The sequence below is a fragment of the Rhea pennata genome, chromosome 7 (assembly GCF_028389875.1).
Source record: "Rhea pennata isolate bPtePen1 chromosome 7, bPtePen1.pri, whole genome shotgun sequence".
Taxonomy (NCBI): Eukaryota; Metazoa; Chordata; class Aves; order Rheiformes; family Rheidae; genus Rhea; species Rhea pennata.
In genome coordinates, this window is record NC_084669.1 from 16,231,494 (window position 1) to 16,348,926 (window position 117,433).

General features: G+C 54.8%; 8 protein-coding genes and 1 long non-coding RNA gene across 14 annotated transcripts; 4 read left to right on the forward strand and 5 right to left on the reverse strand.

The window, feature by feature from the left end:
* Positions 1-552: 552 nt before the first annotated feature.
* LOC134142980 (uncharacterized) lies at positions 553-9,822 on the reverse strand. The gene is made up of 3 exons (XR_009958991.1): positions 9,684-9,822; positions 8,725-8,780; positions 553-761 (listed from the first exon to the last, which is right to left on the reverse strand). It is a non-coding gene; the product is annotated as an uncharacterized LOC134142980 (long non-coding RNA).
* A 5-nt stretch (positions 9,823-9,827) lies between these two features.
* NKX2-3 (NK2 homeobox 3) lies at positions 9,828-12,370 on the forward strand. The gene is made up of 2 exons (XM_062580579.1): positions 9,828-10,536; positions 11,235-12,370. The coding sequence occupies exons 1-2, from the start codon at positions 10,194-10,196 to the stop codon at positions 11,873-11,875; spliced, it is 984 nt and encodes a 327-aa protein (XP_062436563.1). The 5' UTR covers positions 9,828-10,193; the 3' UTR covers positions 11,876-12,370.
* Positions 12,371-24,789: 12,419 nt separating this feature from the next.
* Positions 24,790-29,472, reverse strand: SLC25A28 (solute carrier family 25 member 28). Of its 3 annotated transcripts, XM_062580535.1 has the most exons (4): positions 29,143-29,472; positions 28,727-28,955; positions 27,527-27,583; positions 24,790-25,889 (listed from the first exon to the last, which is right to left on the reverse strand). In XM_062580535.1, the coding sequence occupies exons 1-4, from the start codon at positions 29,455-29,457 to the stop codon at positions 25,372-25,374; spliced, it is 1,119 nt and encodes a 372-aa protein (XP_062436519.1). In that variant the 5' UTR covers positions 29,458-29,472; the 3' UTR covers positions 24,790-25,371. The 3 variants fall into 3 exon arrangements, with proteins under 3 accessions (XP_062436519.1, XP_062436518.1, XP_062436520.1); XM_062580534.1 differs by lacking the exon at positions 29,143-29,472 and having other exon boundaries at positions 28,786-28,828; XM_062580536.1 differs by lacking the exons at positions 28,727-28,955; positions 29,143-29,472 and adding an exon at positions 28,418-28,703.
* A 943-nt stretch (positions 29,473-30,415) lies between these two features.
* On the forward strand, positions 30,416-36,125 carry ENTPD7 (ectonucleoside triphosphate diphosphohydrolase 7). Its single transcript, XM_062580406.1, has 12 exons — positions 30,416-30,423; positions 30,508-30,684; positions 30,779-30,984; positions 31,163-31,313; positions 31,754-31,857; positions 32,275-32,331; positions 32,841-32,989; positions 33,081-33,247; positions 33,820-34,144; positions 34,240-34,325; positions 34,489-34,650; positions 34,847-36,125. Exons 1-12 carry the CDS (start codon positions 30,416-30,418, stop codon positions 35,076-35,078), a joined length of 1,824 nt encoding a protein of 607 aa, XP_062436390.1. The 3' UTR covers positions 35,079-36,125.
* Positions 36,126-36,560: 435 nt separating this feature from the next.
* On the reverse strand, positions 36,561-38,266 carry ATP6V0E2 (ATPase H+ transporting V0 subunit e2). Its single transcript, XM_062580097.1, has 4 exons — positions 38,118-38,266; positions 37,997-38,044; positions 37,692-37,815; positions 36,561-37,449 (listed from the first exon to the last, which is right to left on the reverse strand). Exons 1-3 carry the CDS (start codon positions 38,219-38,221, stop codon positions 37,722-37,724), a joined length of 246 nt encoding a protein of 81 aa, XP_062436081.1. The 5' UTR covers positions 38,222-38,266; the 3' UTR covers positions 36,561-37,449; positions 37,692-37,721.
* Positions 38,267-38,488: 222 nt separating this feature from the next.
* LOC134142506 (cytochrome c oxidase assembly protein COX15 homolog) lies at positions 38,489-42,477 on the reverse strand. Its single transcript, XM_062579615.1, has 9 exons — positions 42,401-42,477; positions 42,167-42,300; positions 41,476-41,598; positions 41,153-41,339; positions 40,678-40,845; positions 40,483-40,564; positions 39,999-40,153; positions 38,966-39,079; positions 38,489-38,797 (listed from the first exon to the last, which is right to left on the reverse strand). Exons 1-9 carry the CDS (start codon positions 42,467-42,469, stop codon positions 38,666-38,668), a joined length of 1,164 nt encoding a protein of 387 aa, XP_062435599.1. The 5' UTR covers positions 42,470-42,477; the 3' UTR covers positions 38,489-38,665.
* Positions 42,478-42,517: 40 nt separating this feature from the next.
* Positions 42,518-47,446, forward strand: CUTC (cutC copper transporter). Of its 2 annotated transcripts, XM_062579616.1 has the most exons (9): positions 42,518-42,603; positions 42,893-42,964; positions 43,059-43,118; positions 43,487-43,696; positions 44,599-44,634; positions 45,033-45,166; positions 45,884-45,911; positions 46,313-46,418; positions 47,007-47,446. In XM_062579616.1, the coding sequence occupies exons 2-9, from the start codon at positions 42,895-42,897 to the stop codon at positions 47,116-47,118; spliced, it is 756 nt and encodes a 251-aa protein (XP_062435600.1). In that variant the 5' UTR covers positions 42,518-42,603; positions 42,893-42,894; the 3' UTR covers positions 47,119-47,446. The 2 variants fall into 2 exon arrangements, with proteins under 2 accessions (XP_062435600.1, XP_062435601.1); XM_062579617.1 differs by lacking the exon at positions 42,518-42,603 and having other exon boundaries at positions 42,830-42,964; positions 46,293-46,418; positions 47,007-47,093.
* A 3,895-nt stretch (positions 47,447-51,341) lies between these two features.
* ABCC2 (ATP binding cassette subfamily C member 2) lies at positions 51,342-72,251 on the forward strand. The gene is made up of 32 exons (XM_062580553.1): positions 51,342-51,383; positions 51,949-52,122; positions 52,612-52,737; positions 54,383-54,517; positions 54,897-55,019; positions 55,410-55,465; positions 55,899-56,130; positions 56,725-56,906; positions 57,485-57,662; positions 58,200-58,454; positions 58,917-58,982; positions 59,509-59,646; positions 59,987-60,133; positions 60,454-60,538; positions 60,859-60,925; positions 61,135-61,261; positions 61,487-61,663; positions 62,250-62,417; positions 62,739-62,925; positions 63,775-63,907; positions 64,345-64,450; positions 64,763-64,982; positions 65,426-65,580; positions 67,384-67,539; positions 67,649-67,848; positions 68,824-68,950; positions 69,365-69,466; positions 69,562-69,705; positions 70,187-70,345; positions 70,513-70,679; positions 71,084-71,278; positions 71,668-72,251. Exons 1-32 carry the CDS (start codon positions 51,342-51,344, stop codon positions 71,795-71,797), a joined length of 4,659 nt encoding a protein of 1,552 aa, XP_062436537.1. The 3' UTR covers positions 71,798-72,251.
* DNMBP (dynamin binding protein) lies at positions 72,118-112,039 on the reverse strand. Of its 3 annotated transcripts, none has more exons than XM_062580552.1 (17): positions 111,975-112,039; positions 102,812-102,984; positions 100,259-100,381; positions 97,963-99,924; positions 82,660-82,847; positions 81,949-82,006; positions 81,017-81,164; positions 80,459-80,476; positions 79,593-79,792; positions 77,887-78,017; positions 77,535-77,639; positions 77,176-77,304; positions 76,341-76,673; positions 75,691-75,873; positions 75,415-75,613; positions 74,819-75,273; positions 72,118-74,476 (listed from the first exon to the last, which is right to left on the reverse strand). In XM_062580552.1, exons 2-17 carry the CDS (start codon positions 102,954-102,956, stop codon positions 74,291-74,293), a joined length of 4,563 nt encoding a protein of 1,520 aa, XP_062436536.1. In that variant the 5' UTR covers positions 102,957-102,984; positions 111,975-112,039; the 3' UTR covers positions 72,118-74,290. The 3 variants fall into 3 exon arrangements, with proteins under 3 accessions (XP_062436536.1, XP_062436534.1, XP_062436535.1); XM_062580550.1 differs by having other exon boundaries at positions 81,949-82,048; XM_062580551.1 differs by lacking the exon at positions 80,459-80,476 and having other exon boundaries at positions 81,949-82,048.
* Between the last annotated feature and the right edge of the window lie 5,394 nt (positions 112,040-117,433).

A 117,433-nucleotide genomic window follows, 5' to 3' on the forward strand; every position in this document is an offset into this window, starting at 1 on the left:
AAGTGCATGTGAGTACGCTAATCTGAACTTAAACTAAGAGAACCAAGTGTTAAAAGTCACTTAGAACAACGCAAATGCTAAATATACAATACTCATCAAATACTTAAGAAAGTGGCTTTCAGAGCGCAATCAGGCTGTGCAGCGAAAAATTATTAACTGATTAACATTAAAATCATTAAGGAACTCAGGCATGAGGCATTATTTGCATGAATTAGAAAAGGGAAAGTATGACTAACAGCGAAGACAAAATATTCCTCCAAAGAAAAGAGAGAAAATGAAAAACTTTAGCCAAAAATGAACCTTCACTTGAAAGAAAAAAAAATTATTCCCACACCACCGAGGAGAGCACCCAAATGCAGATATTTGCTGGAAAAGAGGAAATTAAGGATTTGTATTAATATTTTAAAGCAGGATTATTATTATTAAAATGTGAAAAATTAATTATAAAAATTACAGAAAAAATTCTTGCCTCAAATGAATTTGATTGAAAACTATTGTATGGGAAACAGGAGTTTTTAATTTAACTTTTCAATACGACACTTTGACAAAATGTTTTATGGAAGTTTTGATTTTTATTTCAGTTTTCATAAACCAGAATGCTGTTCAAAATTTTCAAACAACATGTTTTCATGTTTTCATTGTCTTCTTTCTCTCCCCTACCCAGAAGCTGCTTGAAGAATGCCAGGCATTTGCATTAGATTTCCTCCTCTATTTTCTCATCTTTTCTTCCCTATGCTGTCACTTTTCAAAGCTTTAAAACTCTAGAGAAAGGAAAAAAAAAAAAACAAAAAACCTAAATGCCGTATCACTTGCTCAGCTATTTCAAGGTAATAGGAATAAAAAGAAAGGGGTAAGAAAGGAAAAAAAAAAAACAAGACTTTCAAAATTTCAACAATTTTCCAGGTTTAATAGAAACAATTTGTGCCTACATAGAAATAGCAAAGTGAAGTTAGAGTTTTCTTCTCATTATTATTATTATTGTCCTGTTTCCTTTGTGATGTTCTCTTCTCAAATGTTTAACTGGGCTTTTTGTTTCGCCGGGAGAAATCCAGGGCTATTCCGCCGGGCTCTTTGACGAGCTCGGAGGAGCGAGGCCGGGAGGAGAGCAGGGCAGAGCGAGGCGGCGGCGGCGGCGCGGGAGCCGCGGGGCGCCGCCGTACCTGCCGGGCTCGCTCCCGCCGGCAGGGAAGCGGAGCGCGGCGCCGCGGCAGCCTGCTCGGCCCCGGGGAAGGGGTACGCCGCCCCGGGGAGCCGGGGGCTTTCCGTGCGCCGCGGACCCGGCCGCCGGCTTCCGCGGCGGCCGGGCGCCTGCGTCGGGATCCCGGCTCCGAGAGCGGGGACCGTCGCTCCGCGGCGGCCGAACAATAGTCAGCAGCGGTTATTTATCTCCTAAATAAATCAGCGGGTCCCGAGCCGAAGGGCTGGAAAGCGGCGGTGGAGATCAGACCCTCCCCGAACCCCGGCCGGGCCTTGAGCCGCTGTCAGGGCTGCAGAGAAACAGCAGCAAACTCTCACGCAAATGGCCTATAAAAAAGGCCCCTGTCAAAGGCACCTTGACCTGGCGGCTCGCTCGGCGCTGGGCTCCCCGGCGGCCCTCCCCTCCCCGGGCCGCGCTCGCCTCGCATGATGTATTTCCCCTGCCTTTTTTAGCGCTGCATTATGTTCCCTCCAGGAAACAGCCTCTTCCTTCTTATAAACACAGCCCTGGGTTGCTGACCAGCGGCCCTGCCACTCCGCAGCCACTCGCCGTCCATCCATCACACCTCGCTGTCACCCTGGCAACATATCTCTTGGACCGGTCCGGCTCCGGCGATGGGAGAGGCGGGGGAGCGGGGGGGTCACATACGCAGAGCACAATTCCAGCCTGCTGACTAATTCCCTGGAAACCCTGGGGCTGCACAATGAGAAAAGCCTTTCCGAGGGTTTCTCGAACGTTACTGGAAGGTCAGGCGAAGGTCAGCTCAAGGACACGGCTCCGGCTTCGCCGACCGGCAGCAGGGGGTGCGCCCGGGGCGGACGTGGGCCCGCCGCGCCGCGCGGCCCCGCCGGGGACGTGCCTCGGCCGGGGCGTCCCGCGCGGCCGAGCAGCTGGAGCGGCGTCGGTGCCTCCAGCGGGACGGGGCACGGCGAAGGGCTCGGCCGGGGCCAGCTCCCGGCCGGTTTCCTCCCGGGAGCGGGCGAACGGGCGCCCCTGCTCCCCGCGGCGCGGGAAAGCCTGCCTCCGGCCGCGGCGCTCCCCGGCCGGCCTTCCCTCCCCTTGGAGCGGCGCGTCCCGGGCCCCCTCAGCGCCTACCGCCTTCTGCTCCGACTCGGGCCGCTGCCTCGCAGAGGAAATGCCGGCTCAAGGCAGGCCTTTCTACCTATCCGGGAGATCTTCGAACGACGCAGCGCCTCGCTTTTGCCGCTTCCTGGCTCAAGGCTGGGAGTCGAGTTTAAAAGGAAGAAAGAAAGACAGAGCTTCCGAGGACCTATCTTTACAAACCCAAACCCAAGGCCCACGAGGGCAAATCCCTTCTAATCCGCGCTCTTCCTTGGAGGTGTAAGCGGAGTGGAAGGGTGGAGGGGGGGGATTAAGATCTGCAAAACCGACTTCTCCTTCCCTTGGGCCTGGCAGAGAGCCCACAGATATGCTAAAAACAAGTCTGGAGAGACGCCTGTGCGGGATAATCCAAAACCAGCCCCAGAAGGGACGAGGACAATTAGGAATCCTCTCTCAAGTCTCCACTCCAAGAGAGAAAAACAGTTTATAATTGTATCTAGAGTTGTTGTTAGAAAGTTCTGATCCATCAGGATACACTAACAACCGCTGTGCAGTAATTACAAGGAGAATTCATTAGACGAACTTGGCAGACAAACTATTAACAGAAACTTCCAAATCTCCCACCTGCCCGGCTGTGTGCGGGACTCAGAGTCTGCTCTACTTACACCACAGCCATCAGCGAGGAGCATAACGCAACATCAGTTGCAATGGCAAAATGTGAGAAGTATTTTAAAGGAAAATGGAAGAATGGGTGTTTACTAAAAAATGCACAGTCCAAGCACATGCTTTACTATTAACCTTGCCAGCCTCAACAGCTGGCCAGGGAGCCGTTTTCCTTCTCTTCCCCTGCACATGCCATAATCCCCACCCACAGCAACCATTCCCTTTCCAGAGAAAAACATGCCACGGCATCAGGGGCTCGCGTGCCACGGCGTTTGGAAGCAGCATGCAAAATGCCTTTCAGATGAGCCTGTCTGGCTGTGCCATCTCTTGCCTTGTATTTTTCCCAGCAGAAACAAAAAGCATGAGGTTCCCCAGGCCCCGTCTTACTCCCTCAGCACAGGCTGCAGGTAGGAGCAGAGGTGAGGTACAACATGGAGGAGGATATTTGTGCAAAACCCTCCTGAGCTGACCAGTGACAAGTTGCTGGCTCAGAGCATGAAGCCGTGAAGCAGCCCCGGCAGCAGGCACCCTGCAGAGCCCCGGGCAGGTCCCAAAGGAGCCCTACGGGAACTCCAGAAGCAACTTGCTGACCAAGACTGGCAGGCAAACAGGAGCGAGCGTCGTTACAGAGGGGCAACTGCCCTGCATGCTGCGCCATGGGTGCGCTCCTGGGAGCTGTAGCTGCAGCACAGCTGAAGTTGCGGCACAGTTTTTGCCGAAATCTGGTTATCTGGAAAACAGCCTGTAACCCCAGGGCTCGAGGCCATCTTTGGTGCAGATTTATCAGCTCTTGGGGCTAGTCATTCACAAGGACAACGTCATCCACATGGGAACAAACCCTGCTTGCAGCCAGAGGAATCTTGATTAAACAGCAGGAGAAGTGGGGCTGGCTGCCAGGCAGATGCCCTAAACAAGGGGAACTTATCAGCTCTGTTTCCAAGACGAGACATGTCACCACCTTGCACAGATTGAGCCTGGCTGCTCGCTCTTCAAAAGCATGCATGTATTGAAGCATGAGGGTTTCTGTGTCTCCAAAGGACACGCGTAGAAATAGCCACCAAGTAACTTGCAAAATTTGTTCTAGAAAAGGCTTCCCTCGGGCTAAGGGAAGCGCTGCACCCAGAATGCTTCAGCAGGCCTTGGACAAGAGCTGGCGTGCAGCTGCGCTCCCAGCACCATGTGCTCGTCGGAGGACCAGACCCAACGGCAGGACCGGGAGGTCCTGAGCGAGAAGGAGCACCAAGTGCCGTGGACAGCAAGGAACCGCTTCATGCAGTATATACACAGCAACCCCTGACACGGCTAATCCCTGGTGTTTATTATCTAATAAAACGCTTTCCAGACCTGTTAAAATTTAATTGGTTTAATCTTAATTGTTCCATTTTCTACAGCACATGCAAACACAGAGCCTGACCCTGCCACTCTCGTGTGAACCGTCCCACTGGCTGCGGTGGGAGCAGGATGAAACCCGCTGACTTCAGCAGGATTACGTACATGAATCAGAGCTGCAGGCCTGGGCTCTGAGCTGAAATCCAGCGCTGGGCAGGCCGCCAGCACAAGGCCCAGGGTCCACTTACGTTCCACTTAAGCCCTATGGGATGCAAGTGGTACGCAGGCCTGCGGATGCAAGCGGTGAATGAGCCTCGTGCTGGGCCTCTGCTCAAGGATGAATTTCAGCCCAAGTTCTTAACCTCATGGACACAAACATGTAGCAACGGCTTCTGAAGCACGAAGCAAAAGCGCTTGGAGAAAGTCTGTGCGTTTTATGCTGTGTGAGTGGGAAGGGGGTGGCGTACATATGTTTGTGGTGCTGTCTTCCAGCAGAAGCCCAGACACTGGACCATCTCATCGCACAAGCAGTAAACTGTGATTTATGACAGATTCTTCTCCAGAGGAAGAGGTGTTTTACTACCCTCCACACGTCCACAGTCGCGGGGCTGTGCTGTGCAGCAGGGTGGCTTTGTGAAGCCTGGATCGCCTTTGTGCACAAGAGATGCCAAATAAAAGCAGGCAGAAGGGGGTCCTTGGCACTGACATTTCCTATCCTGAAGTGCCTCAGACATGAGATGACCTTTACCTGCTCCTGCAATTTGGCTCTCACTGAGCTCAACACATCGGATCAGCCTTAGCTTCACAGGTCCATCGAACGCTGTAATAAAGGGCAGCCTCCTTTTTGGTGTCCAAAGCTAAGAAGCTTTCCTTCCTGCAATGACCTGCGCTCTTCATGAGCTACTTTTACCCACCAACGTGTGCATCACTGAATGCACACACAGCTACTGGTACCCAGCACTACTCTGAACCATATAAATCAAGCTCTCACCTTTGAAATGTATGCATTTCTCTGGACAGTGAAGAGTCTGTGTCTGACCGCCAGAAAAACACATGTTCTGGTCAGTGCTTTTTTGGAGGACATATTCCAAAACCATACATCTCTGCATGCAAGAACTGTGATGCAAAACTAAAACAGCCAGTGCCAGAGAAAGCAAGAAAATTAATTCCCAGCACAAACACAGTTCAATACTGGAAAACCAAATATTTGTAGCAATAGCATTCTCACAAAACTGGACATTAAATGAGTCTTAGCAAAGCCAAGCCAGGGGGTTCCCAAGACCCTGAGAGGCAGGAGGCTGGCAGACCTGGGTGCGCAGAGTGATGGGCAGCACACTGCTGGGTGAGTGCACAGCACTCCTGGCCAGTGCAGCGCTCAGCCTGCGGGGTGCTCAGCTTTCTGGGGGGATAAAGACTATGTGTCCTTTCGAAAGGTGAGGGAAAAAAAGAGTAATCCCTGGGCCGGGGAACAAATCAATTGGGATAAAAGTCATTTTCTACAACAGTGGAAATCTCCAGTGCCTGCCTGTCGCTGGTTGCACCTCCGCCGGCCGGGACGGCGAGGGCAGCCTGCTGCAGACAGCAGGGGAAGGGACGCCCTTAGCTCTGCCGGGGGGGGGAGTGCGGAGAGCGAGGCCTCTGCCCGCCGGGGTCCCACCCGCAGCCAGCTCTACGCCGGCGGGGCCGGGACCGCGCCGCGGGGCTCCGCGGAGCCCGGCGGAGAGGGCAGCGCCGGCGGGGAGCGGGCGGAGCCCGAGCGCGGGGCTCCCCGGGCGGGCGCTGCGCCGCCTTCCCCCGCGCCGAGCCGTGCCAAGCCAAGCCGAACCGTGCCGCGCTTCGCGGCGGGCGCTGCAGGGCCCGCTCCCGGCAGGTGTCTCGGCGTGTCCGCAGCGTGCGAGGCCGGGCCGGGCCGGCCGCGCACGTCGGGGGCGGCGGCGCGGCGCCGGCTCCGGTCCCAGCGCCGGTCCCGGGGGGCCCGGAGGCCTCTCCGCGCCGCGTCCCGGCCCCGCCGTGCGGGGGCGTCCCCGGCGCGCTGCGGTTCTCACATAAATCAGGGCCAAGCCCCTGGGAAAGGGCCATTCTTCACCGGGCGCTGCTGACAGAGAACGAGAAACAGACGGGCCCTGAGATAAACCATGGCGCGCAGCGTTTACACAAGGGCAGGCTCTGTGTAAATAGACTCGGGCGCGGGGGGCAGCTCCCGGCGGCGCGGGGCGACGCGGGCCCGGCCCGGCCGAGAAGGGCCCGGCCGAGAAGGGCCCGGCCGCGCGCGGCGGAGCTCGGCGCGGGACGTCGGCCCGCGGCCGCGCAGCCGGGCAGGTGGATGCGCGCAGGCGGCGCCGGGGCAGAGCCGCCGCCCTGCGCGGGCTCCCCGCGCACCCGCCGGCGCGGCCGGAGCCAGAGACAGCGGCGGATTAGCGTGTTTGTTTGTTTACGGCCATTAGCGCGGGGCCGGCTCCAGCACTCGGCACCCGCGAGACTAATGGAGCAATTAGCAGCCCTGCGGCTGATAGCATCGCCCCGAGCGAGGCCTCCCGGCGCGGCCGCGTGCTACCGGGCCGCCCGCACCGCGGGGGGGTAGGGGGGGTCGGCCGGCAGCCTCGCCTGGCGACGCGATGTGCGCGGTCGCTGCAGGGCAGCTCCCCCCTCTGCGGTCGGGGGGGCTCTTGGCTCCGCCGCAGCATCCGCAGGGCGAGCTCCATCCATTACTATAATCCCCTGTCTAAACAGAGCGCAGGAGCGGCCGGGACAACAAGGCCCCGCTGTAAACAGAGCTCAGGGGACGCCGCTAATGATATAAATAAAATAACCATTAATAGCCCGCTGACCCCGGCCCAGTCAGCTTGGGAAAGCCCCCGAATCGCATCTCCGGGCTGACACCCACCGGCAGGTACCGGGCTTGCGTCCTCCCCTGGGTCCCGCAAGCTGCCCCGCACCGCTGCCCTGTACGGAACTTGCCCCGTCCCGTCCCGTTCATCCCCCCACCGCCCTGGCACCGGCGGGGACCGAGCAACGGCCCTGGGCCCGCTTCCCCCGACACCCGCGCCGGGAAGTCGCCGCTCCCACGCAGCCAAGAGGCCCCGGGACCGCCGGCGCCGCGAGACTGGCCCGATGCCCCCCGGCTCCCGAAGGGGCCGAGGCCGGCAAGCCAGGAAGGCATTGGCTGGGGCACTGCTCCGGGGGTGAGGGTAGGAGATGAGGCGTCCTCAGAAAAGATGTGGGGCGACGCGGGGGTATGCGCACTCGAGTCGAGGCCCGGCTGAGACACACTCTCTCCGCCCGCGGGCCGTGGTCCATCGAGCACTTCCCTGCGGCGGGCACGGGGGACCGGAGCCTGCTCCAGGCCGGCCCAGCGGCTGTGGGGAAGCGGGCCCCGGCGGGACAGCCAGCGCCGCCGAGCCGATCCAGGGAGCCATCTCCACCCGCCGGGCTCCTACGGTCTCCCGGCCGCGCCTGGCGCTGGGCCCCGGCCGGGTTCCAGCTGAAGGCAGCAGCGAACAGGCTCCAGGTGAGCCCAAGGGGACAACGAGCGTGGGCAGCCCCGGCCGGGCTCAGGGCCGAGCCCCGGTACGGTCCTGCAGCGCCTAGGGGAGGCTCGGGCAGGCGTGTGCCCGGGCCCGCTAATCCTCGCGATCCCCGGAGCAGCGCGGCCCTAGGGTCGGAAAGACCCGCCGCCGCCGCCGTCCCGCTCCCGCGGGCCCCGCGCCCGGGAACGGAGGCTCCCGCCGCTGCTCGCCCCGCCGCAGGCACCGGCGCCAGGGTCTCCCGGGGAGCCAGGCCCCGTGCAAAGGCCCCGCCGCCCGCAGCGCCGCCGGGGCTCCCCGGCTCACACGTCCCGGCAACCATCGGCCGGGCTAGTCCGAGTCGAGCCGAGCCAAGCCGAGCCGAGAGCGGGGCCTTGCAACGGCTTGAGTGGGGCCTGGCCTGCGGGCGGGCGTCACGCCGATAAAGCACTAATCGTTATCGCGGGCAGCGAGGAAGCGCAGGGCGGCCCCGCGCCCCGGCGAGCCGAGGAGGGCCGGTCCGCTTTCCCAGCCACCGAGGCCCGCCGCCGGGATCGGGCGGGCTCCAGCCGGCGGCGGCCGGGCGCGCAGCGGCGAGCAGGGAGCGACCCGCCGCGATTCAGCGCGACGGGTTTGCGGCGGCGCAGCCGGGAGCGATCCGGCGCCCCGGTGCGCGCCAAGGCCCCAGTGCGGGGGGAGGAAAGCGGCCCCGCCGCAGAGAACGGGAACCGGCGCCGCAGCCGGATCGCGGGCGCCTGAGCTCTGAGCTGCGGCGAAGTGCGCGGGACCGAGCCCCGGCCGTGGCCGCGGCCGGCCGGTAATTGGTTTTCTCCGGGGCGAGTGGAGCGGCGGGGTTCGGGCGAAACAAGAACCCCGACGGAGCTGGTAAATGGCGGAGCCGCCGCCCGGTACCGACCCGAGAGAGGCGCCCGGGAAGGCCCCGCGCTGCCGCGATCCCGGGACACTCACCTGCCCGGCGTGCGCGCCCGGCTTCCCGTGGCCTTGCCTCGGCGCCGATCCGAGCCCTGCGGGGCGGCGGGATTTTAATCACAACGAAATGTCTCGCCGGGGAGCTCCCGCCCGCCGCTCGGCGCGCCCAGTCCCCGCGCCGCGGAGGCTCGGGGCCGCTCGGGGCGCCGGGAGCCGCGGGGCGCTGCCGCGGGGCGCCGGCACCGCCCGCCCTGCCGCGCCGGTGCGCTCGGCGGCGCGGGGGCGCAGCCCCGGGCCGGGGGCCTCGGCGGTGCGGCGCCGGGATCGGCAGGCGACGCCGTGCTCGCTCGGTGCGTTACCGACCGGGAAGGCGGCGTGGAGGTTCCGCGGAGGCGCTGCCAGCCCATCACCGGCGGCCGAAACGAAAGGAAACGAAAGAAAACGAAAGAAAACGAAACGAGCCACCGAACGGCGCAGCAGAGCGCTGCCGGCCCGGCCCCGCAGCGCCGCGGCCCGGAGCTGCCCGCCCGGCCCGGCCCGGCCCGGCCCGGCCCGCCGGGGCCCGGCCGTCGCGGCGCTGCGGGGCCCGATCCGGCGGCGCGGCTGCCGGCGCGGCGCGGCGCGGGCGGAGGAGCGGGCGCGCGGAGGGGCGCAGCGGTGCGCGCCGGCTCTGTCGAGGCGCGGGCGGATCTGCGGGAGCAGCGGCGGGGGAGAGCGGCGGTGCGGCGGCACAGCGAGCGGGTCGGCCTAGTGTACGTGGCGGGGCCGAGGGCGGCCGCCGGCGGGGCGCGAGCCGGCGGAGGCCGATGGGGCCCCCTCGACGGCGGCAGCGCTGGGCGCTGGCGGGGCGGGGGCGGCCGGTGGCTGCCCCGTGCTGCCGGCGCTCGGGCAGGGGCGGCGGGCCCGGGCCGCACGTGTTCGCCCCTCGCGGGGCCGGGCCGAGCCGTCGGCGGGCCGGGGCCAGCGGGGCGCGCCCGGGGCGGGGGGTCCCTACCTACCTACGTGCTTAGCACTGGGAGGCGCGGTGGCGGCCGCGGCTCTCTCCAGGGTGCCCGACCCCGGCGCACGGTGCCCGCGCCCGCAGGCTCTGCCCGGCCGGGCGGGCGCCGGGTCGGGCCGGCGGGGCGCTCTCCGGGGAAGCGGCCGCCCCGAGTGCGGCCTTAATACATTGCTATTTCTGGCCGGGCGGCCGGAGCCGGGCAGGGGGCCGGCTCAGCCTCCCCCTCCCTCCAATGGCGAGGCCGCCCCCGGCCCCCGGCCCCTCCTCGCCGTGACGTGCCGGCCCGGGGCAGAGGAGGCTCTTGAGCCCTTGGCTGTCCCTGCAGAAGCTGTAACAAAACGCAGACCCCCAGCGCCGGGCTAATGGAGGCAACTTAGACAGGAGCAGGCGCGGCGCCTCGTCTCTCCGCGCTGCCTGCTCCCCCCGCCCCGGGCGCGGCGCTCCCCGCCGAGCCGCAGCCCGAGCGCCGCCGGGCCCGCGGCACTGCCTGGCCGCTTGCGCTGCCCCGATGATGTTACCGAGCCCCGTCACCTCCACCCCCTTCTCTGTCAAAGACATCCTCAACCTGGAGCAGCAGCAGGATCCGCACTATGCGGCCCAGCTCCCGCACCACCTGGACCACCACTTCCACCCCGCCGCCTGCCTGCTGGCGGCCGCCGACGGCGCCCGCTTCTCCGACGGCGAGGAGGAAGAGGAGGAGGAGAAGCTCTCCTACCTGAGCCCCATGGCAGCGCCGGGCGGCCAGGCGGACGCGCGGATCTCCGCCGACAACTACGTGCACGCCGTGCTGCGCGGCTCCTGCGAGGCCCCCGGCCCGGGAGAGGAGCTGGACCCCGCGGCCCGCGACCCAAGTGAGTATTGGCCCCGCCGCGCTCCCTAGCCGGGCCAGCCGCGCCGTCCCGGCCCGGCAGGCATCGCCGCCGTGACGGTCGGGCGCCCCGCGGAGCTCCGCTCCCGGCGCTGCTTTCGCTCTGCAGCCCGGTCCCCGCCGCCGCTGGCCGGCACGGACCGCGCTTCCCCGCCGCGGTCCCGGGCACCTCGAGCAGGGACTGGCACGTCGTGCGACGGCAACCGCCCTTCTCCGCGCTCCGCTCGTCGCGGCCCCGGGAAGCGCCGCCGCAGGGCCACGATCCGGAGCCGCCGGATCAGGCCCACGCTGCTCAACTTCTGGGGCAGAGAGCGAGGAGCGGGACGGCGCAGGCCTGACCCGCGCCCGGCGCGGCGGGGCTTGCCGCGAGAGAGGCGGCGGCGGCGGCGGAGCAGGTGCCCGGGGCTTGGCCCCGCGGCACATAGCTCCGCAGCCGGCCCCGAGGCGCGGGGACGCGCCCGGCCCCGCCGCCCGACCCAGCACCTCGCAAATACCGGCGGTGTCAGAGGCGGCCGGTGTCGGCGCCGCCTTCCTAGTTGCCCGACGGGCGCCCCTGGGCGCGGGGCCGCGGAGCTCCGCGGCGAGCACGGCGCGGGGCTCCCGCCCGCCGGCGCGGCCCGTCGGGAGCAGCAGCGGCCGGCGTCGGGGAGGTGCAGCCGTGACCTGTGCTCCCCCGTGCAGAGAGCTGCGTCCTGAAGAAGCCGCTGGAGGCGGCGGAGAAGCCGGAGGAGGCGGAGAGGCCGAAGCAGCGGAGCCGGAGGAAGCCGCGCGTCCTCTTCTCCCAGGCGCAGGTCTTCGAGCTGGAGCGGCGGTTCAAGCAGCAGCGTTACCTGTCGGCGCCGGAGCGGGAGCACCTGGCCAGCAGCCTCAAGCTCACCTCCACGCAGGTGAAGATCTGGTTCCAGAACCGGCGCTACAAGTGCAAGCGGCAGCGGCAGGACAAGTCGCTGGAGCTGGGCGGCCCCGCGGCCCCGCCGCCGCCGCGCAGGGTGGCCGTGCCCGTGCTCGTCCGCGACGGCAAGCCGTGCCTCGGCGGCTCGCAGGGCTACAGCTCCGCCTATAACGGGCCCTACTCCTACAACGGCTTCCCCGCGTACGGCTACGGCAACGCCGCCTCCTACAACCCCGGCTACGGCTGCACCTACCCGACAGGCACCGGCGGCGCCTCCATGCAGGCCGCCTGCAGCCCGGCCGCGGCCGCCGGCCCCTTCGTGAACGTGGGCGGCCTGGGGGGCTTCGGCGGCGGCGGGCAGCCCCTCCACCAGGCGGCGGCGGGGCCCTCTTGCAGCCAGGGCGCACTGCAGGGCATCCGGGCCTGGTAGCCCGCAAGCACTGAGGGCCGGGAGCGGACAGGCGGGACGACCCGGCGGCTCCGGGCCCCATGGGCCGCCGAGCCCCATTACAACGCGCACAACGGCCCGGCTGCGCGCCGCGTAACCCGCGCCCTGGACTGCAGGCGCGGCGGCAGCGGCTCGCCGGGAGCTCGGCTCCTCCCGGGGCTCGCGGCGGGCGGAGCGGTGCGGCGCGGCACGGCGCGGAGCGGAGCGGAGCGGCGCGGCAGCACGGGGCAGCCCGAGCTCGGAGCGAAGCGCCGCCGCCGCACGGAGCCCCCCGTGGTGCCGGACCGGGCGCGGCCGGAGCTGATCGCGCCACGCCACCGGCGCAGCTTTGCTTGTTAAAAAAAAAAAAAAAAAAAAAAAAAAAAAAAAAAAGCCGACGGCAGGGCCGGGGGTCCCGCGGCTCCTCTATCTACTCTGTATCGGTTACTGCCAGCGCCAGCTCGCGGAGTCAGTCAATAAACCAGGTGCAATATCCGCCGCCCGCTCCTCCTTGGCCCAGCGGCGGCGAGGTCGGCGGCGCGGCGCGGCGCGGCGCGGCGCTGCGCTGCGGCCCGGCCCGGCCCGGCCCGGCCCGGCCCGGCCCGGCGGCGCGGCTCGCAGCGGCGTGCCCGCGGGCAGGGCGGCCCGGGCGGATTGTGAGCGTGCCAAGGGCGCTGAATGGGGCCGCGCCGCGCGGAGCGGCCCATTGTGGCCGCCGGGCCGGCGCTGAAAGGAGCCGCCGCGGAAGGTAGCGGGAATAGGCGCTTATTGGATTCGGGAACAAAAGGTGTGGCAGGGAGGCGAGGGACAAAGGGGGCCCGGCGCCGAGATTGACGGGCCGCTTTGCCCCCCACTGAGGCCCAGGCCCGGCGCTTTATGCGCGGGGGCTGCAGAAACGTGCTGGGTTTTGTTCCCCTTTCTGTGAGCGCAGGGGGAGAGGAGGGGGGTCCGCGGGCCGCTGATTAGGGCCGGCCGGGCCGGGCAGGCTGAATGCCGGGGCATTATTGCTACATGTTCAGCCATTTCGCTCGGCTGCAGGGGGAGGGGGCAGCCGAGGCCCCCGAGCCGTGCGCCCGCCGGCCGCGGGGACGCTGCCCGCCCGCCCGCCCTGGGCTGCACCGCCGCCGTGGGACGGGGAGCCGCGCCGGCCCTGGCACACAGGCGCTGCCCCCCGCGGGAGCGACGCAGGGCTGGACACATGCAGCTGCCTCCCCCGGCTCTCCCCGGGCTGTGGCTCACACAGGGGGTCGCAGGCGCTGTTGTGGCCTCCGGCGAGCAGGGTCCGGCGCGACCGGGCAGCGGCCCAGGGATCCCTCTGGCACCGCACGGCTCCCTGGCCGCGGTGCTGGAGCTCCTGAAGACGTTTGCAGCTGAGTATCCCGGAGGCCTCGGGGACGGAGACAGCCCATGGGCTCAGCATGCGCCCCCGTCCCCCATGGCCTGGCAGTGCCCCTGGCCCCACTGCAGCCTCCTGCTTCCCCTCCCCACAGGTGGTGCGTGACAGCCACTCTGCCTCAAGCCGAGGTCGAGGATTTGTAGCATGCTGTTGCAGAAGCAGCAGGTTACAACAGTTTGCTTTGTAAAATCAGCACTCAAGGTTTTACACTGTGCATTTCCTCTGTGCAAATTAAGTGCTCGTGGTTTGGGTTTGCTGTTTGAAAGGAACTGGAGAAAGCTTTTCAGTAGCAAAACCTAGGACTCAGGGCGAGCAGCCAGCCGTTACTCATCCCAGTCCCTCAGCCTGGCAGTGCACCCCGCTGTCCCTCAAGCTACCCCGAGGCTGGGAGGCTCAGTGGGGCCAGCCCTGGAAGAGGATGCGGCACACCCAGCCGATTGTTTGCTGGATGGCAGCAAGGTGTCGCGGGAGAGGAAGCCCAGGCTCCATTCTTGGCTTTCAGAGATGAGCAGTTAAAGCCCTGTGATCTCGTGGGTAGAAACAGAGTAGCCAAGAACAAAGATAGGCAATGTTCTCTCTTTGTAACCGCAATCAAATTCAGGAGATTTGTCTTTGCTATAGGAAAGAATTTCATTTTCCTCTATGTTCTGCCAGACTGTCATTTGCAAAAACAGGACCTGTGACTTCATGCCTTGGTGTGTAAGCTGAAGGAATCATAACCACAGTGCAACCTTTTCCAAAATCAGGGTGTACTGTGAGAGGATCTCCCAGCTTAGCATATCCCCTCCAAGTATGTGGTTGCTGAGTAGAAACCCGCTTCATCCCCAGCTGTGCCCAGAGGCCCTGGACAAGACCAGAGCCCTGACGTGAGACATACTGCACATGTCCATGGTTGCAGACAGTCTCTGAAGCACAGACAGTTAAGCAGCAATCCCATGGTTGTGTTACACGATGCGATGCCAGGCAGCGCCAACATTTTCAGGCACCGGTGGTACCAAGCATTGCTCTATGCACATGTTTAGTCTTGTGCTCTTGTGCTCACCCCACTCCTGCTTGGTGGCACCCATGTGCACTCCCCACTCCTGCTCTCTCCATCCAAGGGCTGGCGCAGAACTGCTGCTGCTCATCCAGGGCCTGGGGGATGCTGAGAGAGCCTCGCTGAAGTCTGATGTGGCACAGTAGGGGAGTTTCTGGATGTCCACCATAGTGAGCCCCTCTCCTGGGACAGATCCCAGCTGTCCTGGCAAGATCAGACTTGAGGGAGGGCAGGGGATTAGTGGGAGGGACCCCTCTGCAGACTCTTTTGCCCAAAGCCCCAGAGCTGATGGGAAGGACAGAGGAGCCAAGAAAGATCTCGCGATGCTGGGGAGCCTGTTGAGCTCTGTGGCGGAAATGAGGCTCTCCAAAGAGGAGGAACAGCCGAGAGAGGCTAGTGGGAGGGAGATGGTGGGAGATCACAGATTGGACAAGCTGCCCAGGGAGGAGAGACACAATGGAGGGAAGTTACTGCGTGGCCAAGTGGGAGGCAGCACCCGCCTGTGACGCACCCCGTCCCCCGGCGCCCAGCGGTGACGTGTCACGCTCACGGTTGTACGCAAGGGAGCGCTTTTGGTGAGGGGCAGGAAGGCATTTGTGGAACTCACTACTGCATGATCTCTCCGTGGTGGGTGACGTGGCTGGAGGAACAGGGCGGCAGGCCAGGGAAAGAGGGATGGAGAGAGCCATGGTCAAGGGGCAGAGGTCGTGCGTTGTTTCTTCCTGATCAAACAGAGGGATTTACCGCTGTTTGGGAGCTAGAGAGGGAAGGCAACGATTGATTTCGAACAGGGCCTGGACTGGTCTAAAAGAACGTGCTGACTTAAAGCAAAGGAGGGATGGAGCAGAGGGGAGCAGCTCTTAGAGGAGGAGAGGGCAGTTCCATCCCCTGGAGCTACCGGGCCTCTGATTCACTTTGTGCACAGGCTCAAATTCCATTTTTCATTCAGGTTTCCTTGCTGAGGAAGAGCCCATAAGCAAAACTCATCTCTATCCAGCAGTCTCCAGTGATTCCCAGGGAGGGTTTATTCAAATCCAAGTACTACCTGTTTTTCCATGGATTCTCTGTCCCGTTCAGGATCAGACAGGAAAACTGTTCCCTCTGGAGAACCCTGGATATGCTCTGGTTTCCTCTCCTTCCTGACATCTTTTTCCATTTCTCCTTTTCACCCACTTCAGTCATCTCCCCTTATGCTCTTCATCCTTCTCTATCCACCTGCTGGCATCAACAAGGAAATTTGGCACGCTGATCAGCATCACCGTTGTGTCTGGAATAAGATTCACGGGGGCCAGAGAGCTGACTCCTTTCAGAGGCGCTGATGGTGGCTGCCTGCAGACTCAGGCAGAGCTCACCGCATCCTGGCTCCATCTACAGCACTGGTACAGCTACAGTGGTCTCTGGGCCTGGTGGCCCGGCTGTGTGATGTGATGGTGTTGGGCTGCTCCCACTTTGTCTCAGAGCTGGGGCAGCTCCTCTCGCCTGCCATAAAAGCGAAGTGTGAGTGCAGCGTTCCCATGGGACATCAACCAACCCGCTCACTCTCCCTTCTGCCTCTCATGTAAGGGCAGAGTGAGGGTGCAAGAGAAAGCAGGAGCCACAGTCACAGCATGGCAGACAGTCAGGGGCAGGGACAAGGCTTTCCCATGGGCCGTGCAGTAGGAGCACTTGCTCTGCAGCACTTCTGCCAGGAGCACATGCTGCAGCTGCCCCTGGCTGCGGGCAGAGAGCTCCAGAAGCTGCTTGGCCACCAGGGACTTTGCAGGAGCCTCTGTCATGTGCTCTATGGGCAGCTGGTGTTGGAGATGCTGGAAGCTCTTGCTGGCTATGGCAGTGAGGGACTTCTCCATTGCACAAGCACTCTCCAGTGCCAAGAATGCTGTGGCCAGCCATGGATCTGGTAAATAAATCAAAATACCAGTACTTGTGCAGTGCAGCCTCCAGTGAGGGTCTCTTCCACTACATGTGCAACAGCACACAGGCCAGGAACCTGTCTTGCTTTCGTAGATGAGTAACTTCTGCCCACAACCTCTCCTTAGTCCTCAAGCCTGTCCCTCCAGCCGTTACTGGATGATTACACCTGAGTAAGTGTGTGTGGGGGATACTCGCTTCTCAGCTGTTTCTTCTCTGATTTCTGCACCAGTGACACCAGACACAGTGCTGCTAAGGCAAATGGTATGAGGGAGCCATCCAGAGAAAGGGAATGTTTGTGGGTGACTGGTAAGGCCTTGTCTGGTCACACCAGGGCCTCCGTGCAGGCCCTGTTGGGATGCACCCACCCCACTGGCCTTTTCTTGCAGAGGTGGCAATGAACACTGATGAAGCGCATAGATGTGGGGGCCTTTCACCCCGTCTAGGGAAGGACAGGCTTTCCCAGTAAGTGGGATGGTGGTTACACCTGCCTGGCCCTCACTGACTTGCAACAAACAGACTTGAAGACTTGTGTTGAGCACGATGAACCCAGGTGTCTGGGAACCCCTGTTTTTCAGGAAAGGCTTTACAGACCACTGGTGAAGGCATGTTTCTTCTGTGCAGGTGCCAGTGATCCTGAAAATTTCTCATTTCTGCTGTGTGTTGGCTTGCCCTGTGTGGTTGTGCCAGTCCTAGGGAAGCTGTTTGGGGTTGTGTGCAGAGTTTGGGTTCCTGGGGGACAAAAAGGGCAATAGCAGTGCACCTTCTTGCCACTCCACCTCCTTGCTGCGATTCTGCTGATACCCCTGGGGCAGAGCTTTGCTGATGGCCAGAAAGCCTCTCGGGCCCTACCAGAGCCCTTGCCTGGCCGCACGGCGTGCCACGTTTCACTGTGTGCAATAAAATCGGCATTTTCAAGGCGACAACGCTCAGCCGCGAACACGACTAGCTGCAAGAGCCGGGCAGCGAGGCGCCCCGCCTGCCTCGCTGCTGGGGGGAGCGGAGACCCCCCTCGGGCTCCCGCCCCGGCAGCGGCTGCTGGCTGGGACCCCCCAGGCCACCCTGGGCTCCTGCCTGGGACCCCGGGTCCCCTGGGCAGGTCCCCTCGTGGGATACGCCACCGCCACCTACCGGCAAGCGCACCGGGACGGGCACGGGACAGGTCTCGCTCCGTCCCCGCCGCTGCCTGCCGGGGGGACTCTGCGTCCGGTTTCGGCTGCTTTTAGGGGATAAGTGCGAGGCCGGGACCCAGGAGGGTGCAGAGCGGGCGTGCAGGACTGCGCCTCGCTGCTGGCCGCCTGCCGCGGGGCTGGGGGCGGCGGCGCGGCGCGGCGCGGCGCGGCGGGACGGGACGGGACGGCCGGACCGCTCGCTTTTGCTCCGCGCAGCCGGCGTCTCCCCGAGGCCCCGGGGAGCAGGGCGAGGGGAGGAAGCGGCAGGCACCCGGCGTCGCACAGCCGCGCCTGGGAGAGCTGGGGACAGGAGCCGGCCTCCTCTGCGTCCCGCTAGCCCGCCCTGTTTGGTGACTTGTGTTTTACTCGGTGGAGTACAAACGTCCAACAAGCCTTTGCCAGAGCCCCAGTGGTTGTCGGCACCGATTCGCCTCGCCGTCCCACAGCAACGCGCGGCTCTGAGCACCGCGCCCGGCGCCAGCAGCCCCCCGGCCGAAGGGCCCTGCGGCCCAGCACCGCCCCAGCCTCTGGCCACTGCATTCGGCCCCGCAAGTCCTTGTCCCAAGGACATCTCGCAGGCTGCGGTGTCCAGCGCCTCACGCCTGTTACCGCTGCGGCCTCACCAGAGGGAGCTCTGTCCCTGCTGCAGGCACAGCCCAGTTCCCTAATCCCTCGCCTTTTTATAGCCGTTGGCAATGCCCAGTACCCAGGACACCCAAAGATGCCAGGAGACAGAGAGGCAGGCTGCTTGGGTTTACATTTCTCCCAGCACCTGCCTTGCTCTGCCAGACATGGCCTATGCATGGCCAGGACATGCTTATATTAGCCCTTGTGTCATATATGTCCCGTGGGAGCTGCAGGGTTTCTCCGGGTTGCGCATGGTGGTGAGAGCAGTAGGTACAGTGCAGGGAGATAGGGCTGGAGCCCCCCAGTCTCCAGGGTCTGGACAGCCTTTGGCTTTTCTGAAAGCCGTCCGTGGGCAGGCTCTAGTGGCACGGCACACCTAAGCCATCCCCACCGTCTCGGCCTTGGGACAGTGCTCACACTCAGGTCCGCTGCAGTGCTCCTGCACCCTGCTGCCGTCTCCTGTGCTGTCCCCCCCATCCAGCCCCAGTGAGCCCAGGAGCAGCTCTTTGCACCCTCTGCCAGGCCCCAGTGTGCCGCTCCGGCTGTTTTGATCCCAGCTCCAGCCAGGTGAAAACCTCTCTGTTCCACGTTGCTGTAGGAATCTGACACACAACCCCGCACTGACTACAAGTATTATTAACGTCTCCCCATCCAACCGATGCGATCCAGACATACTAAGGACAGTGCCAGCTCAGCAAGGGCAGGGGGTGTTTTTTTTCTGGTAACTCCTTAGTGAAAAAAAAGCAAAAAGCAAAAAGCAAAAAGCAAAAAGCAAAAGAAAAGAAAAGAAAAGAAAAGAAAAGAAAAGAAAAGAAAAGAAAAGAAAAGAAAAGAAAAGCAAAGCATATTTCAGACTCTGCTTTCCCACTACCTGGACTTGCCTGCCTCCTTGCAGGGGTGCAGTGCACAGCGGGGCTCGGGGAGCCTGGTACCAGCACAGCCAGGGGTTGTCTCGGGGCTGTTTTACCCCAGGCACTGACACGGCTCAGAAGACACTTTCCCAGAGCCCACCAGCAGCAGCGTCTGGTCTGTGTCCAGGCAGCCTCGGCTCACGAGTTTACCACTGCCGTAAGGACCGTGGGGTCATGAGAACTTGTATAAGTTTATTGGGGTCTGGCAGAGCCCTGAGCGATCCCAGAGCCAGAGCAGGCGGGAGCTGGAGGGAGGCTGGGAGCGTACCTCCGCGCTGCCGCAGCTCCGGCCACCCCTCCCGGCGGAGCGGCCGCCGGGCTGGAGGCGTCCCTCGCTGCTGTGCTCCAAAATGGGATCCTCCTCGGCCTGCCCCCGGCACCAACGGTAGGACACGGCCCCAGGCGGCAGTCAGACACGAGAAGGAAAGGCAGCAAATCCCTGGCCCCTCCAGATGTGGCTAAGGATGCTGCGGGGAGCTGAGGAGAAAATGGGTTGTCTCCAAAACTCTGGTGGGCTGAGGGTGGCTTCCTTGCTGCAAGCCAAAAATAGCCTTTTTCTTCAGAAGAGGCTGTAGGAGGGATCTCACATGCAGCACAGCCAAATACCTAGGATACCACAGGACAGGCCTGGAGTAGCGTGGCTTCCTGGAGGCTTTATCGAACTTTGGAAAGGCAACAGCCACAGCAGAAACGGCTAACAACTCCCTTCCCCTCTGGACATCTCGCCATGCCAAAGGCACCCACGTGCTCACAAGCGGACACCCCCAACCGGGCAGAGCCAGGCAAGCAAAGTGGGAAGCCCATGCCAGGCCTCCCCTGCCCAAAGGCAGAGGCCAGGGCCCCGGGGTCCCGCTCAGCATCTCTCACTGCATCATCCACCCAGCAAGCAGGAGACGTGCACAGCTCAAACCTGGCGGGCAGCAGCCTGATCTGGGCCTGCAGTGTCCAGAAAGGTGCATGAGGTACCTGGGAAGACTGAGCCCTAGGGGCGGGCAGAAGCCCTCGGGGAAGGCAAATCCCTTGGCTGCAGGCAGGTGCTGTGCATTTGAGGGAAGCCAGACGACATGCTGGATCTGGAGGCATGGGATCCCAGGCTGGTGGCTCACTTGCAGGTGCCTGGACACCCCCTAACACTGTTTATGCACTAGTTGTGCTGGAGAAGGGCCTCAAAATTAAATGGGTACTGACTTAGTATGAACAAGCCTCACACTAAGAGAGGTGATAAAGATGAGGCTTTTCATCCACCTAAGAGGACATGGACATATCCACCCAGACATGGAGGTGCACCTTGACAAGGAGAAACACCAGAGGACCTACCAAAGCCCAAGTCAACACAATGAAATACAAATCTGAAAGCAGCAGTTGGAAATATTTTTTATGGAAGCGCCTGGAGATCCACCCTCATGGGACTCTGAGCTGCCCCTTGCCTGCAACAGGCACCTGAGACTGTGGTGTTGCTTGGAGCCCACCAGCCTCGGCAGCCCCGTCGCTGAAGGGGCTGCACCAGTGGCTCAGGTTCAGGAGGAAGCAGGAGAGATGCAAGAGCAGCCAAGCATTGGCTGCTTCTGGCTGAGCTGATCCGGACGCGGGGACATCCCAGCAGGCTCTGCTGCCATGGGAGCTCTCCTCTTGCACGTCCGTATGCCCTAAAAGTGGGGCTGGCTCAGAGCAAGAGGGCAGGAGCAGCCTTTGCCACACAGTCTGGGAGACGGAGAATAACCCAGATCCATGTCAGTGTAATGGCATTATTGAGGAGGGAGTAGCAGATACTGCAGATCTTACCCAGACCCTGGGAGCTGTTGTGGCACCAGAAACAGAGTCCACAGCAAGAAGGAGCATGAAACAGAAATGATGCCTCGTCACCTGCCTCCCAGTGGAATAGTGCAATGGGTGACCTGAGCCTTGGGCATGAGGAGAGCGATGTAAACCGACTTCTGAGCACCTTGGCTACTGAATACAGGGTTTCCCATGCTGGCTGCATGCGCGTGGAGCTTATGGTTGAAGCAGTCTCATGGGGGCAGGAAAGCTCCTGGGTCCTTAACCCTGCCAGGCGCCTTCATTCCCACCCACGAGAGTCTGCACATGGTCCCAGAGCTGGCTGCTGATCTGTGGCAGAGATTCAGCACAGGGGACGGAAGTGGCAGCGGGGCAGGGGATTTTTCTAGTCTTCCATGGCTTGGTCTAAGCTGTGGTGGATATCTGGAAACTCCCTGGTGGGGTGTGGGGACGTTCCCATCCCAGCATCACTCATGTCCTCCACAGCGTGCAGACCCTACCATGCGGCACTGTCGCCACGTGGGCTGCTGCTGCCCGCACCGGGCCGGGCCCTGACTGCTCCTCCATAAACTGGCAAAGCCCCAGGAAACTTGAAAGGCCCCATCCCTGCCAGGGATTGCCTGGGACAACCACTTACAGGACCAGCTTCTCCATGCTGGGCAGACTTATAATATCCTAGTTCCCGCGAGTCTCGCTCCCTCCCCCAGCACTTCTCTGGGCAGTCATTCCTGGAAACATCTCTCTGCTCATTTTGGAGTCACCTTCAATCATGCCTTTGCCTGTTAACATTTATAGAGCTTCTCCCAGAGGCTCATGGATTTAATTGTGTGACTCTCCCCAGACCCTGCCCGTGTTTATACCTTTCCCTCCAAGGTGCCTGTAATCACCCTGATCCGTGGTGAGGGCCGGAGGCAACACTGCAGCTCTGCTCACCGGGAACAAATTTCTGCCTCTGCACAGGGAGGCCCATCCTTGCAGAGCTCAGTCATACCGGTCTTCTGCTGCCTCACTCCTGGCAAACTCCAATCTAATGCACTGCCTGCTAATCCTCCGTTGGTCTCTCCCAGCCATTTCTGCTTCTCGGATTTCTCCCTCTTGGGTGGAGGAGTAGCAGAGCTGCCAAATCTTGCAATACTCAGGCTATTTCTTAAAGCCCCAGCTCCTGAAACAGTGGGAAAACTGGAGGTTCCCCACTTCTGGTGCATTTGGTTTCTTTAAGCAGTTTCTAATCCTCCTGGCTGAGCAGAAAAAGCAGGGAGCATGAGCCTGCAGCCCATGCCAGGGAGGAGAGGGCAGGCACAGAACCAAGGCATGAGGCACAATGAGACAGCTCCAGGCCATGAAGCTGCAGCCCTGCAGCAGTGGCCTCCCTGCGCCGCAGGGGCAGTTGGACCTACTGGGCAGCTGTGGGCACACTCAAATTCCCACCTGAGTGCAACCTGCATTAGAAACCAGAAGAGAGAGCCTTAGAAGAAACATAGAGCTAGGTATGGGATGGGGCTTGCTGCAGCGGTGTTGAGCACACACATCTGCAGTGCAGAAGGCATCTTAGAAAGCCCCGTGTTGGCCGCTAGCAGAGCATCACCCACGGCAGGGCCTCCTGTGCTGGCTGCCCCTACCAAGCTCGGCCTCCTACTCCTTACCTGGGCACCAGCTCCACAGCTTTGCAGTGGCAGGAAAACCCCTCTTTGCCCTGGCCCCAGCAGGCAAAGTGGGGTCTGGCTGGGTGCAGCCCTCCTCCTTGCAGGATAGAACAGGCCGGAGAATCCGCTGGAACAGCCCCAAGCTGACATAGATGCAAACAGACATCACATACCACAGCTGTGAACACATTTCCTCCAGGGAGTTATTTTGGGCATGGCATTGTGGGATAGATGTCCCTCCTCCAGGCACTGTGGGGTGTGCACAACCACCTTGGGCTCTGCCCGGCTCCAAGGCGTGAGCCCCACCATAGCACAGCATCCATCCAGCACAAGCACGTGGCTCCAGCCTGGATAGCTCCGTTGTCCTGTCCTGTTTGAAGCCTCCTCAAAAGGATTACCTAGATCTCCTGCCATTGGGCATCTGGTTAGAGCCTGGCATCCTGTGCCGGCGCTCGACTCAACAGGAACAGAGGTTCAGGTCCAGGAAGTTCAGAACAACTAAAACAATCCTTCGGTGCTCAGCACACAAGCTGGCAATGTTGGCTTTGAAGTCCAGAGCTCAGTAGCACTCTAAAAGTAGTCGGCATTAACACAGCTAGCAAAACCAAAAATAAATAAAAAAAAAGTATTAATTATTACTAGATCAGAAAAGACATTAGCACTCTAAGTAACTGTTCTGGAAGAGTTTTAAACAGTTGCACTAATCACGGCACAAACTAGTCTTGTTATTCAAAACCAGGAGGCAAAAGCTCTGGTGAGCCCCAAATCTATGCAAGCGAGGTGCACAGACCCCCTTGATGGTCTTCCAGACGTCAGCATGATTCCTGGACTGCCCTCAGCACACATGACCCAGCATCTCTCCTGCCTTGGTGCTGCTCAGAGAGGTCTGGAGGCGTCTTGAGGATCCACGGGTACTCACAGGACCCACAGTCCCCACTGTTCCAGTAGGGTGGCAACCCATATCTGAGACAGGTGACATGCCATAAGCCCTTGCTTTGCCTTCACCCTGTAAGCAAAAATGCCAAGACCTTCCCAGACCACAGCAGTGAAGGTGGCAGGAATCTGTTTACCACAGGTCCATCATGAACCTGAGAGCCAAGTGTCCCCAAAATGCCCTGGCTGCACTTTCCCACACTCCTCTCCTGCCTCCCCTCATACACATCCTCCCTGGTGGCAGCACCCCATGAGCACCCCACTCTGAGCTGCCAGAGCAGGTCCAAACAGTCCCCTCTCTACCAGCTGCAGATTTGAAGCCCAGAGGGCTACACAGGGGCCTGGCACTAGAGAGGTTATTTTCCCACATGATGATTCCCTTGATCACTCAGGGGGGGCTCAGCCTTCCCTAAGGGCAGAAAGGCAAGTCCTGCTCAGCACCTTAAAGCCCTGCTCATCTCAGGACACAGCTTGGACATCTCCAGGGCAGCCAGGCCAGGCCGGGCAGGCCCACTCCTCCCACCACCCACTCCAGCCCCCCTTTTCCCTGTCACCTTCCAGACCCTGCCTCCATTTCACCGTGGCTCAGCTCCTACATCCTGTTTCCCCTTGGAGGCCCATCTCCCAGCCACTGCCTTCTCCACTGCCGCTATTTTCCCTCTCAGCATCCCCCCTGCCTTTTCCCCTTAACCCTTGTCAGACCCTCACAGTCCCAGCTCCCTCAAGGCAGAGAACAGGATGGCCTCATGGACATAGGATTCAGGACCATCTGAACCTCCCCCTGCAGTTTAATGTCTCTCCCCACATACCCCCAAACCCTGCAGTCAGCCATCAAGGCCAGCCCAGTTGCAGCCTTGCCAGGGCCACTGGTTTGTTCCCAGACTGGCAGGTCTGTGCAGGGACCTCCTGTTGCAGAGCTGGCATGCAGCATGAGAAAGGCCTAGGAAGGGAGGCAGATGCCAACTGGGGAAAGTCAAGCTGCTTCCCAGCTGCGCTGTATGGCCAACAGTGTCCTCCTCCTTGGGAGAGGAGGCAAGCTGGGGAGTTACTGCCTGTGACAACGGACATGACATAGCACATGACTCTCAGCATCACCCCTCTAGACACTAAGCTGCTCTGATCAGCTGTATCCAGCTTCATGGCACCAGTCAGCATATCTTGGGGTTGCACCAGTGCCTACTTTGTTACATGACACAACTCCTAGAAGCCTGGCCCAACAGAGGGGTAAGCAAAGAGCACTGCCTTTCTCACTGTCTTTCCTCCACCATCTAACACCTTCCTCCCTCAAATTCCTGCAAAGGGCTGCAAAATACATTTCTCATCCTTTGTGCATGAGCCTCCACTGAGCACATCACCCAATCTGTCTCCCTCCTGCTCCACAGTCTCCAGTGAGTTGTTTCAAACACGCCACCTTAACAAGAAGCACTACAAAAGAGCCCAGCACTGGGCACAGAGAGAAAGGTCCCACACTAGTGCTGAAACTGGGCCCTTCAAGAGTAAAAAGGGGACATGACAATAGAGCAGAACTGTTTTTATTGGAGGTGTCAAGAGCAGGAACAATAACAAACCTACAGACTCCCCTCCTCAAGTGCCATCCTTCCCCACCCACCACCACCAGGGCAGTCAGCATCACGTGTGCGTGCTACAAGACAACGGCAAGGCTTATACTTTGCTTCAGCCAAAAGCCAGACAGCAGCCCTCAGCATCCTAGGCAGTGCTGCTGCCCCTTCCATGGTGACTGCGAGCTCAGCTTTACCCCGCTAGTGGTAGTGCAGGACATTCACCTTCCCCTCCAAGAATGGGTGAGCTTCGCATTAGAGGAGGTTTTTGTTAAGAGAAGGACCGGAGCACAGCTCCACTGAAGTGCAAGGGGAGGCAACCTGGGCTGTAGCTCCCAGCAGGATCTCTCTGAGATGAGAGCACAGGCTGTGCAGCCTGAGCAGAGCTGCAGCAGCCACAGGCAAGAAATGGCATTGCTAAACCCAGAAGGGCTTTGCTGCCCCCTCTCTTCAGCACAAACCAAACCAAAATGCAGAGGGTCAGAAGACAAACCAGGAGGGGAGGTGAAGCAGGTCTGGAATAGGGTTCAGCTCTGGCTCATTTCCCAGCCCGACGCTCCTCCTGGCGCTTGGTGAGGATATATTTGAAGAACTCGTACACAGACCAGGCAATTGCTGTTGAGGGCATCTGATAAATGACTCTAGCCTGGACTCCTCTGAAGTAGGCAGTCACACCGCCCACTTGGTATACCGTCCTGAAGGCATTGGCCATGCCTGTGATGTGTCCACTGATGTTGGAGCTCAAGGCCAGAGACTCCTGGGTGTTGAGCAGCGTTTTGCAAACGTCCAAAGGTGTAGTGGCAGCAGCAGCTACAGCCCCCGCGCAGGCCCCGGAGACCATGTGGGAGCTTGGGTTGTACTGTCTGTGGGGGTTGAGCTGCTCTTGCAAGAACTCGTAGGTCATGAAGTGAATGGCTTGGAAGGGGATGTTCATGGTGAGCTGGGTGGTGTAGCTGCGATAGAAAGCTCCAGCCCCTTCGTTGCGCCACACAGTCCGTACACAGTCCGTCACACACTGGTAAGGCGAGTTGTACATCTGCATCCTCTGTTTGACCACTTGAGACAGCCAACAGCAGCCAGCAGCAGCAGCCAGGACCCAGACACAGAGAGGAACAGGGGAGAAAAAGGGTAAGTGTGAAGCCAGGCTTCCTGCAAACACCTTGGAGTTTGCTTAAGAGCTGATGACTGACAACTCTGACCAGCAATGTCCTGTATGCCCCCAGGCAGGATTGTAGCTATTTAGATCTGTGTGAGGCATCACCATAACACACAACATAACCATCACCTGCAAACCCTGCGGCTACTACAGCCTGTTCTACTAAACATCCTCACCTTGAGGCATACGCACCGAAGATCCAATGTGCACACCTCCCCCACTCCCAAGTGGCCAACTTCCCCCCATCCACTACTGCAGATCTACTATGCAGCCAAAAGAACCTCTCCTATATTTATTCTGGCGTTTTCCAGATAGATCTCCAGATCTGTATTAATCTGTCACTCCTTAGCCACCCCCTCTCCCAGTCCAGAATGGCTGGAGCACACTGCAGAGACAGGCTGCAAGGAAATGTTACCATCCATTGCTGAAACACAGGCACAGGCGAAAAAAACAGACACCCAGCTTATTCACCAAAAACACCCAACAGCAAACCAGAGGAGCCCAGAAGGCAGCCTACTGCTGTCCTGCCTCCACCTATCTCACAGGGCGACTATAAGGAGCTAAACGCAACGTGATTACAACAAATACTACAGTTGTGATAAGAAGAGGTGCTTCAGGGAAGGAATGACAACAGTTCAGCCAAAGCAACTGCTTGTTCCTTAGAGTTACAACCATGCTGTGGGAAAGCAGGAGGCCTTGCTGGCTGCAGTGGTCCAAAGCCTTCCTATGGTCCTCCTGAAGAGAGGAAAGGCATTCACCTATCTCCTTCTCAGAGCTTCAAGAAGGATAGCCCTACACAAACAAGGCAGTTGCTGAGCTCAAATCAGTTGAGCCTGCCCTGAAATAACTTAGGTAGGGCTAAAATGTTCCTAGGCACTGTTCAGGTTATCAGAGTGTGTGATGTTTGCCCTGAGAGCTGCTATCGATGGCTATTACAGTTCTTGATTCTCCTGTGGTCACAAGCCTTCCCATGTCGAGAAAAACAAACATTTGTGATTGTCAGTGATGTGACACAGTGAGGTGTCACTATTCCCCCTTCCTCCCACCATATTCATAAACTGCAATTGTAATTCTCTTCTGCCTTTTTCGTATCAGGTATAACAAAACTAATCCCTTCCAGACACTTCATAAGACGAGATCTCCCGTTTCCTGACTTCTCTAACATGCCTTTTGCATCTCATCATTTCTTTTCCTCCCTGAACACAGAAGCCCAGATCACATCGCATCTTACATCTCACCACAGTAATGCCTGGTTTCCCTGCCATTCCCCTAGAATGATTTCCTCAAAAGTCAAGCTCACATCTCTCTCTTGCTTCCTCTGCTGCTCCTAGGCTGGGATTTGCTGCACTTCCCAGAACAAATCACCCCTGCCTACCCTACTCTGTAACTGTCTCCCTAAACAGGTCTCCCAGCCCCTGAAGTATCCTTGCAGTCAGGTGAGCAGCAAGGAAAATACCCTCTGGTGCCACAGACACGACCGGAGCAGCCTGGCAACTCCCACTCCTAGACCCTCCAGGGAGGACAGGATCATCGTTACCTTCTGCAGGGTTCATCGCCGCATCGTGGAGCAACGTTGCTACACACCCGGCTGCACCTGCAAAACAAGAACTGCCACATGTGAGGGGAGGTGGAGGCGAGAGACCCCGGGGCTCCACAACCCCGAGTCCCCCGCCAAAGCAAAGGAGGAGTCCCCTGGAAAAGAGTGAGATGCAAAGGCAGCCTCCATCTCCTGTCCAAGAGGAGGGTCAGTCCTCAGCAATTCCCACTTAAAAAGAGCTCAGCAAAGAGAGGGAGAAGAGTACAACAGTCTATCAGGTCCTGCAGGCCAGCTGGGACTCAAGTCAGTCCCAGCCCTTGCTGGACAGGAGAATGCCACCAACTCACAGGGATCCCACAGGACAGTAAGTGTCACTGTGTCCCATGCCCCACAACAAGGAAAAACTGAACATCGCTGCAAACCTGCTGAGGGCTGGACATGCCCTACTCTCCCCTTGTTCCCAGGCTTTCCCAACACAGCAGCCCATTGAGACAAGAGTCATAGGCACCACAGCAATAAGGTCTCCAAAACCACATGGACTCCTGGCCCGTGCTCCACACCACCAACCCACGCGATCACGGTTGGTCCCAGCTCATCTGTAGGCAGCTCTCATCCACCGGCATCCTTCTGAGCCAGGGGCTGGCCACTAACCTGCTTCAAGCCAGATACCTGGGAACAGCTCAGACAGGCGCAGGACCCGGTGGAGGCACAACCAGCACTTCACCCTGCCCGGCGCCAGGCCGGCGGGGAGGGGTGGCGTGGCACCGCAGCACTGCGCAGCAAGCTAGCGGCTGGAAAGAGGACAGGGCTTTAGGACATCTGTGGCATCTCGACCCGACTGGCCCAGAGCAGCAGCACTAACGCCCTAAGGCCAACGTACTGAGCGCTTACCCCATCCGCACCAACACTTCCGCCTCGCTGCCAGACGTGCTTGCTGGGCTGGGTGGGACCTCCCTACAGCACGCAAGGCTCTGGATCTTCCCTCCCCGGCCCCCCGAGGCGCTCAGCCCCCGTCCCGCAGGCTGGCCATGCCGGCCGGGGCCCCGGGCTGCCGCCCACCCTGCACCCAGGCGCGCGGAGGGCGGCCACAGGGCAGCCTGTGCCCGGCGGCGCCCGGGAGAAGGGTGGCCGGCGGGCAGCCCCGGTGGCACCCAGGGGCCCTCCCAGGGGCGCAGGGGAGCGGCGCGGAAGGACCAGTACCATTGGCCACATGGCTATTGCCCCCCGCATGGATAACATCGCTCAGTGTCTTTTTTAACTTTTCATAGCAGGCAAAATAGAGGGCGTGGGCCGGGCCGGCGCCGGTGGCGGTGATGTTCATGCCCCGCATGGGCCTCCAGACGCCCTCGGTCTGCACGATGCGCCACAGGGCCTCCAGCACGTTGCGGTAGCGGGCGGCGGGTTCCGGCTGCAGGCTCTGCATCCGCGTCTGAAACCGAAAGAAACGGGGCCGCTCGGTCTCTGCCGGCCCGCCAGGGCCTCGGCGGGGACCCCCGGGGGGAGGGACGAGACCCCGTCCTCCCCCGGGGGGCCCCGCGCGCCCGCCCCCGGCGCGGCCCCGGTGCTGCGGGCCGCCCCCCGCCGCGGGGCCCCGCAGGCCCGGCCGCCCCGCGCACCTTGACGCAGTCCACGGGGTACATCACGCAGTGCTCCATGACGCCGGCCACGGCGCCCGCCAGCATGTGCGTGGAGACGGCGGCGCCCTGCGGCAGCGCCTCGTAGTCGGGGGCGGGCGGGGAGCGCGGCTCGGGGCCCCGCGCCGCCTCGGGGCCCCCCGGGCCGGGCCCCGCCTCCGCCTCCGCGCCGCCCCGCCGCGCCCGGCCCGCGCCGCCGCCGCCGCCGCCCATCAGCAGCAGCAGGACGCGGCCCGACTCCGCGCCGCCCCGCGCGCCGGGGCTCGCGCCCGCCCCCGCGCCCGCCCCCAGCTCCATGGCGCCGCCGCCGCCGCCGCCGCCGCCCCGGCCCCGCGCCGCGCCGCCGCCGCCGCCTCCTCCGGCCCCGGGCGCCCGCGCCGCCCCGCCCCGCTGCGCCCATTGGCCCCCGCCGCCCCGGCAACGCCCCCGTCGCGCTCCCACTGGCTCGCCCCGGCGCCCACCGCCCCCGCCCGCCGTTCTCATTGGTCGGCGTGGACTCGCGTCGGCGGCCGCCACTGGCCAACCGCTCCCTCCGCCACACTCAGGCCCGGCGCCTATTGGCCCGGCGCCCTTTCCGCCCGTCGCTCCGTGGAGCCCATTGGGCGGCTGAACTTTTCGCCCCGCCCAGCCGCGCCGCCGATTGGGCAACGAGCCTTTGACCTTTGGTCCGCTTGGAGGTCTCGTAACTGGTTTTTCTCGAAATAGGGCCGAGATTGCAGTGCTCGAGCAGCCATTGGCTGTTTTGACTGCCACTCTAAGTCTTGGCGCGTGTTGTTTATTTAGGCGGCTCGGATTGGCTCCGACGGCCCCTAGAAGGCGGGCCACGCTTGGGGGCAGCGCTGCGATAAGCTGGCGCGACGGAGAAATCAGAGAGTGGCCCCGACGATTGGCTGGAGCCCCGGTGACGTCTCGCGGCGAAGGGCGGATGTGGGAAGCCGGCGGCAAGCAAGGGCGAAGCGGGGCGTAGCCTCTGCCGCCGAAGCGGGAGAGCTCTGATTGGCCGCTAGGGTGCGCGGGCGGGGCCCCGCCTGACCGCGGAGGTGCTGATTGGGCGATGCGGAGCGGGGGGGGAGGGGCGGCGCGGAGGGACCGCCCAGGCCCCGGTGTCCCCATTGGCGGTTCCCGGGGCGCCTGGTGACGTGGCCGCCGGTGCGGACACCGGGAGCGGGTCCCGGCGGCGGCGGCGGCGGCGGCCCCGCGCTGCGCGTGCGCGGGCGGCACGGGGCGATGCGCGGGCGGGCGCGGGCGAGCGCACATGGCCAGGTGAGCGGGGCCGGGCCGCGCCGGGCCGCGCCGCGGGGACCGGCGGCTCCGGTGCGCGGTCTGAGCTGTCGCCTCTGCCCGCAGGATCGGCTTCTCCTGCCTGTGCCCGGCGTCGTGGCGCCCCGCGGTGCCCTGCGGCTGCCCGCGGCCGCGCCCGGCGGCCCTGGCCCTGGCCCTGGCCGTGGGGCTGCTGCTGCTGCTGGCGGCCGCCGCCCCTCGCCGCTGGGCCGCGCCGCCCCGCGCCGCCCGGCGGTACGAGAGGTGAGCGGCGCTGCGGCGGGGGGTCCCCGGTACCCATCCCCCCCCCACCCCGCGCTCCCGGCGGCGCTGAGCCCCCGTCTCGCCCGCTCGCCAGGTACCTGGCGCGCGTGGAGGAGCTGAGGGCCACCGACACCCAGGACGCGGCGCTGAGCTACGGCATCGTCGTCGACTGCGGCAGCAGCGGGTCCCGCGTCTTCGTCTACTTCTGGCCCCCGCACAACGGCAACCCCCATGACCTGCTGGACATCAAGCAGATGAGGGACGAGAGCAGCCGTCCCGTCGTCAAGAAAATTAAGCCAGGTCTGTGCCAGCCGCCTCCTCCTGGCCTGCGGGTTGTCGCTTGCCCGTGCCTGGTGCGGCGAAGGCCCTATAAAAACTGGGGCTGCCTCTGAGCAGCCTTGGTCTCCCCCGTGCCGACGCTGGCAGGCTGCCACCGTGTCATGGGGCTTGGTCGTGCAAGTCTCTCTTTCCCGTGCAGGCATCTCGGTGGTGGCAGCGACTCCCGAGCGAGCTACCCCCTACATGCGCCCCCTGCTTCAGTTTGCTGCAGCCCACGTGCCGGCCAAGAAGCACAAGGAAACTCCGCTTTACATCCTGTGCACGGCAGGCATGAGGCTGCTGCCTGAGAGGTGAGTTCGCTAGCCTCGGCGGTGCTCCTCGCTGATGCCGAGGAATCGGAGATCTGCTGGGATCCCCCAGCCTCGAGGAAAAAGGGACCCAGCCCATCCTGAGCCTACTGGGAGACGATGTAGGACTCAGTGAGACAGCAGAGGTGCCTGAGAAAGGAGGGGACAAGTGGCGAGAGGTGAGAGGCACAGGAGGATTTGAGCGTGCTGGGAGGGGCGTCTGGCAGGAAGGAGATGGTGCTGACTGTGGCAGCTTTCCTAATGGGAGGAGACACTAAAATACTGATTTCCAGTCTCCGAAACATACTGGATGCAGTAAGGGGGCTCATGCGGCTGGTCACGAGTCATATTGCAACAGGATTCCTGTTGTCTTCTGCACACTTGCAAAGGAATGCCTCTGGTGAGGATCACTTGGTATCTGTTTCTCTCCTGTGCCCTTGCAGGCAGCAAGCTGCAATCCTGGAAGACTTGGTGAGAAATGTGCCTCTGGAGTTTGATTTCCTCTTCTCCAAATCACACGCAGAAGTGATCTCAGGAAAGCAGGAAGGTGAGAACTGCCCCTGCCTCAGAGTGCTGCTCTGTCCTCGTGACCAGCAAGGAGCACCTGTAAATGCCAGCCATGGCCAGGCCCCCTGAATCAGACACAGTATGGGCTCTGGGTGCTTTTATTTGTGGCAGCAGCTCTCATTCTTGCCCTGCAGGGCACTATTGGTGAGGGGATGTGTGGCAAACGGCTGCGATCCCTGCCCTCCTCCTGACTGAGGTCTGCCGCTGAGACTGAGGTGGAGTGCAGAGATGCGCAGGGTCAGGCAGGGTTCTGCTCTCTGGTGTTGTCAGATGCTAAGTGACACTCACTGTCCAAGCACAAGAAGCTTCTCCAGCACAGGAGTGCAGCTGTTTAGTGCTAAGGGTGCTCCAGCCCCCTTTAGGGCATTGCCTGAGTGCCCCTTTATTTTCTGTACAGGTGTCTATGCTTGGATTGGCATCAACTTTGTCTTGGGGAGGTTTGAGCATGAGGACGGTGAGTTTGGCTGTTGGCGTGATGGTTGGCTGGGGAATCTGTGAGCGAAGCCCTGCTGGAGCTGACCCAGGCACTGGAGCGAAGAGCAGACTCTGGAGGAGGCAGTGCTTGCCCCTTTGGCTAGGCAGTGCCTGACTGCAGCTGTGCGTGCAAAACCCTCCTGAACCTGCGACACGGAGAGGCAGTGGCTCTGGCTGCAGGGAAGAGTCTCGGCATGCTGTTAGTGGGCACCAGCAGCATTTCGGGGGAAGAAGTAGGGAGAGAGGATTTGAAGGAGGGTTCTTGTGTTAGTTTCCAGTCCTGGATGCTTGGGGGAATGTGTGAAGCTGGTGGGCAGCCAGTGCCAAGAGCCTGGATCCACTGTGCTACAGGCAGCCCTTGGGGGCTCTTTGCAGTGCTGCATTGCTGTGGTGGAAGAGGGCCAGGCAGCTGTACCAGGGCAGTGGGGTAGCGGCGGAAAGGAGGACATGCTGCCTCATCCCTCACTAACACGCAGCTGTGGGTTGCAGAGGAGGATGCAGTGGTCACTGTGGCACTAGGGGACCAGGCGGAATCCCTGGTGCGGAAACGAACAGTTGGGATCCTGGACATGGGAGGTGCTTCCCTGCAGATTGCCTACGAGGTGCCCAATTCTGGAGCCTTCTCCTCCCCGCAGCAGGTGTGTATCTGACCAGCCATCTGGGACTGGCACCAGGAGCCAGTCTTGCCTTCCCTGGGTTGTGGCTGATGACCAACCTCTGTTTCCCCAGGAAGAGGCTGCCAAGAGCCTGCTGGCAGAGTTCAATTTGGGCTGTGATGTGCAGCACACTGGTCACATGTACCGTGTCTATGTCAACACCTTCCTTGGCTTTGGGGGCAATTTTGCTCGGCAGCGCTATGAGGAACTCGTCTTGAACCAGACCTATGCACGCAACCGGTGAGGCCACCTCACCTGCTGGGTTGCAAAATGGAGTCCTCATTCCTTTGTGCCCTCTTCTCCCATCTGGATTTACCCTGAGGGCCTCCTGTGGTGATAGCAGTTTCCAGCAGCCATGCTGGCAACAGCTGTGTGATGGTAGCAGATGCACAGCCCAAAACACAGTGCACAGGTGCTGTCCTTCTCAGATGTTATCAGCACAGCAGCTGGCTGCCCTCCTCCTTCCTCTCACCAAGCTGCAGGAGTCCCCTTTGGTCACTTTCTGCTCTGATTTTTCTCTCCTTTGCTAGCACTGATCCATCTCAGAATGTCTTTCCATCACTTCCCCACCTTGGGCTCTCCCTCTCTTGCTCCCTTCCCAGAGCAGTGTGAAGCTATCCCCAGGGTGACAGGCGCGGTCACCCTGTACCCGGAGCAAACCCTGCCTGCAGATCCCCTGGGCAGTCTGGATGGGTTGAGGGCTGAGTGGGATAGATTGCTCCCATCAGGTGTGCAAGGCTCGTGGCCCTGTTTTTTGGAGGCAGTACTAGACCCTATGCACAGTTACCTTTTCTTTCTGGCTCGTTCTACAGCCTGCTTGGCCAGCAGACGGGCCTGAGCCCTAAGACACCCTTCCTGGACCCCTGTCTGCCTGTGGGGCTGGAAGACACGGTGGTGAGAGGTGGCCAAACCCTGTACGTTCGTGGACGAGGAGACTGGCAGACTTGTGCGGACCTGTTGCACCCCCTCCTGATGGAGCCCAACAGCAGCCAGGCCTCCTTGGTGGGGGCCTACAAAGCACCCATTGACTTCAGCAACAGCGAGTTTTATGGCTTCTCTGAGTTCTTCTATTGCACCGAGGACGTGCTGCGCCTGGGGGGCCGCTATGATGCCCCCTCCTTCACCTCTGCTGCCCAGGTGAGCATTAGCCTGTCTGGGGAAGACAGAGCTGTTTCCTGTCCCAGGAGGGACCGGAGCATGTTTCTCTGAGCACCAGCTTCCCCCTTCTGCAGGAATACTGCAGCCAGAGCTGGGCGGTGCTGACACAGCGCTTCAACAACGGCCTCTACTCGTCGCATGCGGATCAGCACCGGGTCAAGTAAGGGGTTGCGCCGTAGAGGTACCTGCTATGGGGCTTGCACTGGATGTTGGGGGGACTTTGTCCAGGGTGAGCGTAACTGGGAGCTGTGGCGCAGGTAGGATGTGTTTGACTTGGATTTGGGCCCGGTGGAAGCATCTGGCTCATGCTGCTGTGTCTGCAGGTATCAGTGCTTCAAATCAGCCTGGATGTACCAGGTCCTTCACCAGGGCTTCCGCTTCCCCCTGGATTACCCCAGCCTGCACACAGCCCAGCTGGTGTACGACCGGGAGGTGCAGTGGACGCTAGGAGCCATCCTCTACAAAACACGTTTTCTGCCACTCAGGTAAAGCTAGAGGGAGCTTTAGCTTAAGCATTGGATCCTGCAATCTGGCTTGCAAGGGAAAGGGTGGTCTGGGAGCAGAGCAGGAGCTGCTGTGCAGGACAAGGGCTCTGCCACCCAAGGAAGGGGGGAAGGCAGCACAGGCAGCCCCTGGCAGCCCCCAGCAGTTCTCAAGCCTCATTTTGACTCTTCTCTGCAGGGATCTCCGGCCAGAGAGCATCCGGCAAGCACATACCTCCTGGCTGCGCCTCTCTTTTGTCTACAACCACTATCTCTTCTTTGCCTGCATGCTGGTTGTAGTGCTGGCCATAGTCCTCTACCTCCTGCGGTTGCGCCGTATCCACCGCCGGCAGCTGCGGTCTGCCCAGCTCAACATGCTCTGGCTGGACAAGGTGGTGCTGCTGCCACCGGGACAGGGAGATGGGCCATGACACCAGCAGTACCAGCTATCCAGTTGCACCAGCAGAATCAGTCCCAGGACTGGATGACAGTGCCCTGGACTCTATGGGCTTGGACTCTTTCTTGAAGACTGCCTCAATGCTGCACTCTTATCATCTCCGTGCCAGAACCACAACCCATGGGCCAAGGTAGCTACAAGCACCAGAGCATTCTTCTCTGCCACTTCCCAGCCCTAATCTTGGCATTCCCTGGCCTCTGGCCTTCTCCTTGCTATAAGGCATAGAGCAAAGTGCTGCCAGCAGGCTCAAGGCTGCAGGCCTTGCTGAGTCCCTCAGATAAGCAGGACTCAAAATCATTGAGGCAGCCAACCTGGAGCTATGGCCTGAGGCACTGGGGCCATCTCATAAGTAAGTCAGCCGCTGTTTTATTGAGTGGCCTGACATGGTGCTATAGTTCCTCATCACCTAGTGAGCTACAGAAAGGCCACACCTATGAATACAAGGGCTCAAAAACAGGAAGCTAGCAAGCTTACCGCAAAAACCACGTGAGCCGCGTGGCCACATGTGGCCAAGAGCTCCATGGAGCTGCTTGGACTGGCTTGCTTGCTCTCAAAGCATTCCTTAGCAGGGGAAGAGGTGTCCAGCTGTTGGCTGTATCCTCCCACTCTCCTTGCTCCAGCCTCCCACAGTCCTAGCTGAGACATCAGGCTCAGCTCTGAGGGCTCAGGGGCTGTTTCCTAACTGCAGCACCACCAAAGGTGGTTGTTTTTCCTTTCATTCCCTTTTAAGCATGTGTTTGCCCTGTCGTGTCCCACAGGCTAATCAGGCACTAGTGCAAAAAGGACCAGTGGTTCTTTCCCCCTTGTGAGTGCAGGCTGGGCCTGCCTATGGGGAAGCCACCACACTGCCTCCAGGCAGTTCTGGGTAGTAGCAGCTGGCTGCTGCCTCCCTCTGTGCACAGGCACAGGGAGCCTTCCTCCCCTGGGGCTGGAGCCCTGATGACCTAATGAAGTTCTTCAGTTTATACTTGAACTCAACTGTTCCTATTCCCATAGCAATAAAATAATTATGAGCCATCCAGCACTGGTCTAGTCTCCTTCTCTAATGAGCACCCATGCAGCTTGGGTGCGTAACTGGGCTTAGGCATCTCTGGCATAGCACTGCTTTATGCTGCTGGGGTTGTCCCTGGGGTGGGACAAGGAAGTTGCTTTGGTAGCAGCTGCCCTCTGCACTTGAGCATGCAGCAGGGCTTGTGGTAGCAAGGGAAGCTCTGATCTAAATGAAACTGTTGCTGTGACTCTTAGAGGCAGCAGACCTTGATGTGCCCCCTACTTCCACCTGAGACAAGGAAGTCAAGAACAAAACAGACTATGCCCTGCTGGCTGTATCTGCCTCTTCCTCTACCAGCTGAGGATCCCAGCAACAGCAGGGGTGGTGGTGGTGGGGGAATGTATCAGGATACAGCTTAAGACTGTTCCTTAGCCTCAGAGCAGTAAGTGACTACTGCCTCTAGCATCACTTACTACAAAATGATTTATTTCCACAACACAAGTTTATCATCAAACACAGACAAATAATAAATAAATACAGATTAATTATCTGATAAATAAAGGAAGAGATCTAGGGTACTACTTGATACTCAGTTCTTTCCCGAACATTAACACAGGCAAAAGGGTTAGTACCTATGCACTACTGCTTAAAGCTTACCGCTCAGGCAGGAGAAGACACAGCATCCCTTTATCTCTAATGTGAGCTGGCTGCCTGGCAGCAGACCTCCCTGCCCTACACCTGTACCATCTCCTCTTTCATGCTGAAGAAGGTCAACGTGCTCCTCCAGTGTCAGACCTCCCTTTTCCCACCAGCAGCCAGAACCTCTTTTAGCAAGGACTCCACTGCATGCCCAGGCTCCCACAGGGGACTGAACATAGAAAGGACACCATAGACTCCTGTCTTCTCATGCACAGGGGTAGCCAGGACCCACAGAGATGTGGGATCCTATAATAGGTTGGGAGGGGAGCAGGATTTCACAAAAGAGAGCCTAGGGCCTAGCAGACTGGAAGGATCATGGCAAGCACTGCAGACAGAAGGTACTGGCCGTCCACACGGACCTCTCCCTCCAGAAGACGACTCAGGCTGGTCAACATCACTGACTGCAGCACTTGGCCAGCTGTTGGGCTCTCTCCCAGGTACCATGGGTGTACAGGGCCTGGCTCATGAGGGCAGGCCCTGCACAGCTTGTGCCCTCAGGCCTGGCAGGAGTCCTGCCTGCCATGGCTGAGGGCCCAGCTGCTGCTGTGTCCAGTTGCAGTGCTCAGGGGTGCTGGGGCAGCAGGTCCAGCTGGAGGCCCAGCACCGCTGGGGGCTGCCTGCTACAGGAGGGCAGGGGCTGGAGCAGCAGCAAGACCTGGTGAAGGGGAAAGATGAGGTGTTAGCACTGAGCTGTGCTCACATAAAACCCCCCACACCTCGAGCCCAGCAGGCTCGGGGGAAGCGCTTGCTTCGCACAGGCCTGGTGCAGAGCCAGCCACCCGGACCGGGAGCAGTTCACCACGACGTGCAGAAGCCGCAGCAGCTCCCTCCCCAGCCGGACGCGCGCAGCAGAGGGGGGACGCGCGGCCACCCCGCGCCGGCCCTCTGCCCACTCACGGCGGCGGGGGTCCGCGTCCAGGCGCCGGCTCACTCCCAGAGAAAGCGCACGTACCAGATGGTCTCGTTCTTCAGCTGCGGCCCGAACAAGGGGTTGGCCTGCGCCAGGATGGCGATGAGCCAGCTGCAAAGGGACCCGCGCCGTGAGCGAGCCCCGGCCGCACGGCACGAGAGGCCCCGTGCCGGGGACCGGCGCCGCCGGCCTGGCGGGAGGGGCCCCGACAGCGGCCGGTTCGGGGGCCGGTGCCCCGGGGAGCCGCTCGGGCCGGGCGGCCCGGGGGTGTCGGGCGCGGCGCGGTACTCACAAGAGGTAGCAGCACACGGCGGTGGTGACCAGCATGGTGATGATCACCCTGCGGAGACACCGGCGTCAGCCCCGGCGCGCCGCCGCCGCCGCGGCCCCCCGCCCCGCGGCCCCCAGCTCACCCGCGGTTGGGCCCCTTGGGCACGAACCAGGGCGCGGCGACGCCCACGAGCCCCCAGAAGGCGGAGAAGAGGACGAGCGGGAGCGCGAAGCTGTGCGCCGTCATGGCCGCCGCCGCCGCCGCCGCACCGGCCGCCACCGCCGCACCGGCCGCCGCCGCCCTCTGCCGCACCGAGCGGCCAATCCGCGAGCGCCCCGCCGCAGCGCCGGCCCCGATTGGCTACCTCGCGGCAGAGCGGCGTGACGCCACCGCGGCGCCCGCCGCCGCCGCCAGGGAGCGCTGCAGGGAGCCGCCAGCCCCGCGCCGCCGCCGCCGCCGCCGCGGGCAAGGGCAGCCCCGCCCCGCCGCGCCACGCAGGACGACACGGGCAGCTGTGGAAAACTCGTTTATGTGACAGCGTCTGCCCTCGCGACGGTCCCCGGTGCCCCCTCTGCGCAGCCCCTCGGGGAGGGGGGCCCGCCCGGCTGGCCCCCCCCGGCGGTGCCCCTCGGGGAGGGAAGGGCTCTCCGTGGCGGCGCTGCAGCCTCTTGCCATTGTGCCCCAGCGCGGTTACTTGGGGACCCGCCGGAGCTCGCTCATGAGCCACAGCGCCACGCTGAGCAGGGCCAGGGAGCCCGACTGGTGGGTGGCAGCCAGAGGTGTCGGCACATACAGCAGCAGGGTGCTGATGCCCAGGCCCACCTGCCAAGAAAGAAGAAGCGGTAAAGGCAGCTGTAAAACCGATGTATGCCCCGCCAAAGCACAGCACAGAAACCAGTCCAGCTTCCCACCCTCCAGCTCAGACTGTGCACACAGCATGGTGGGGCCTCGGGTCTGGGCAGCTCCAGGCTTCTGGGGCAAAAACTGTACCTGCATGCATGCCACAGCTAGCAAGGAAGTCACTGCCATCCTGGTCCTGCGAGGAAGTGGGATCTTCCGCGAGAAGAGGTACAGCGCTGTGACAGCTGTCATTGAGGCAATGCCCTAAAGAAGGAAGCAAGTTTGGAACAGGCAGGAGAAACAGCCACCTTCCAAGAGCAGTTCAAAGAAAGTATGTGCAGATGCCTTTGACTGCATCTTCCATACAGGAAGAAGAAAAGTTGTTCTGTAAGCAACACTTAACTATAGAAATATATTAATGGCCATAATCAAATCTTGGAGCTTCTGTGACCTGCTAAGTTAACGACCCTGAGGTCTAAGGCTATTGAGAGTTCCATTTTCCCCAAATTAATGCCTTATTTTCCAATACTTTTTCCCAATTTAAGTCATCATGGATTATTTCTATCCTCACCCCATCCATCACCTTGTCAATTACAGGTAGAAGCCATCACCAGAAAAATCAATCTCGTTATCACCACTCAGCTATAAATTACCAACATAATCTCATTCTGCACATCACCCCATAGGATTCCTCCTCTAAATCACTTAATCCTTCTTTTCAGTCTTAAAAATGGCTTAGTCTACAGCAGTGCCACTCTTAAATATCTGGATTGCTCTAAGTAGCTGAGATATTTTCACAGGAAACTATAGATGTAAAGCATCCCAAGTGTTCAGAAATGCTAGAGAAAGCAGATAGCACTAAGATTTCCAGCTTTTATTCCAACCAGTATCTCCAAGCATTTCAGTAGTGAGGGCTACCATGATCTGTAGCTCATGTGTAATGGAAAATGAAGCACAAAATCAAGCATGTAACTTGGGAAGGAAGGAAACTTCCTTAAAAAAAGACCACTTTGAAAAACAGAAGTGCTAGCCTTCCTCTTTCCAGAGGAAAGACGTTTGGTAACAAGCTCTCAGGGTGCCCTGAATGTCACTCCTGCTGACAGAACCACAGCACAGAGAGGACAATCTAGCTGTAGGAGGCAACTAAGAGGAAGCTAGAGCATAGCAGGAAGATGGCACTTACCAGGATTCTGTGATCAAACTGTACAGTTGTAGGATTCTCAAAGACATTTTTCAGCACGGGAGAGAAAGCAAGGAGATCATCAGGGATCCAGCGTTCCCCCATCTTGGGGAAAGAGTTGTACACAAGGCCAGCATCCAGCCCTGCCACAAAGGCACCTGCCATTCCAGAGCAGAGAAATCAGACTAGCAGACTGTGTACAGGTGACACCTTAGGCTGCATGGCTCTTTAATCCAGCCTGACTCAAGAATTCGGCTCGATTTTGTATTTCTTTCAGAAGCATACACATAACTTGGGGTAATATGTAGACCATAAGCAGCATCCCCACCTGCCCAGGAAAGACTAGCAGGGAAGGTTCTTGCATGCAAGTTCTCCGGAAAGAGTAAGTTTTCTCCAGAGAATATGATAAGGTTCCTCAGAGTCCTTGTCAGATCAGAAGAAATACAAGACAAAGAGCCTTGGGATGGGACAGCACTAAGAGTCTTACCTGAAAGAGCAGTAAGAAAAATGAGAGCTGTAGTGCCATGAGCAAATTGTCTCAAGCGGAGCAGCTGGTGGGTCTCAGGTAACTAAAATACGTGAAAAGAACCAAAGTAAAGAACTTCCTGCGTTTAAGTCTTGTAAGCCCTGTGTTTGATTTTTTTTACTGCTCTACTTTTGATCTGGACACTCCACTACATACCTTGTGTTGTGGGAGCAGCAAAGACAACCCTGTCCATAGACTAGCAGAATAAAGAACCAGTGCAGAGCCGAGATGTGCTGCAAGACGGTACTGACTGACCCGAGGAATGTCATAAGAATCTGGCTTCTCTTCCAGTCCGCTTTTGACCATGTACCATCCCAGCAATCCCTGCCAAAACAACCCGAGGGCAGGCATGAGGGCCACTGAGGGCCAAGAGCTAGCTCCCCTACCTACTATACAGCCTCTCGCATCACAAAGAAATGTCAGTAAAGAACCCTTTATATCTGTATCAGCACAGAAAGAGCAGCAGTGACCGCTGCGATCAGGTAATCATTAGCGGCAAAATCTTCTACCTTTCAACACGAGCCCACCTAAACCCTCACAACCTCCCCTGTCTTAGCTATTGTCCACCAGAAAACATTCATGGGAGATACTGTCCCTGTCATAAACCCCTTCAGCTGTAGGGTGCTCTTACCTGAAAGCAGACAAGCCCACAGAGCGCAAGAACGCAGCCCTTCATGGGGCGGCTCAGCCAGCCCTTTCTCCAGAAGTACACAGCAGGTAGAATATAGGCCAGACCCACAACACGACCCCACATACGATGCGAATACTCCATGTACCAGATGAACTTGAATTCTGTCAGTGTCATATCGTGATTCAGGCTGTTACAGACATTAAAATGAGACTTCTTAATACAGCAGTCCCACTTCACAGTTCCCAGGACCAGGATCATTTTCCTCAGAAAAAGGAAATGTTACTGCTGGCTGAGAGGAGTCAGAGATCAGTTTCTTCACTCACATTTTGAATTCTGGAAATTGCTGGTATTTTTGGAACTCAGCCTCCCACTCCTGTTGCGTCCTGGGGGGCTTCATCCCTTTCACCAGGTGCCAGTCAACCATAGACAGGCCTGATTCTGTCAGTCTAGGAGAAGACAGAGACACATGCAGACACAATTCACTCCCAGCTGGCATGCAGCTCTACTGAGCTGGAATGAGAGCTGCTAGCTGTGCTTTTATAACCAAGCTTTAAACACAGAAACAGGATTGGGGAGCCTGTGAACAATCAAGTAACCTAAAACAACCAACTACATATGAGAACGTGACTCCTAACTAGCACCAATACATTGTGGCCATTTTCTGCTCTGCACTCGCAGTCTTAGGCCACGATGTCTGCTCGCTTCCAGAGCTGTTCGGCACTACAGGCAGGAGAAGAGCAAACAGAAAACCTCTCTCACGGGCTCACCTGCCAGCAGGCACCTGCGCGACAGAGGAGCGCGATAGGGAGCAAACAGCAGTGGCAGGGCAGTGCCCCAACGCTGCCACTGCCCGAGCGAGGATACCGGGAGGGGAGGCCGAGAGCAGCGACCGGAGCGCAGCAGCCACACGGCTCCCACCGCGATCACCTCCGCCGGCCCCGCAGAGGGCGACGGCACCGGGGTGCAGCGCCGCTCTGCGCAGGGCCGGGAAGGGGGCGGCCGGGCCGCTCTCACCTGGTGACACCGCCCAGCACCACAGCGCCCGCCACGGTGCCGCTGCAGACGAGCAGCCACCGGCCCACGGCGCGCGGGGCGGCGGCGGCGGCCTGGGGCACCGCCTGCTGCAGGAGCCGCCACCGGGGCCATCGCTGCGGAGACAGACAGGCATCAGCGGGGCGGGCCGAGGCGAGGCAGGGGGTGCGCGCCGCGCCGCGCCCGGAGCCGCCGCCGCCCCCTCCCCGCCCGCACCTCAGCAGCGGCGCCGCCGCCGCCCGCGGACAGCAAGAGCCGCGCGCCGCTGCGCGCCGCCCGCAGCATCCCCCAGTGACCCCGGAAGTGGCGCGCCGCACCGGAAGTCGGGCAAGCACTTCCGGACACCCCTGGGCGTCACCATGACAATCTGCGGCACGTGACCGAGAGCCAGCAGCGACCCCCGCGCGCCGCGAGCGCAGGTGAGGGCGCGTGCGAGGCGGGGGCGGGGCCCTGGCGGGGGCGGGGCCGCGGGGGGCGGGGCTTGCGCCGCCGCGCGCCGGTCCGGTGCCCGCCCCCCCGCCCCCGGCGCGCGTCTCCTCCCCTCCCCCGCCCGCCCTCGCGCCCGCGGGCGGAGCGGGCCCGGGCCGCTGAGGCGCGAGACCGGAAGCGCGGGCGGGGCGTGCGCCGGAAGTGGGCAGCGGCGCGGCGGCGCGCGGGCCGGGTGGCGGCCATGGGCGGCGGCGGCCTCACCGCGGCGCTCTCCCCCAGGCATGGACGATGGCTTCCTCATGGAGGTGTGTGTGGACTCGGTGGAGTCCGCCGTGAACGCGGAGCGCGGAGGTAAGGCCGCGGCGGCGGCGGCGGCGGCGGCGGCGGGTCCCCCCCGTGGCGGCGGCGGCGGCGGCCGCCCCGGTGCTGACGTGCCTCTCCGCAGGTGCCGGCCGGATCGAGCTGTGCGCGGGCCTCGTGGAAGGAGGGACCACCCCCAGCATGGGTGAGCCTCGCCGCCCCGGGCCCGGGCCCGGCCCCCGGCCCGGCCCCCTTCGCGGCGCCGTTCGGCTCTTCCCCGCTCTGCCCTCGGGGCCCGCGCGCCCCGGCTGCTCTCGCCTCCCCGCCGCGCCTGTCAGCCCCGGCCGGCCCCTTCCTCCTGCCCGTTTCCCTCCCCACGGCCCCACCAACGTGGCTCCCGCCGCCCTCCCCGCTGTGAGCCAGGGGCTCCTGTTTCAGCGTGAGCCCCCCGCGCCCCCGGCTCCTCTCCCTGCCGCCCCGAGCTAGCCCCAAACCTGCCCTAGGAGTCCATCCCCCTCGGCTCCCTCCCACTTACTGGGCACTGAGCTGCTCCTCTCCCTGCTTGTCCCCCAGGGCTGCTGCAGGTGGTGAAGCAATGTGTGCGAGTCCCTGTGTTTGTGATGATCCGACCTCGCGGGGGTGATTTTCTCTACTCGGACCGTGAGGTGGAAGTGATGAAAGCTGATATTCGCCTGGCCAAGCTGCATGGGGCCGATGGGCTGGTATTTGGGGCTCTCACGGAGGATGGGCGCATTGATACAGAGCTCTGCACAGCCTTGCTGGGTAAGAGTGTCCCCAGCCATGAACGCTGCTCCGAGCTCAGTGGGATATTGTCATTACTTTGAATAACAGTGGTAGTTCTGTGCTGCTCTGTCTGATGATGCTAAAAGATGCTGTGTAGGGTGCTTTGGTCTTCAGCCCTCATCTCTAAGGCCTTGCCTTCTTTCTCCAGCCTCTCCCAGTTTCCCATATTGTCATACTTTAAACACGTCAAATAGGTAAAGAGTTTTGCAGGTTAAATGCTGCTGTCTCAAGCAATTTGCACAGAGTTTGAAGCCACCTAGGACATAAGAGTAGGGTTTAAGAAGGAGCAATGCTCAGGTGAGCTGCATTTGGGAGACCAGCGTATTTTGTTTTCGGATTTTCTCCATTCTCCTTGTTCTTTTCACTTTGTTCTTTTTGTGGTGTCCCTACTACAGATGTCTAGAATGTGTCTATCTTAGCCTTTGGCCTTGTGGGTTGCTGGCAAATCACGTTAAATTTTTCTTTTCATGTATCCAATGAGAAAGCAGGAAAAATAAACTCCTGTCTTCAAAGAGCGCTGGTCTAGTTCCTTCCCCAGCTAGATGAGACGGCTTTTGTGCCTTCTTCCTGTAGAGAAAGACAGCTCTGGAGAGACTGGGGGTCCTGCATGATCCAGATATAGTGAGGGGTGTTTAGATGTTGCTCATTAAGGAATCAAAATTTGATACTTCTCTAAAGGCAGAGTAATACTTTCCCACCTAAGAGCCGTGACGGACAGGAGCAGCTGCAGCCTTGTTGCTCCTCTTCTTGTATTGTCTTCTGAGCTCCCCAGGAAGAGCCCAGGAAGCCTTTGCCCTCTTTCATCTCCTGTCGTTTTTCAGTTCTAGCACAAGAGACTCTCAGTACTGGGCCTCACTGACCATATACTTTGTTAATTGCAGCTGTTTGCCGTCCTCTGCCAGTCACCTTTCATCGAGGTGAGTTGCCTCACCTTAGCATGGCCCTGGCCAGGGAAGAGTGGGGTTGGGAGGGAACTGGCATTTGGCCCTTCTGTGGGAAGGGATGAGCTGTCCATGTTCTGCAAGGGCAGGCCCATGCCTGAGCTATTCTCCCAGGAGGGAGAGGGCCCACGAGGGTGCAGACTTCGTAGATGTGTTGCTGCCCAGGGTGGGAGGTGAGGAGTAAGTGTCCGAGGAACTGAGCTCTGTGTCCGTGCTGCTGCCTTGAGAAGGTGCATGACGGTGAGGAGCTGTGGCTCTGCAGAGATTGCCAACTGTGAGAAAGACGCTTTCTGCTTCCTGGGCTCCTGAGCTGGCTGGGGAACGGGTTGAATGATGAGCTGATTGATTTCTGAGCTGTTCTGTTGGTCTTTCAGCCTTCGACATGGTTCATGACCCCCTGGTAGCACTGGAGACCCTGATTTCTCTGGGGTTTGAGCGGGTGCTGACCAGTGGCTGTGACAGCTCTGCGCTGGAGGGCTTGTCCTTAATTAAGAGACTTACTGAGCAGGTAAGTATTGTCTGTGCTGCTCTGGGTTACCTTGGCTGCTTCCTGCGCATAGCCTGGAGGCAGCTCCTTTACAGAAGCCTTCATTTCTGTAAGGAAACTTCTGTCAAGGAGCACTTACCCTCCTTCCCTGGCTCAGGTTACTCTTTTCCTACAGCATCTGTGCAGGCTGAAACCCTGAAGTCTTCTACAGCAAAGCCAATTGGGCTGTTCTTGCTCTCAGACTGGGAGGAAGGAGGCTTGGTTTGAGCTTAGGTTCCGCTTTGGCCTATGCTATGGCACCTGCTTTGGTCCCTGCTTTGGGACAATAGCATCCATGTGAGCTGTCCCTCAGAGCCATGGTCCTTAGAAACTTGCTTGGCTGGAAACCTGCTGCTGTGGGTAACCAATACAAACAGCAAGGTCCCTGCTGTGGTCTCACAGCTCGTATTAGGAAAACAGAACATACGCACCTGAGAAGTAGCCAGATGGGACAGAGAGGTAGGAGGAAATGGTAACAAGTTGTCTGAGCTGTAGCTTCAAAATTTTTTCTACTTTTCCTTGTAAAACATGAGTAGCACAGAAAAAATAAGTGAGAGTGCTTGAATCATGAGTACAGTGACATGTATGAGCTTGCTGAAGTTGCTGCGGGTTTTTTGCTACCTCCTGACTCTCTGTGTATGGTCAAATAGAGATGGAGCGATGTGCCAATATCACTAACATGCTGTTGTCCTCTTTCAGGCGAAGGGCAGGATCGTGGTAGTGCCAGGTATGTCTTTGTCATGTGTAGCAGGTCCAATAGTCTATGGCTCCCACTTCCCACTCTCTCACCTTGAGGCATACTGTCTGATCTGTCTTTCTGAGCCCAGTTCCCAGGAGGACGTGCTCCTGCTGTGGTGTGAGTAAAGGCCACATGGTTGGCTGGGAATGGCAGAGCCCTGCAGCTGCTCTTCCTTGGAGGTTTTAGAGACAGTTGTAGATTTATGGGAGAAGCCAAAGCTGCTCCTGACTCTCTTCAGTTGCCTGAGTCTTTGTGGTCCCAAGGGTTATTTTTCCCTGTCAGTCTAGGTAGTGTTTTTCTTTAGGGCCTAGATCTAAATGGGTAATGCCAGGGATGTGACAGCTGCTTTTTGTGCTGTGTGTGACATAGATGGGGATTCTTCCTGCCAGGGGGTGGCATCACGGAGCGCAACCTGCAGAGGATTCTGGAAGGCTCCAGTGCTTCTGAGTTTCACTGCTCTGCTCGTTCAGTCCGGGACTCAGGGATGAAGTTCAGGTAATGGAGTATTTTTTACTGACAGAAGTGTATGGTGGAAAAGCTGGATTAATATGAAACGAGTTTGCAGAAGAGGCATAAATTCCCAACTTCTTGCTGGATGCTAATTGTTCTTCTGTTGTGGCTGGGATCATGATGCCTGGCTCTGTATTCTGCAGTTCATAAACCCAGCGGTGCTCATCATCTGGACATGTGAATTCCATGCAGGTCGAGATCCCTGGGGCATTTCTTCCAGTTCAGCTGCCCTGGGGCTTGTGAGTGCACTTATGTGGCACTTGGTAGGACAGGTTCTGGTATTGCTACCTCAGAGCTGTAACACTGGTGTGTGGCATTTGGGAGACCTGTGGGATGTACCATTGTGAACGGCGGGAAATGGCTTACGTTTGTCCAAGGTCTGCACTGGGTTTCCATTGATGCTGGTGCCTCTTGTTGGATTACCCTTCTTTCTCTTTCTGCCTTATCTTTGGTCTGAGATCACATCAGCAGGTTCTCTAGCCTCTGCTGAGACTAGAGGAGATAGTGGGTGTTCCTTAGTGTATCTAACAGTCTGTATCACCTGCAGATAGTAATTGGTCATTTTTTCAACAGAAATCTGAACGTTGCCATGGGAGCGTCCTTCTCTGCCCCTGAATACTCCATAAAGGTGGCAGATGTGGCCAAAGTGAGGACCCTGAACGCAATTGCAAAGAACATTCTGTAGGGGAAGGCACCATGCTGGGACAAGAGCACTGAGATTCCAGAGTCTTCCCTGCTATATGGACAGATGGGTACTGCTTCCATCCTCAGGCTGTGGAGGACATCAACTAGGTGACGAAGCCTGACATCTCTTCCCTTGGCTTTCCCTGAATGATCAGTCCCTGGCCTGGAGACTTAAGTTGGCCATTTTATTCAAAGGACTCATTCCTGGATGTTGTGGCAACAAGCTATTCAGCAGCATTTGGGGAGGAAGGGAGCTGAGCAACAAGGGGGACTGGACTGTTTAGCACTGCATGTGATTGTCAAATAAACACTGCAGCAGCTGCTCCCTCTTGCTGTGTTTGTTTTGTTTTGTTTTTTACAGGTAGGACTGTGTGGTCTATGTCGCATAGCCTAGTACAGTATGCTTTGATGTCAGATCTAGATATATACTGTGAATGGAGAAATTCTGATGGACTCATCTGTGTGACATGGGACAGTTTGCACAGAGAAGAGAAACATTCCCCAAGAACAAGGTAATAGCAAACAAGTATTGAGCTAAATACATGAATCAAACCGTGGGCTCAGGAAAGTCAGAGGTGCCTCAGTGCAGCTGAGCAGAGGCAAGAGGCAGACAAGGTGGCACTGAAATAGTCAGACCCCCTATCACACCAGAATAGAAAACAGTCACGTCCAAAATGCTAGAAAACAATGGCTGCTGTGGTCAGCCAGTATGACAGCTGGAAGCTGGAAACCCAGTGGCAGCAAGGTAGAGAGAAGCACATCTAAACTGTCTCTCTTCATATGTGAAGGTGATAAACACATCAGGTTTTCATGGAGAGGAGTTTCTAACTGGCTGATTAGGTGAGCTAGTTGTGAGGCATTGTGGGCTATGGTGTGTGAGGGCTTCCGGTGGGATGGGCGTATGTTGGGATTTCTGTGGAATACAAGGTACTTTTTCTCAGAGAGCTTCCAGCTCCTTAATATGAAACACAGATTATCTGCTCATGCTCCGGACAGTGCTTAGGGGAGTATAGCTTCCTAATCAGAAGCATAGCCTTAGGCTCATTGCAGTTATCTTGCAGAATAGCTGATGAAAGATCTGAGCAGTGTCTGAGTAGTCTGTTAAAAGTCAGGAACCATGGAGGTCTAGATATAGAGCATCTGTAATCTTGCAGCCTACTCTTATTTCTCATAAGATCCACAAAGCTGTAGAGAATCCCCCTGACAGGGAAGAGTTGTAGGCCCTCTTAGGAAGAGAAAGATGGGACAGATTTGTGTGCCCACCTTGACAATACAATATAGTCTGTGAGAATGTACAGCAGGATGTAATGTTTGACAAGGTAGCAGCAGCATTTGACACCTTAAATGGAATCAGGTCATTTTAAAACCTGCAACCAAAAGAACAGACCACAGCTCTTCAGCTCAGAGAGTACTTCCACCTTTTCACATGAATCCATCAGAGAGATGTCAGTGTCTCCCAAAACACGTGCCTCAGGAACATCCTAGGTATGACTGAAATGTAAGAAGTGCTAAGATTTATTGGAGTCTAGCATTTCTTGGCTTCCAAAGCTGCCTAGAAAATGAAAGAGAAAATTACCTGGAACATGGGTTAGAAATGGGACTAAGCCTTCCGCTGTGGTGAGACTTTAGCTCTGTAGAAATGGGTACAAAGGGGCTATATAAAGGAATTACTGCTGAACAATGGTCAGAGAAAATATATGATACTTCTCAACGTGGGGCTTGTGAAGGGAATGCCAGCTCAGTGTGGGTGTTAGTGCTTCTTTCAGTCATTACTGATGTGCAGTCAGTAGTATTCAAACTTAGAGGAGGAAATTATTTAATTGGTGGTAAAAATCAGTCAAATCTATGTGAATTGATGTGAGAGTTCATGGCTTATGTTGTGAGAGTTCATGAGTCATGAAGGTGATCAAGATACCTGTAACTCAATGAACATGAAAGTTCTGCTGACACAGTATGCCAGTAAACAAATAGTTGGGGTTTCTCCCATTTATGTAAAGTTAAAAAAAGAAAAAAAAACTTTTGAACTTAAATGAGATCATAGAAGAGCAAAAGTAGAGAAATGAACTCCTTGGAATCAGAGATCAACAGCCAAGGCTCAACTAACTTGTAATTTGCATTGTAGAAGCTTGCATCCTGGACCAGACCCTCAGAAAGGTAGGCATGAAGCAATGCTTGCTTTTGAAAACTTCAGTTTAAAGGTGGGATATGACAGATGGGTAAAGACAAAGGAACACAGGGAAACTGTGTGCTACTGGTTAAAACAGATCTCACCAGAGCGATTGGCTTGGCCCTGGTGAATGTTTTATAGGTATTGTAAAAAATGAAAGGTTGCGGAAGGAGTTGAAGGACAGCGAAGTGCAGGTGTTTAGGAGGAGTATGTCCCAGGCATCAGGGCAGAGAGAAAGGAAGTATGGATGTGCTTGTTTCCAACAGTAAGGATGGCTGCGTCCTGAGCTGAGGAGTCCGCCTCAGCTCTGAGTAAGAGATCAAAGAATGGGTGAGGGTAGTGACATACATTGAAAGAAAGACAAGGGATGGGACAGAGCATTGCCATTAAATAGGGAGATGATAATAGACCAAGTGACAGGCTAAGAGAGCTCTTGGCAGCAGCGTTCCAGGTGGATATGAGCAAGGCCATGAGCAGGAATGCCTGTGCCAGTGAGTAGAACTAAGCTTGTGAGAAACGAAGACCTCTTTAAAGATTGCATTTGTGAAGGTGAATGGGGAAGACAAAATCTCAGTTATTGTACCAAAATAACAGGAAAAAGTGGTAAGATTTAGGTACAGCCTGGCTGGATACTAGATCTGAAGAACTATCCCATTCTAGAGGTCAGGTTGTGGCTTGGACTGAAAGAATAGACCAGTATATGGACCATGAAGTAAAGGCAGAAATGTGGTCATAGCTCTCAGAGATCATGTCAGCACTCTGGATGGAGAAGAGCCTGAGGGAGTAACTGCTCCATTCAGTTGTTTCTTGTCTAATACATCAGACTGCTGCTTTTGTCAGCAGTGTATTGGCTCTGGCCTGGAGGGCCCAGGACCTAGGACAGCTTTGTTTGCAAAAATAAAAGTAAATTTAATCATTCAAGCTGATAATAATTAACCAATGAGCCCTTTGTATTATCATGTCTTTGGACTTCAGACCTTCCTCTGCTCTTGATAGCAAGGGGATTATTCCTGAGCAATTACTCATTTAATCACCTTTGACTTCTGAGCAACATAGTAATGGTATTAGCCATGAGACAGCAGAATTCTGCCACCACCCTACCCCCATCTACCCCTTTTACCTGCTGCTTATCTAGAGCTTGCATGACCATCTACCCCCTTTACCTACTACTTATCTAGAACCTGCATGACAAATCAAACTACACCAGCCCCTACTCCCTCCCCTCTGCCATTCTAAGCTGCAGGGTGACAATTTAGTGATAGCCATCCTCCCTGGGAATGGTCCTCTGACTGTCTCAGATTGGGGATTTGCCTTAGAAAGAAATTTCAAAGTCTTCTTGGCTTGGCAGTCAGCCGACTGCTATGACATGCAGCTTCAAACTCTGTGAACATAGAGACATGGGAAAGGGAGAAGCAATGGGGAGAGATGGGAAAATCTCCAGTCTCTGCAGACAAGAAAAAGTTGGTGAAAGGAACCACTTCTGGCTCATGAAGAATGTGAGATTAACTCAACTGCCTGACTTAGCAGGTCTCGAGGTCCAGAGCTCTGCTGATGGCCCAGGACTCCTCTTTGGACTGGCACATGAGAAAAGAGTTAGTGTTCTCTCTGGCACCTGAGGGTCTAGGCTTTGTTTGGCTTTTTGGCAGTATATGGCAGGCTTGTTGCACCAAAGTAGGTTGTCTTTTGTGGATCAACACAAGCTTATCTCATATAGTGTGCACAGATAAAGGCTGTGATTTCTGAGCCATGGCTATGGTGTCCTGCAATGACTATGTGACAACAACTTTCTTGCATCTTCTCTAGTATCTCTGTCTTGGGACTTTCCTCTTCTCCTTTCTCTAGGGCCTCTGTAGTTTGCCAAGTTTGCTATCGGTCACTGCTTTGGTCTGTGGTATTGTACAATAGTACTAAGTTAACAATTAACTGCCTGTCATCAGGGACCTTATTACAACACCAGCAGTGGGTGTGGGGGGACTTTTATCCCAAAAGTCCACCTAGAAATCTCACAACCAGGCAGAGCAAGGGAAAGGAGCTGCTGTCTCTTCTTGCTGGAAGCCATGTCAGCACCCTTGGAGGAGTTCTGCGGCTCTGTCTTTTGGGTGAGTAGCTGTGTCACCCCTGATCACCCATCCTTGAGGCAGAACACTCAGTGAATAGAGAGACCACTAAATCCCAAGGCTCAAAGCACAGGCTTGTTTAGCTGGTGGATGTAAGTGCCAGTGTCAGGCAGAGGACCTGGTATTTGTGCCAGGGTTTACATGATGCTGAGTGCTGTACACTGCCAGGGCAGCCTGGGTGATACCCATGAGACAGTGACCCAAGTGATAGTTTACCAAGTGACCTCCATCTTCCCTTAGCCCCACAGCCCAGATGCGAAGGCAGGGCACCCTCAACAGACCTCCCAGGAAATGATTTGAGCACAGCTACTGAGGCTGCCTCGGCTCCATAAAGGGGTGGTTGTGGGAAGATTGATCAAGAGGGGGACCTTGCTGGAGGGGCTGAAATGCTCGCCGAGGGTCAGGAAGGCGGGTGTTGAGGAGGGGGATGCAATGAGGTTGGAAATGGGAAGAATAGGAGCTATAGGAGCACTGACTCTCAGGCTGGGAGTCAAGTGAGGGTTGGGCAGTCCTGAATGACTTGGCTGGCTGTCCTTTTTGCCCCCAGAACACCTCATTCCTCACTCACCCAGATGCCGACCTGCCGACCTGCTTCCAGCAGACTGTGCTGGTCTGGATCCCCCTCGGCTTCTTCTGGATTTTTGCTCCCTGGCAGCTTCTGCCTATGTGCAAATCCAAAGCCAAGAAATCATCTCTGACCAAGCTCTACATCACCAAACAGGTGGAGTGGGACTAAGGGAGAGTGGAGGGCAGGCTAGGGCAGTCTGGGATGGAGAGATGGTGAGCGGAGAGCCTCCGGGTTGGAGATGGGAGCAGGATGGAGAGAGGAGAGGTGTTGGAGAGAGGGAGCAATGAACTGGGGGACTGTCTGGTACAGAAGACTAAAGGGAGGCCAGGAAGAGGCGTATCTGACAGAGAGGATGACAGAGTGGGAAATACTTTTGAACTGTTGGCTCAGGTGTGTGTTGGGGCCTCTGACCTGGTGGCTTGTGATAGGGCATTGTGCTCCAAGCTTGAAACGACAGCAGTGCTCGTGTGGAAGTGCTGCAGGGGGCCCTAGAAAGCTTTTCCGGGCTGGATTTTGGTTGGGGAGGTGATAAATGGTATGTGGGGCGCAGTGCGACTCTCCCCAACCACATTCTCTCCTGGTGGTTCTTAGTGCTCATGATGGGCTGGGTCTCTCCTCATGAATGCTCCCTTCTCCACACAGGTGCTGGCTGCATTGCTGATGCTGACAGCAGTGGCAGAGTTGGCATTGACATTGACAGAGAACGTGAGGCAGGACGAGCCGCCGCCTGTCCAGTACACAAACCCCAGCCTGTACATCGCCACCTGGGTAAGGGATCACCTGGCAAATGTGCCTTATGTCACCAAAGAGATGTAGTGTGAGACTGTGGGGCCAAGCAGCACCTAACTGGACAGCAAGGCCGCTGTGTCCATAGCACAGAGGTCAGTGGGGAGCTGTATCTACCAGGGAAACATCTCTTGGAAGATGGGCAGGGACCAGCTCTGCATGCATATGGTTGGTGTGCAATAGATTGAGAGCAGCTATCTGACTGTACAGTGCTGCCTCCATTTATCCTTAAATTCCTTAAATCTGGTACAGATACCTTACCTGTGAGCACGACTGAGCAAATCCATGCCTGGCAGAGACTTCAGTAACCTTTCTATGTTGAGGAAGGCTTCAGATGTGGCCAGACAAGGCAGGATGGGGTGGTGGGAGTTCTGCACAAAACATAGCTATAGGCAATGCAGTAGACAAGATGCTGAATGTGAGGATACATCAAAAAGGACTTGGCTGCTTCTCTAGGAAGTGATGGGGATGACCCCAGAAATTGGAATTGTGGCTTGGCAGCCAGGCTAACAACCAAAACTGCTCTGGGGAGAAATGTAGAGCAGGGAAGGAATAGTGTGGGCTTCAGAGGACTGACTGCACAGTGCGAAGAGCAGTTCATGGCAGGCTATGCTACTCTGATATCTCACAGTTTCTCAGGAGTTGCTGCTGAATTTTGTGTGGAGATCTGAAAAATGCCACTGAGTATCTAGGCAGAGGACACTGGAGGGATGTTTTGGACAGTCATGTGAGAGAGAGGCACTGCAAGGGAAGCACACAGTGTTGGGTTTAGGCTCTAGGCCTTGAAGAAAGGACAAGGACAGATCTATGAGTCTGGGCTCTCTGCAGACTATTACTGTGGCCCCAGGGAGCTACAAGCTGTCTGGAACATGGAGAATGAGTAGAGAGTGAACTGGCTTTCATGGACTTGTCTGGGTAAAGTACTTGGTTACTAGGCTTGGTGGCCTATGTTACTCACAAATGTTGAGAAGCTAAGGACATAGTAGAGCCTATTTACTTGATCAAGTATACATGCAGAAGTACCAGATATCTTGAATAACATACAGGATATCGTAAAACAGTCCTAACAATGTCATAAAGCTCTGGAGCTGCACTGATGAGTAAAAGAAAGACCTCAGATTGCTGTTCTTGGTACTTCGGCGTTTCAGCTGGTTTCACATGTGGAGTTTATGAGAGACTTTAAGCCAAAGGGACTGCCATGGGAGGCTGCTGTGCTTGGCCTGGAGGCAATATTGAGAAGACAGGGGCCTTTTGCCTGGCCCCTGCAGCTGGACAGAGTAACAATCCCAGTGAGAACAGATAATGGGAAACAGTGTTCTGCTGTAATGCTGAGGTGCCTTCAGATTTGCTTTTGTATAGGGAGCCTGATACCTTTTTCTAGAACCCAGAAAAGGTACCTCTTCCTGAAATAAACCTTTGCCCTGTGTAATTGACTCTGAAGCTTATGTAGAGTTGGCAGTGAGTTCAGGCACGAGACACTCAGTATCCAAGGCAGTGAATCCCAGAGGATCACGTGTACTGGCGTCCCAGGGAATGTGACCCTGACAAATGTTTAGAGCCCAGGCCAGTCCTGCTGCCCCACCTGAATGTCCTCTCAGTGCTGTTTTGACTGTTTTTCTCCCACCAGTTCCTGGTCCTACTGATCCATGATGCGCAACGCTTCCGCTTGCGCAGAGACTCGGGAATACTCTTCTGCTTCTGGATCCTGTCCCTGCTCTGTGGGGTATTCCCGTTCCAGTCACTCATCCGGAAAGCACTAAAGGTTGGCAGGAAACTTTGCGCTTTCCCATTTTTTTTTTCCTATTCCCAAGGAAAATCCCTTCTGACTTCATCTCTTAAGAAGCTCCTGGTGGAGCTGGTCCAGCCACCTCAGGGACTTTGGGGAACAAGGAGAAAGCTTGGCAGGAATTGCTCTTTGAATTCTTCCTCTTCCTTTGGGAGGCATAAACTCTTTGTGACCAATTTCTCCCCTTATAGGCTTCTATGCAGAAGGCCAGGGGGAAGCAGAGAGGGATGGCTGAATGGGAGCTGAGCCAGAACACAGAGGGGCTTTTGTGCTGTCCTGGGGATGTTCCAGCTGTTAGGGCCAGATGGCCTTGAAACAGGCCCCAGTAGTAATGTTCGGCTCCCTACTCCTGCAGGCTCCAATCTCCGATGTGCCACAGTTTGTCCTTTTCTTCATCTCCTATGGGCTTCAGCTGCTACTTTTCCTTGTATCGGGCTTCTCAGACATCGCCCCAGAAGCAAAGGAAATCACCAAAAAGGTGCGAGGTGCATGCAGGTTTGGGTAAGGGGCTCAGGGTACCACGTCTCAGCTGGCATTGCCTGGGATAGGGTGTGGGTGCATCAAATTGGCTAGCCCAGGTGGGCTCCCAGCAGATGTTCTTCACCCCTGCATGAGGGCAGGCCTGGGAGCCTCAGCAAGGTGCACAGCAGAAGCTGGAGCCTGCAGCCTGGGGCATTCTGTGTGTGTGTCCAAGTGGATTAACTTCTGACTCTGGGATGAGGCCGCCTGGGGCTGGAGCTGGCACAGTTTGAAATCTCTGTGGTTCCTTCGTGGCTGAGGGTCCTGAGGCAACTCTTGTCATCACAGCTGGTTATATCTGAGTACCTGCGATCCCTTGGTACTCACTTCTTTTTGCTTTGTGTCCTAGAACCCAGAAATCACAGCTTCTTTCCTGAGCTCCATCACCTTTGGCTGGTACACCAGGTGAGCAGGTCTGGGGTTGGCATAATGCAGGGGCACGTTAGGGCTGGCACAGTGTCATGTGGGTGAGCCTGCATCCCAGGCTGCTTTGGGGTAGCTGTAAGAGCCACGAGCATTTGGTGCAGTCAGTGCAGCATGAGCTCAGGTCCTTTTTCCTTTGCTGCACACTGGTATCAGGTGCATTGGGCCAAACTTGCAGGTAGCAATGATCTCTTACTTCTGTTTCACATAGCAGAGAAGTGACGGAGCTGCTTGGGAGCAGGCGGTGAAGCTGCCATAATGTGTAAATACAAATCAGGGAGAGATCCACTTAGCTGCAGGGAGCTCTCCCTCCATTGGGGCCAGGCTGAGAGTGAGGGCTCAGTGTTTGCAGAAAGGGCTACCTCTCAGGTGCTGTGTGAGGACCTTGCTGAGGGAAGGTTTCTATGCCCCGCAGCATGGTTTTCAAGGGCTATCGCAAGCCCTTGGAGATGGAAGATCTCTGGGAATTGAAAGATAAAGACAAGACAAAGATTATTTCTGCCATATTGGAGAAGAATATGAAGACCACGATAAAGAAGGCCCAAGCAGAAATGGAGAAACGGAAACGCAAGAAGAGACTCCGGGAAAGTGACCCAGACCATGGGAACAAAATGAGCAAGGCCCAGAGTCAAGATATCTTGGTGCTGGTAAATCCCTTCCCACTCCTGGCTTTGTGTGGGACTCAAAGATCCAGGCCCAGCCATATGGAATAGGGTCACCTCATCCCCCTGCAGCCACCACTGCTGAGTTATCCTGATTCTGCAGGGCTATGGGCAAGGATGGGAAACTATGACATAGTCTCCTCTGTCCTGAGCATATCCCTTTGTTTTGGGAGACCAGGAAAGTCTCCATCCTTCTGCCCTACAGAAGGTCAGGAACCACCCTCAAGTCTGCAGTGCAAACAGCTCTCTTATCTCTGTCTTTCCCTTCCCCAAATACCTCCCAGCAATGAGGTCCGAGAGAATCACCTTGTATCAGGTTCCAGCCTCAGATCTTTCTGAGGTGCCTGACTTTGGGTCACGTGGGGTCAGGCTAGTCTTGGGATTACAACAGTTGTCTTTTGAGCGTCTGAATCAAGAAAGTAGATGTTAGTATTAGGGGTGTATGATATGTGACCAGTGAGAGGGAACATGAGTGGAGTTAAAGGTAAGGCCTCATTCAGGATGCCTGACCTGGGGGCTATGGGAATAGTGGAAGAAGCCTATGCAACCATCTTTACTTACTTGTGGGTTTCCCTCTAGGAGGAGAAGCAGATAAAGGGAAAGAGGAAGAGGGCCAAAGGAAACTCTGACCCTGGCAAGGATTTCCCTAAAGGCTGGTTGCTGAAAACCCTGCTTAAGACCTTCTGGCAGAACCTCCTGCTGTCGGTGGCTTTCAAGCTGGTGCATGATGGACTAGTGTTTGTCAGCCCCCAGCTGCTGAAGTGAGTCCTTCCTCTCCTCCCCTGTCCATGCGCTATCTAGGCCTTCCACTCAGCCTCACCACTGCATGTGCAGCACCCAATCCAACCACTTTCTTACATGCACATGTCCCAACTCCACACCCTGGGGACTTCTTTTGCTCCCACCAAAGCTATGAGAACCTCTTGGGTTGCAATTTAATGAACAGCTGAACTGATCTGAGCTCGTTCCCAGCCACCAAGGACAAGGGCTTGCTCCCTGCTCCCTACCTCCTTCTTCAGGCAATTGTGTTCCCTCCCTAGAAATGGCTCTGACTCTCATTGGGTCCATTCATGTATCAGTTCAGTTCAGCCCAACAGGACCTGCCTAGTGTATTTTGCAGAGTGTCTGTGGATGATCTGACAGCAATGACCCACTGCTATACATGAAATGCAGTCTTCCTTGGATGGGGTGACCCGAGCTCCCTGAGCATAGAGTCAGCTGTTTGAATAGGGTCTCTGTAACTGCTCCCAGGAGGATCCTCTCTGTGTGTTGATCTGGAGCACTCTGCTTGGGTCTGTCTTAGTAGGTTGGGTGTCTCATGAGTTGCTCTCCCCCCCAGGCTGCTGATCAACTTTGTGTCAGATCCAGAGGCATTTGCCTGGCAAGGCTACCTGTATGCCATCCTGCTCTTCTTGGTAGCGATGATTCAGTCCATCTGCTTGCAGCAGCACTTCCACTTGTGCTTCCAGCTTGGCATATCTGTGCGTGCCAGTCTCATGGCTGCCATCTACAAGAAGGTTGGTATGGCCTTGTCAGCACCCTCTGTCTGCTACTTCCCAGCTGGGCGGGGGATATCAGCACCCTTTGCCTGCCACATCAATCTAGGACAACTAGGGTATAAACTCTTTACTACCCAGAAAGACATGTGGAGAACTCAGCTTGTGGGATACCTGCCAAGTGCTGGAGACACTAGGGGTGCTAGCTCTGCCCAGGATATGGGTGTTGCAGCTGTGTGTTTACTAGCTAGCAAAGGCTGGGAAGCTTTCTCTTAACAGCAGGGCAAGATCTAGGATAACTGCTGCTGGGATTCCTGCATAGGGGACGTGTTTGACCCCAGCAATGCAGTGGCTCCTAGTGTATGGATGGTGATGAGAGCACACATGGTTGGCAGAGTGGTATCCAGGAGCAAACCCAGGAGCAGTTTCAGCCTGGCCTGCTAATTCCCTGCTCTGTGTCATGCTGCTGGCATCCAGGCTGCTCCCAGACAGGCCCGCAGTGACTATGCTCGCTCTCTCGCTCTCTCTCTCTCTCTCTCTCTCTCTCTCTCTCTCCAGGCACTCACTGTATCCAGTGCCACTCGCAAAGAGTCCACAGTGGGAGAGACTGTGAATTTGATGTCCGCTGATGCCCAGAGGTTCATGGACATGGCCAACTTCGTTCACCAGCTCTGGTCATGCCCTCTGCAAATTGTCCTCTCCGTCATATTTCTGTGGATGGAGCTGGGCCCCTCTGTCCTTGCTGGTATTGGAGTGATGGTGCTGCTCATCCCTATAAACGGGTTCCTGATTGTCAAGGCCAAAGGCATCCAGGTCAGTGGTGGTGCAAGTTCCTTCCTGCCTCCCCAACTCCTAAGGCCTATTGCTGTTCCCTCAACTTGTTTTCCACGTTCTTTTCCCTGTTACACTACAGGTCTTTTCCAGCTTGGGAAGTTCATCTTACTTTAGCTGGGTGGGTCCTAGCCTAAACTGAGGGGCAATGAGTGGGTGAGGTGAGCAGGACACAGATGAGATCTGTTCTACCAGTTGAACCTGAACAGGGCTGAGTATAGCCTTGAGAATTGAAAGCAAGATATTACCTAAAATAAAGTATAGTTCTAGTTTCTAGCTGACAACAGAGCTGCAGGGAGCCAAGGTCCAACTTTGTGACACTGCTCCTTGGGGTTCTGGGATCGCCATTCCCTTCCCTTCTGCAACGTGGATGTATTTCCATGGGTGAGCTGAGCTGTTGTCAGATTTGGGCATAGGTGCGACCTCTGGCCCTTCTGTTTGCAGGTGAAGAACATGAAGAACAAAGATGAACGCATGAAAATAATGAATGAAATCCTCAGCGGAATTAAGGCAAGCAGTAGGATGTCCCCAGGCAGCTGTTGTAGCCTTCCCCTGTGGCACCCCTCTTCTTGTATGCTATACTTGGAGGCAGTGCACTTTTACAACTCTGCAACACCTGAATTGTAGTCTAGCTTGGGACCATGGTCTCTGAGGCAGCCAAGTCTCAATTCCTGCAATTCCCTTGGCTTCCTCACCTTGCAAAAGTTTGACTGGGGAGGAGCTGGGGGTAGCTGGACCAAACCTTGGGAGCTACAAAGAGGGTTTCCAGGAAATTTCCTGGAGAACCATGGTGGGGAGCAGGCTGCTGTGATGGCAGAGGGGCTCTCAGTGACCTGGTAAGCTGAGGATGAGGAGTGGGAAGCTGTGGGGAAGTGCCCTGAGCTGTGGGCCAGGATGGGGCAGGAGAGATGCAGTGAGCAAACAGGCTTCTGAGCAAGTCAGGTGTCGGTGCTGAAGGTGCTGGGACCTAGAGAGCTGAGTTTGGAGATGGGCATTCCTTTGAGGCTAACATCTGCTCATCCTGGTTACTCCACAGATTCTGAAGCTTTTTGCCTGGGAGCCCTCATTTGAGAAACGAATCAAGGAGATCCGGGCACATGAGCTCAGGAACTTGTTGAGTTTTTCTTACCTGCAGTCAGTCTCCATCTTTGCCTTCACCTGCGCCCCCTTCATGGTGAGTGCCAGCAGCCTGGGGAGGACCTGGCCTGCACCTTTATCAGATCTGGGATAAGCCTGTGTCCAGGGGAATGGGAGAGATTGGGGACCTCAGCTGGAGTGCAGCAAGGAGATTTGGAGGTGTGGGATGACAGATTCCCAGCAGGCAGAGTAGGGTCCTGGCTGCTGGCAGGACAGCACATTGGGTAAAAGGATCTGCATCACAGTGGAGAGACAGGGCCCGGAGGAGGAGGTAAGCACCAAACAGGAGAGTGCTGCAGAGGCCTTATTGGAACCCCAAGGTCTGGGCTGCACGCAGCCAAGGTGATGGCAACTTTCTCTGATGGTACTTGTCCCAGGTCTCCCTGGCCAGCTTTGCTGTCTACGTACTGGTGGATGAGAACAACGTGCTGGATGCGCAGAAGGCCTTTACTGCCATTTCCCTTTTCAATGTGCTACGTTTCCCCATGACGATGCTGCCCATGGTCATCTCTTCCTTGGTGCAGGTCAGCCCCCACATAGGGCATGGGGTGGAGATGGGGGTCTCTTGATACCTCTGTCCAAACCAGTACATGGAGTTTGGGGCTCAGAAGTTTGGTGGGCCTAGGGCTTGGGCAGCCAGGCTTGATATATTAGGCTCTGTTGGCAAATGGGTGTGACAGGACTCACAAATGTGTCGTGGGTTTGGGGCTCAGATCTTGGGGCTGGTGTTTGGGTGGGGGCTATATGCTTGAGGCTTGAGTTAGTGGGCTCTGCTCCTGGGGCTCCTGCCAGACCACCCAGCTGTGCTCCATGCCCACATGCCTCTCTGTCTCTGCCATGGTAGACCAATGTGTCAACTGGGCGACTGGAGCGGTACCTGGGTGGAGAAGACCTGGACACCTCAGCTATTCACCATGATCCCATTGCAGGTAGGCTAACATTCAGGTCAGTCCCTGTGGATCGCAGGCTAGACTCACCCTTTTCCACTGTGCAGACCCTCTCTGCAACGGGCAGTGCAAACCAAGCTGGAGGCAATGTGGCAATAGGGGGTAACACTGTGCAAAGATGGAGCTTTGCAGGCAGGAGCTAGGCAGACCTGGTAAGGGGCTGCTTAGGAGGGTTTGGGGCTGTGCAGGCTGGGGTTGGGGGTGTATGGACAAGGACTAGGGACTAGGCAGGCTGTGGTGTGGAGCATGCTAGCTGGAATGGGGAGCTTTCCAAGCCCTGAGGTATGGCTCTCTTTTGACAGGTAGTGCTGTGCGTTTCTCAGAGGCCACATTTGCCTGGGAGCAGGATGGCAATGCTGTGATAAGAGAGTGAGTGCTCTGCACCATTTAGGGGCCAGACGGGTGAGAAGAGGGCATCTTGGTCGCTCACGTACCTTGTTTGTTGGGGATGGTGCTTGGGTCTTCTCAGTGCTGGCTGCGAGTCCTCCAGCAATGCTCTGCTCTGCTTTGTATTGGTCCCAGGTATGCAGGCTGCCGCAGCCAGTAGTGCTGCTTACTTGGCCCTCATGTCTTTGCAGTATCACCCTGGACATCACACCTGGGAGCCTGGTGGCCGTGGTCGGGGCTGTAGGCTCAGGCAAATCTTCGTTGGTGTCAGCTATGCTGGGAGAGATGGAGAATATCAAGGGACACATCAATATCCAGGTGAGAGGAGCCAGCCAGTGTGAGGGGCTGTGGGGCTGGCTGGGAGCTCAGCACGGAGACTACAGGGCAAGACCGCTCTGGGATAGTGAGCGCACCAGGCACTGTCTGAGCAGCCTCCTGGCTCAGGGCCAGATTGATCCCAGTGAGATGAACCAGGGCTGTGGGAGCTGGTAGTGTTCAGACTGGTGCCCCAGCAACACAGCTGTTCTTGAATCTCTCTGTCAGGGCTCCCTGGCCTATGTCCCCCAGCAGGCCTGGATCCAGAATGCAACACTGAAAGACAACATCCTTTTTGGGTCAGAACTGGATGAAGCCAGGTATCAACAGGTTCTCGAGGCCTGTGCTCTCCTTCCTGACCTGGAGCTGCTCCCTGCAGGTGACCAGACAGAGATTGGAGAGAAGGTATTGGCTCTGGGTACTACAGGTTGAGGTGGGGAAAAGCAAATATGGGGCAAGCAGGGCACAGAAAGGGAGAAATGGATGTGCAAGTCCTGGGAGAAGGAGCAGGTGTCTCTTATGTGCTAGCAGGTCTGGGTGGCCCCTGGATGCATGGGAAAGGGGAGGGAGGTGGTAATGGTGGTGAGGAAAGGGACAGAGAGAGGTACAGTAGGCATACAAGGTTCAGCAGGAGAGTGGTGGCAGAAGCAGCCCCCACCATGCACAGGGGCGTAGTATGCGCAGAGAGGGGACAGCATGATGCTTCAGTGCATGCTCGTATGAGGGTGGCTGTCTGCACCGCTACCAGAGTGTGCTGGAATTTAATGATGGGAAGGAGTACTGGTGCCTGGGGACCTCTGAGGGCATATTGTGGGGTGCAGCATGCTGCTGGGGCCTACCCACACCTGTGTTGTAGTGGGGGAAATAAGCAAAGTGTGTTTAGGGAGGGCTGCCAAGCCAGCTGTTAACATGATCTTTCTGGGTATGGAGCAGAGCAAAGAGCTGTTGCCCAGTGCCAGGCAGGGGCTCATGGAGGTCCCCTCCCTTTCAGGGCATTAACTTGAGTGGGGGTCAGAAGCAGCGAGTCAGTTTGGCCCGGGCAGTGTACAGCAACGCAGATATCTACCTGCTGGATGACCCCCTCTCTGCCGTGGATGCACATGTTGGCAAGTACCTTTTTGAGCATGTGCTGGGGCCAAAAGGACTGCTGCAAAAGAAGGTGAGTGCTTCTGCCCTACTCCCCAGGAACTAACCATGCAAGAATCACCTGATGTTGTGTTGGCCATACAGGGAAGGTTCAGGCTGCTTGTTTGGGACAGAACAGGGTCCTGCAGGCCTTCAGGTGGGGCTACAGCAGGAAGGAGAGTCCTCATGGGTCTCCAGAGAGTTGCAAATAAGTGAAGGGTGCCCAATGGGTCCCCAAAGGTGGGCAGTGATAAGCAGAGGGGTTCCCAAGTAGGGGAAAGAGAGCCCAGGACTTGGGGGGAGAGGAATGCTTTGATGCTCACTGCTGAGTAACCACAGTACCACTTCGTTGCAGACGCGAATCTTGGTGACGCACAGTATCAGTTTCCTGCCCCAGGTTGATAACATTGTGGTGCTGGTGGCAGGAGCAGTGTCTGAGCACGGCTCCTACAGTAACCTGCTTGAGAACAGGGGGGCATTTTCCCAGTTCCTGAACTCCTACGGTGTCCAGGAAGAGAATGCTCCAGATGAGAATGTTGCAGGTACTGGGCACGCCTCTGGGCTGGGCAAGTGAAGGGGATGTGTGCGTCTTGGGATTATAAAATCATAGAACTTACTTCATTGGTCTGATCTGGCTCTATCCAGCCCAGACCCCAGCAGTGACCACTGTGAATCCTTCCTAACTTCTTACAATCAGCAGTTCAAGGAGTTTCTGCCTAAAAATTGCATCCAGGCATTGCACTGAATAGCCACCAAAGGACATATCTAATTTTTGAGTCCCTCTTAAATTCCTTTGTGTTTATGACTCCCATAATCTTCCCTGGCAACAAGCTTTGCACCTTAATGATGCCAGAGTAAGAAAGATTCTTTTGTTTTTTCTAAACATGATGTCTCAGCTCCCTCAGCTCTATAAGGTACAGTGCTTTCAGGTCAGGCTTAAGCTCACCATGCCTTGGCTCAGCAGGTGCCTAGTTGGAGCCTGGCTGCTCCCAGTCTGTCTCTGCAGGACCCATCTCCCATTTGTTCAGACGTGCTTAACCTCTGTACGCTCCTGAACTGGAGTGACATGACTTATCAAGTCCTGCACTTCCTGAACCAGCACAAGTCTCTCCAGGAGATTCCAGCAGTGACACTGTGATCAATCAGCAGCAGTGTCTGCCTCTGTGCAGGCCTTTAGCCTTGTCAGTTCTCCCTCTAGCACAGTACTCCAGTGGGTCTCTTCCTTCTCCTGCTATACTGAGCTTGCAGCAGGGTTTGTGGTGGGAGGACACAGGCTCAACCTGGGGTGCAGGTCTAGAAGAGAGGGGCATGAGAGTGGCAGAGGTGTGATATGTGGGATCTGCCCTCTCCTTGGTGCCTGACTCTACCCTCACTCTCCCCTGTGCCTATAGCTGTTGCTTTAGTTGAGGATGAAGAGCAGGTTGATGAAGACACTGAGCCCTGTGTGGAGGAGGGGCCTGATGATGTGGTGACCATGACAGTGAAGAGAGAGGCCAGCATCCGGCGGAGAGAGTTCAGTCGCAGGTGGGGACCTGACCTGAGCTTGCAACCCTTTCCCCTGCCTCCTGCATTGCTCCCTAGGAGGCAGGGATCCTGGGGAGCTTCACTGGGGAGATTCCTGAAGAGAAGGGCCTGGGAGCACCCATACTTGTTCTTACTAGGGGGTGGGCTGGTTCAGGAGCACCTGACCTTGCCTTTACTCACACTGCTGTATCACTGCCTCACCCTGCAATCTTGCCTGAGACTCCTACCACTGGCTTGGTTCTGCCGGCTGGGGCTAGGAACTGTGATCATATCTGGAAATGCCTATGACCTCCACAGCTTGTTCAAAGCTGCCTGAGTCAGGACGTCCTCTGGAGGGCTCTGGCACTGGTGTGCCAGTGCAGTGTGGGGACAGACTCCCAGGAGAGGGGGAGCCATCCAGCACCCTGTGACTAATGGCAAGCATCCCCTCCCTGCAGCCTCAGCACAAAGAGCACCAAGTCCTTCCAGGAGGCCAGGAAGGAGGCCCCCAAGAAGCTGAAGGGACAGCAACTGATTGAGAAAGAGGCTGTGGAAACCGGCAAGGTAAGGAGAATAGAAGAGACTCAGTGCTACAAGACCCCTGCTTTGGCGCCAAAAAGCCAGCACCAGCTGTCTCTGTTCCCATTGCAGCCAACAGGCACAAAAGGAGACAGTGCTACCTGTATGTGTGGAGCTAGTGGGTGAGGGTGGCTCTGGCAGGGTGGGCATGTTGCTTGGCACCATCAGGGTGGCAGAGGGAGGAAAAGTGTAGAGTGGAGTGCTGTGGGCAGCTAGGCAGGAGTCCCAAGGCTACATAGGGCTTGTTATCAGCTGTGGCTTGCTGAATGGTGGTTGATGGGCTGAACTGGTCCACAGGTGAAGTTCTCCATGTATCTGCGGTACCTGCGTGCTGTTGGCTGGATGTTTTCCTTCTTTGTTGCCATGGCCTACTTTGGAGAGTACGTTGCCTATGTGGGAACCAACCTGTGGCTCAGCGCCTGGACTGATGATGCACAGCTCTACTTGAACAAGACCTACCCTCCAGGGCAGCGAGACCTGCGGATTGGTGTCTTTGGGGCACTGGGGGTAGTGCAAGGTGATTGTGGGAACACAGGGGATGCTGTTCACCTCAGCTGCATGGTCCAGCAGGAAAAGAGCTTGCACAGCAAGGAACAAGGTCCAGCACTGTGTCTGTCTGCCCACTTCAGCCTTTCCTCCTGCTCCTGGCTGAACTGGGGACAGATATCAGCATGAGCCCAGTGTAAACTGCCCCAAGAAGACTGTGTTGCCCCCCTTAGGTTGAAGGTCACTGTCCTTAGCCAGCATGGAGATAGTGCCAGGGCCCAAGCCTCTCCAGAAGGGTTAACATTCTTCCCGTGTGATGAGATGTGGTTAATGGGACCTCCCAAGGACTGGCACAGTGGCCCCCTGTGGAGCTGCCAGCTTGGAGCTGCTTGGTGTGTCCTGTGAGACACAAAGGGTGCCTGGGGCCAGTGTCCCATGTAAGCTGGCACTGACTCCTTGGTGCTTTCATTGCAGCTGTCTTCTTATTCATTGCGACCATCCTGTGTGCCCATGGTGCTGTGCAGGCTTCCCGGGTTACACATGAGCAGCTACTCAGCAACATCCTGCATGTGCCCATGAGCTTCTTTGACACAACCCCAACTGGCCGCATCGTGAATAGGTTTGCCAAGGTAAGAGGAGGGCATGGAGGAGTTGTCTATTCTGGCAGGTGTGGTAGGTTTGGAGAGTGTTGGAGAGTGACATAACCCTGTTGCTGTTCAGCAGTGCATAGATGAGCATAGGTCAGGGCTTGGAAGGGACCAGGAGCGTACAGTGGATGCGAAGCTGATTGTGAGCTCACTATTACTCTCACTGTGAATAAGGGAAACCACATCCTGGGCTATGCTAGGAGAAGAGTGGCCAGCAGATCATCAAAGTTGTTACCTCTTCTACTCAGTGCTGGGGAGGCCATATCTGGATGCTATGTCCAGTTTTGGAAGCTCTGGATCAAGAGGGCTGTGGAGAAACTGGAGAGGGTCCAGAGGTAACTACTAAAACAAGCAGGAACCTACAGCTCATGTCCCATGGCAAGAGCTGGAAGGAGTTGGGCTAAGAGGAGATGAAGGGGGATCTGCTCACAGCCTACAGCCACTTTCAAAATGTAGCTACAAAGATGATGAAGCCAAACTTATCTCAACAGTGCCAGGCAATTCAAGGGGCAGTGGTCCCAGATGGTAGCTTTGAGAGGATCAATATGAACTTAGGGAGCACCTCTTCACCATGAGGGTGGTGCAGTCAATAAAGAGACTGTGAAACCTCCGTCCCTGGAAGTCAGTGAGACTTGTCTGGAGAGAGCAATGGCTGATCAGATCTAGTGCTGGGGATAATGCTGCTATGAGCAGGAGGTCAGACTGGAGACCTCACAGGGCCCTTCCAGCCAGCCTATCTGTGATTCCATGGTTTGTATACAGAGATATTGGGCTGCTTAGCACATCTTTATTAGTCTTCTTAACTTTTTGTTCAAGTTTTAGAATGGGGGGGGGGGGAAATACAGTTAAAAAACTTGGAAACATTACATATTTAAGGAAATTTTGACGTTATTCCTTATTCTATTCCCTTAGTCACATTTCTCTTTTTTGAGGGAAAAATCAGAGTTACCTGCAGCCAACTGCTGCTGCTGCTGCTAGATCCCTTGTCCATTCTGCATCCCTCAAGGGAGGAGATGCCAAGGTTGCAAAAAGGACAGCAGAAAAAAGAAGGATGGACTATGTAGCTCATTCTTTTCTGGGCCTGATTTGCACTTTCATTTTGGAGACAGGAGCCCTGTGCAAAGTTCGAGCACCTGCTTGAGGTCTGACTAACAAGTCATGCTCTTGGGCTATTTAGGGCATATCAAGTTGTCCTTGTGGTTACAGATTCACAACAGTCTCTGCTATGCAAATGAGACTCATAAAACAAAGGGGAAAAGAAAGTGGGGGAAAAGAGGCAGGTAAGTTTAATATACTGCATCTGCACTTCTTGGTTTGGTAACGCTTCTTGATTTTGTGAATAAAAATCTCTCTTGAGATCAAGACCATAGGCCTGCTAGGTATACTCTGAAATGAGGGAGGAAATGATGCCTACCTAAAAGAAGGGTGGTGGCAGGAGAGGATGGATGGAGACCTGAATGCATCTGAATGGTCAGCCCTGTCCTTCTTTCTGCCTTAGTTTCATATCCTGAATCCTGGGACTAGGCAAAGATGCACTTTCCAAAGTACACCCATACTAGAGAGGAGTCTTACTTAGAGCTTCTCTGTTAGTTCAGCTGTTTCCAAAGTATTGTCTGTGGCCCTAAACAGGGTTGTGACTCCCTACACCAAATTCAGTGTCATTCTGTATTTTTGCAAGCGTCTGACACTGTGTTTCCATATGGGTGTGTAGGAACCTCGTATGCTTGGTGCTTCTGGGCTTTTCCCTCTCTCTGGGGTTGCTGACTGCTTCTTTGTATGCTTCAGGACATCTTCACAGTAGATGAGACCATCCCCATGTCCTTCCGCAGCTGGCTCTCCTGTCTCATGGCCATCATCAGCACACTGGTCATGATCTCCCTGGCCACTCCATTCTTTGCCCTTATTATCATTCCTTTGGGCATCTTCTACTATTTTGTGCTGGTGAGTAATTTGGACCTGCAAGAGGCTTCTGCCCTGCACAGACCTATATCTTTGTCCCTTTGGGCTTTGTGGCTTTGTGTTGATAACAGAGCTGTCTCCTTTGTTTCAGCGATTCTATGTCTCCACATCACGCCAGCTACGGCGTCTGGACTCTGTTACTAGGTCTCCTATCTACTCCCACTTTGGTGAGACAGTATCAGGCCTGTCTGTGATCCGGGCATATGGACACCAGGAGCGGTTCCTGCAGCAGAATGAGAGCACTGTGGACACCAACCAGAAAAGTGTTTATTCCTGGATAGTCTCCAATAGGTGAGTTTACTCCTTATGCCTTAGCACAACCTCTGCCCAGGTGCTCCTGGGTGCTGAGGGAGGTCCATCAGATGCTGGAGTTCTCCCTGTTGATCTCAGGACATGCTATGAGGGTCTGGACAGGAAAAGGGAAGCTTCCACAGTCTGTTGGAAGGAGATGTTTTAGCGTGATTTTGAATGCTAGAGTACAGGCCTCCGAGAAATGTCCAGAGCCTGAGCAAGGCAGACTGCCCTGTCCAGGCCTGAGATGTTCCTGGTGGGTTCTGGGAAGAGGCCAGATGGCCCAAGCCAGATGGGAGTGCAATAGAGGCACTCTCTGGTGTTGGTGTGTTACTGAATAGATGCTTTGTGTGCATGAGGTTTGTACCATTTGAAGCTCCTCTGATACACGGTGTTACCAGCACAGGAGGTTACATATGAGACACAGGGGCTGACTAGAAGGCCAATCAAGCCTGAACTGGAAGCACTGGACATATAGGGTGACATACAGAACAGATAACAGAAAAGGACATGGAGACAGAATAGAGACAGGCATATACACAACAGCAGAACGGAGGTGGTTTACCTGAGGAGTGGCAAGGGGGAGAGTTAACGGGAACCACAAAAGTGAGGGGGGTTGTTTTGGTGAGGTGCTATGAGGTGACTGGAGGGGTCTTGATCAGGAGAGATGGGGATGGATGAGTCTCCTGGAGTGAGAAGGATTGAGATGACATAGGAAGAAACACAGAACTGTTTTACCATCATCTTGACAAATAAAATGGAACTACTTGCAGAACTGACTAAAAATCACATGCTACATGGGCGCAGGTACCATGTGTACAGCGCTGAGCTCTGGGCTAGGTAAGGATGCTAGTGTGATGCTGGTCTCACTGGTGGTTGCTCCTGATGCCCAGAAAGGGTGATGCTGGCTTCCTGTGTTGGGTGCAGGCAAACACTTTTCCCACTGCCTTTCACAGCCATGCTTTCCTGGTACAGGTGGCTGGCCATCCGTCTGGAGTTCGTTGGGAGCCTGGTGGTCTTCTTTTCTGCGCTTCTAGCTGTGATTTCAAAGGGCACTTTGGAGGGTGGCATTGTGGGTCTTTCCATCTCCTCTGCCCTCAACGTGAGTAGGCAAAGCTTTTCTTGCAGTTCAGGGCTGTCTGGGAGCAGCACTTTGATGGCTCTGGGCTGGTTGCAGGGTGCTGTATCCAGCTCTGAAACACAGAGGGTGAATCAGCTGGGATGGTCCTTCATGGGGAGGGGATCACCTGAGAAGCTGATATGGAGCCAGGGGAGAGCGTATCCCACTGCAAAGGGCTGCCTGCTGCTATGGGGAGGAACATGTTGCCCCTGTGCCTCAGATGCTGCAGCAAAGCTTTTGAAGGGCTGGCAAGGTTGGGGACACTGGCTAGTGAGTGGGGGGTGACAGGCCAGGCCAGGCATGCTTGTGCCCAAGTTGAGTCTCTGAGCTGAGGAGGGAAAGCTATTTTTTCATGGGTCTCACTGAGCTCTGCATCCTCTGGGCTGTGCCATGCAGGTGACCCAGACACTGAACTGGCTGGTGCGGATGTCATCAGAGCTGGAAACAAACATTGTGGCTGTGGAGCGGATACATGAGTACACGAAGGTGAAGAATGAGGTGAGGAGATTAGGGTCCAGGCAAATGTCTGCTGCACAACTCAGTGCTAGCCAGCACTACAGGGCACAGCTTCGTAATGCCTCTTGCACCCCCAGGCTCCATGGGTGACAGAGAAGCGGCCACCCCATGGCTGGCCCAGCAAAGGTGAGATCCAGTTCATTGACTATAAAGTCCGTTACCGACCTGAATTGGAGCTGGTTCTTCAGGGGATCACCTGCGATATTGGGAGCACTGAGAAGGTGAGGTGCCCTTGCTACACCCCTTGCCTAGCAACACTGTGTTAAAGGTGTTTCTGTCTTAGCTTCTGGCTGCAGGCTGGGGAGGGATGGTGATGTGGATGTTGCTCTTGGTGACTCCCAAGCTGCAGGGCACAGGCCAAGGGAGATGGATGACCTAGGAGATGGTGATTACAGATGCTTGCTCCCATTCCTGGTGTGCTGACAGTCTGTGACTTGAACCTACACAAGCCCTACAGCCAGCACAGGGCAATTGCTGATGAGCCAGCAATTCTGCCAGCAGGACAGCATAGAGGAGCAGCATGTGGGGAGACGGGCCCATCAGGCAGCAGAGTGCAGGGCTGGTGGGCCGTAGGGTGGAGCTGGTTCTACACACTTTCCCACAAAGATAGAGGGAGCTAGCAGAAGGTGAAGGGTGAAGACAGAGAGCATCTGCCCTGTTCTATTCAGCCCTGGCAGCTGGATTAAATAGCTCCTTCCACAGGTTGGGGTTGTGGGCCGGACCGGGGCTGGGAAATCCTCCCTCACCAACTGCCTCTTCCGAGTGCTGGAAGCTGCTGGAGGGTCAATCATCATTGATGGCTTGGATATTGCAACAATTGGCCTCCACGACCTGCGTCAGAACCTCACAATCATCCCTCAGGTGAGCTGACTCCAGCCTCCATGCATCCCACTGCTGTACAGCCTCCCCAGGCAGTTTGTTGCAGCCAAACATGGGGGCTTGCAGCCGCTGCAGGGCAGTCTGTAGCTGCCATCCCTGCTGAGTGGCCACAGTCAGCATGGAGGGACTCCCTGTGCTTTCCCTGGCAGGACCCTGTGCTCTTCTCTGGGACTCTACGGATGAACCTGGACCCCTTTGATGAGTATGAAGATGAGGAGGTCTGGAAGGCCCTTGAGCTGGCCCACCTGAAGACATTTGTGCAAGACTTGCCTGAGGGGCTGTTTCATCCTATGAGTGAGGGAGGAGAGAACCTGAGGTGAGCGGAGGAGCTGGGGTGTTGGCCCCAAGAAAAAGGCTAAACGGGCCATGGTGGTGGGTGAGGACTCAGAGCAGCCTTGAAAGGCAGCCCTGGAGCAGAGCAACTGTCCAGGGCAAGCACAGAAGCTTTTGGGACTGAATATGAGTGAAAGAAATTGTCCAGGAGTCAGGGTTGTTCCTCTCTGCATGGGGGTCAGCATGAGCTAACCTATCACTGGTGGTCCAGCAAGCAGCACACAGCGAGGTGATGCTTGGAGTGGCAAATCATTAGTTGAGTTCAGGCTAGAGGGGCAGACACGGAGCTGGGGGTCAGAGCAGTGTATGGGAGCTTGGCCTGCAGACACCCTGCTGATTCTGAGTACATTGTTTGCGTAGTAACCCATGTTCCCTACCTCATTGCAGTGTTGGGCAAAGGCAGCTTGTGTGCCTGGCCCGGGCCCTTCTCCGCAAAGCCAAGATCCTCATCCTGGATGAGGCAACAGCAGCTGTGGATCTGGAAACTGATCATTTAATCCAGACAACGATCCGGAGTGAGTTTGCTAACTGCACTGTCCTTACCATCGCCCACCGCCTCCATACCATCATGGATAGCAACAGGTAGAGTGTAGCAAGGGGTAAATGGGCCTTTGGACTCCTGGGAAGGGGCAAGAGGTGGCTGACAGCAGATGTAAAGACACAGCCAGAGGGCAGGGGTGGAAAGCAGTGCTGCTAGGGGAGCAGAAAAGAGGAGGGGAAGGATGGTCGTGCATTACTTGTGCCTTTGTGGGGAGAAATACATTCTTGGGATCCTGCTTCTTAACAGTAAAAAGCGATAGAGTAGTTGTTGACAACCTTGACCAGGAGCTAATGAGACTGGCCCTCATTTCTCTGCTGGGAGCTGAAGCACGTAACAGGCCTGTAGGAGTGAGTGTGGTGGCAGGTGCTGTAGGGCTGGAGCTGGTGGCTCGGATCCCGGGAGCTCATGTGTTCTTATTCCCTGCTGTCAGGGTGATGGTGCTCCAGGCAGGGAGGATTGTGGAATATGACAGCCCCGAAGAGCTGCTTCAGAAACAGGGCCTCTTCTCTGCGATGGCAAAGGATGCTGGCATTATAAGTGCACAAACCACCGTCCTCTAGCTGGAGTAGTGTGTGGTGTGCAGTCACACGCTTGGACTCATTGAGCAGGTGCCTGGATCTCCCTGCACTGGCCTGCCCAGGAATTTGTCTCTGCAGCTGGGGAAAGGATGCCATCTCTGCAGCAAAGGGAGAAGATGGCTTCCCTGGCTGTCAGGGACAGAGGCTATGGACCTGAGTGAGCTGTTAACCTTGCTACTATACCCTGCCTGCTGTGCATGAGGACTGCAGTTGTTTAACTTATTCCAGTACAGAGGGGAAGTCATCCATCAGATGGAGAGACTGTGGCCTCCTTCGGATCTTAGTTTTTGTACCAGGCTAGGAGAACCTACTTGAAAGATACTGTATCACTATGGAATGAAATTTACAGTTTAATCTAGGAGTGAATAATTTATTTACTTTTTGTAAATGTTTCCAGTCTTCCAACTAAAAGCCTGATGGTAGGCATGCTCAATAAGCCTCAGTTTAGCTTAAAATCCTGTCCAGTGCTTGGGGGAATGTGGTACACTGAGGTTACAGACACACAAGGCTAGAGAGTCCAAATCAAGTAGCATGAACATAAATGCCCAAACATATGGCTCTGTGGGTGCCCTAATGGTCACGGCCAGAATCTCTCCCTCCACCTGTCCTACAGAAAACAGAAGGGATCTTATTGTTACTCCTGGATTTGAGGTGAGCCCCAGATCCACACTGCTGTAGGCACACAGAGGACCATGCTCCAGATGGCAGCTTTTTAATGTGAAAAAAAAAAAAAAAAAAAAAAAAAAACCGAATCCACCTCCATCACACTATTGTGCCAGCAAAAATATTCATAGGGCTGCAAGATGAGGGTTAAGATGTTTGCTGGCAGTGGGGGAGCCAGGAGTCAGGACCTAGCTGTTTTCTTTATGGCTGTATCTGCCTTTGTACTGTAAATAACTGACGGGGTTCTCGGGGCCCAGTTCTGACCATTGTAACCATTTTGGGCTGTGGTGCCAGACTACAAATGTGACTGTGGTGCAGACAAGCTACTGGAGAGGTGCAAACACCAATATGGATGTGCACACGCATGCACACATGTGCACTTACTTACACATGCACACATTTACTGTTGACAAACTCTTGGTCCTGCTCTTCTTTTGGGGCCGCCAGGCAGCCCACACCAGCATTTACAGCAGAACAAAACACTTCACTTTAGCTGAGGGCATGAGGGACACCAGCCACTCACAGCCCCACCTGTAGCATTTAACACAAAACGTGGGCTCTGCAGTGTAATATCTCTATCTATGGGGGGCAGTGCAATATCCCTATGAAGATTACTCTGAGGAGCGTTTCCTAGCACCTGAGCTGCAGCTGGCAAAAGCTGCCAGAGCAGAAGCATGCTGGACCATATTGAAAGGTAAGCGCCCTCCCCAGCCCCTGTGGGTCTGCGTTAAGGCTGTAGGCTCTGCCAGGCACTCCTTCCAGTTTTCCTGATGCTTGCACAGGCACTTCCTATATACAAGGGCAAGTTTTTATTTACAGAGCAGCAGTACAGGGGCCATAAACCCTCCCGCCCTCAGGAGAAAGGAGCAACCCTCCTCTAAGGCACAGCAGTGGGTAAGGACACCCCCCACACACACACCCGTCCTCCCCACCTCCCGCCAGCATAGGGCAGCACATCTCTCCTGGGGAGAGCCTTGCCCTCCTACAATGAAGCACCATTGCCAGAGCCCTGGAGCAAGTACAGGCACAACTGAGTCTTGCTCTTTTGGGGCATGCTGGTGCAGATAGGTCTTGGGGAGTGGAGACAAGGGAATATGGGACCTTCTGCTCACCTGGGAGACAGGAACATGATGGCTGGTGCTATCAGCAGAGACTGGATAGGTCTGTTCCTCCCCCCCCACCTGCCCCCAGCCCCAGGGAGCCCAAGCAGGCAAATGTAACATTATGGAGCTCTGCTGTGGGTTTTCTTGGTGGCTGGGTCTCACAGCAGTCCTCAGAGCAATTGCTCTGGGCAGAACAGAGATGTTCTGCCCTGGCATCCTCCACAGACAGGCTCAGAAGGCTCCTGCTGCTGCTGAGACAGCCACAGGGATCCTGTTCACAGGGCCCGGGTTTCTTTTAACACTATTTGGCTAAAGGTGGACTGGAAACTCAGTAATAGACTTTCACACGTTAAACCCACAGCAGCTTTTTGGCCTTAGTGAAGCTAATTCCTCCTGGGCCATGGTCCTATGCTGTGCTTGACTGCTACCAGCTGGACACAGGAGTAAGCAGCCCAGTGTGAAGACAACTTACCCTTGAACTTGCACAAGCTGCCTGTCCCATACCTGCCCTTGCCAACCCACCCTTCCCACTCCCTACGGCAGCCTGTGCAGCAAGGCTTGGGAGCGCTGTGCAGCTGTGAGGGACACAGCCTTGGCCCCTCGGGGCAAGCAGGGCAGGCTGCAGCACCCAGCAGGGCCAACCAGTCTCCCTGCGCCCCAACTGTCCCAGCAGGAACAAGGCACGGGGTGCAGGCTCCTGCCCATCACCTCACGTGTACTCTGTCTTTCGGATGTAACTGGAAGGCACATAGCCCTGCTTCCCATGTGCCTCGGCCAGCCACCACTCTCGATTGCCTGTGATGTCTTCGAACTGCAGGATCCTGAGTCTCTGGTTAGCTGACACACTCAGTTCATTGGTGTTACGGCCTTTGAAAGTGTAGAGAGCGTAATAGATCTGTTGGGAAGAGTGACAGCATGTGTCAGATGGCCTGCGCAGCTCAAGGTACACCATGCAGGACACATGGGCACTACTCCCCCAACAGGGACACCCCCCCCCCCCCCCCCGCATGCTGGCTTCTACCAGAGTCAGCCCTAACTGCCTCTCTCAGGAGAGAAAATGCCTATTCACATCCTAGTTTTTTGCATCTGCACATCCATCCCTAGGAGGCAATGCCTCAGCCCCTTGGGACACCTCTCACTGAAGGCTCTCAGAGAGGAGGATGGTTCCCTCCCCCCCAGTAAAGTGTGAGGTTCAGCCCTTAGCCACTCCACAGCTCCCCTTTCACCTGAGGCTCACCTGGTTGCCCTCTGACTCACTGCTCTCCAGCCCAGAGTCTCTGTCCTCCACTGAGAGCACAGGCCTGAGATGTGCTTTGGAGAAGTGTCCATTGCGAGGGCTGGTGTTGCAGCCTGCCTCAAGGTGGCTGTGGCGGCGCTGAGATGACACCATACTGGCCTCCACGGGAGCCGTCCTGTCCCTGCAGCCAAGCTGGGGTTGACAGGGGGAGTCCATCTCTGAGCGGGGCTGCGGGGACTGGTACAGGTCTCCTGGGGAGCCGGAGTCCTGTAGGGATTTCTGAGTGAAGGTCACAGCTGCCCCACTGGGGCTGAAGGTCAGCACGGTGTTGCTGTGGGGAGAAGAGCTGCTGTGCTCAGACTCATTGGAAGAGTGGCTGCCCACCGAGACATCTGAGTGGCTGCGGCGCGGGTTGTAGGGCTTCAGAAAGGAGCTGTACACAAAGCCTTTGGTCACTGTGGAGAGGGAGAAGGGAGCTCAGAACAGGGAGCAGCAGAGACCACAGGAGGGGAGGTGCAGCAGGGCTAGAGTTTCCAACCCCTGGCCAAGGGCAGTGAGGGTTCTGCCCTGGGGGCTGGCAGGCCAGGGCCACCTACCCCCGTTGTCTATGAGCCACCGATTCTGGCTGCCCATAGGGTCTTTCTTCTTGATGACACCCACAATGTCTCCCTCCAGCAGTGAGACATCCAGGTCTTGAGCAGCATTGAAATTGCGATCTGCCTGGAAGAGACTGTCTGGGGGATACCGGGCCAGGAGGGCAGCTCGGACGTCATCTGACTGCAGGAGATAGCTGGGCTGGAAAGGAACGAGGCACACATGAGTTGTCGTCCCAGCTCCCCAGCAAGCCCTGATATGGGGCAGAGGGGACTCACCAAGCCAACGAGCGGCTGCCGCCGAGCAGACTGACGCTCCATGCTCTTCCTCTCAAAGGGCCTCTTGGGAGCTGCCTGTGATTCTGGGAAGAAGGTGAAGGCCTGGAGCTGCTGGAGGACTCGACCATGCTCTTCCTGGAAGATGGCAATGAGGTTCCCCTCCCTGCCGGCCACCTTCAGCAACTGCAACCAGAGCAGGGTTGGGTTCACAGTTAGATGACAGCAACTGGCAAAAGTAGCTGAGAGCTATGGCAGAGACCACGCCAGCTCCCAGGCCAAGCAGTGCTCTTAGCTCTGCCTGTGACTTGCATCAGGGCTAGATTTGCAGCACTGTCAGGACTTCGCTCTGAGTGATCCCCTAACTCATGCCCTGAGATTCTCCAAGGCAAATGCCACCCACCACTGCTCCACGAGCAGCCAGAGCCTGAGTCTCATCTCCAACATCTCTAAGCACAACTGCATCTGGACCAGGCAATCCCTGCCTGCAAGAAGCCCACAAGAGCCCTCCCTGAGGCATTCAGAGCCTGAAATTGCAGTAACAGCAGCTTCTCCTGCAATGAGATAGATCCCAGAGAGGCTCAGGAAAAAGCCACGCATGGAGAGCAGTACCACAGTGAGCACCACACGCTAATTGTGCTCCGAGAACCCACCGACAACAGGGGTCTCAATTCCTCCAGGGCCAAGCGCACAAAGTCACAGTGAGCCTTGGCATAGCCCCGCACGCAGCTGGCAAACAGCTCCTTGGCAAAGCGCTGGAATTTGGGCAGCTCGTCCAGCAGCTGGGCATTCAAGGCCTCGTAGTTGTTGCGGGCCGACTGCAGTTCCTCCAGTGTTCGTTTGTCCTTCAGCTTCTCTGCTCGCTCAGTGCAGTTGTGGAAGTCAAGTAGCTTGTCGAAACGCTTCTGCACAAGCTTGTGTGGCCCTGCGAACATGCTCAGCAGCTGGTTCAGGGGCAAGCTCACCAGCCGCTCTGTCCGTTCTTTCTGGTGGACAGAGATGCAAGAAGCAGGTGAAATGAGCTGCTCTAGACCTCATCTCTCCCCTGCTCTGCCACAAACACCCACAGCTCATGCTCTGGCATACAAGACTCCCAGGACAGCACAGGTTCCTTCGTTCAGATACCACCCAACAGAACTCCAGAGGTCCCTTCCCACATCTACCGCTCCATAATCCCATGTAAATATGCTAGCATGCGCAACCCTCTGGGAGGGATGTAAACCACTCGCACAGGGGGCTGTGCCTCTTTGAGTAGGGCTGAAAAAACGTGTACCTAACAGGCATGCTCAATGCACTGCACAAGCTTAAAGGCATCAAAGCTCTCAGGAGGAGAAGAGTCAAATGGAGGTGCTCACACCTCTCCCAAACTGTGCTGCCCTCTCTGCAACATCCCATGGTCAGAAGGGCTCTTCCGCCTGTCCACACCTAGGCCTGCATTGATGGCCCTCAAGAGGAGCCTCCAGTGCGCAAGGGTACAGGTTCACTCACAAAGTTGGAGAAGAGCTGGTCACTGATGAGCCGATTCACTTTCTGGAACTGGTCCAAGTCCCCACCGCCCTTCTCTGTGCACAGGTCCCACATGCTCACCGCTGCTAGCGCCTTCATGCAGGCTGACTCCTGTACCAGGGACACACAGTCAGCACAGCCACGGTTGCTGCCCAGGAGAATGGGCCTCCTGGCACAGGCCCACACCCCCAGGGGCAGCCTGAGGACCTTCCCAGGGCAGCCCAGAGCAGAGAACATCCCCAAGCAGGGCTGTGGGCAGGAGCACTGGCAGGTGCACACTATGCAGGCTGGAGTTACAGTGCACAGCGAGCCCCATGGGTATCACACCCAGACAGACTCACCCGGACGTGCTGCAGGTAGAGGGAAAGGTCTCGGATGAAGGACTTGATCAGCCGCTCCTGCATCCGGAAATTTTTCTCTGTCTCCTCAAAGGCCTCATCCTTCAACTGTGAAACAAAATAGCTCAAGGGAGGCAATGCAGAAAGTTGGCGCCTTCTAGAGTACAAGGTGTGTGGCCTCCTGCCCAAAAGCCAGGGAGCAGAGTCATGTGGCTCAGACCCCAGGCTCACTCTGTCCTGCCCTGGATTTGAAATGCTTGTCTGGGAAGGGGTGGAAAGGGGCAGTGGGTATTGCTATCTCCTCAAGCACCACAGAGTGTAAGTAAGTGCCCCTGGCACTTTTGATGCATGTTACCTGAGGGGCAAAGCCTGTGAGATGCTTGAGATGGCTGCTCACACGGTTGGATTTCTTGATGATAGAATGGAAGTTGAGCTTGGAGATCTTCTCCATGAGGCTATCCTCATCCCCTTTCCGGTACTTTAGCACTGAAGAGATTGATGTAGAAATCAGACACTTCACCAGTCCAATGCCTGTGTCTTATGGTGCTTCAACAATGCTTGCCTAGCTGGATCTCTCCTTCCCATCCTTCCTAAGACTCTGTAGTTCCAAGTGCCCCATGCTTCATATCATCTCTGCAATCCAGCACTGTGCTTGCCACTGGTAATGCCCTGCTTGACTCTGGATCTGCCCTGCAGTTTGCAGACTCACCACTCAAAGTCTTTCAGCAGGAATAAGTATAGCATTAGCATAAGATAACATAGGAGGTGGCACACAATAACCATTAGGCATATACAAGGTATTTTTATATATATATATATATATATATATATATATATATTAGCAAATATGAGTAACTATTACAGAAAACCTATGTCATTTTGTGGGGCTATGTGAAAAGACTGACACATGAGACAGTCAGGGAAACTGACTCTTCTTCCCTTCTTCCAGGCAGAAGAGAGGATGGTGGCCAGCAGGTCAAGGGAAACCATTCTTTCCCTCCATTCAGTCATAGGAAGGCTACACCTGGATCGTTTGTCTTTGACTCTCCAAGTCAAGAGGGATGTGGAAGAACCAGAGCAACAAGTAGAGCTCATGCCCTGTAATGAGCTGCAGGGAGCTGGGATGGCTCAATCTGACTGAGAGGAGGTAAAGGAGGGATCTGCTTAAAGCCCATGGCTACTTTGGAAGGGCAGCTACAAAGATGATGCAGCCAAACTCAGCAGGGCCAGGCAATACATGGGGCAGTGGCTGCAGAGGGCAGCTTGGGAGGCCGAGTGTGTGCACAGAGAGCACCTCTTCACTGGCAGGGTGGCACAGCCCCAGGACACGTCATAGAATCATAGAATGGTAAGGTTGGAAGGCACCTCTGAAGATCACCTAGTCCAACCCTCAGCATAGCCCGTACGGGGATTGAACCTGCGACCTTGGCATTAACAGCACCGCATTCTAACCAGCTAAGCTAAATCTGCCTCCAAACTTGATAGACTGTGAAATCTCCATCCTCAGAGGTCAGTGATACTCATCTGGAGAGATCAGTGGCTGATCAGATCAAGTGCTGGAGATAATGCTGCTACGAGCAGGAGGTCGGACTGGGGACCCCAGGGGGCCCTTCCAGCCAGCATGTCTGATTCAGTCCTGTCTACAGATGCTCCTTCAAGCTTACACTCTAAATCTCCACAAGACAGAGACTGTCCTAAAATATTAATTCCCTATTCATGTTCTTCAAAATAGGATTTTTAAACTGCAAATACCTATTATTTTGTTTTAACTATACTTGTTTTCATTTGGTAGGCACATGATCAGCAATTGCCTACATTTCGTATCACTGTATTACAAGAAAACCATGTGATATCCATTCTGCATTGTTCTTTGTGTACTGTATCTCATGCTTAAGATTTTTTAAATGCACTTCTTTTAATATACTGCTGTGAAGGTACAGTCTATTGAGGGCATACTCTCTATACTGTTGTGGTTGCCAGCTAATGCTCTGGAGATGACAGACTCCAATTTCAATACATCCATTCCTGTCCCTCGCTCCTCAGCTGCATCCAACTACTCACCCAGGTCTTTCCGGCGCTTGTATTCGTTGATATTGACATTGATTTCTTTGACCGCGAGGACAGCAGCCGTGAGCGGCGCCTTGTCAGGGTGAGACTCAGGGGTGGCGCTCAGCAGTTCCATCAGCAGCAGCGGGTACCGCATCACCCTTTGCACTGGCTTGATGAGGAATGAGCCCAGGTTAATGTAGTTCGTGCAGCCCCTGGTAAGTTAAGACAAAGGAGATGCACCAGATTTCAGTCCAGCTCTGCAAAACATTTCCTGCCACTTTAAACTAACCACAACCAGACCCAGAGCATCAACACCTCTAACTTCCTAAAGCACTGCACCCTCATCTCCAAACCTGTGGCACTTCTGAGCCCACCAAGATCTCAAGCCAGCCCCAGGCTTTCCAGACCTCTGACATACTAAGCGACCCTACCTAACCAGGCAGCCACTGGTCCTACCACTAAGTCCCACAAGGCCACAGCCTCAAACTTACCAGAGCTCCACTTACCTCAGCCTCCGTCCCACCACCCTGGTTGTATGTTCACAACCCTGATCTGACTCACAGTGCAGAACAGCATGACTGAGCTCAGGACTCCAGCCTGCATATTGTTCTCCTAGGGGCTGATGGCCTCCAAAACCTTTATTCTGACCAAGACCCCCCCATCTTGCCTCATCATCTGCCAGTACCCTCTGTCTATGTAGCCCATCTATTCCCTGTCGCAATCCCATCCACGGATGCCATGCTGCTCCTTGGCTCCACAAGGTACTGTTAGGCCCCCCAGACATGCACACAGCTGGTGGTGAAAGAAGGTTAGTTATAAAGGGGCAGCCAGGCCAAGACAGACAGGCAAGCTGGGACCAACAGGAATGAGACACTTACCACTCACTGTACAGGCTCCTGCCGGCCCACAGAGTGCCAAAAAGCAAAGAAAAGCAACTGGTTAACAGGGTGACAGGCGTGCAATCCCGCAGCCAGTGCCTTCACCCCATCCTGTAGCAACAGTGCCAATGCAGCAGGCAGCACTGTCCCAGAGCAGCAGCTGGTGCTGCCAGCTCCCAGGACACTACGTTCCACAAGCTGCAGCCCTGGTGTTCACTGAGCCAGGCAAAGTGGCCCTTTTCTTCACCCATCACGGTGCTGCAGGGCCTGGGGAGTATGACCCTTGACCCAGGATACACTGCCTTTTCCATACCTTGGTAGTTTCTGTCCAGCATTTAAGGGTGGCTACAGCTGTCTCAGCACCTAGGCACTGGGGCATCACTCAAGCAAGGCCCCTTCTAGTTGAATCCAGAGCCTGGTCACCTATGCAATGCTACATAGAGAACACAGCCTCTTCTGCCACCACCTGAACTGTCTGAGTACTGCAGGCAGGGAGGCTGGAGACTGAACCCCGCCCCCTACTTCAGCCTGGTAGCCACTACAGCCAGAGTCTCCAACCTGAGGCTATCCAGTAGGTCCAAGAGTAATTTCTGAATCTTCTCATCCTTCTCATAAGTTTCCAAAAGTGTGATGGCCTCGTTGTGGTTCTGACAATACACCCTGTAGACGGCCTCCAGCTCTGCACGCCGTGTCAGGAATACTGGCCCTGCACAGAGCATCAAAGAGAGATTTCAGCATCTCCTGGCCCCCTGACTGCTGTCAATTACTCTGGTGCATCCCACAGCGAGATGTCCAGTGTCCCTCCCACACAGCTCAAGAGAATAGTGTTGTTAGAGTCCCAGGACTCCTCTTAATCTCCCTCAACACACACACAAGTCCTTTCCGCTTTCCTGTAGCCGCAAGCTGGGCGCTGCGGGCAGGACAAAAAACTGGAAGCTGTGCATCGAAGGTCTGCCAAAGCAAGGAGATCCTGTGGGCTGAAATAAGGACACATCATGTTAACTCACTAGGACATGCTGACTCATGCTTTGAGGGGACTGTTTACCTAGTCAAGGAGCCCCACAAGGACCCCTAAGAGCCACTAGCACAGTGACCTCAATTAATCCTGCTCTCCAAGGGATGAGGAGCAGGGAAACTGGTTATTGGCAGTGTGGGCAGGGAGCCATTCAGAAAGCAAAGTGACAGGCTGCCCATGGCCTGAATGGTGAAAGCTGGCAGCCCAAGTGTGACAGAAGGAGTGTCCGCCTGGAGCAAGGACCAGGGAGGACCACAGACACCAAGTTTCTCAGCAGAGACTCATGGGGCAATAGAGATCTTGCCGGCTTTGTTGCTGGACCAATGAGCTCTTACACCAATCAACAGAGAGGAAACACCATCCCAGGCTCAACCCCAGTGACCTTTTCCCACCATTTAAACCACTCTGCTCCTCTCTAGCCCACTTGCAAAACCCTTCACAGCCTGCTGAGAAGAAATAACAGCAGAATGCATACCAATGGCATCTGAAGCCTCCAAGGCGGTCAGCAGCTCTTTGGAGAAGGTAATTACCACCTGGATGTTTCCAAAAAGACCATCAAAGTCTATATTCGTCATCTGGCAAACAGGGGGAGAGAGATCTTGGATAGGAGAACATGCCCTGCCAGCTCCAACAGCCCTCCCCTTTTCTTTCTGCAACCCATCAGCCCTCTGCTCCCCAGCAGCTGCCCACTGTGACCTCCTTCCACCACAGTGGCTTTGTACTCACTTCCTTGTTCCCTTGTGCACTGTAACTCTTGCTCCTTATGTGTCCCATCAATGTCACTGATGTGTCTCCCCTATCCTCAGCTATTTCATCCCTGCCTCTGATGACCTGACATTCTCCCTCTCCTCCCACCAGCTGTCTGCATGCCAAGACTTCATATTTTTTTTCTCCTGACAATGAGCTTCTTAACCTCAAACAAATGAAGAGGAACAATACTTCCCACCCTAGAAAATCAATCTGCTACACTTGCTGCCAGGTATCAGCAACAGTGAGAGCTCAGCAGGTTCCCAAAAGAGATGAGAAATTCTCCTGGGTACAAGAAGCCATCCTGCTCCTTTGGATGTAGCTGAATTTCCTGTGTGGGTTTCCATGCCATTTTTAGCCACCTTCAACAACAAAGTGGACTCAGTATCCTCACCCCACCCTGCCAATGCTACACTGTAGCCTGCTCCCAGGCTCCTACCTGTGCTTGCTGCAGAGGCACCATGATCCTCTCCACACACATCTCCAGATCTCGGACATAGTCCCGCTCTGTCTGGAGCAGTTCCTCAATAACCTTGGATCTCTTCTCCAGCATCCTTTGCTCTGGGCTCTCAGTGGCAGCTGAGGAAGTCTCTAGGGATGGTGTCTGAGATGAAAGGAGGGTCATCTCTGCAAGACAGACAGGCAAGATCAGCATCCTCCAGTGACACCTGGCCTGATCCTTGCATGACAAGGAGAGGAGACACACAGCGCTGGTACTGTGCTGTTCTCAACCCATGGGACTGTCAGACACAATGGCTAGCAAGCAAGGCCAGCAGGACTGTCCTTTCCAAGGACCTTTCTGGAGAGGCCACGCTTGGCTCTCCCTCTCCCTGCTGCGCTCCTGCAAGCTCCAGGGTGGCAGGTCTCCACTCTGCTCCAACACGCTTCCCTCAGCCTTCAGCGCTTGCAGTACTACTGTTGCAGTGGGGCCCCACAGCTTGCAGGGGCTGTGCCTCCTGCCCTCAGAGCACCGGCTGCCGGGAGCACCTCCAGCACCCTTGGGAAAGGGGTAGGGAGTAGCTGTGGCAATACAAGTATTTTGTCAGACATTAACCACTTCTCTGCAGCTGTTGGAATTAGAGGCTGCAAATATCAAGCTGCAGAAACCCACTCCAGGCCTGCAGTTCGTGCAGGTCCCTGGCTGGCTGGAGGCCATCCCAGGCCCTGGCAGGGCAGCGGCAGGGCCAGGGAGCTTAGACACACTGCTGGCAGCACTGAGGAGGGAGCAGGTTCAGCCTGTCCCCCCCCCCTGAGGCCAGCTAGGCCCTCACATCCAAGCCATGGGGAAGCACACCCCTCTCCTGCCCTGCACCCCAAACTCTGCTGCCCCAGAAAACCTCCTCCTGTGCTCAGCCCCATGGAGAAGGGCCCTGCTCCCCTCCTCCCGGAGGGCCCAGAGCTACCTACCTGCGCTGGCTATGGCGGAGCTGGGGCCGTCCTCCCCTCCCCTCCCCTCCCCTCAGGCTGGGGACAGGGTCTCCAGTCTCCAGCTCCAGGGCATTTCCATCTGAATAGCTAGAGGCCTCCGGCACCCACAATGGGGCTGGCGGATGCAAAGCCTGGAGCTGGAGCGCCGGTCAGAAGCTCGGTGGTCGCAGAGGCCAGCTCAGCCCCCCTGCGCCGTCGGGAAGGCTGGAGCAGCCTCGGCCCACGCCGGCAGCGAGGGGCCAGTGCCCCCGCCTTGTCACCAGGGCTGAGTCCACCGTAAAGTCCCTGGCAGCGGAGAAAGCACACGAGGGGACCAAGAGATACAGGCACGAGCACAAACCGCACACGCGGGGTGCACGGACGCGTGCAGGCAGAGGCGGAGTAAGGCAGAGGCTCAGGGCTGGCCGGACGCACCCCACGCGGACGGACACGCTGCCACGGCATCGGCCCCGGGGCGCGAAGAGCCCCGCGCTCCAAGCACGGCATGCACCGCGCCTGGGTGACCGTCCCCCCACGCCGGCAGCAGCCTCCCTGCGCTACGCCTGCCAAACTGCTGGGGTGCGACAAGGGCAGCGCGACACGGGGCGTGATGCCGCCCCATTCGTATGGCCTCAGGGCGCGCGGACAGCTCGCCAGCTGCCTCTTCCCTATCCCAGGCCCAGGCAGCTGATTTTCCTCCTGGTTTTCTGTCCCACCTACAGCTCCCAGGCCAGCCCAGCCCCCTCCGATTTTCATTCAGGTTCTGAGACATTTTACCCTTGCAGATTCCTGGGCCTCAGCAACTTCCTACCCCACCTGCCTGCTTTTAAAAGGAGTGGCATGTGCCCTCTGGCCAAAACCACAGAAACGGCCCACCCCCAAACTGAGCCAGAGAGAGAGAGAGAGAGAGAGAGAGAGAGAGCGAGCGAGCAAGAGCGAGCCCCTCTCCCTCCCCAGCCCCATCTCCTTGGCCCCCTCCCAGGGCTGCTCAGAGGCAGGGTCTGCCATGCAAACACTCAGTCTCCTGCATTTTATTGCTGCTCTGCAGCACTGGTGCTGCTGGAGCCCTTTGCAACACGCTCACTGCCTCTGCATCCTGCCTCAGTTACCTGATTTAACGCAAGCAGCTGATTTGACCAATGCTCATCAACTCCAGCTGTCTCCCGCAGACCTCCAGCTGCTCTGTTTCAGGGAGATTTCACTGGCAGTTGTGGACATACGCCAGCTCAGATATTTGTAAAAATATTTCTGCAGGACAGGTGCTTCCTGCTCACCACCTCCCTGACGGCTCCAGCGCCAGCCCCAGGCAACGGCGGCTCGCTCACCGTCACGGGGGCCGGTCTTGCCTCCAGCTCCAGCAGTACGGGCTGGCTCGGGGAGCCAGCGGGAGCACAGCCGGGCCCGCGGGACGCGCGGCAGGGCCAGGAGGTCAGCCTGACCTGGGCAGGTGTCGAAGGCAACACGAGCTCCTGCCTCAGGCCTCCACGCTCCGGGCGCACAAAGAGATGCCAACTCCAGCCAGGACTGCGCCTGCTAGGCGGGAGGGCTGCCAGCGCATGTGGAGCCACTACGGCCAGGCTCTCCGCAAACCAAAAGGAAACTGCTGCAATCGCTTCGCATCTCTGGGGCCTCTGACGAACCCCTCCTCTTCCCCCCCGTCCCCCCCCAAGGTCCCCTGCCAGGGCACTGAGCAGAGACCCCAGGCATCGGGTGCAAACCTTGCAAGAAGCACACAGAACAGGGACACACACGTAACCACCCAGTGTGAAACGTGGGAAAGGTATTTGCTGCTTCAGCCGAAATGTCCCGCCTGCTGCTCTGCCAGGCTGGGTCTTCACACCGAAACAATCCCCAGAAAAGGGAAGAAATTCCACCACGACAAGAGAGCAACCCGGCCCAGAACTCCCACTGAAGTTGGGCCGTTGCTTCTAGCCCTTCCTGTTGCGCAGCAACAGCAACAAACGAAAAGCATCAGCATCAGACAGTGACTAGTTAGATCTGCTGGGGCCGAGGAAAAAGCAGTCTCTCTCGCAGGAAGACTAATTTCAAAATCAGTCACACACCGCCAATAGCAGCAAACAGGAAACCCAGCTGAAACCCAGCACCCAGCTGAAGAAACCAGAAACCAGACTCCTGTTTCTGACCAGGAGTCTCCACTGCTCTGCCTTGAAATTGGGCCTGGGCAGAGGCAAAAGGGCCAGCTCAGTGGAGCAGGATTTAGCGGCACAACTAATTTAGCGAGCAATTACAGCATGTTGGGAAGAACAAACTTCACTAATTCCTAGTGGCAAGTGTCCTCAAAAAACACCACCATCAGGGCCATCTGAAATAAGGGCTCCTATTTTCAACTAACTTACTCAATTGTTGCCTTGGCTTCCCACCAGGTAAGTCTCCACATCATGAATTTTATCAGTGTAAATGCAGTGAGATTCTGTGAGGAGGGCCTGGAAGCAGATGCCGGGTTTAATATTTACCATGTGCATTTCCATAGTGTCTGCAAGGCCTCGGTCACAGACCAGGCCCGACACTGCAAGGTCCTCTGCAAACACACAACAAGGAGATCCTGCTGGAGGCATCGTGCTTGAAATCTGGAGAGGTGGCAAGACAGATCCAGGTGCACAGTGGGGACAAAGACAAGCCAAGCTAATATGGTCAGCAGGTCTCTGCAGCAGGTAGCTTATAAAAAGTTAAGAGACATAAATAACAAACAAGAATTATTTTAAAGAAGGACTTTTTTTTAAGGAATGACTTTTTTGCAGGAAAACAAACTCAAGAGGGACAGCAACATAAAAGAAGCACAGAAGTGTTAAATTGAAATGTAAACGAGTGAAAACCATGCAAGGGTGGGTGAGTGAGCTGATACAGCTGTACTGAATGAGATCAAGAAGAAAATGGAGTAGTTCATGAAGAATCTTGAAAACAGCCAGAAATGAACTGAGCAGCAGCATTAGTGACATCGCATCATGACAACCACTCAGAGGACAGTTTGCACAGGACATCTGTACAGGATATCTCAGAGGTTTCCTACGTTGCCACACGATCCTACCATGCTCCCAGATTTATCTCTAGCTGTCTATCCAGTGGTTGCAGGAATAAGTCTAACTGCAAGGAAGCTCTTGTTCAGGCTACCCAGGCCCTTGGGTCCTTGCTCCAGGTACTTCCAACCCCTCTGAGCCGGAGGGTAACCCTGAGCCTTTTAGAAACAGCGTGCTCCATGGGGGCCTGGTGCAGAGCGTGCCCTGTCCCCTGGGCCAGCTGGGAGCCCCGACTTGGGATCTCCATGCGACCAGTGGGGACACATCATCCACTCCCGCAGCCCCCTTAAATGAAGCCAAAGATGGCCCCATGTGCCACTGAGCAAATCTCACGCACGAAAATTGAGGTCAGACCCATACAGAGAACATCTTGTGGCAAGGCTCGGAGCGACACTTGTGAGATCGAACTTCCAGCTCCACTATGCCTTTGCTCTAAGTCTCAAATCCCTCTCTGTGGAAGGGAAAGCATAAACCTTCCCCGCACAAATCTGAAGCCCGCAGGGCTCATCAGATCAGCCTGTCTGACCTGACACAATGCTCCCCACCAGTTTTACTTACTTACGCTCTATCCATGCTTCCATTATTTGGCCTGTGATTTCTGGCTACTCACACAAGTTAATTCTCCTCCAGCCTTCTTGTTCTTTCTGAATATTGCAAGATTAATTCAACAAGAGAGTAAGCTGTGGCCAACTGTTTTATGACTCTTGCTATTTATCACTAGTCTCTCATCCTTCTTCATTAATGAAGAATTAATGAAGTCATCCTGTTTCTTTCCACATGCTTAGAATTCAAAAAAATCATATACAGAATATGTTTTTAATACTTGGCATTTCTATTTGATAGATACATTTAGTATTTAGAATTTGTTTCTAATGTATATTAAAACTCTCCTTTTTCCTATTTCCATCTTTGGAAATATTCCTATATTCCATCTTTGTTGAATTTCTGTCAATTTCTTTTTTCCTGTTTGTTATATATTCCTGTATGTCTCATTGAATGTAGGATTATTGAGCATTTAACTAAAATCACCCTCTTTCACAGCTGTGGTTTTTCAGTCATCTAATAAATGCTTTCTAAACAGATCCCCATTCTAATCCACATACTTTCTATTTAAATGTTTCCTTTCAGTCTGAGTCATCATGCCCATCAACTCTGGAGGCACTAAATACATACATTACTGGCTGGAACTGTCTCCATTAGTCTAAAGGAATGTAACTGGTATTTCTAAAGAAGCCACTAAATTCCAATCCAGTGACAAATTCTTGTTTACCTGAGACATAGATGTCAAAAATGCATTCACAAGTACTTTTACAAAAATATTCTGTATCACAGTATTTAGATACTCAGATTTTGTTCTCCTTGCATGAGATTGTATGAGCTCTGCAATCTGTATTGCTAAATTAAAATTTCTAACAATGCTTTTTTCTCTATCATCTCCTTTAGTTTTATGACAAGTCCTTAGTTTGCTGGTTTGGTCTGATAGCCTGAGACAGCTTCCCAGTAGTACTTGCTTTTGAGCTTTGCTAGTTTGCACACTGATGCATGGGCGGTGTAGCAGTGACTGGTAATCACCCCCTTGAAACAGGGAGCAAGGTGTCAACGTGGAGCACGTTCCCCACCTCTGCTCTTCCTATGGCAGCTGTGATTTTAACTTTGCAATCCCACGGCTCATCTCAAAAATACTACTTTCATCAATTCTCTTCCAATCAATGAAAATTTCTCACTTTTATTACCTGATTTCCTAGCATAAGCACACATACAATCAGAGGTTTTTTTCCTGTCCCATTCTGGAACGATCTAAGAAGAACCTGTGTTAACCCATGAAGACCAGAAACAAAAGGATTCATGTCCATTATGCCCAGGCCTGGTAGCTCCCTCCAGAAGGGCTGCATCACCTCCCCAGCTCTGATCATCATGGCTCACCTGCCAGCATCCCCCATCACTGCTGGGCTCCCGCAGTGACACAGTGCAGCCCTCACAGGGTGACTGGCAGGAGGACAGCTAACATCATTGGAAGAGGGGACTGCTCTCCATCAGTAGCTATGGGTGAGGCTGGTCACCCCACACCACAGCCGCAACTGGATGGTCCCCTACAGCTCCATGTCTGTAACTCCTTTAGAAGGAAGATGAGTCACAGAAAACATCTCCAAGCGGAGCAGCAGCAAAGGGACCAGCTCCCAGGTTGTGTCCAAAAAGCTTCAGCACTGAGGATAACCTCTTACATAGGCTTGTAGGCTTGGCACACGCAAGTCTTCAACAGGAGCTGCACCCACTAGCAGGAAGAGCCCAGCCTCGGGCTCACAGCTCAGCACAGTCAAGCAATGACTCCGGACAAAACAAACCAGCTGCAAATATTTGAAGAATGTGAATGCCAGGAGGGAGGAGTTATTTCTTACCAAGAGAGAAGAGGGGATGAAACTAGGGCAGGGAATAATTAAACTGAGTGAAAGGCTAAAATCCCTGCCAAGAGAAAGAACTGCTGGAGCAAAAACTCTTGCTTTGGGCATAAATAATATCACTGCTAGGAAAAAGACACTGGATGAAAATCAGTCCATAACAGGACATACTATCTTGCTCCAAAAGCAACAAGCTGAATATACTCAGTGGCTCATAGTTGCTGAAGTGGAAATAGGAGGTGCAGCAGAGAAGTGCCATAGTAAAAGAGGACTTTGGTCCAAGGAAGTGAATGCAGCCACAGGCCTTGGTAGAGTCCTGTGACCAAGTCCTGTGAAGATAAATCCAGATAAACCATAAAAGTGAGCTCAGCACTCATGTCTGCTTAGGAAATATAAAGCAGGGAGAAGGCAACATTTGCTCAAGGAGTTGCCTACTGAAGAAGAGGTGATGGCTACAGCCCAGAGGAGGAGCGAGTGTGCAAACAGAACAGCCACCATAGATCATCTAAATCTAGAAGTCAGTCCTTGAGACAGATGGGAAATTCAGTAGCAGCATGGTCACAAGAACATGCAACTCATGGAGAAGGACGCATTCAAGAATACAGATACTGCAACACAAGGAGATGTTGAACAGGAACAGAATGGGGTCCTTCTCCAGGGTCACTGGAATGGTACAACTGCCTGAAAAGATCTCCAAGACGTTTCTGTCAGAGTCTGCTGGCTCCCCACTGTAACCTTTAAGGTCTCACTGGAGCATGTATGTGGATTTGACCACACTGCAAAGCTTAGCTGCTCTGCCAGGCTCCCTTTTGGCAGAGCTGGGCTCCCCACTGCAGCAAACCAAACATACAACCTTGGAAAAAAGCAGGGACCATCACCAGACACTCACCCGTGAACAAAGGTGAAAAGTTCTGAGATAGATAGCAGTATCCAGAGTATTTCTGGGAGATCTCTCCACCTTTTGTCTCTATCAGGTACCTGCCTGTCCTCACCATAAAGGTAGTTGGGACCAGTATGCTTCTACTACAATCAGTATGAACAGAGGACAGTCCCAACCAGCAATACAGAAGAAAGTAATGTGATGGACTACACAGAGCTCATTTTCCAAAGTTGAAGAAAAGTGTTAAGAAAAAAAAAGATTGTTAGTAAAAATATTAATAGAAAATTGCAATGAAAACTGGGAGTTCTTTAGAAGGATGTTTTAAATAGATAATCCAGAAAACATGATTATGCAATCAGGAAAGACAAGAATAAGGAAATACATAAATAAGTGAATGCAGAAAAACAGATAACAGACACTAGGAACTACAAAGTACATAAAAATAAGATGAGAAGAAAGAAAACAAGAAAAAAACATGGATGGCAGAACTAAGAATTCAGTTTTTGTTTTTTAAATGAGGAAGTAAAATGCTACTTTATAATACAATTTTATTTCCACCCAGAACAATAGAAAAACCTTTCAGCAACGGAATCCCGTGAGTAAGCAGAAGTAGTAAAATTCTAATAAGTTTGGCAAAAAGGCAAAAGTGTACAATAAATACTCTGTTTCTCTCTGTCTAAAGAGCAGAAATAAGACCTTGCTAACTTGCACCTCAAAAACCACGGTCAGTGGAGAGTATCTAGAATCTAAAGAGAGCATTTCTAAGCAGATTCACTAGGGACTGTACTTAAAGCTGATCCTACATAACACTTTAAAAGTAAATGCAAAATCACTGCTGTTATGCAGAGAACTGAGTATCAGCTGAATAGAATTGCAAATAAGGATGGGGCATATTAGTCACTAACTGATCCAAGACATTCTGAATAAGATGGAGTTATTCAAACAAAACAGGTTTAATGTAGATGAACACATTAATGTAATATTGGTAACAAGAAATGCAGCCATACCCAGGACTCCCAGGACTGTATTCTGGACAATAATGATTCTCCTCAGGTTGGCCAAAACTCAGCCTGAGTGCCCAGGCATTGCTATGGCAAAAAGTGCCTTTTTTTTTTTTTTTTTTTTTGGGGGGGGGGGGGAGAGAAGGTAAAAACGTGGTCCTTGAACGGGGAATGGGAATGTAGCAAGGTGCTATACAATCAAATGCTGAAACCAGGGCCAGAATGCCTCATGCAGCTCTAAAGTCTGCTCTTTTAAAAGAACAAGAACTGAAAAATGGGTGAGGATCAGGAAAAATAAACATTTGAAGGTCTTGCTGTGAGTCTCTGCCATGAGCACCTTAACACTTTAATCATTACGAAGAACTGAAGATGGAAAAATTATCTGATTACCAGTTCTGGTCTGGGAAAAAAGTACTGTGAACTAAAAAATTTGGCAGAGAAAGGCTGGAGTTCAAAGCTGAACTGCAACATATTAGCATACAAAACTTTTAAGGGTGCTGGTGATTAAACAGCAGAACTATGACAGGTGACTTCTCCTTATGTTGATGTGTTAGACTGAATATCTGCTTATCTTGCTTACATCATCTCTAATTGGGCTTTCAAGCCTTAAATTATCTTAGCCCATGGAAAGGAGGAGGAACCTGGGAGAGGAGCAGCCAGAATTACAGAAGCAGCCTCCAGCACATGGAGGAAAAAACTGAAAAGACTTTTTCCTACCAGCTGGACAGAAGAGTGCCTGCTGCCAAGGGCTGTGGGAGACTTCTGGGAAGGCTCCCAGGTGTTTGTGGGTCTTACATTAGGGCAGACAGAAGCAAAGCTACATTTGCAGAAGCAGGGTGCTCCTACCGCAGCACTGCGCTTTGGCAGGGCAGGAGAAGCAGGAACATAACAGGGAATCACATCCAGAAACAGGACACAGATAGTGATACAAACTATGCCTGCCTAGAGCCTCTCCCGCCACCCCTTCCTGCTGGCTACGAGCCCTGATTCGAGGTCTCCCTTCCAGCTGGTGGCCACTGCTCTCACCATGCGTGCCCCTGTCTTGGCACCTCGTGCAGCCGCACTGCAGCTCTGAGCCTGCCGCAGCAGGGAAAAGTCAAGCGCCTCGCTGCCCCCACCGCAACCATCAGCAAGCCCAGCGTCCCGCTCAGCACTAAGGGCACTCGCCCTGCACCACAGTCTGTCCTCCCTTCTCTTGCAAAAGCTGGACAGGTCAGCACTTTTTCAGGCAAGCTGCAGGCAGCTGGAGCAATAGCGGAGGTGGGCGTTCGGTTTCCCCGGGCTCGGCATGGAGCCCTTTGCATAATTTCTCCAAATGCAGTTCCCACAGCCCCAAGCTGAACCAGTCTCTGCCCTGTTTCGAGTCTCTGGAGGCCTTGTGGGTTGCTTCTCTCCTCGCTCTGCTCCTAGCTCCTCCTAGCTTTGCTGCTGCCCTTTAATCATCCTGGCACAGCAAACCTTCTCCCTTCCCCTGCCCTGGAGACACAGTGGAGCAAAGTCCTACCCTACCAGGGCAGCCTGAGTGCATAGAAATGCAGCCAGTAGAGCCTGCTTGATCAAATACCTCCAGAGAACAGACTTTACACTGTAGAAGATGACAGGCAGCCACAGCCTCCAGCCCTGCTGCTGTGCTTCACTGCTGTTTCTCTCTGTGTTTCACCTCCTTCTCAAGAGTTTGCATGCAGGTGCATGACACTGACACTGGAAGAAAGGGCACAACAGCAAACAGCTTCTCAGGCACGCGGACCTGTCCAACAGTGAGGTTAGTTCACCCAGAACAGATCCTCTACTCCTTCTTCCTGAGCCCTAGCCACCTTTCTGCCTTTTCCTCAACTCCTACCAATATTCTTGCAGCCACGAGCAAAATCTCACTAAGTTATTGCAACCAACTCCATCACAGCCAAGGAATTAACAAGACAACTCTGCCCATGCTAAGACAGTGCGAATCCTCCAGTTTGACCTCTCTCCAGCCCCAGGATGGGATTGGGGACCTAGGAAAGGCTCAGGGATCCAGAATACAGAGTTTGCAGCTACTATAGCAAGGGCAATTCAGACCACAAAGATCGCCACAGTATTGAGGAGACAGGTGATGCAAGAGATACCATTCCCATTTGCGATAGTCTCTGTGTGGGTACCACAATGCCAGCCCTGATGTCCTGGCCTTGTGCAATTACACAAAACAGTACTGGCTCTCCAACACTTCCAAGCGCTACAGCAACCTGCCCAGTTTCCTGCTTCATGCTGCTTTTAAACAGCTGCTGTACTCGCCCACCTCTGGCAGGTTGTATGGTAACAGTAAGGGAAATGGTTCCTATACACAGTTGACAGATGCAACTCAGCATTCATTTACAACAGGTTATAAAAGCAAAACGGGCAAGCCAGATACTCCATATGAACCTCCTCTGGGTCCTGAGATGGCAGACAAAACAGGGCCACAGGTTTTGGTAAGGAAAACACCTTGGAGGTGCTTGGGGCACAGTAGGACTAGCAAGCAAAGGACAGCAGCGAGCCTGGGGACGGTGCCCCTCAGTGCGTCCCTCCCATCCGGACCTCTGCGAAACAGGGGCAAGGAGCCTTGCAGAGCAGTTAGGTAACTGTACGGAGAGGTAACTACCATGATGCTCACTTCAATAAGCCCCACGGTTTCTTGTGAGCTCTGCTGTGTCAGCTGCCCGCCTGAGCAAGACGGCCAGACCCTGGGCCCCCTGCTAGAGCAGGGTGAAGAAATGCCTAAGACCACATCGCCGGCAACTCCCAAGCATTTCTCTGCATACCTTGTTTCTGTTTCCTGGTGCGAACAAACTCTGAGTGCCTCAGGGCGCTGGGAGCCGTCCGCCTGTAGAAGCTGTTTCGTTGCAGCAAGGAGCCCCCGCCGCCTGCCTCCGCTGCCTCCTGCTCCCACACCTGGCTCCAGTCAGGACGGCCCGTGCGGACCCTTGTGCGCTCTGCTCCACGGGTCTGCGCTGCCTGCCCTGGGGCTGCTCCTTCCAGCTCCCCTCGGCCATCACATGCCACATCCCGCGTCTCCAACTCTGTGTAACAGACGTCTGACTCTGGGCTCACACTATCATCTCCTGAGGACCAGACTGCAAATGCAGGAGCTTCACAACTTGCAGCCAGATTGCTGCGGTCCATGACATGGCTCTTGAGCTGCCTGTGTGGCCCAAAGTCTTGGTCCACATCCCTGACATCTATATAACACCTTCTGCCCTCCCTGTGTGCCCCAGGGCCTTCCTCCTCTCTATTCCACCTTCCCCCCTCCCTATGTTCTCCATCGACTCCATCCTCTCTATACTGCCTTCCCCCCTTCCTGTACTCCCAAGAGCCTCTCTCCTCCCTATATCGCCTTTCCTCCTCCTTGTACTGTCTTTTGTCCTCGCTATAGTCCCTAGGATCTCTGTCCTCACTATATGGCCTTCTCCCCTCCCTGTATGTCCTGGGGCCTCCATCTTCTCTGTATCGCCTTCCCCCTTCCCTATACTTCCTAGGGTTCACGTCCTCTCTACGCCACCTTCCTCCCTCCCTGTACTCTCCAGACACTCTGTCCTCTCCGTACCACCCCTCTAACCCAGAACTGCAGTCCCTATATTGACTACCTTCCCTCTCATACACCCCACAATTTCCACCCTCTGTATCCTGGCTTCCGCCCTCCCAAGCACCTTCTGTTCTCCTGCAATTCATGTACTGGATACCTCCCTTCCAGAAACCCTCCTTGCCTCCATCCATGCTCCATCGGTCCACAGAGTTGCTCTCCCCTCTCCTGTCACTAACCAAGTCTCTGTCCACTCTTCTGCAGTCTATGTGCTGCCTCTCGGCTCTAGATAAATCATTCCTGCGAATTTTGCTGTGCAGCGTGTTCACCCCACCAACATCTCCTCTCCTCACAGCACAACAGTCCTCATATTCCCAGTTGAGCAGTCGCGGCTCCTGCCTTGGATCTTCTGCTCCATATTTCACCCTTGGATAAGTGCACATAGTCCTTCCAGGGTGCAGTGAAGGCGCGGACCCCCTTTGTACCTGGTCACAAAGTCCCAGCACAGCCTGACACCACTTCTCCCCTTTGCACCAGCGCTTGTCCCGAGGGAAACGCAGGCACCACTTCCTGAAAGCGGGGAGCGAGGGTACAATGCGCGTGCCCAGTTGCGGTGAGCCTCAGCCTCCTCCACCTGCTGCCCAAAGTAATCAGTAACCAGTTCTGGGGAGGGAGGCTGTGGGCCGGGCAGGCTTTCACTGCCCAAACCGGCTCCGCGGCTTTGCCACACAGCCTCTCCGCAGCTTTGCTGCTCAAAGGCGGGGAAAAGGAGCGCACTGGAGCATGAGGAGGCCGTGCCCCAAGACCAACAACCCCAGGGAAAGGAAAGAGGCACTTGAAACCAGGGAAGCCACAGACCAGATACTGGATACCAGAACAGCTTCTCCCGCCTTCACATGTCTGCTGCTGGTGGCAGCAGTGAGCATGAAGATTGAACTCATCAGTCTGTCACAGTTTGGGGTCTTCTCCACATCTTGCTGGAGAAGGCAAGGTCTTTGGGCAGCTAATGTTACTGGGGCACAGCCGTAATGTACTCTCTCTGCATGGCAAAGTGTCACCAAGCGGTGCCAATGGCATGAGAGTTGCCCCCTTCCCTGCTCCAGGGTGAACGACTGAGGCATCTGCTGACAGGAATGCACTTGATGGGACTACCTGGGTTACTGAGCCTAGTCACCCACAGTCATGTGCAATCACGTAATAAAAGTTACCACAAGGCTTTAGAAACACGCACTCCAGAAACTCCTCTAATCATAATCAGTTTTCCATGACAGACTCAGGTGCTCTAGTGAGAAACCAAGAGATGACCTCAATGTGCCCCAGAGAGAAAGCAGGAGAGTCCACAGATACCATCCATGTCTTAGGTTCCTGCAACATTTGTCAGGTACGCACAACCTACACTCCCAGCTGGTAGAAGACAAGAATAAAGCCAATGGACCCTGTCACTCCAACCACAGGAGGGCAAGGAACAATTCCTGCCCTAGTCTGGTGATCAGCTAAACTCAAAATGAGTGAGCAAGACAGGTCAAAGAAGCAACCCACGGATTTTACACATATACAGCGATGAATGTGCACCTTTTTGCTTGTCCTTTAGCTCCCCAAAGGGCATGCAGAAGAGCTGGGCTCCCCCAGGACTTCTCCAGTCCTACTTTGGCTGCTGAACAAATCTTCGTAAAAGCTTTTTTTCCTTCCAATATGCCTCCATGTCCCACTGACTGTGTCAAGGCAGAGGGTCACATCTGCTGCTGGGTTCCTTAGACATGATGCAGTAATACATCTCCAGCTGAGCCAATGCAACACTGCATTAGTGATCTCGCTCACTGCAATAAAACTGGGCTAGCAAGTCTGAGACATCTCCTACAGCCACATTTGGATTTTTGTAGAACGGGTCCGTCACTCCCAGACCCAATGGGACTTTGTTCTGCGATTCTCCTGGCAGGACAGAACTTGGGTAGGACAGATATTTGTCATAACACCAGGTAGGCTACTTCTAAATCCTCAGGTCCCCTGAAGTGATGAAAAAACCCTTAGGACTACCAAGGGGATAACAAGACAGGTAGGATATCTCAGGACAGTGCATTAGTTCCTGAATAAAACTGCCAGTTTCTGTGACCGACAGGGCACAGGTTCAGCAGGATCTGTCCTCTGTCAGAATGCAGTGGGACAATGGCAGATGTTGCAAGAGCCATCCTATCCCTTTGGAAAATTTTCCTTGATCCAGTCTAGATTTTCTTCTTCCTAATTCAAGTTATTTCCTCTAGCCTCACATCTTCTAAGCATCTCTCTCACTGATGGGGAGGCTGTTTGTTACCCTGTTTCCCTAGTGCACTGATATCATCATTCATTCCCATGTGCTCTGCATCAGACAAATCTAAATCCTGTAGCAAAGTGCCTGGGCTATACAGTCCTGTTTAAGTAGTGGGAGGATGGAGGCAATGAAGTCAGAGTGAGTAATCTCAAGTCAGGAGTTGACATTTCACTCCACCTCCTGCGTGCAGGGCCCACATTTCCTGCATATCATGGGCTTTGCTGACAGAATCTCACTGTAAGAGCTCCTTGGAGAAGCTGGGGAAGGGATTGTGGGAGACTTATGTGGTCCCATGTTTCCACTTTGCCTCCTGTATTATCAGCTATAAAATAATTAATAGCACCGATCTTTATATCACAACTTCGGGTTTCTGAGCCCATATGTGTTGATATAAACAAAGCAAATCTCTTCTCCCTGAATAATTCTTCTGGGTTGCATGAACTAATGTCACAGCTTCAGCTACAGACATGTTGCAATTTAAAGGCCTTTATTGCTGTTACAGGCAGCACAGTCATTTTTCCAACAGCAGCTGAAATTCTGGATTCCAAAGAATGGAAAGCGACCAGGGACATTTTTTACTTTTTACCTACTAACCTGTCCCACTGCCAGGCCTGGTTCAATGCCCTTCTACACATACCCTCTGATTTGACTGGCAAGTCCCAAAAGCTCCATATCATCCCTGGAGCAGGAATCACCAGCAAACTTACCACCCTCCCAGGCTGGGAGCTGTCACTCCACAGTCATCAGTTAACTAAGATTTTTACTGCAGAAGAGACCACAAGCCTGGCCACTCTGAAGCCACCACTCATTTCCCTATAGCTAAGAGGGGATGAGCAGGAAGGTTAAAACACAGCCGTTCTGCTACTATTGCTTGCGATAGACAAAACACTGTGAACAAAACAGATGAGGGCTCCAGATGTACAGCAGGGCTGGAAGATGAGACTGGAAAGATGGAATGAAAAGAGGGAGTGGGGGAAACCTGGGCTGAGGGACGCCCAGAGAATGATGCTGTACAAAACCATGAAGAGGCAAAACCACGAAGACTTGTATTGCAACAATGCTTACAAAAACAATAGAAAACGAGACTCAAAGTACAAAAGAAAGGACTGTCTCCAGTTGTGGCTGTACATGGTAGGGGTCAGTTGTCCACCTAACACACCCCAATCCCAGGCTGCTGTAGACTCACCTCTCAGCTCCTGGAGCTCCGCACTGAGGCTCTCAATGTTGGAGTCACAGAAATCAAGGTTTTCCAGGGTCTCTGCTCTCACCAGCTCATCTTGCTGCTCCTCTAGCATCAAGCTCAGCTGAGCTTGAGTCTTGCCATAGGCCTCCAGGTCTCGCTCTACCTCTCCAATCCTCATCAGCAGAATGGAGCGTGAGGAAGCTGACTCTGCCCAAGGTGCATCCTCACGGCCTTCCTCCACATGCTGCTCCTGGCTGCTGGGCTGAAGCTGTGGAGGGGCCATGTTCCTTCTCTGACTGCTTGATGGAGGCCGTGGTGCAGGCCGAGAGGGCTTCACTGAGAACGACAGAGACCTGCCTTTGGGAACCTGGCTACCTGGCAAGTGCCCAGGGGCTGTCGCAAGGGTGCTGGGCCGAGGAGGGGGTGGCCTCAGCACCTTCCTTTTCTCTGGCTGCCTGCAGTGAGGGGCAGACTCAGGAGACCCACGAACAATGTCCTTCTCAGAGCTGTAGTCCAAGATAGAGAAGTGGCGGGAGACCTTGTCCTGCTCGGCACCAGTACTTGACAGACTCTTCTCAAACTGTGCCAGCTGCTCTGTCAGTTTGGAGTCGAGGTCTGTGCAGCCATCTCCCTGCACTGCAGGCAGGGAGCATTCCCCCCAGCTCCCAGGCCATGTATCTAGGCCCACATGGGCACTGCCCAAGCTGGAGGAACCCGATTTGGACTTCTCCTGTTGACTGTCCACCCAACTGTCAAGGTCCTGGGCACTACTCTGGCTCTCCTTGGCCTCTGATGCTGCCCAGCTGGTAGAAGAAATCACCTTGCTCCTGTTGCTGTCTGGAGGTGAACAGGGAGATTGTGAGGGCACTGTGGGACTGTCTCCATCATGTTCAAGCAGGGCAAGAGTTCCTGCATTTCCTGGGGAGGCTGATACGGTTCCCCCAGGCTCCAAAACATATGCTTGGTTAGACGTGCTGCTCTGCTGGGGAGGTAGCTGAGCAGAGGGGAGAAGGCCATTGATTGTGTTTGTGCAGTCAAAGGGGAGGGAGGCTGCTGTGTCTTTGGGATGTGGCCCTTGGAGTCCTGTGTCAGGAAAGGCCTGACTCTTTCCCAGATCATTTTCTAGAGGACCCTCTGTCCTCTCCACTATCTGAGACAAAACAGTGTCAGGCTCTGCGTGCAAAACTGATCCATCCTCCTTTTCCCTGCCATTTTTCCCTGGCAAAAGATCAGCTTTCGAGCAGACGCTTTCTGGGTTTTGTTGGATGGTTACTCCACAGCTGCCTCCACCCTGGGGATCGCCAGCACCTCCTTTTTCTCTGCAGGGATCAGAGGCTTCCAGTCTCACAAATCTGTGCGGAAAGATGCCGCGTTTCCCCCTCACCTCCCCCTCTAGCCATCCATCCTCCAGAATCCCTATGATCCGAATCCTGTCACCCACATCAAAATCCAGTTCCTTGGACTCCAGGGCTTGGAACTGATAGAGGGCAACACCATAGGTGCTCCCTGGCTCCTGCCCCCCATCTTCTCTGCTCTCCTCCTTCTTGGGGGGCATCTCCACTGTCCCATTGGTGGCACAAGGTCCCATGGTCTCTGGATCATCTGAAGTTCCTGCTGTTCTCAAAGGACTAAGCAGCTCCACAAAGCCCTCTGGAAAAATGCCCCTGTGGCCTCTGAGCTCCCCCTCAAACCAGCCAGGCTCTGGAATGCCAACAATGTTGATCACATCCCCTTCCCTGAAGTCCAGTTCCTCTTCCAGCTGGGCAGAGAGGTCCATTAGGGCTCGGGCTTGGCCCAGTGAGTAGGCAGGCACCTCCAGGAGAGCACTCTGGGATAGCTGATGGCTCCGAACTGAAAGGCACAGCTCCCGTACACATGATGAGGGGAAAAAGCCCTTAGAACCCCAGCTGCTGCGGCCCTGGAGCCAGCTGGAGGCCAGGGAGCCTCCCAGGATCACTAGGTCTCCTGCAGGAAATGAGACACATCAGGTCAAAGACTTGCCCGTATGGTTGCTTCTCACATCTTTTTCCTGCCTCCCCACATCCTTCTTGGCTGTGGATAAAGGCTGGCACTCTGCACAGAAAGCATAGAATGGAGGTAAGGCATGAAGCATCATCAGCCTCGTACATACAGGAGGTCCCTGGTGGATTTGACATGACCCATGTCATGAAATACTAGGAAATACCCTTCTCTCTCCTTCCATGCTAGGGAAGGTGCTGTGACTAGGTCCACCATATGCTTCTGGAAGAACAAGTGGGGATTAGAGGATGCAAAGCAACAGAAGGGGAAAAGAGATTACCTCTCTGCAATGACAAGCTCCCTGGCTCTTGAGATATGAAGTCACTGGTACAAACAAACAATTTTTCTCCCTGCTTCATAGGGGGAATATCCACAGGCTCCACAAAGCTGCTAGGAAACTGCCCTAAAATGAAAAGCAGTTGTCAGCAATGAAGTTTTTCTGCAGCCCACTACCACTCCCTCCACCCTCCTCCCAGATCTTGGAATCTGTTCTTCCTGCCAAGAAGGAAGCTACTCAGGGTGCCTCAACAGCATTGTGGAAGAGGAATGGGTTTGAGACTCAGGAACTCCAGAGGTTTTTAAATGCTTATGAGCTAGAAGAGAACAAAAAGTGTTGTGTCCTCGGCTCAGTCCAGGCAACCAACAGACTATGTTCATCACCGGGATTGTGCAATCAGCACACAGTTTCTGGGAACAGACCTGGTTTTCTTCACTTCATAGCTTGTTTCCCAATGCAGGGGGCAAGATCAGGACTGTGATATCCAAAAGTGCTGGACTACAGACCAGTGTCTTGTGACTGGGCACATCCACCATGGGCTTCCCACATTGTAAGACACAGCCCACACAGGGCCTCAATGCAGAATTTGGGCTGCTACACTTGGGATGGCCACATCTGCAAGTCACAGGCTCTGTCACAGCTGCGTCGCTGCTGAGATTCCAGTGTCCTTTCCTGTTTTATCACCTCTGTGCAGCTGTTGGATGTACAGCTATTCTGAGCAGGTCGCTGCCAGAAATGACAGTGCACGCTTTTTGGCCATTTTATTCAGCTACCAATTTCAGTCCCCAGAGCACTGGAGCTGGCAAAGCCAGTGGGCTCTGCCAAATGCCAGTGAGCATTTGTAGTGGCAATGGCCACTACAAATATCATTCCGATCTTCTGTACATGCTGGCAAGGAGGAATGATGGAGAATGGGATAGCAGCATTTCCAGCATTCACTCACAATGTCCACTCAAGATGATGTTCAAGTTCTCCAAAGTCCTATAAAATCTGGTGAGGATTTTTTTTTTCCTCCCTGGAAATGCCATACCCTAGAAACCTAGCACTTTCATCTGGCATTAGGCAGTTTGACATCTCCTGTCATTAACTTGCAATATGACCAACAACTCACAGGCTTCTCATCTCAGTGGCTCCCTTCAAAGTTTTAACCAATTCCACTTCTTTTTCCATGTCTTAAGTTTCCTGCTCTGTATATGGAAATAAGCTAATGCTGTCTGAAAGGAAGTCATGGAGCTACACTACTTATTCCTCACAGAGTGTTAAATGTTATTATTGGTAGACTGACGCACATCCATAGCTTCCATCCAGAAGCAGTATTTTAATTTCCTACAACTTTAGCTTAGAAAATTGTGAAGAAAACTTCAAGAGCTGTTCCAAGGAAAAGCAGGAATACAAGTGGATATTGAGTAAAATGCCATTAAAAACTATCCTGTTTGAATTCTGTTTCTTTATCTTTGAGCTTTGACACACTTCTGCTTATTGCTCCTCCATAGCTGCTTCTTCTTAAGAACAAGCACCTCAACTATGTTAGGAGACAAAAATGAGGTAAAATAGCTACTGGTAATTTCTGCAGTAGTAATTTGTGCCCAGTGACTTCAGCAGTAGCAGGATTAGGCTCACTCAGTGCCATTTATCAGCTACGTGGAGCACAGGAAACAAGCTCTCCTCTCCACCTTTGCTCCTGTCCATCTTTGTTTTACCCAGCAGATGGGCGCCTGACAGCCCACAGCTGTTGGAAAGCCCAGACCGCTGCTCCAATAGCAGCCATGTCTCCACGGCTAGGGATGAAACTGCAGCCCTACCCCCATGCTGAGGAGAGAGTCAGGCGCACGCTTTGAAGTGGCCTGTTTTTCATCTCTCTGAGAGCTCATATATCCTTTCAACATTGTTATTAAGATGAAGAAGAGCTGCTTGAAAAAGGACTACAAGATCTTTTAAGTGATTCATTAAGACTGTTTTTGCTGCTTCAGAAGTTTCTAATACCCCTCCAAAAGTTTAACAGTTTTGCACTCTACTTCAGCCATCCACATACTGACGGCAGCTTGTGCCGGAAAGGTTTAAAGCAGAAAGCCGGAAGCGGGCTGAGTTAGAAGGTTCTGGAGGGGACACTGATTCTGTCGCTGCATCTCCTGCTGACTTGACCTGACAGGGTCACTTGGCACTTCCACTCTCTGTGCATCTGTTTCCTCTCTTTCCTTGCCACAGCAGGTCAGCATACAAACTAGCCAGGAAATGGGCTGGCCCACTGCAGAGGATGGAGCACCCAGTATTATGAGGATCTAATCTCCCTGAGGACTGGCATACCTCTCTCAAAACACCAACAAACAAAAGCTATCCGAATGCTCGATGCGAAGCTGGCAGGAGATCAGCGACAGGGAACCTGCAACTTCAGTCCCAGTCAAAGTCCAGTGAAAGGCTCAGGAAAATGAATTTACTCCTGCACTGCCCCCTAGAACAGTGCTGGCCAAGGGAAGGTGTGCAGACAGGGAGGCTGACGAGCTGGGCGCTAACCAGTGTGCCTCTGTGAATCCAGGTGCAAGCACTTGCAGCTCTTACCTGTGACGCCTTCCTTTTTGCCAAGGAGCCAGAACTCATCCACTACGGCCAGCACCTCGATCACGTCTCCCACAAACAGGGGCAGCTCCTCAGAGACGCTGGGACAGAAGTCAAAGACCGCTCGTACCAAGGAGCCAGCCTCCATTGTGCGAGGTCCAAAGGCAGATCAGTACCTAAGATGCAACAGCAAGTCTGTTATCAACAGCACACACCTGAAATTATCACATACACGCTCACAAAGAAAAACCCTTCCCAAGCATGAGATGTAGGAGCATTTTGTGGTACTCCCATCACTGAAGCCCCTCTCCAGGATTCAGATTTTATTGCCACAAGAGTCAGGGAATGTCCCCAAGTCCAACCTGCCTTCTGCAACCTCTCTGGATCTTTTTGGGGGAACATATGTTTGTGCCACCATGGAGGAAGAAGCAGCAAGAAAATCTGGAAATGATTTCCTGTCAGGAAGGAAGCAAGAGGAGGGGAGGAAGCCCAGCGTTTCCCTGACAGGCAGCCCAAGGCACGGGGCCCGAGCTGGGCAGGCAGGCAGAACCCCGCACACGCTGTCCCACCGCACACACTCCTGCAGGAGAGGTGAAGGTGTCCTGGTCTCCAGCGGCACCGCTCAGGGCACCGCTGGCTGCTGGCTCGCTGTCAGAGCCGGTGGAAACGCGCATTAAAGCGGCGTCACCCTTCTGCCCAGCACAAAGTCCTCTCAAGCAAGCTCAACCCGTCACCACCACCTGGGCTGACATTTCTTGGTACTGCTGAGCATGGCCCACCTGAGCCCCTTGCAAGTCTGGAAAAGGACACGCTAACACCGGGAGGAGAAAAATATCCCTGCTAACGAGGTGCAGCAAGCTTCCAGCGAGTGTGCCAGCGGGCAGCTGCAGCCAGGGAAATGCTTTCTGCTGACGGGACTGCTCTATTTATCGCACAGGACTCACCTCGTGGGAACAAAGCGGGCTTGTGCGTGGCAGGACTGCCTCCTCAGCAATCCTCCCCGCTCCCCACCGTGCCCCCAGCGCGGCAGCCGGCCGCAGCCACGCAGCTGCCCCCGCAGCCCACGCTGTGCTGCTCGGGGCTCACCCCGGCTCCCCGCTTCCCCAGCGCAGGGCTGCCGGCACCCCGCCAAGGGCAACGTCTGCAGGAGACCGTGGAGAAGCTGAGACGGGCGCGAGCATGACGCCAAGCAGGCAGGTGCAGGGAAGGCTGCTGTCGGGACTTGCCGACATCGTAAAATGGCAGCGCTAGCAGGAGGCAGCGTAACGCACCCCCACGGCAGCGCTCCTCAGGGCTGAGACGGTGAAACCCCGCAGCCTTCAGCAAACTGGTGCTTTTTGCAGAGACACGTGTGCCCCTCCCCACCAGCTGCCCCCAAGCCTTGCCCTGCAGACACCTAACAGCGACCGTGGGGCTGCACAGCTGCTCTGCCCCAGCCAGACTCCTGCCACGGCCCCTCTGCTGTCCTCTCCATCATGCCTACTGCTGTCTCCCGCCTTAGCGCCAGCACGTGAGCTCCCTGGGGCACAGGCTCCCGCTTTGTTACCAGCATTGTGCTGGCTGCGCAGACAAAGAGCCCAATATCCAGCAGCAGACTGCACTCTGCCACCAAAAGGAGATGAATGGACTAGAGTGAATCAGGAACACAAAGAGCTGCAGTTCAGGATAGCAGGAACCTACTGAGGCAGAAAGAGCAACAGTGTTAAAAACAGGACCATGCGGAGCAGGGAAAAAGATGCATCAAAAGAACCACCAAATTAGCCAGGAAATGCTGAAGACCAAAGACTAGCCTGAGCTGCTCAAGGTGGGGTGGCTGGGGCAGGCTGGCTGCATGTTCTGAGGGGAGCAGGACAGCAGCATGAATAGGCAACAGCCCTGTGTAGGCATCTGGGGCTGCCACCATCCCGCAGACAGTCCGTGGGCTCCCTGGCACAAGACACCACTGAGCTCACTTGTCGCATTCTCAGTATGCACTCTTTGCAGCTGTAGTAGACAAGCAAAAAAAACCCAAACAGGTGTAATTGCTGCCTTACGGCGTAAGGGGAAGTTTCCTCCAGGGCACACGTAAAGTGAGATTTCTCGTGGTTTCCTACGTCAACAGATGCACCATCCGCACGGGCTGAGAAGTGCAAGGATTACTGCATGGGGGCTGCACATCCAAATGCTGGCTTTGCAGCGGTCATTGTGAGGCTGAGGATACTGCCTTCCCACTGCCTGGGACTCAGCTCCTTGCTTGTGAAAACAACACTATCACTTCCTTAATTCACCCAGAGCTCTAGGGATTCATTCATTACAATGCTCAAGATTTTCAGAGACAGACGATTGAGAGGGACAGGCAGGATCACAACTGTTCTGCTATGTATCTATTAATTGCAGTTACAATAAAACACTGGCTCTAAGATGTTCATTATGAAATGTAGTGCTTGAGGGCCAGCCCATGATGCAAGAAAGCATGAAGTGATTTCTGAAACTGTCAAAAAAAAAAAAAATCCCAAGCAGCTCATGTTCCCTGTGAAGAGTGGGATCTCTCTCTGACAAAGGGGTTTCACATATAGATCAGTGGGAAGGGAAAAGGGAATCTGGAAGCATCACAGACTGACAGCAGGAGGAACCTGAAAACATTCTCCATTAACTAAGTGCTTAGTGTCTCAGAGAAAACCCTAATCCAACAACTTTGTAGGAGCCACTGACTGACCACTGGAACAAAGAGGAAAGGAGTCATTACAGTCACACAGACACAGTTACAGTCACACAGACACAGAAAGGTGAGAGTCACCTCGGAGGAATGCAAGTATCAGTGAGCACAGGAGATGCTCAGAGAAGGGAACAACAGCCAGGCGCGTACAAACTCTGCTCCAATATTTCCAGAAATATCTGATGATCCCACACTCCTGCCCTCATCCCAGAGATATCAGATGCTTCGCTTGCATATCCTTTTCTAGAAGTATAATCACCCCAAACTGTCTCCTGCCAGCTGGACCAGAAGCAAGGTCCAAGTCAGGCTACACCTGAGCAGTCCCTTGCCAGCCAAAAGGATGAAGCACAAGCCCCTACAGCTGGGGCTACTGGGGCAACAGGTCCTAGGTCAGTCTGTCTTTTCAAAGCTCAGTGCCAGCACTTGGTAAACTCTCCTATTTCAGCAAGGGACCAGGGAATTGCCCTGAGTACAGAACTGTTTGCTATTTTTTTCTCTCTCTCAGAGCCTAGACTGTATGCCTCTGTGTTTGAAGGCAATGAATTAGTCTTGTGGGTTAGCTTGTTCCATAACATGATCTGAACACAAAATATTATGCTTTCCAGGATCTGGGCCTTGTTTTACTCCGTGGACTGCTGACTGCAACATTTTCTCCAAATCCCATCTAGAGAAGGAAGCCTCCTAGCATTACCTAAACTGGAAACTTACTGAATTCAAATCTTCAGGCTTAATAGTGGACACAAACCTCATCTCCTCACCAGATCTGCCTGGTGAAAATAAACATCCAGCGACATCTCTCACACAGGCTCCAGCAGGAAGAGCAGACTGCAGGGAAAGCTGGGCTCCGCCTGCAATCCACGGTGAGTCATGCTCCTGACTACCGGCCAAGCACCATCCCCTCTCACCTCCAGGATGGGTAATCCCTCCCTGTCAGGGGGAGGGAAAGCTCGTCCACAACTGAGCAAACACTGGAACTTAACCCTGCTGGAGGTCAGGGCTGCAAACTGCAGCAGAGCTGGAGGAGGACAAAATTCCTGCCTCCGCCTAGCAGCAGAGCCACATCCAAAGAAGGCCTCACTGTGCAAGTATGAAGTTGTAGCAAAGCAGTGAACTCGCCCTGCTGAGAACACGCTGTCTCTGTCTCACTGCCTGATCCGCCACAAACTAGGTAACATGTTCCAGTCGCTCAGCTGCACCCTGTCTGCTTCCTAGCTCCAAGCTTGACACAACATTATTGTGCAGCAAGGCAGAGAGTGAATTCCCAGAGTATGAATCATGCTTCTCAGCCTCCTTGCATGCATGCTTAGCACACATTAGCACTACCTTTATGGAATACAGCCTATCCTATTTTGCCATTAGCTCTGAAGTATGTTTGGTCCAGTAGGGGCTGATGAAAGGAGAGATCAAAATGAAAGGACAGCTATTAACTGTTCTGAGATCTTCAGCAGAGACTGGATCACATCACTACAGCCAAGAGAAGGCATTTGCACACTTACTTGCACACACAACCTCTCATATCCCTCCTCTCACTTTACAGCTGAAATTGGACAGAGTAAGATGTCTCCAACAGACTCACCAGTACCAGGGTGATGAAGTATTGTCAGGTGTTTGCTCAGAAGGCCATCATTTACGTGGAAGCAGACCTACCAAGGACTGTGATGTTAAGTCTGTGTGGTTTTTGCATATTTGTGATGCTAAGGATGAGCAAACAGAGTTCCTGTACCTTAGAAACAAGGATTGTCTTCCGTGTCTTTGCTGAAAGGCCCCATAGCAGGGATTTCAAGCGCTTAAAGAGACAAGGCAGTAATGTGAAGAGACCATTATTGGTTGATTACAAAAAGTATTAAGAACTCCAGGAACAGGAGAGACCCCGAGGACTGAGAGACAGCTAATCCAATGGCATACTCGAGTTGTGGATTAGATGAACAGATAAAGAGCAATAATGGACAGATGCCACAAATTTAGCGGAAAGAGAACCAAACTTCACAGGCCATACCACCATCTGTTCCTGCCAAATAACACTTTTTAGCTTCTCACTCAGAGGCAGTGCTATTAGAACCACCGATGGTCAGCATTATAGCATAATTCATCAGCACAGTAGCTGAGAAATTAACATACCACCGAACAGAAAAAAATGTAGTGCAGGCATCCACATGCACACTTGGTTGACACCAGAGAGACAAGTGTATTCTTGTGCAACAGATGGCTCAGCCTCCTTAAAGACTTAGAGCCTGCCTGAGCAGTAGACCAGGGAGGAGCCAGATTCCCAGAAATGCACAAACCCAAGTTTATCCTAGAAGAAGTCAACTAAACTAACAGAGCCTGACAGTGAAGTTATCTTTTTTTCAAAACTGAAAAATACCATGCATTTCACCTATGTCTCTTCATGCCTCCTTCCACTCGTTGCAACTTAATGCCTGCTCCCTGAAAACAAAATCCACCTCCAGAAATGGAGACACCCCTCTATGCTGTTCAGTGCACTCTCCAGCCACTGGGTTTGGCCTCAACAAGAGATTTGCTGCAGCTCTCACTGTGCTCTGAGATGCAGGATCAGTATCTGATATTCAGTGTGAGGAAACCACAAGCGTCATTTGGCTTGTCATATAACTGTGTCATGAACTTACTACCTATATGCCCAAGTATTTTCCCTTCCCTTGGAGATATTCAAAGCCCGCCTGGATGCAGCCTTGTCTAATGTGCTCTAGGTGACCCTGCTTGAGCAGGGGGTTTGGATTAGATGATCTCCAGAGGTCCCTTCCAATCTTACTGATTCTGTGATTCTGTGATTCTCTGCTCCTCCTACCTTCTTGTGGTCTCCAAATCTGGACGCTCCTCCTTCCCTCACTCCTCCTTAACGCACTGCATCTGCAAGGCCTGCACAATCCCAAGACATGCTTCGCAGATGGGACACGGCCCTCCATGAGCGAGGGCATCTGATCCCCAGTTGGAGTCAGAGCAAATGCAGGGATTCAGGCTCCATAGCAAATTGTAGAGCTGACCCTACTTGTCTCAACAGAAGGGATGAGGCAGCAAGCAGGGCAGAAAGAGAGGCCTAGTGATGAGGAGGAGAGGAGTCTTGTCCGACCAAGAAAATGCTGACTGCTGTAGCCTCTTCTGTTAGGAGACACTGCTTACCTCTGCAGATCTCTAAGAACTCTCCAGTGAGCTTCATACATTGAGAAATGGGAAACCTTCTCTTATATATTCCATCTCCTAACTCCATATGGTTCCCAGGAGGAAGAAAAGTAATTTCATTTCCTTTGTCTGTGACCTGACATACAAAAATCATTAAAATAAATGTATTTAGATTGCAATGTCAAGCTCTCTAGAACTAGGAAAACCAGGAACAAGAGCTGTTTGAGCAAGCTCTGGCCTCCAACAGCACATGTGTGACAGTTTAGGATATTTGCCACAGGAGTTCTAGCTCACATGCCAGACAAGTCATTCAAACCACTTTTTTTTTCTCTCTCTCTCTTTCTCCAGCTGGACACTGGCTACCACAGTGTTCTCATCTGCTCTTTAGCAGGATGCAGGACAGGGCAGGCTGGCAGTATTTGTGCTGGGAAAGTGTAGGTTGGGGAGAATGGAAGAGAAACTTGTGTTGGGCCAGACAGCAAGCAAATGAAAGTCATCTGGAAACTAGAGCACAGCATCAATTTTTAATGCAAGGCACAACACCTTGACACAACATGTGAGCAAGAGCACTGTTATGGATATTTAATCTCCGCCATTGTGGAAACAACCATGCAAAGGCTAGATCACCAGTACAGAACACAACAGTTTCACAAATTTTAACCAGGACTCTGTACCAAGAGGCTGCATGCATTATACAGACACTACAACTGAGTCCCATCTTCTCCCAGGAGGCACATGTTTGTCTCTCTTGCTGTTTTTTCCAGACAAGACAACTTAGTATGGAGAACAGACAAAATCCTAATAATAGCACCCCTTCTGATGTGTGGCACACAGGCTGGGCTCCTGTGGGTAAGCAGCAGATGATCACAAAATTAGTCATTATACTTGAATACATATGCAAAACAGGTTAGACTGGGGATACAAGGACTTTCCTCAACACTTAAGTGCTTGACTTTGCACCCTGAACCATATTTTTCAATACAGCTTTTGGAAAGAAGCCCATTACAATGCTTCAGTTCCCAGAAAGGGAGTCCAGAAATCTGGAAATTACTCCAGTTTGAACTGGATGCTCTGTTCTTTACCTTCAGCCCTGTTTTGTGCTACTCTTTACCTCTACAAAACCTAAATCCTGTGAGTAGGGACTCTGTCAATATCTGGCATCATGGTTCTTTTCAGACACACTAGGAACTCCTGAAAAGGAAGCAATGAATATATTTCCTAATACAAAGGTTCTAAAAATAAAACAAAGTAAAAGCTGTGTCACTCTGAAATGGGGTCGAGCAATCACTAAAAACATGATTAGAAAAATATCTTTGCTGAAGGTTGAGGGGAAATCATCAGTTAAGGTATTGAAGTCCTAAGGTAAGCACAGTTCAGGCTGTCCCACCCAAGCACACATCATCACCATTACGAAGTCCATTCCAACAGTCACCCACTGAACCTCAGCTACACACTGAACCCTGCAGCACCACAGAGCCGCGCTGCCCACAACAGCTAATGCATCTGACACTCCGGCAGAGCTATCAGTTTCATTCTCTTCACTCTCCAGTTCCTCCTGCCCCACTGTGAAGTTCTTAACATTTTTCTAAAATTGTTTTATGTATGTACTAGCTTTTAATGTCACTGCTAAACCTAAGCAGAAAGGCAACAGAGTGGGTGCAGCAGCTACAGCCAGGCATTGGGGGAAGTGGAAAGGGGGCATTTGAGAGCAGCTGGAAAGAGCATTGAAACTGTTGTCCTTGGCAGAGCAGAGGATTAGAAGGAGAGAACAGCAAAACAAGCCAGCTCAGAGATGTGGGCATTAACTGTGCTGTGGAGAGCCCTGAAAACAAGGACGACACATTTAAACATGATGCCCAGCACAATTCAGAGCCAGAGGAGTGAGTCAAGATGAGGGGGATGGTGATGACGTCTCATAGCGCAGTACAGAAGCTGTATTTGGCAAAGTATCTACAAAACTACAAATGCTGTATCTACAAACTGTTTCTGGCCTTTGCAGAGGTAAGTTCAGAATTATAATGGAAGCTAAGGAGAGAATGGCAGAGGCAAGGGGAGAAAAGGGCCTTTTCAGAAAAATGTGAAAGCCATGGAAACATGGTAAACCTCAAAACAGCTGTTACTTGCAATGCTTATTACACAACTTGGAGGCTTGCTAGGTACTACAGCAAAGAGGCAGAGATGTGAAAGAAGTGGAGAGAGGGGCACTTCAGACACAAGAAGTTGCAGCAGAGATGTTTGAACTCAAAGGCCAAATGGCACAAAGGACAAGATCAGCTGAGCATGTTGCAGCAGGATACTAGCACAAGAGCAGCAGCGTCTGAAGATATTGAGGATGCAGCGCATCCCTGGCGAGGCCATTTGAAGAGGCACTTCCAGTTCATCTTTGTTAGAGCCTAAGGTAGCTCTTTCCTTCATGGTGTCTGGCATGCACCAATGCAGAGGGATTTACGTTTACTGGAGTGAGAATGGTAGGAAACTTTCAGAAGTTTTTCTCCCCAGATCCGAGTAAACAAAGTAGATGCTCTCAGAAGAGCAGCCTGGAAAGGCACTGCGCTGCAGCTTGGGCTTTCTGCTTTTTAGGTGCAACCATTCGCATTGCTGATCTCCAGAGCATCACTGCTGAACGCTCTTGTTGCTGGTGCCTTCAAGGTCCCAAACGCCTGCCCTGTTTCAACATGGTCAAGATTTCTCCTGAAAAAAAGCTGTTTGGAGAACGCCAGTGCCACAAACTGTGGGTCTCCCGGGCAAGTTATCAGCCCAAGGGCCCACCACCTGCACAGACACAGCTTAAGAGATCGAAATCCCCAGGCCCCTTGGCACTCCTCCGCCAACGCCCGGTGGGAATGACCCCGGCGGCTCCCGCACAGCTCGGGCTGTCCCCGACAGCCGGTCCGCAGAGCAGAGGCGCCCGTGACCGAGTCTGAGGGACGCGATAAACCCCCAGCCACGCGCCAGGGCGGACGGACCGCGCCGCCGGCCGCCCCGCTCCCCGCGCCAGGCGCGCAGCACGCAGGGGCGGCCGGGCAGGGCGGAAAGCGCCCCGCGCGCGCTGCGTCACGCCAGCCCCACGCCAGCCCCACGCCAGCCCCACGCCGAGGCGCGGCCCCCCGCGCGGGGCGACCCCCCGCGCGGCCAGGCGCCCCGCCACCCCCCTTCGCGGCCGGGGCTGCGGGAAGCGGGGCAGGGAGCGAGGCCGGCGCGGCGCGGCCCGAGCCCGCGGCGCAGCCCGGGCCGAGCGCGGGGCCGGCGGCGGCGCAGGCCGGAGCCCCAGGGGCGCGCGGGGCCGCGCCGGAGGGGCAGCGCCCGGCTGCCGCGGCCGCGCCGGCGGGTCCCTACCTGCTCCCGGCCCGCTCCCGGCCGCCGCGGCCGCTCCGGCCCTGCGGGTCCCGCGCCCGCCTCCGCCCCCCGCGCCCCGCCCGGCCCCGGCCCCGGCCCGGCCCCCGGCGCCGGCCCGGCCCGCCCCGCCCGGCCTCGCAGGGCCCGCCTCGGCCCCGCGGAGCGCCCGGCGCCGCGTGGGGAGCGCGGCAGAGCCGCGGCGTGGCGCGGGCGCAGCCCCGCGGGGCCCGGGCGCTCGGGAGGGGCTGGCAGCCCCACGCGCGGCCCTGGGACGTGGGGCACACGTGGCCGCGGCCTCTGCCCCACATGCAGCCCTCGGGTGTGGGGCACGCGTGGCCACGGCCTCCGCCCCACGCGCGGCCCTGTGACGTGGGGCACGCGTGGCTTCTGCCCCACATGCAGCCCTCAGGTATGGGGCACGTGTAGCCACGGCCTCCACCCCACACGCATCCCACCAACGTGGGGCACGCGTGGCCACAGTCTCTGCCCCACGCGCATCCCTCGGCTGGGGCATGCATGGCCACGGCCTCCACCCGACGTGCATCTCTCCAATGTGGGGCACACATGGCCATGGCCTCCACCCCACGCGCGTCCCTCTGATGTGGGGCATGCATGGCCATAGCCTCTGCCCCACGCACATTCCTCGAACGTGGGGCCCACATGGCCACGGCCCGCGCCCCGTGCCCCACATGCAGCCCCCCAGCAGGCGTGCAGCAGTGCGGCACAGCCAGACGCCCAGCACGTGTGGGCCCCAGTGCCTGTGCGCCACAGACCCCTCTTGGTGCTGCAGACGTGCTCCCTGCCTCCCACCTGGGCCGAGAGGCCACCCGGGAACCCCGCGCTGCTGCCTCCCAAACCCTCCTCAGCGCCTCCTTCCCTGCAAAGTGAGCCTGTCCTGCAGACACGGCCAGCCCTGGGGCTCTGGTTCCTGCACCCAGTTTCTATCCATCTGTGGGGGGAGTGGGTCTGCATTGCCCGTCTGGGGCAATCTCCATTTTTGCTGCTAGGAGCTGGCTCGTGCTGCTTAGCCTTACTGTAACATCACTCCAGAGCACCAAGAGAAAAACAAATAGCTCCCCAGCAGATAGCTACAACATAAAAGAGCGGTTTGCACATGTCACATAGAGGCTGGATACACAAAATGCAGTTGGACCCTCCTGGCAGGCCAAAAAAAGCCTTCGTGCCTCATGGGATACCATCCCTCAGCAACACGCTGTAAAGCCCCACGTCTCGCAGCCTTCCATGCAGTCGTCACAGCTTGGCACTTGTCTGTGCATTTAGCTACACTTCTCCATAGCAACGAGCAAGATCGCAACTCGGCTGGCCGCCAGCGAAGACTGGGTTGCGCAGAGCAAGCCGCACTGTGAAAGTAGTGTTTGTGTGTTAGTACGTGCACAGGACAGGAGCTGCAACCCATCCCCTCTTCTGGTGCTGGGAACCACCTCTGCTGGCACAGTTGCTTTGCTCTTGGCAGAGGACCCAAGGCTGCACAAGGAGCTGGATACTCTTCCCTACAGGTATGCTTGCTTGAAATGTGGTTTGTTGGAGCAGAGGGTGGACATCAGCTCCTGACAGAGAGCTTTACATGTTCTCTTGGCCCAGAAGTCTGCTGTTCTTCCCAACAGAGACTGCCTAATGAATGGAGCTAGGACACCCCATTCACTACGCAGCAGCTACAGTCTGTTTGCTCCAGAGGACCTTAGCCTGAGCAAAGATGAGTAACATCATCTTCTGCCTCAGGGAAGTCCAACACTGCGGGAAGCATAATGTTTGCTCAACAGTATGCTTCCACCAGGTGAATGGCTCAACTTGGTGCTTCATGAGCAGAAAGGCTTGTGTGCTGTGCGTAGCTTAACTGGAAGCTCTCTGTGCTTATAGTCAGCGAGAGCCACAAATGGGACCCAGACTGCACACAGTTAGGGATGAGCTTGGTGCAGCTCTGCTTCCTTCTCTTGGGCACCATCAAATGGTCACGCAGATATCCATGTCCACAGAGCTGTGGCACTGCAAGGACAACAGCACAGAAACGCAATCAGGCGGCAAAGGATGGGAGATAAATGCAGTGGCGCCTGTGGGTAAGCGTGCACAGCCCTTTAGTGGGAAGCAATGCAATTGGTCTAAACTCATACATACCAGTACAGAGGTAACATAATCCAAGGAAAACTGAGTCTTTTTCTGGGAACTCAGTCCTCAGACACTGAGACCTGTGGATCAGTCACAGCTCTGAGACCCCCTTCCCAGCATCTGCTAACTTCTGCACTTGATTTACGCTATCCAGTTGTGTAGACTTATGTCCCTCTTATGCACTTACCTTCACTATAACTTAATGATTGTGCTGAGCTTTTCATTGCCCTTTTCCCTTCCAGCCTACCCTTTCCTTGGTTTTGAGTCCAGCTTTTCCGATTTTCCAATAAAAGCTACACACTTACAAAAGCCTTTTATATTTTCCACTGTAAGATGTGCTTCCCTGTACTTTTACATTAAGCATTTGCTGACTGTTAATCATCCATTTCTAGCTCTATCTTTTCTATTCTCAGTATTGCTAGAGAATTCATCATCCTGATCCCCCCTGCTACTTTTCAGGTCACTGCTGTGACCAACCTGCCCCTCCTGGTATCGCCACAAAACCCAACCCGCCTCTCCTGGTATCACCACAAAAACCTATCTCTTGATTCTCTATTCTTTGAGTTCAGCTGTCTGTAGTTTCCCACTTTCTGCCTCCTTTATGCCAGCCACAGAAAACAGTGCGCACAGAGAAAGAAGTCCCCTTTCTCACTGAGGGTAATGATCATCCCAAGATCCTCACAGTCTTCCTTGTAAAAGTTTGGTTCGTTCTTCTGTGCCCAGCTTCACATTGTTTATCCCATCTCTCCGTGTAGTTCTGGTCCTCTCATCTCAAAAAGGATAAATGAGACCTGAAAAAGGGTTGGATGCTCACATGTATGGGACAGACTTGAACAGTGAACAACTGTGCGGGCTGGGACTCTTCAGCCTGGAAAAAGGACAAGAAACAGGGTGTGTGTGTGGGGGGGGGGAGACGGTCCCTGCAAAATCATGAGTGGCCCAGAAAGGCTGAGGAAGGATTGACTGTTTAATGTTTCTTCTGACACAAACCTGTCAACTACTTTTGCCTTGACTGGAGCCTCAAATGAATGTGAAACCATTGTGCTGCAGCGTCCAAAAGTTTAGCACTGTTTTAGCCCACGCTTCTTGCAACACTTGGGGCTAAGTTCATGGCAAGCCCTAGAGAGGCGGGCTCAAGAGAGTGGTGCCTCGGAAACATTTTGTAACCATGTTTTCACGTGGAGAGCTTGACCATGGCCAAGTGGAGCTTTACCAAACTGCTCAGCACAAAAATATTCAGAGCTGGGAGGAGGACAGACTGGATGAAGCTGGACAAATCCCAGCCAAGAGAGAGACTCCTCCAGAAAGTTGCATCTTGTAGGAACTGTTTTATAAGGGAAAAAGCTCGTCACCGAGATTCTCAACTTTGCTCCTACGCTGCTGACCCAACAGCGGCCTGCAAAGGTGAGTGCTTCGGCCTCCTGGATGGGCTGCCTTGTTCCAAACTGAGAAGAAATCTCAGTCTTTTGACTCTGCCCTGGAAAGCAAGGGGAACTGTGCTATTACTACATTTTTCAGGGCCACAAGAGGGCATCATGAGAGCACCCTGCAGCCATCAGGCTCAGTAAGGGGACCTGTGGCAGTTATCCAGTGCTGGTGGCATGGGCAGCCCTGTGCAGGCAGAGGTGTCACACTGCCTAGGGAGCCCCCAGCTGAATTAGTCAGCATTGTAACTACAGCAAGATCCCACCTGTGGGCTCTGACCTTCTCCCTGGGAGCCCTTTCTTCAATCTTAGCTTCGTGCACATCCTTGGAGGTGAGTGGTTAGCTCAGCCAGCTGAGCTGGTGCCATGGTTGAGGAGCAGGATGACCTTCCTGCACATTGGTCAGATGCCTGGCAAAACCTGGACCCTTCTGCATGCAGCATGGGGCCAGGCCGTGAGGCAGACAGAGCAGGCCAGCCTTCCTCGTCTTGCCTGCCGGTCCACTGGAAAAATGTCTATGTGATTATGTAGCTACAATTCGCTTCAGGTAGGGGGGACCCTGGAGTGAAGCAGCTGGGCTTGGCCCAGGGAAGAGATGTTAAACCACAAAGGTGTTTAAATGTGTTGGCCTCGCTGTCCTTTTCAATTCCAAACACCAAAAGAGAAAAATGCAGAGAATCTGAATTCAGCTTTGGTTACGAACGCGGAACTGGCCAGCGCCCCTGGCCCACGCTGGCTTGTACAGACCGAGATCACTGATTGCCATGGTGGCATACTTTATGGTTTCTGTGGCACTTCTTTGCAATAGCCCGAAGGGATAGTCTGAGGGCCAGGATGCTCTGCCTTCCCAAGAAAAGTCTTGTCAGAGAAACAGCTTTTGTTAACAGGCAGTGGTACAAGACTGTATGTACACTGCTAAACCAGAAAATGCCACTATCATCACATATCAGAGCCAATGAAGGATTTGTCAGTGAGGGATGAAATGTAGAACATTGCCTATAGAGTAGGGTGGCAGAGGTTGCTCGTGGGACATTAAGAGAAGTCTGCAAAAGGGGAAGAACTAAGGGGATGGCTGGGGGATGCTTTCTGGACAGGACTGATATATGGAGAGAGTCAAGGGAAAATAAATTGTTGGGGTACAAGAAAGGGGCTTTTTATCCTCCTGGAGTTATTTATAAAGAATGCCAGAAGAGTTTTGCCTACTTAGATATTTCTACCACAGAAATACCCAGCATTGCTTTCATTGCTCTTGCTTTAACTCCAAACCTCCTCAGACATTGTAAACATGATTTCAAGGCCCACCCTGCAGTACCCCACCTTGCTAAACCATGGAACATGTCTTCTATAACCCAGTTACAGCTCACATGCCTAGCTCTGTGCTGGCATGGCACATTGCTAGCATCACAGTTATGCATCCATATTTCCCTGTTGCACAGAATCTTAAGTTTGGAGACTTTTTTTCCCCCAAAACCCTCACCTGTTTTGCACTCCTGTTTATGACTAGTTGTCAGAACTCACCCTGTATCACCTATGCTGAGACTAATAGCTTGTGCTGGCTAGAGCAGACCCTTCAGGAGACAGGATTATCCATTGCTTTTGCCAGTGTGTATCAGTTCAGCCAGTCTGACTACAAATAATCCAAACCAGTTACCAGAAAGTCCAATCTGTGCAGCAAAATAAATGTGGCATCACCAGCCAGGAGATGACCTTGGACCACCATATCCCAGTGCTGCATTCTTACCTGTGGAGTTGCTAACCAGTAATAGCTGTGCTATGCATAGGGGACAGACTGTGTTCAGAGCTGTCACATCACAAAGTGCTATAAAAGTGACCTACCAACCTGCCCAACCTTCCCAAATTTGAGGTTTACAGGTAGTTCCCATCCTTACCTGAGGGAGAAGCATGGGACTC

Coding starts and splice junctions, on each gene's coding strand:
- NKX2-3 (XM_062580579.1), top strand. CDS start 10,194: ATGATGTTACCGAGCCCCGTCACCTCCACCCCCTTCTCTGTCAAAGAC. Junction 10,537..11,234: donor CCCCGCGGCCCGCGACCCAA/GTGAGTATTGGC, acceptor TCCCCCGTGCAG/AGAGCTGCGTCCTGAAGAAG.
- SLC25A28 (XM_062580535.1), bottom strand. CDS start 29,457: ATGGAGCTGGGGGCGGGCGCGGGGGCGGGCGCGAGCCCCGGCGCGCGG. Junction 28,956..29,142: donor ACCCCGTGGACTGCGTCAAG/GTGCGCGGGGCG, acceptor TTTCGGTTTCAG/ACGCGGATGCAGAGCCTGCA. Junction 27,584..28,726: donor CAATAGCCATGTGGCCAATG/GTACTGGTCCTT, acceptor CTTGTTTTGCAG/GTGCAGCCGGGTGTGTAGCA.
- ENTPD7 (XM_062580406.1), top strand. Junction 31,314..31,753: donor ATGAGGCTGCTGCCTGAGAG/GTGAGTTCGCTA, acceptor GTGCCCTTGCAG/GCAGCAAGCTGCAATCCTGG. Junction 32,332..32,840: donor GAGGTTTGAGCATGAGGACG/GTGAGTTTGGCT, acceptor TGTGGGTTGCAG/AGGAGGATGCAGTGGTCACT.
- ATP6V0E2 (XM_062580097.1), bottom strand. CDS start 38,221: ATGACGGCGCACAGCTTCGCGCTCCCGCTCGTCCTCTTCTCCGCCTTC. Junction 38,045..38,117: donor CCCAAGGGGCCCAACCGCGG/GTGAGCTGGGGG, acceptor GTGTCTCCGCAG/GGTGATCATCACCATGCTGG. Junction 37,816..37,996: donor GCCGTGTGCTGCTACCTCTT/GTGAGTACCGCG, acceptor GTCCCTTTGCAG/CTGGCTCATCGCCATCCTGG.
- LOC134142506 (XM_062579615.1), bottom strand. CDS start 42,469: ATGCTGCGGGCGGCGCGCAGCGGCGCGCGGCTCTTGCTGTCCGCGGGC. Junction 41,340..41,475: donor CAATTTCCAGAATTCAAAAT/GTGAGTGAAGAA, acceptor TGTCTGTAACAG/CCTGAATCACGATATGACAC. Junction 40,565..40,677: donor TGCTGCTCCCACAACACAAG/GTATGTAGTGGA, acceptor CACGTATTTTAG/TTACCTGAGACCCACCAGCT.
- CUTC (XM_062579616.1), top strand. CDS start 42,895: ATGGACGATGGCTTCCTCATGGAGGTGTGTGTGGACTCGGTGGAGTCC. Junction 43,119..43,486: donor AGGGACCACCCCCAGCATGG/GTGAGCCTCGCC, acceptor CTTGTCCCCCAG/GGCTGCTGCAGGTGGTGAAG. Junction 43,697..44,598: donor GCTCTGCACAGCCTTGCTGG/GTAAGAGTGTCC, acceptor TGTTAATTGCAG/CTGTTTGCCGTCCTCTGCCA.
- ABCC2 (XM_062580553.1), top strand. CDS start 51,342: ATGTCAGCACCCTTGGAGGAGTTCTGCGGCTCTGTCTTTTGG. Junction 52,123..52,611: donor AGCTCTACATCACCAAACAG/GTGGAGTGGGAC, acceptor TTCTCCACACAG/GTGCTGGCTGCATTGCTGAT. Junction 52,738..54,382: donor GCCTGTACATCGCCACCTGG/GTAAGGGATCAC, acceptor TTCTCCCACCAG/TTCCTGGTCCTACTGATCCA.
- DNMBP (XM_062580550.1), bottom strand. CDS start 102,956: ATGGAGGCTGGCTCCTTGGTACGAGCGGTCTTTGACTTCTGTCCCAGC. Junction 82,049..82,659: donor TGCCTCTGCAGCAAGCACAG/GTAGGAGCCTGG, acceptor CCTGTTTGCCAG/ATGACGAATATAGACTTTGA. Junction 75,874..76,340: donor AATTGAGACCCCTGTTGTCG/GTGGGTTCTCGG, acceptor CTCTGGTTGCAG/TTGCTGAAGGTGGCCGGCAG.